The sequence below is a fragment of the Leguminivora glycinivorella genome, chromosome 1 (assembly GCF_023078275.1).
Source record: "Leguminivora glycinivorella isolate SPB_JAAS2020 chromosome 1, LegGlyc_1.1, whole genome shotgun sequence".
NCBI classification, from domain to species: Eukaryota; Metazoa; Arthropoda; class Insecta; order Lepidoptera; family Tortricidae; genus Leguminivora; species Leguminivora glycinivorella.
The window spans coordinates 19196194-19336842 of record NC_062971.1 but is presented as its reverse complement, the minus strand read 5'-3'; the positions used below and the strand labels follow the sequence as shown (position 1 = coordinate 19336842).

Sequence of the window (140649 nt, the reverse complement as noted above, 5' to 3'; positions counted from 1 at the left end):
TAGTGTCTTACATTTAGGAATCCATATGGCAAACCACCACGCCAGTGGAGCTGGGCCGAGAGTAGGTGATGAGCCGTGTCGCATGCTTTTTATTCTGTTCTTCTATTACAAATTAACGTAAATGAGGAGGCACACTGACATTTTACCCCGCCAGGCGGCGCCTATGCAAGAGTCTAGGCATGTCACTGTCATTCATATGCGAGAGAGAGAAAAAACAATTATCAGCTTCTCGCTCTCACGTCTCACGGACTAATAGGGTGGCGCCATCTGTCATATCCTTTGAGTGTTCCTCCTCATTACATGCCTGTTTCTACATAAGTAATATTTTAGGTAGATTAAAAACAGACGTTTCCCACCGATAATAAAGTCCAAAGTAATTAAAAAAATTACATATTTATTTTAGGCATGCGATTTGACAGTCGTCGAAAAGAGTATATACTTGTCAGTACATACATCTATCTCACGTTTTTCTCTTCTACCATTTGACAGATCTCCGTCATCTTGTGAAATGTATTCTTCCATTCTTCAGAATCGTTGAAGCAACGCTTGTTACAAACACGCGAAAGCTATGCAAAGTCTAATTTCGACCCATATGTCACGGCCAGGTATAGCCCCGGCGATTATCGTTAGACTTACAAGCCACAGGTCACGAGTTCAAATCTCAGTCGTCGCATACGTAGATATTACAGCTTTTTTAATTCATTTTTTAATGTTTTATTTATATTATAAGTTGATGAGTACAAGCTACTGCAATGACATTAAATACAAGGACGCACAATTCATAACAAAAATGTTTTGAAAATCTGGGTCTAAATTGCATTTATAACATTCTTGTTGATGCTAATAACGTTAACTTCTTATCTGCTTAGGAAAAAAATCGTTCATGCCATAACCAACTTAGTGTATAAAGACCTAGGTATCAAAATTGCAAATGGAACTGCGACACACTAAAAACTCTATCAAAATACCTTTTGTCATAATATGCTCAAATGACTTATATGTCAAAATAAATTGCGAACGAATATTGAACGAATGGAGCCGCTACCAATATATTGGGTTGGTAAGAAAGTAATGAGCGATCGATTGAATTCCACATAAAATTTTTGAGAGAGTTCTAGAATCTTCTATGGTCGAAAGTATATAAAGGGCGAGTCGCACAGTTTCTCGTCAGTCATTCACTAGCTGTCGCCGAGCTAATATAAGGAAGAAAATGGACGAATTAAAAGTGCATGTAAGGCATTGCTTACTATATGAATTTCAGTCTGGCCATTCAGCCGCCGAAGCAGTGCGTAATATATGTCAGCGTGTTGCTCCTGAAGTTGTGTCTGAGGCCACGGCGAAACGATGGTTCCAGCGGTTTCGTAGTGGCGACTTTTCATTATCAGATCAACCTAAGTCTGGTCGACCGGTGAAGATTAATGTAGCCAAATTAAAAACCTTAATTGAAGGAGATCCGAGGATAACGAGTCGTACTCTTGCTACCGAGTTAGGCTGCTCTCATGTCACCATAGAAACACATTTACACGAGTTGGGAAAAAACTGCAAATACAGTGTTTGGATACCGCACGAACTTGATAGAGATCAACTAAACCGCCGTGCCGATATCTGCATACAACTTCTGTCTTTTCGCCGCACATTCAACTGGTTGGACCATCTTATCACTGGAGATGAAAAATGGGTCTTATATATAAATCACACACGCAAACGTCAGTGGCTAGCTCCAAACGAAAAAGGAATAGAGGCACCAAAAACAGAGCCTTACCCGAAAAAAGTTATGCTGTCCGTTTGGTGGGATATTCATGGTATTATTCACTGGGAACTCCTACCAAGTGGAATGACTGTTACCGCATCAGTATACTGTAATCAGCTTGAAAATTTAAACCAAAAAATCTGTCAGAATCGTCCACAGCATGCTAAAGTTTTTTCTTACACGACAATGCTCGCCCACACATTGCAAAAGTGACTCGGCTAAAGCTATTGGAGCTAGGTTGGAAAGTGATACCTCATCCACCGTACTCTCCAGACTTGGCACCTACGGATTACGCATTGTTCAGATCGCTAAGCAATGCCTTGAATGAAAAAAAGTTCGATGATCAAGCCCATCTACGATATAATAAGTATGTATGTATTAGATATTTCCAATTTATTCCATAAATAGAAATACCTAAAAAAGGCCGCAATTTTACTTCTTCATTACATAAACTTTAAAAATACCCTACTGTATCATCTTTATCTTGGTCACTTGTACTCCGTTTATTACAATAAATGTATGTAATGTATGTATGTGTAAATTTCCTGAAATAAATGTCATATCTTGTTGTCACAAAGAAAAATTTACAGGGCTTCCAAGAATCTCGAGCTGGAAGGATACAAATTAAAATATTTTCTATGAAAATAATTAAATTCGACAGCAGACAACCCAAAGGTTAATCGGATTTATTTATTATAGGTATTTGTTTTAAATTAAATACCAGTGGCTCTATTCTGATAGTGGGATATTTTTTAAAATTTATTTTCAAAATGAGATTTAATGTTGGTAATGCCATTCAAATAATATTAGAAGTGTCTACGCGAGTGTTCAAATTTAATTATAGGATAGCACATATTGAAAGTACTGTAATATGGGTACAAAAGCCTGCCTATTGAAATATAAAATATATAGCAAAAAGTATAGAAAGGACCTACGACTTTTCGAATTTTTATTTACACTACATACCGACCATACAACTGACTCTAATTAATCTTGGTTTTAAAAAGTGTAAAATGTAGACCTAAGTGCGTTTTCACATTATCCGATCCGATATCGGATGTCGGCCCGATATCCCATACATTACAGGCGGAATCTTGGATTCTTCTATTGATATCCTTCCGACATCCGTTATCGGATCGGATAATGTGAAAACGGTCTAATAGCGACTCAATAGTTTTTGTTCCTTGACGGTCATTAATTTGAACTAATAAAATTATTTATTTAAATCTATACAATTACAACGAGTATTATAATGTATAATACATTCATTTTGTAATGTAACCCAAAGAAATAATTTATAGAAATATATTCTACCCTTTTTGCTTGTTTTCTGATTACTATTTAGCCAATTTTTCATTGAGTCATACCATGGACTTTCAATAGGGACTGATCTCACACTTTTTTTACCATACTAAATTGAACTTTATCACCGGTGCAGAAAGGCGTTCTTATCAGACTAGTAAAAGTGTGTCCACATGAGAGGGTCAAAGTTGGGGCTGGTGTCCCTCTCGCACGTGTGACCAGTGTTATAGAGATTACTATAGTAGTAGTATTTTTACCTGTATGCTAACTAAGTTTATAAACTTCTTAAATTATTTTTGTATTATATCGAGGCAAGGATATTAATACCTTGTAACGAATTGGTAAGTCATTATTATGAAGCCATAAAACCAAAGATTTGCGCAATTAAAAAAACCTTTAATTCGGTATTAGTAAATAGATTTGGTAGTAACTTTGAATATTGACTGGTATCCCCAAATAATGACAGTGATGACGTCATTCAAATAATTTTGACAGTGGCAATAAGTGCGAGAGGGACACCAGTCCCAACTTTACCCTCTCATGTGGACACACTTTTTGGCCTAACAACTCAATCTAGCTTAATAATATATAAATCTATGAGTCATACCGGACAACTGTCACTGTACATTTGTAATCCTTATTACAAGGGCATAACGTCTAGCGATGGTTAGCTAAGACAGAGTATTGCGGTTGCGGGGAGGAACGATGTTGAACCTTAGGTTACCTTCAATCAAAACTAATACTGAAATACAGTTTTCGACCTTATTGCAATGTGTCTAATAACATTTTAAAATGGCTAGGAAATTAAATATCTTGACTGTACCTAAATTACTCACAGCATTAAATAAAATGTTATATACAACAAAAAAAAAACAATATTTTAAATAAAGGGGGTAAAAAGGCGGTAAAAGAAAAATAAAAACCAAAAAAAGTTCATTTCGACTGCCGGGGATCGAACCTACGACATCAGGACCGTCCGTCATTTTACGTTACGCTAGTACAACCTGAGCTATTTAAGCGATAGTAGTGGCGACGAAATATATTATTATACCATGATGTAATGAAAATGCGGTTGAACACATGAGTCACTTTTGAAATAATGCAGGAAATTACAAGGGCATAACGTCTAGCGATGGTTAGCTAAGACAGAATATTGCGGTTAGTAGGAACGATGTTGAACCTTAGGTTACCTTCAATCAATACTAATACTGAAAGACAATTTTTAAACTTATTGCATTACATGTGTCTAACAAAATTTCAATGAAATGGGTTGTAAATCTAATACTAAAAAATCAATATTTAAAAAGAGAGGGTTGAAAAGGGTATAAAAGATAAAAAAATAATAACAAGAAAAAAAAGATTTCCACTGCCGAGGATCGAACCCACGACATCAGGTCAGGAGCGCGCCCATCATCTTACGCTACTATAACTGAGCTATTTAAGCGATAGTAAAGATGGCGAAATATATTATTATACCGCGATTTAATGAAAATACGAATGAATAACTAACTTTTGAAATAATGCAGAAAATGACATCGTCAATAGTAGAGTTTGTAGGTAAATGAAAAATATGAAAATACTTCTTTCAGTACAGGTTTTAGCGCTTCTTGGCGTGCATTTAAAGGTGGATTATTTTTTATTCTTCTTTATTTTGATCTTAACGAAAAGTCTGTTCCAATTTTTTTGCTGATATAATTTTTGCCCTGAATGTTATTCCGAGTTAGTAAAATATTGAACTTCCGTTTTGTTTTTAGGGTGGTTTCAGTAGAAATAGTGTTTCAACACATAATGTAGATACAAAACAACCATAACTTCACTTGTCCTTTTATTGCTTGTGTCATAACTAATTTAATTACTCCGCTTTTTGCTACTACGAAGTATCATTCACAAAAATAGGTGGTTTCTTAATGTGTTATAAAGGTCATAAATTAAAGTAGTCGAATTTAAAACAAAAGTCCTGATACCATTTTCGCCTGATTTTTAGTGAATTAAAATAATATTTTTTTTATTATATTATACGTTTCTTGTCACAAATTTTGGTGGCTTAACTAAAAAAACTATACCAAATTATCAAACTTAATTTTTGGTGACATAAAAAGTACTGTTATAGAATTAAGAGGGCTTTCGTGTTAAAAATAGTGAAATCGCAACCGAGCGCTCGATCATACCGTGTGTGGTATCAAATTAAAGGGCTTTGCGAGTAGTTTATAAATATATATCACATTATAGGACTTTTTCTACTTGGTCTAACAAAATATGAGAAAATGTCCAAAAGTGGTAATAATTGTACCGGTGAAGGCTCGTTTTCAAAAAATTGGCAAAAATCAATAATAGCAATGTATAATCACTAAGGCATAACAGCAATTTAAGTAAACGTTGCAGATTAATTTAGTACAAAACTTACTTCGATGTGATGTAGATTTTCAAAGAAATTGTCACTTAATTTTAGGTAATTTCTGAAAAAATTGAATTCGCCTTAGGCTAGTTTACTCTTTTTCAAAAACTTAAAATAAAAATCTAGTCTGAAATGATTGTGGTACGGATATACGAATTATAAATTTACCCGTTTTAATATTCAAAATTGTCCAAATTTTACAAATAAGATCGACTGATTCAGCTCTATACGTGCGTTTTTCTAAACGTGCATTAGAGAAAAATTCATAATTAATTTAGTGAGTTAGTTTTCAAAAATCCAGTCTTATAAAAATCAAGATAATAAGATGCTCTAACTGGAACTTGAATTAAATAAATCTATTGGATAACGGAAAGTGTAGTATTTCACCGACTAAAACTATCAATTTTACATTATTTTGACGTTTTTTTTGAAAGCAGCCTTAAGTTATTTTCCCAGTAGTAGCAAGACCGGATAGCTCTTGGGGTAGAAAACATTAATGAAATCTTGTGTTATTTTACTACATTAGACAATTTTGGACGATGGTGGTTACAACATTATCGCCAATAACATTAAAATTGTTGTTTTCAGTGAGAAATTAACAAACTGGTGACTAAAACGGGGTTTCGTGCCATCGCTCACGAAATCATTTTCCAACCTGAGACGATGAATAAAGGCAAGAAATTGGTGCTAGCTGGGCATTTTCTACAGATTGAAGACATTATTCCACCATTTGTACCTATGTGCAATAAAGTATAAATAAATCATTGGCGTTTGAAATTGTTGATCAGTTCACTGCTATGCTATGTCATTTTCATAGGCTAACTATTATAGGTATTATAAATATCATTTACAGGGTACAGGGTTTATTGTAAAATAAAAACAAACTATCTATAATAACTTACATAAATAATATACATCACAAAAACTTGTTTCATTTACTTGAAAATATTGGAGGTTTACCAGATATCACATCAAACATTTATGTAATCATCAATGCGATGAAATAAGTTCTAAGGAATTTTATTTAAAATGTGATAAGCCTTCAGTGGATGGACTGCTTCGGCTTCTATTGTTCTCGTTCTCCTTCGTCCCATTGAAACCTCGATATTTACGCATTTTCGTCAATCGGTTTTACACAGGAGCACACATGAGTAATAGTACATTGTGCAACAAGGGGAGGAAGTTGAATATTACTAACGAGAGTAAGTTAAATCGCGACGGAGCGATTTAAAGACTCGAGTTAGTAATATTCATACTCCCCGAGTTACACACAATGTTTTTCATCACACTCGCAATGTAAAAAATATGTAAATAGATGTGAAAAAGTTAAGTACGGTACAAGAAATTTCATTATTCCCTTGGGAGAACGATTTTTCTATAACTCACGCTCCGCCTGCCTGCAATAGCACATTTAAAGTGCGGGTGTGATGAAAACAAATAAAATGATTTTGGAACATGACTTGGATTGGCTTCCACGTCGGCTAAACCTCCAATAAAATTTGCACTATAAATTAACCGTAAATTCAATTCAATACGTGTATCAAATGATTAGGCACTTTAAGTAAAACTTCAGAGATTGGACGACATTTTTCTTCTTACGGCAACTATTCACTTAAACGGTGGTTTCGTTTCCACCACGGTCTTGGAAATAGCTAGAATTTAGTCGCTATTTTTCTTGGAGTTATTACAATTCGCCATAACAAATTTTACTAGGCCCATATTAAATTTATCTCAAAAACGATATGAAAATGTTTACTGCAATATGGATTTGACAGCGTAAGTCAGCGACTAAGATGTCAATTTTGGCCGTAGTGAGCGCTGTGATCGTTTTAGCTACCCCTCCACCCGCTTTGCACCCTGCCAATTCCGTAGCCGTCTTTTCAGCGCGTATATATAAACTCGCTAGCCTCAGTCCCAGCATACTGTGATAAGCCGCGGTAACTACAAGTACCTTGTACCAAGTTTGCTATAAACAATTTTCATACAAAATGTATAAGTTTGTTGTGTTTGCTTTAGTCGTGGTGGCCTGCCTGGCTAGGGAGCTGAAACGATGCCCGCTGGTTAGGGAGCTACGGGCACAGGGGTTCCCTGAGGACAAGTTGAGAGATTGTAAGTTTTTGTGTTGATTGTTTAGGTCATTTATTATTGTGAAAACTAAAAAAATATTTTAGCGTTACAAATGAATTTTAAATGGTTACGAAAAATAAGTATCTATTTAATTTATGTATTATTGATGCTGCCCAACTTAGCTAAAATTAAAAAAAAAAAAACAAATCCATCTTAATACAGAATCTCCCGAAAATTAATACAAAATTACTAAAATTAGTAATAATTTTTAGGTTTATAGATCTTCATTTTCTCAAAGAAATTATACATTTCACTTTAGAGAAATATACTAAAACAGAAATAAAATATTAGGTAGTAAGTATAACGAGTGCACACTCGCTTTAAAAAAAAAATAACTTAACTAAAACTTAAATTAAATAAATTATAGTACAACGCGTCTTTTTGTAATTCAATTTTTAAGTCGGTAGGCATATTCTTTTTTTTATTGGTTATGTACCTACACCTACTTAGTTGTAGAATGCACGTTTGCAGTTCTAATTAATAAAAACCGGCCAAGAGCGTGTCGGGCCACGCTCAGTGTAGGGTTCCGTAGTTTTCCGTATTTTTCTCAAAAACTACTAAACCTATCAAGTTCAAAACAATTTTCCTAGAAAGTCTTTATAAAGTTCTACTTTTGTGATTTTTTCCATATTTTTTAAACATATGGTTCAAAAGTTAGGGGGGGGACGCACTTTTTTTCCTTTAGGAGCGATTATTTCCGAAAATATTATTATTATCAAAAAACGATCTTAGTAAACCCTTATCCATTTTTAAATACCTATCCAACAATATATCACACGTCGGGGTTAAAATGAAAAAAAAAATCCGCCCCCACTTTACATGTAGGGGGGTACCCTAATAAAACATTTTTTCCATTTTTTATTTTTGCACTTTGTTGGCGTGATTGATATACATATTGGTACCAAATTTCAGCTGTCTAGTGCTGTTACTGAGATTATCCGCGGACGGACGGACGGACGGACGGACGGACGGACGGACGGACGGACGGACGGACGGACGGACGGACGGACGGACGGATGGACGGACGGACGGACGGACAGACAGACAGACATGGCGAAACTATAAGGGTTCCTAGTTGACTAAGGGTTCCTAGTTGACGGACGGAACCCTAAAAACGTTCAATAACATCAAATCTTTTGGGAATTACATAAAAGTCATAAAATTATTTATTTAAAAAAAAAATTTCTTAAGTGTAGGACAAACGCAAACTGACCTGGGCGTTAAGATCTCCGAAAACTTGAAATGGGAGGAGCACATATCTACAATCGTCAAAAAAGCCAGAAGTATAATTTATCTGATCAGAAAAGCTTTCAAGACTTTGACACCAGATATGATGCTAAAAATATACAAAACTTATGTCAGACCTATACTGGAGTACGCTTTTCAAGCCTGGCCCCGTAGCCGAATGGCATTTCTCCGACGCCAAACGAAAGCGATACGCCGCTGGCTCTGTCGCGCCAATACGCAAGCGCGATAGAGATAGATATCTACTAGCGCTTCGTTTCGTGAGCGTTTCGTGAGCGATTGTGCCATTCGGCTAGCCACCGAGTCCCTAGTCCCTACTTTGCCAAAGATATTGATATGCTAGAGAAAGTCCAACGTAGCTTCACTAAACTGCCAAGACAACTTAAAAACAAGCCATATGAGGAAAGCTCACTACTCTAAAAGACCGCAGAGAACGTGGGGATTTAATAGAGACATTCAAAATACTAACTGGACATTACGACCTCAAGGAATTTCAAGAGATATTCAAGCGTAATAACAACACTCGTTTGAGAGGTCACCTCTTAAAGCTAGAGAGAGATAGATCTCACAGTAACCCTTATAAACACTTTTTGAGCAATCGAGTAGTGAGATCTTGGAACAAACTCCCAGAAGACGTGGTCTCAGCACAAAATGTGAATCAGTTTAAAAATAGACTAGACAAGCACATCACATCTACAACTCGGCTATGATTACTGTCACAATGATCACTGGATACAGGCTATATCAGTTCTTTAACTGCCTGCCTGCTTATTAAATAATAATAATAATAATAATAATACGCGGGTTGATCCCGGTAACGACGGCGGGGACTTCGCGAGTCAGAGCGTGAGTGAGCCTGCCAATGAGCAACTGAGGAGGTCTTTGGAAGAGGCGATTACGCAGTATCGCTCCACAAACAACTCTAGGCCGCAATTACCACGTCTGCCCATGAATAGACGCAATCTAGCGCTAATAGGAGCCTTAAATGCTTTGCTAGAACCATATACGGACTAGTAAAGATCTAGATGATACACACTCGATCATGTACTGCGGGGCCATCGCGGCGTGCCGTGTTGCTCGAGTCAAGTTTCCGGACGCTGACCGTGCACCTAGGACCGTCGCAGGTGTCCCTGCATGGCAAGTACGGATCGAGCGTCGTATCAGCTCGTTTAGGACTCTCATTGCGAAGCTGATCTGCTTCAGGGGGGGTAACAATCGCCCCCGAGTAATGCGCTTTGTGAACCAGGCGTTCGCGGGGACGGACATCAGACCCCGCGACTATTTGGCCAATGTCACAGAGCGCATCGACTTTCTGAAGCAGAAAGTCTATGCATGGGCAAGCCGTATTCGCCGCTACAGAAAGCGAGTGGACCGATTCCAGCAGAATCGTCTTTTCCAAAGCGACCAAAGGAAGGTATACCGAAGGTGGGAGGAAGCCGACCCCCGCGTGTCTGACGTGCGGCTGCCGGATGCCACTGCCATGTCTGATTTCTGGCGTAGCATCTGGTCGGTGCCCGTTGAGCACACGGAGGGCGAGTGGATGACCGTTGTCGAACGTGCATGTGAGAACATTGAGCCTATGGGGGCCATCACCATCAGCCCCGAAGACGTAAGTTGTGCCATCCGTACGGCCCAGAACTGGAAAAGTCCTGGACCGGACGGTTTGCACAACTTCTGGCTAAAGTGGTTTCAATGCTCGCACTCGCGGTTGGCAACGCAATTCCAACAAGCCCTTGAGCTTGGTTCTCTCCCACCTTCCCTAACAACTGGTGTTACCTTCCTGTTCTATAAGTCCGGTAGTACCACGGAAGCAAAAAACTACAGACCCATTACGTGCTTGCCTACACTCTACAAGCTCCTTACATCCATTTTGAGAGCAAAAATTAACGCGCATATTGTCGCAAACAACATTTTGGCCACCGCTCAAAATGGATGTAGGGTTGGGTCCCGTGGTACTAAAGAGCTCCTCCTCATAGACATGACCATTTGCCAACAAGTTCGGCGGAACAAGGGGGCCATCTCGGCCGCTTGGATTGACTATAAGAAGGCCTATGATTCGGTGCCTCACTCATGGCTGAGGCGGATATTGGAGCTGTATAAACTTGATACAGCTCTAATATCCTTCCTGGCCGCATGTATGAGGCAGTGGACCACAGTCCTTCGTCAACCAGGAGGTAGGGATGCCCCCTGGTCCGCAGGACTTCATAAGGATTGAGCGAGGTATATTCCAGGGTGATAGTCTGAGTCCTTTATGGTTCTGCCTAGCTCTGAATCCCCTCAGCACCCTGCTGAAGGATTCTGGGCTAGGTTGCCGGCTTCGGAGAGAGGGTGAAGTCATCTCTCACCTTCTGTACATGGACGATCTCAAACTATTTGCACCGAACACCCAAGACCTGATGGTGCTACTGAAAACCACAGAAGTTTTCAGTACCGCCATCAGAATGGAGTTTGGTGTCGATAAGTGTGCGGTTATGCATGTACAGCGGGGGAGGTTGTAAATTCAGAAAATTTACAACTTTCTGAGACGATGTCGTTCAGATCTATCTCTGAATCAGAAACCTATAAGTACCTTGGTATGTCACAGTCGTTGGGTATTGAGGATGTTGGCATTAGACGGTCGGTGAAGGAGCGCTTTTTCAGTCGGCTGACAAAAGTCCTTAACAGTCTTTTGTCAGGAGGCAACAAAGTGCGCGCCTTTAACGCCTGGCTAATGCCTCTACTCACATACTCCTTTGGCATACTAAGGTGGACACAGACCGAGCTGGACGCCCTGGATCGGAGGGTCCGGTCACTGCTTACCACACACCGTATGTTACACCCGCGCTCGTCTGTTATGAGATTGTACATCCCACGGAAGTGCGGAGGTCGAGACTTCCTAAACGCCAAAAATCTCCACAACCGTGAGGTGTACAATCTCAGGAATTACTTCCTTAACAACGAGTGTGGGATGCATCGTGATGTGGTGGCAGTGGACGGAAACCTCACGCCGCTCTCCTTGGCGAAAGAGAACTGGCGCAAACCTGTGGTACTAAGTACTGCGGACCGCAAGGCGGTATGGGAGAGCAAGCAGCTACACGGGCGGTTCTACAAGGCCCTCACGGGACCCGATGTAGACCTGCTCGCATCGGTGAACTGGTTACGATTCGGGGACCTCTTCGGAGAAACTGAGGGTTTTGCCTGTGCAATTGCGGACGAAGTTATGATGACGAACAACTACCGGAAATATATCCTGAAGGACGGCACGGTCGACATTTGTCGGGCATGCCGCCGTCCCGGAGAATCACTCAGGCATATCATTTCCGGTTGTTCTCATCTTGCTAACGGTGAGTACTTGCACAGGCATAATCTCGTAGCCCGGATCATTCACCAGCAGCTTGCTCTTCAATACGGCCTTGTGGACCGCGAAGTACCGTACTACAAGTACTTACCTGCGCCAGTTCTTGAAAATGGCCGTGCCACGCTCTATTGGGATCGATCTATTATCACTGACAGGACTATTGTAGCCAATAAGCCTGACATTGTGATAATAGATCGACCGCAACGCCGGGCCGTGCTCGTTGACATCACCATCCCCCATGATGAGAATCTCGTGAAAGCCGAGAAGGACAAGTCCAGTAAGTACCTAGACTTGGCTCACGAGATAACCACCATGTGGGATGTTGATTCAACGATCATTGTCCCGATAGTCGTTTCAGCGAACGGTCTCATAGCGAAGAGTCTCGACCAACATCTTAAGAGACTCTCGCTCGGTGGTTGGATCAAGGGCCAGATGCAGAAGGCGGTGATTTTGGACACAGCGCGGATAGTCCGACGGTTCCTCTCTCTGCAGCCCTAACCACCGGCAGCTTGGGCCCTGCCCCGCTGCTGGCGGCACCCTAGGTTAGGTTTTTTATAATGTGTTTATATGTTTTATATTGTTTTGTAAGTGTTTTATTTTATTTTACTTTTATACTCATATTGTAAAAAACCTAATCTAAGAAAAGAAATAAATAAAGGATATAATAATAAAATGTCAATAAAATAGGAACTTACCTAATATTAGTATTCAAAAGATATGCGTAGTGCCTATGCACGAATACAATACATTATTTTTGGAATGTTCCAGGGACGTGCCTGGTGGAGAACGAGAGCAGCGGGCGCACGGACGCCAAGGGCACGGTGAACAAGAACGGCTCCCGCGACTACGGGCTCTTCCAGATCAACGACAAGTACTGGTGCAGCAACACCACAACTCCTGGCAAGGACTGCAATGTCACGTGCGCCGGTAAGGGCTTATATGGACCACATAAACTTCTGCCTTGTTGATTACTTGTTTAATAGGTTGATCGCCCCGCTCAAAAATGTAAACATGACGGGCACGGCGAACAAGAATGGCTCCCGTGACTAAGGATCTTCCAGATCAACAGGTACTGGTGCAGCAACACTTCCACTCCTGGCAAGGACTGCCACATCACGTGTGCTGGTAAGGGCTTGCGAGGACTCATGGTTTTGTAATAAGACGGTCGGTGAACAATAACGGCTCCCGCGACTACGGGCTCTTCTAGATCAACAAGTACTGGTGCAGCAACACTTCCACTCCTGGCAAGGACTGCCACGTCACGTGTGCCGGTAAGAACAGATGACAACGTAGTATCCATATAAACATATGAATACAGGAACTCAAGCCTGTATTTCCTGTATTACCAAAAGGGTTAGGCAGAGCATACGAAACTGCTCCAGTTTCAATGCCACTCCTAGGTTCAATTAAGAGTTTGAAAGAAACAAAGAAGAAGAAGAAGATTACGGTGAACAAGCATCTTCTGGGCGAGCTCACTCCATCGTAGGCCACGTCTTTGCCTTTGGCTAGTCTGTGGCCAAGAGTAAGCCCATTTATAATAATAATAAAAAAAGAAAACGAAATCGTGATAATATAGTTAGATACTGAAACAGTATTACTGATTGCTATCGAATCGCCCACAACACAATTTAACATATCCCACAGTCTAAGTGCGTTTTCACATTATCCGATCCGATATCGGATGTCGGAAGGATTTCAAAGGCAAAAATCAAAAATGGCGGCTTAAATGTATGGGATATAGGTCCTACATCCGATATCGGATCGGATAGTGTGAAAACGCACTAATTCTCACAGTTCTTCACAATTCTTAAGCCATCATCACATGGGCAATCTCCTTTACGGAAAGCTCCAAATCTACAGCTAGCTCTTCACTATAAGTTTAGTAGCTATTTAGTAGCTATTATTTGATATTTTGATATTTGACTGTTATATTTTAATTAAGTAGTATAGCCCATGTGGTGACGGGTTAAGAATTTCACCACCCCCTTTCTTCCCGTGGGTGTCGTAGAAGTCGACTGTGGGATATGGGTTAAATTGTGGCGTAGGCGAGAGGCTGGCAACCTGTCACTGCAATGTCACAATTTGGATTTCTTTCAACCCCTTTTTGCCAAGAGTGGCTCCGAAACTTAGTAGTTCGTGTGCTCTGTCTACCCCTTCATGGGATACAGGCGTGATTATATGATTATATGTAAGTAGTATATATTATTAATATATCTGTATGCCAATAGGCACGACATAGTGATACTGAATACAATTATTGAAAATCTTGTAACTTACCTATGTTGAACAAATAAAAATCTTTGAATCTTTAGCTTCACAAAGTTTATGTCCCACAGAAGTACTTCTGCCTAAAATCACCTCAAAACCTACATTTTTAAATGATCTTCTCGCAGACCTGATGACGGACGACATCACGAAGGCCTCAACGTGCGCGAAGATCATCTTCAAGCGGCACGGATTCCGCGCGTGGTACGGCTGGCTGAACCATTGTGATGGCAAGCCCCTTCCTGACATCAGCGAGTGCTATTAGGCTTTGCCTGTATTTGTATTGAGAAATAATTAATAGATCTTTATGTTAAAGGAAAAGGTGTTTCATTCATGTTATTATCAACGCGTATGCATAAGGAACTATAAACACTTTAAAAATATAATTTAAAACTTTTACACGTACCTATGTATTTAGGTATTTAAAGAGCCGCCAATAGATGTGACCCGGGTCATTTTGAGGGGTGCGTAGCACAATTTCGAAAATTAAGTTTAGTATCTGAAGTACGAAATTCTGAACGACATTAAAATATTTATTTAAATAAATAAATGTATGTTGTCATTGTCTTGGTAATCACTTAATACTCGTAGTAAACTTTACTTTTTATAACTTTTAGGCCCACTTGCACTAACCACTTAACTCAGGGTTAGTGGGCTGTCAACTGTCAAATTCCATATAAAATGGTGGGTTAAACCTCTATTTTCGTTGGTGCAAGTGGCCCTTAGTTATCGCTGCAACCTATACTGAAATAACACATGCACTGACACTACACGTGGTAGGTACCTACTATGTAATTTGAAGACGCACATATTTAGGGATATGTAAATCCTGTCGCTTACTAGTATTTTTATCCATAAGCTACAGCGGGGAAAATTTCTACTTGACTAATTGACCCGTTACATTTGCCCCCCGCAAATGTAACGGGTCAATTTTTTCTCTGTTTTAAATACAATGTTTGCATTATTAAACCACCGGTGTGCCCCGGTTATACATGGTATATAATATATATATACTATATATGGTAAGCGTGTTCAGTGGATAGATGAATACATGTAGAACTCAATATCATAGTGTAATATTACTCGTAATGGAAAAAATACACATACATACATACAATCACGCCTGTATCCCGTAAAGGGGTAGGCAGAACACATAAAACTATTGGGTTGGTAAGAAAGTAATGAGCGATCGATTGAATTCCACATAAAATTTTTGAGCGAGTTCTAGAATCTTCTATGGTCGAAAGTATATAAAGGGCTAGTCGCACAGTTTCTCGTCAGTCATTCACTAGCTGTCGCCGAGCTAATATAAGGAAGAAAATGGACGAATTAAAAGTGCATGTAAGGCATTGTTTACTATATGAATTTCAGTCTGGCCATTCAGCCGCCGAAGCAGTGCGTAATATATGTCAGCGTGTTGCTCCTGAAGTTGTGTCTGAGGCCACGGCGAAACGATGGTTCCAGCGGTTTCGTAGTGGCGACTTTTCATTATCAGATCAACCTAAGTCTGGTCGACCGGTGAAGATTGATGTAGCCAAATTAAAAACCTTAATTGAAGGAGATCCGAGGCTAACGAGTCGTACTCTTGCTACCGAGTTAGGCTGCTCTCATGTCACCATAGAAACACATTTACACGAGTTGGGAAAAAACTACAAATACAGTGTTTGGATACCGCACGAACTTGATAGAGATCAACTAAACCGCCGTGCCGATATCTGTATACAACTTCTGTCTTTTCGCCGCACATTCAACTGGTTGGACCATCTTATCACTGGAGATGAAAAATGGGTCTTATATATAAATCACACACGCAAACGTCAGTGACTAGCTCCAAACGAAAAAGGAATAGAGGCACCAAAAACAGAGCCTCACCCGAAAAAAGTTATGCTGTCCGTTTGGTGGGATATTCATGGTATTATTCACTGGGAACTCCTACCAAGTGGAATGACTGTTACCGCATCAGTATACTGTAATCAGCTTGAAAATTTAAACCAAAAAATCTGTCAGAATCGTCCACAGCATGCTAAAGTTTTTTTCTTACACCACAATGCTCGCCCACACATTGCAAAAGTGACTCGGCTAAAGCTATTGGAGCTAGGTTGGAAAGTGATACCTCATCCACCGTACTCTCCAGACTTGGCACCTACGGATTACGCATTGTTCAGATGGCTAAGCAATGCCTTGAATGAAAAAAAGTTCGATGATCAAGCCCATCTACGACAGTACATAGCTGAGTTTTTTGAATCTAAACCTAAGAACTTCTTCGCCGATGCTATTCATTCTTTACCAGAACGATGGAGACAAATAGTAGATAACGAAGGCCGTTATATTTTTGATAAATGATTAAAATAATAAATTAAATAAAAATTACAATATTGGTTATGATTCGCTCATTACTTTCTTACTAACCCAATACTAAAGCTTCAGTGCCACTCTTGGCAAATAAGGGGTTGAAAGAAAACGAAACTGTGACATTAAAGTAATGGAAAAAATGGATCAGTTATAAATACCCGAGTCGAGATTGGCCCCCGCTGTACCTAATTTAATTTAAATAACTAAAAATAAAATAAAAATAAAAATAATTTATTGCCAAAAAAAATTCTACAATCGAAACTTACAGTTGCTTAAACTTACACTACAACATTATTTTAGGTAAGTACAAACATCAATCATAAAGTAGGTACAAGGTAAGGGTAAGGTAGGTAGGTAAGGGTAGAGGCGCGTGTGTGTGTGTGTGTGTGTGTGTGTGTGTGTGTGTGTGTGTGTGTGTGTGTGTGTGTGTGTGTGTGTGTGTGTGTGTGTGTGTGTGTGTGTGTGTGTGTGTGTGTGTGTGTGTGTGTGTGTGTGTGTGTGTGTGTGTGTGTGTGTGTGTGTGTGTGTGTGTGTGTGTGTGTGTGTGTGTGTGTGTGTGTGTGTGTGTGTGTGTGTGTGTGTGTGTGTGTGTGTGTGTGTGTGTGTGTGTGTGTGTGTGTTTTTTTTTTTTTTTTTCTATAGCGAAGGAAATACGTTTACGTATGATCAGGTTTGTCTGCGTATGTCGGACTCCAATTTTTAATACCGACTAAAACCTCCGCTAACCTCCGGCCTCTGATCCCCCACGGTATCCGCCGCTAGGCATTACTTCGTGGGGGGAGGATATAGCTGCTGCTCTTCCTTCTCGTAGCTAAGGTGCTTCTTTGTTCTCTTCTACTTCTTTGGCTCTTATTCTCTCTATGGATCGCAACTCTATAAGGACTTCCATGGCGAAAATATTGGTTGCGTCCCAAGCAGCTTCTGATGACAACATTGCTTCTATTAGTGAATCTGGTTGAATTTTCCGCTTCAGGATTTTGTCTACATTGTCACGATGTCTATCAAATCGTGGACACTTGAAAAAAACGTGCTCAGCATCTTCCATGAATCCTGGACAAGAGGGGCACTCAGGCGAGTTATCGTGCTTGAAACGATGAAGGTATTCACGAAAGCAGCCGTGTCCTGACAACATTTGTGTAAGATAGTAGTTGACCTCGCCGTGATTCCGGTTCAGCCAAACGTCGATCTTTGGAATGAGACGATGCGTCCATCTACCCTTCTCTGCGGCATCCCATTGGAGCTGCCATCGTCTTATGCTGTTCTGCCGTTCTTCTACTCCGAGTTCCTCAGCGCTCAGTGTGGTTGACCTCTTTCGATGGTAAAGGGTCCGTCGTTCCTCAGCCAGGATTCTGAGAGGCAGAGTTCCGGAAATGACGCACACTGCTTCCTCAGATATTGTGCGAAAGGCGCTAGCCACTCGTAGGGCACTCAGTCGATACACTGGTCCTGCTTTTCTCCACGATTCTTGTGACTCGAGGGCGTCAGACCAGATGGATATGCCATATGTCAGCACTGAAGTTACCACTGAAGACAGCAATAATCTTCTGCTCTGCTTTGGGCCTCCGACGTTCGGCATCAATCGTGCTAGGCTAGCTCTCACTGTTGCCGCTTTGGCACTTACGTGTACAACTTGCTGCTTGAAATTAAGTCGGGCATCAAGCATCACTCCCAGATATCGTATATAAGGTTGTGATGTGATTTCTTGCTCACCGACTTTCAGCTTGATGGTCTCTATCACTTTTCTGCTGGTGATGAGCACTGCCTCGGTTTTGTGTTTAGCCAGTTGGAGGTTCACTGTGTCCATCCACCTGTTAATTTGCTGGAAGGTGATATCAAACACGTGCTGGATCTCGTCAAGGTGTTTGGCGACGATCACTACGGCTACATCATCCGCATACGCTACAAGTTTGACGCATCTTGGAATATTCAGTCTCAGAAGCCCGTCGTACATGATATTCCACAGAAGTGGGCCAAGAACAGAGCCCTGAGGCACGCCTCCGGTGATATCGTACTCTCTTGGACCATTTTTTGTGTCGTACTTTAAGACTCTATCTGTAAAATAGCTTGCTACTATCCTACACAGGTATCCTGGCACGTTCTTCTCTCGGAGAGCTTGCATAATACAGTCCCAGTTGGCGGAGTTAAAAGCGTTTTTGATGTCTAAAGTGGCCACCAAGCAGTATTTCTTTGTACCACCTTTCCATCTGGTTCCTGCAATTGCCTCCTTGGCCGTGTTGACAACCAGATCGATTGCGTCCAGAGTCGACCGTCCTTTTCGGAATCCATACTGATTATCTGCCAGGAGTGGGTCGACAACTACTTCTATCCTTTGGTGGATTATACGTTCGAATATCTTGCCCGCTGTATCCAGCATGCAGAGTGGACGGTAAGATGATGGTTCTTCCGGTGGCTTCCTTCCCTTGGGGAGCAGTACCAGCCGTTGCTGTTTCCACTTGAGGGGAAAAATCCCTTCCTTGAGGCATGTATTGTAAACGTCTAGGAATATTGTCGGTGCTGCCTTTACGATGGTCTTTAGTGCAATATTAGGGATTTCAGTCCCGGCGATTTATTATTCCCTACGCGGTTGCAAGCCTCCATCAGCTCTTCCTCTGTAATAGGTGGGATGTCGTCTAATTCGCCCTGATAAGTCAGGTAACTGAATTCGCGTTGATGCGGGAACAGCGCAGTAACAATCCTCTGCAAGAGTTGTGGACACGTTGGTGAAGGCATTGGCTGCTTTTTAAGTTGAGTCATGACTACTTTGTACGGTCTCCCCCAAGGATCCCTCTGCACTTCGTTAATCAGGTCTTTCCAGCATCTTTGCTTGCTATTTTTGATGGCCTTATTCAGTTCCCGACGTGCATTTTTATACTCTGCCACCAGCTCTTCAGAATTGGGTCGCCGGTAGCCACGCTGTGATATTCTTCTTTTTCTGAGACACTCTGATCGGAGAGCGCTGATGTGATCGTTCCACCAGTGCACCGGAGGTCTTTGGTTTGCTCCACGTTTCCGGGGCATACTGGCATCGCAGGACCGGGCCACTCTCTTCATTAGGTCTTTGGTCTTCTCTTCCGCACTTCCCGTGATAATCGGGGTGCTATCCAAGGCTACAATCGAAGCAGATGGGTCAAACGATTTCACCGTCCATCCATTTGCGTTAGTTTGCCTATTCGCTATTCTCGGATTTTGATCAGCTGATACTTCCCATAGTAATGCACTATGGTCGCTGGCTGTATAGGTATCCAATACTTTCCAGGAAATATTTCTTCGACTTATACTGCTGCTGACAAATGTAAGGTCCACAATTGAACTTGCCTCTCCCCTGGTAAACGTTGGTGTATTACCGGTATTAAGGAGGACCACGTCTAGTGTAGCCATTGCCTCGAGAAGTGCCTTTCCCCGTGCATTGGTGGACTTACTGCCCCAGTCCACAGCCCAGGAATTGAAATCACCAGCTATTGCCACGGGAAAATGTTGCTTCGCATCCTCGGCTAGTCGATCAAGGAAGTCTTCAAACTGTTCAATAGACAGACTAGGCGGTGCATAGCAACTGTAGAAGCGAATACCATCAACCCATGCTGCTACAAAGCCGGCTTCCTTATTATTGACTACACTCTGGAATGGAAATTTGCCACAAGACCAGATGACAGCTTTCATTGTGCTGTCGCATTCCCAGGGTTGGGTGCTCAGGTGTTTGTATGGCTCTGCTATCAGTACCAAGTCTAGCTTAAGTTCTCGCACAGACTGCATGAGTAGATCGTGCGCAGCTTCACAATGGTTGATGTTTAGTTGCAATATTTTCATTATGATCGTTTGTTCGCCAACTTCCTGAGTGCCTCTTTGAATGCTGGGCATCTGCTAGTGCCAGCATGATGAGCAGCGTTCTCTGCACTGCGTTGCTCAGCACATAAAGCACATTTGGCTGGATTTTTACAGTCAGCAATTTTGTGTCCTTCCTCTCCACATCTGATACAGAGCTTAGACCGGTCTACTTCGCTTTTACACTGGGATCCAAGGTGTCCAAAATGCCAGCATTTGAAGCATTGGATTGGTCGCTTTGTTGCTCTAACTCGGCAGTTGACCCATCCTATCCTGATTTTACTATTCCCATCGAGTAATTTTTCCGCTGTGGTTGATGGTAGAATTACTATAGCTGTCTGGGTACCCCTATAGGCCTTACGGATCTTGATTGCCTCCAGCGGTATTTCACAGGCTTCCTTTACAGACGCTCGCAGGGCAAGCTGGATGTCCTCCTTCGTTGTGGTTTCGTCAATGTCTCTTATTTCGACGACATCCTGTGGCCCTTTGCTAATTACCTTAGCGTCTTCTTTAAGGATGTCTGCAATGGTCTTTTGTAAAGCTTCACCTTTGTCAGTGCTCTCCTTTGAAAGCGTTATGAGCATATCTCCGGTCTTGGTCTTATGGATTTTATCCACTGTCGAGCGGACCTGTTCATCAGGGACGTCTTGTTTGATTCGGCGCAGTATTTCGGCATATTTTGCCTTCTCAGTTGGGCGAATTATCAACGCATCCGGTCTTATTAATTTTCGCGTTTTTTTCCGCTTGGGCTCTGGCCTGGGCGTTTTTGAATCTTGCTTTGTATTTTGTGAAGCAAACTTCACCTCGCTCTGTCTTCTTCTTTGTCGTTTCGACTGGACTAGTTGCCAATCAATCTTATTCTCCTTTCCGGCGTTCTTCAGTTTTTCCTCTTTTGGAGGACTTGATTTCGAACTTTTCATCTTTTTCAACTGCTTATCTGTTGATTCGGGTGAATTCCTCAGCTTTCTTTTAACGGACAGAAAGGTCCGTCGCGGCGCGTTATCAGGGAGCGATTCACTGTCAGCTTCTGCTCCGGTATCCATTTCTTCTCTTGTCTCACTGGCAGATTGTCTTTGCGAAGGTGCTGAGACTCCTGATGTCTCTAATGTCATGCCATCAGGGGATTGTTGTATAGAACGCCAATCATCGTCCAGCTTTCTGAATCTGTGAAGAGTGGCAAGGACGCCAGCTGTTTTCGTCTTGATCTCTTTGTGGATGTTGACCTTTGGTTGGACAAACTCTTGTAGCTCATTTATGAGCTTATCCAGGCGCTCCAATGCTTCTTGTCGTTTCTTCTCGGCATTTGCTTTGGCAGCTACTTGTTGGGCATGAGGCCCACTTCCATTTTCATTATATTCCTTATTTTCCATTCTTTTCAATTTACCAGCGCATCGTACGGCGAGGAGCGGGTTGCAGACTAGGAACGGGTGTACCCTCGAAGATAAAAACTTCTACCCCAGTTCCCTGAGGCCTAGCCAACACTTAGCCAATCCCGGAATACACAGACGGATTGGACTCGCTCGGAGCACTAGCAGCCTACAATACTGCAGTCACGGCGTACTTCCTGATCAAGGCCCGAAGTGGCTGGTTCCTGAACTACTGCTGTAACTTTCACCTCGGCAGAGCAAGCTCACATCAGTCGTAGTCACTGTATCGTCGGAAAATAATCGACACAGGCCACGAACACTCCCAGTGGGTTCCAGCAGAGAACGATCGTTGTATGGGGTCAGTATGGAGTGACCCACCCTTTTTAGAGGGGAGTTTTGTCCGCGGGAGCTATTTTATTTCGCTCCTACCCTCTGCTCCTAGGAAATAGGAACAGCGAGCATTCTCCTATCCGCTGGTGGAGACGCGCCCGGTAGCAGTTTCTCCTCAGCCCCGGGGTCTGTGTGTGTGTGTGTGTGTGTGTGTGTGTGTGTGTGTGTGTGTGTGTGTGTGTGTGTGCGCGCGCGCGTGTGCGTGTGTGTGTGTGCGTGTGTGATGTGTGTATGTATACATATGTACATAAGAATATGACTGTGCATGTGTTATGTGTATGCTGTATACATATATAGTAAGTAATATTCATACTAGTCATGGATATAATATATGTCCGTGCAATATGTATTTATTATTACACTTTGTTTATTTATTTATTCTTATAGTATATTTAAAAATAATATATTAAAGATAATATATAAAAAAATATATAAAAAAAGGGAAAAAACTACACCGTGTCGCCAAAAAACTTTGACTAGTTACTTAAAACACTATTCTTCTGATAACCCTTGATAATTTTAACCTCGTGAGAAAGATCTCACGCATGGACATGTAAATTATTGTAAGGTTTGCAAAAAGTATGTTGTTAAGTAATTAGGTAAGTTAGTATATTGTTTAAATTATAACGATTTTCACTCATACCTACTCAATTTATGAATATCTGTATTAGTATTTATTTACCAGAACTGTTTGCAAATACGGAGAAATAAAACGTTTTATAGGTAGGTTTATAAACTCTGTAGAAAGATTGCTTAGCGAGTTTTTCAGTTTTAATGCTGATTTCAGTTTTAGTGGTAGGTACATTGACCTGTGAACTGTGGAATTGTATGAAGAAATTATGAATTCATTGATAAATTCGCCATGCACTTTTGCAGGTCACTGTAAACTAGGTAGTATAATTATCGATAGCTTTTGTGTTTATGTATAGAATTGTGCCTGAATTGATTTTTTTATTGGTGGTAAACCTCGCGGGATGTTGCAATATGACGTCGCAACCCAATAAAGCCGGGATCGAGTTATGGTTTTAATTGGCCACATCGATGTCCCGGGGAGAAGTTTAACGAGGGGGAGGCGGTCGAATAGACGGCCCATCTATCTCTTTGTGACGTTCTTAAGCTAAAGGTACATTCTAAATTGTCGCTTAAGTATATAGGGACGATTTAATACATTATTCGTATATAGATACGAGTAAATTTAGTCCTTACAAGATACATGTGGCATCTTTTACTTGAGAACGTCGCATTTATAAAGCTACCAGTAGTACATTGGACTACGACTCCTTTATCTTCCTTGAAATTCGTTTCTTTGATCTTGCGGCGATAATGAATGCAAAAATACGCGAAAGACCAATAATTAGATTAATTGAGGAGTTGTAGGTACTTATCTAGGAACTTCTACTATTAAGTTACAAACAAATTCAGGAATATTATTCGGTCGCTCTTCTACTTCTAGTTTTATTTAGAAAATTAACGACAGAAGGGATGCCTCACCTAGTATAAGTATTATACTACCTATATAGACGAGATTTGCTACCTCCTCAGTAGCCAAGTTACGCCGTGGCTTGCGTGGGCGATGGTCGCGCGATGGTCGCGCGACGGCGATGCGACGCATACGAAATCAAACCTTATCGATATGGAAGTATGAGACGCGACGGCGACGGTCGCGCGACCGTCGCCCACGCAAGACACGGTGTAAACTCAATTCACTCAGCAGCTAAATACTATTCGCTGAGTTAATTGGTTAATTTTTGTTTAGAAGTGCAGATGAAAATGTTTTAAAAATACTTAATAATTATACAAATACCTACTTGTAAGTACCTACGTGATCTAACAGTGTAATTTAATTACATGTCATGCATCTAGTAGAGTATAGTTACAAAAATATTTAATTATTATACAAAAACACTGCGCTCCAATACACGTAAGTATATGAAGCTCGCAGGTATGTACGTTGGTTGATATGCCGTTAACATATTTGTATTAATTATATTGAAACTAAGACTAAACAAAATTTAATGCCTGTTTCCTAAATATATCTTCTTTACTTTACTGTAATAAAATGTTAGGTACCTACGACTAAATACTGCAACGTGTGCAACCTAGGGACTTTCGGGTCAGGTTAACTTAAACTTGCTCTTGTTAGGCAAGTCTACAAGTTTTAAATTGTTTCGGAAACTAAAGCGTAGCGGTTATATTACTGAACAAGAACTAGAGTCTGCATGCTGCAACAAAGAAGACTCGTGGAACGTATGGGAAGATTAGATAGAACTCATACATCTTCTCTTGCGCACAGACTCTATTTGACGAGTTGTGAACATTAATGATGCAAACTTTAAACAGATGTTAACTAGAATTGTAACAATGCAATGCCATTCAAATAAACCAACTAACACCTAGCGTAAGACACACGCTTCGGTTTTATTTACATACGCATGCTGCAATACACGGAAATATTTTACGATACACATTTCAGTTTAGTCACCCACACACCCGCGCCAGCTTTTACCAACACGTGTGCAAAAAGTAGAGACGAGGGCGCGCATGCGCGGTATCGAGCCATCAGGCCATGCTGCAGAGACAGGCCAGTCGGGCAGTCGAGCTGTGATGTCCGCGGTCGGATGGGCTCAGCCGGATGGGCGCGCGGCGAGGCGCGCGTAGCGGACGACTCCGACTTTGAAACGCTCAAAAGCTTACTCGCCTCCGAAAAGGGCTGGACCTTGGAGTACGAAAAGGACGGCGTCAAGGTCTGGGCCGAGGACGTCGCTCACGGCGCGCTGAGAACCGTCAAGGTAGGTTAACAAGTTAACAAAGTAAAAACATTCATTCCTTACATTGATGTTCTCCTACCCGTATTCAAGTATTTACCACAACCACTTGTTTGCTTATAACACTGAAGGCTGTATTGATTATTATAAACAAGAACAGTAAACATTTGTTTTGGGACCTTCTGAGTTTGTTATGCGGCAGTTTGTTTAGGCTTAATACGCTCTGAAAGCAGTTGGTCATTTGTTTTATGAATAAAAACTGAAATTTGTTAAGAGGGGGTAGAGCAGGGAGAATTTTCAGAATCTGTCAAATTACCCCATTACACACACAAACACCCTTCACTCACACTACCTCAATTTACTGTGAAAGGTCAGTGACCCTTAATTTTTTTCAAGAGTGTTATTTTGAGTTTGTAGTCAACTACTGACCTCCTTTGAGAAATTAAAACTGTAAAAAAGGTAGCATACTAGAAGACAGAGAAAAAATACGCATCATCTAGCATTCCTTCTCTGTTCATGTCTCATGTGACTTAAATTTACCTAAATATGTAAGATAACGTTCCTTACTCAGTTGATTGTTTATCTAGGTGTATTTCAAATTACTTTGCACTTCATTTTGCGTTAATTTTCTATACTTAGATAAAAAATCGTCAGCCTGGCCTAACCCGCAAACATTATTCAAAGACGTGTTTGAAGGCCGATACCTCTAGGCAGACAATTATGGTCGCGTGATAAATGATAAAACACCAGCCCTATCGCACTATTTGTAAGTGCGATAGGGACGGCCCGATGTTTTATCATTTACCGCGCGACCATGATTGCCCTGCAGGTCTTCAGAGGCCTGTGCTGCGCATTACGTACCTATATACGGGTTGTATTAAATACTATCAGATATTTTCTTTATTCTTTTTGGTCGTTAGGTTTTTTATCATTTATTTTAATACAAAAATAAAGTATGTGTATAAAATAAAAACCTAATGAATAGAGTACAGAGCTAGCAGCAGTCAAGTCAGAGACACAAAGAAAGACAGGGAATATCGACGCATATCTTATCCAATACCGCCATCGCCATCTGCATCAGACTTCTTACCCAATTTCCGAGTCTTTTCTCTTAATTTCAGTTCCTTGAGTTGAAAATGTTGAAACACATACTTAGTATTAAATAAAACACAAATACATATAAAAATCACAATATAATTTTAAATTATGGCTTAGGCCCTGTACCAGTTGCAGTCGCCACGTCTGTAAAGCCCCTTGTAGTTTCTTTTAAATGGCTAAATACCTAGATGTCATGTCATAAACATCTGTGATGTAACTGAAAATTAAAAAACATCGCTCAAAGATAAGGTTCAAATTAGCATGGCAAAAAATACAGTGCAGTCAAAATACCATCAAAATACGAAAAAGCATATGTCAATGTCAATATCACTGCTGTATGCCGTATTTCAGGCCATAAGGGCTGTTTTCTCAAATATGAAAAAATCTCAAAAGCAGAACTTTAAAAAAACTTTCTAGGAAAATTATTTTGAACTTGATAGGTAAAACAATTTTTAAAAGTTGTACAAAAAATCTGAACTAAGTTTGTAACTATATGGAAAGCATTTTTTATCTTAGATTGAATATTTTAGTATCGTAACGAATTTTCTTTCAAATAAAAAGAGAATTATTAGAATAGGTTGACGGTGTCTACCGTAAACTGGGGTTACATTGACCAATTTGGGAATTTAAACTTCTCTAGCTTCTACATTTAATGGGTATTTTTACCCATTAAATGTAGGAGTTAGAGAAGTATAAATTACAAAATTGGTCAACGTAACGTAACTAAGAAAGAACAAAAATGGGACCATCAACTTTTCTACGACTAAAAATCTAAAAAGGTAACAAAATAAGTGATATCAGGATTATTGTTTTTCTGTCACGATGCCTGCACGTATCAAATGTTTCTTTTTAACCCAGTGGTTCACTGGCAGAGAATGCCTTAAGGCATTATGTCCACCATTTGTACTTATTTTTTTTTGTGCAATAAAGAATACATAAATAAATAAAATAATGTACGCAGAAAAAAAAACGATGTAATCAAACTCAAACTGACATCGGGGCTACCTTGATACACAATTTTTTTTAATGATAATCGAATGTAATCCCTTACAGAAGTATTTTATCTCAAGAAAAGGTAAAAAAATTGTTCGCAGAGTCAAATATTACAACTCTTTAACGCTATTTTGGGGTTACTTTGATCGAGAATAAGAATTACCATCTTCAAAAAACCAACTTTATTTGCAATTGTTTCAATATTTATCAGAAGAAGAGATCAAATTATCAGCCTCAACAAGTACCGTGACATAATCAGACAATAATCAACTATGTGTCATTATGGTCAATGTACCCCATGCAAGTGATCAAAGACACCCCCAGAGTAAATCATTAGTAGTAAATACCTAGTTTGACTTTATGATACAAAATTCAATACAATGGTATAGCTAAACACATTTCTGGCAAGCTAATATTCACTGTGAACCTTTTACTTTAATACCCACTACGTTAGTTTAGAAGTTTATTTAAACATGAAAAATAGCAACAAACTATGCTTTTATTTTGACACGTTATCCGCACTGCCCACGACCATACTTACTTATTCACCGCGTCAGAGCACCATCTAACTATAAAGGTTGGTTAAGGGTTATCATATGTGTAAATTTCATTACCGACTACTCATAACATATTAAATCCTTATTTTTTTGGTCAAATAAATATAATATGCTCGTGACAGGTCATATTTTGTTCGCAATCCGAAATAGTCAACCCTAGCACTTTTCCCTATTCACCCCCTTCCCGACCCTATTCACCCCAAAGTTAGGGTAGTTTTGGAGGTAACTAGTAAAAATAATTTAGTTTTACAATTGTGCGAAAATAGATTCTCATTTGGCCGGTTTTTTTAACCTGCAGGCCTGGTGGCCTAGTGGTAATAACGTTAGCTGCGTAAGCTGAAGACCCGGGTTCGATTCCCGGCTCAGCCACCGTGGGCATTGTCGTTTTTTCTTTCGTGTATGATATCTTTTTCAATATATGTATGTATGTATTGTACATAAGACAAGTTAGGACATAAAAATACAGTATAGTTATGATGTACAAAGGCGATCTTATCCCTATAAGAGATCTCTTCATACCTTTGAGCGAATTGAAAATTTATTATTTATATAAACTTGAAAAAGAACAAATCAAAAATTATTCAATAAAATAATTTTATTTCTTCCCTAGTTGTAAATAAATAAATAAATATTATAGGACATTCTTACACAGATTGACTGAGCCCCACGGTAAGCTCAAGAAGGCTTGTGTTGTGGGTACTCATACAACGATATATATAATATACAAATACTTATATACATAGAAAACATCCATGACTCAGGAACAAATATCTGTGCTCGTCACACAAATAAATGCCCTTACCGGGATTCGAACCCGGGACCGCGGCGTAGCAGGCAGGGTCACTACCGACTGCGCCAGACCGGTCGTCAAGTTGTATAGTTTCATACTTATGATTTTTATTTAAAAGTAATCCGTTTATATTATAGCAACCATGGGTGATTTTTGCGGACTTAAGTAGAAACGTAGAGGTTGACAGAAGTGTGATTAATATTTCTAAGTGTTAATTTCATGTATCTAGTCTAACTACGAAGCAATACATTGACGTATAAATTGCGTCCATATACAGAGAGGTCATTCATAAAAATATCACTTTAGGTAAGTTATATATCTTTTATACAATGTGACAAGCATTGACCACACATCCCAATTCACCCCTCTTCCGACCCTAATCACCCCCTTCGTAAACCTGTTCACCCCCTTTCCTGATCCCATTCACCCCTCAGGCCGCGGATATTTATTCATCCCGTAAAAATTCCCCAACACAGTTGCATCGCTTTCTTCATGAAAACCATTATAAAAATGAAATATGTCTTATGATTTTCTGTTATACATAAACTTTAGAAGTGTATACACATTCAAAAGGATAATGAACGATTAAAATGAGTATAAATCCAATAAATTTGAACGTCATCTTTGATAGACATGAAACTGTAAATATATTATTTTCCTACTTTGCGGAAAATAGAAGGAATATGTCAAGAAATATAATAACATTATACACTATGTAACATAATTGCCGAAGATAAATCCTACGGCTTATACATTACCTTCTATAGTACCATTAATTTTCATGGTGTTTATTTTAAAAAAAGGAAGTGGTATTCGTAACCGCTATTCGATACCGGTTATGCTCTTAAATGGATCACCGGCATTAATGTTACATCCTGTATACTCCCGGAACCCTTTTCACCCCAAATTACGGTATTTATTAAATTGTCATTATGTAAAATGTCGGAAACTACGGAACCCTACACTGACGCGCTCTTGATCGGTTTTTCTTCTTAATGCCATTTAAGAGATAATAAAAAATTACACCTCCCAATTTATAATAAGTTTTTTTTGCAAAAATTTCATTTTTGACACAAGCTATTATCGCCGACTGTAGGTACCTAAGCTTTCTTTCAACAATCATCTATTGCTCTCCGAGACATTTCTAAAAACCCCTGACTCAATGGGGATACGACGTTTCATAACAGAGTTCCTATGATCACCTTTCTGCTCCATCATCGGATTAGCTTCATGATACCATAATACTGCATTGTCACTTGATTTACATATGTGTGCAAAATTTCAGCTCAATCGGAAACCGGAAAGTGGGTCAAATTTAGCTTCTACGTTTCGACTCAGACTAACATACCTACTAACAAGGCAAGTTGAATATAAGCTTGTATAAAGGCTTCTGATACTAGATTTGCAATAAGTTTACTTGTCATAATTTAAGAACAGATGAGACAGACGTCTGCCGAATGCCTAATGAGTTGTGGGCCAAACTCACTACAGTGTGGGAGCCCGAAAACTCTGATCGGGGATCCGGCAGACCCCGCCGGCGATGGAGGGATGAACTGGACTCCTTCTTGGAGGAATGGTCAGACATAGCACTGGATAGAGATCAGTGGAAAAATTGGGGGGAGGCCTTTGCCCAGCAGTGGGACACGACAGGCTCCAAATAATAATAATAATAATAATGAGACAGACATATCCAATGACAAGTCTACACCGTATTCGTGAACTGTCAAATCACCTCATGCAATTTACGGCTGTAAGGCAACCAGGTAGGGTTTGTTATTGCACTTTAATTACATATTAATGATTTCTAGCCCGTAAGATATATATTTTCTTTAACAATGGATAGATATTTATGCGGGTGAGAGTGTAATTTAGGTTTTTATAAGGAATCAATTATTTTTAAGCGACCCGATCAGATATTTATGCGGATAAGGACCCTCCCACATCTACCGTCTTGCGATCGTAAAACACCAACGGATCGTCGGGCCAACTGTATGGCTAAGCCGCGCTGACGCGGCGTCTTTTTCCATACAGTTGGCCCGACGCTACGCTCGCGAGACGCTAGAAAGAGACACGATGTTTTTGCCGGTCACGGAGCATCACAATTTTTTGCCGGGAACATGTCGTTATATACTTATGGCCCCCTATAGAAAATCAGATAATTTTGCACGGCCGTTCATAGTCATTTATGCTGGTCACCAGCAGCAGCTGGTATTCCATGAATATTTGGTCTAGTTGAGTGGAGAAGTGCCATTCAAAACAAGCGCTTTCTAAACAACGATGTATTTAGGTACTTTATAATTATTATTGTTTTCAACTTACGGTTACGTGTTCGCGGTATGCACAGAGTAAATATTTAATGAAATTGAGACATTTTTTTATATACCTAAGTATACAATTAAATTTGAACCAGAAGCACTATACCTATACATATACCCGCTCGCATTCCCCTTTTTTCTATTCTAAGTAAGAATCGATTAATTACATATGTATGTAAGTGTTACAATCCATCAATTTATTGTCAAATTAAAGTTTTACAATTATTACAGAAAATAGGTAGGTACAAATAGATATAGCCTAAAAATAAAACTTAATTAAATCTAAAAACCTAAATACATAACCCTAAAATTAAAAATGGTAGAATAATTTATATTTAACAAACACATTTTACCGCATCATCCGCCAAACAACCCACCACGAGTCATTCCAGGTGCAAAGGTTCCCAAGACGCTAGCTGCATTTCCGCGCTGGACCGCGATCGATAACCTCTGCACCAGGAATGACCCGGAGCGGGGATCGAGCCCCCTCTCCCTCAGCCGACTCCCAAGCTCCAAAAAGAAGGCCCGACCCTCCGAGCACCAACACCCAGTGGTCTCCACCGCGAGTGGAACAAACAAGTAACCCCCCAAGCACGAATATTTTTCGCGTTTTTTAATAGCAGCCGTCTCAGCAGCTGCCCCCGCTAAATTCACCGTGCGAGTGACATGGGAAGCAGCAAAAGTGCTGACGCATGTGGCGTCCCATAGCAGGCACTTTCCTCTCTCCCACGGCACTAAGGTCAATCCATCCGGCCTCTTGCCATCCGACCGACTAAGCCCCGGAGGCTCGAGCACACAAGGCACATTTGCTGAGACGAGCGCCCTTCGAATTATGTCGTTTAGGGCATGATGGCGAGGAAACCTTCCAGCACATCGACAACAACTCAAAGCGTGGTGACCATTGCTCTCCACCATGGTGCCGCAAATGCATAATCGATTAATAAGTATCTGAATATATAAATTAAATTGTAATTGTTTACATACAACCTGTGAAGTTTGGTTGACAAATTTTGACGTAGGTGCTGTCATATATATTTTTAAAATGACGTACTGTTAATACCAGCGTAATGAAAATGTATTCCAATGAGCAAAAGAAAACATGAAACTTTTTTCAATTTAACCGAACTAGAATGAAATCATTTATACTCATTCGGTTGCGTTCGTTATTTTCTTTAATAATGTGATATATTTTTAATTATTTTTTATGCACGAGCCATGCACCTTTAAACTTTAAATGAGATTGGATCTCCACCTGACATATTTGATTTACCCTGGTTTATGTGGGAAGGGAGGAAAGGAATGTAGCCGGCGGCGGACGTTTTATGATCCGGATTCAAATCCGAGGTAATAAAAACGATTATCCCGAGCGATTTAAAGCGCTTCTTCTGGCTTAATGATGCCTAAAGAAATGTACGCAGGCAAACAACAAAAGTTTTCCTGAATGGTTATTTTGTACCCAAAAGTTTCAGAGGCTTATTTAATGAATATTTTGCAAGTCGTTCTGCGGGCCGCAGCAATTGGGTAATTTATCTCGAAGCGAGGATGCGTAAGAGGGTACACTCGTAATTTATACATTAATACAACTGTTGACGCTAGGATTTACGTACATGAACAATCGGAGGAATATGTATGTAGGTACCAAACATATCTCACAATGTGGGTACCTAGTAATTAAAGTTGTGGGAGTTGAGTGGTTGTGTGGTTTCATCCTTCGTACAACTAACAAAACAACATTGTGAATACCTACCTACCTAAAGTATACATTTCTTATATTCCAATTTTATAGGCAATATAGGCATGTTATGTATATACTGACATTATGAAATAATGAAAATAGGTAAGGACATAAGATTAACGAACAGTAGAGCTCAACTGTTGAAGAACCTCCACTTATTAACAAGACAAATAACACCAGGCCCTACTGACAAGAAGGAACACTCCCGCCGCCGGTGATTAAGGCCATCGAGGGTGAGGTGTATTCGTTGGCACACTGCATGTGACCCCCAGCTACATACTTACATATACATATATTAGGTTACAATAATGTGCCCACCGAGCGTTTTAAGGACATCCAGAATCCAGATTGTAAAAAAGCCCGCTCGATCTGGTGATTCTTTTTCATATAGAAATAAAGATGTCTAGAATATAATAATTTATCGGAAATTGTCGGAAGCAAAGTCATTGGACGGATATCGAAATATTGGCAACGGAACGTGCCGTGATTTTATTTGATATGGTAAGCAGCTTTTTACGCCACCTTTCTTGCCTTTTGTGATTTATTGTTTTTTTACGACTGGTGTTTAAATTTATTTTTGAATAGCTAAAAAGATACCTTAGCGTGTGTATTTAAGTATAAGTAGGTAATTATTTTTATCTCCATAGTGAGTGTGCACCAAAAGTTTTCTTCATGAAAACTTCATTGATGATGAGTTGTGATGATATGGTTTAAATCGGCATTTTATAAAATGTAATTCGCAATATAACATTTCAATTAAAATTTGATTATAAAGCAAAGTTGACACATCTTTAACCCAAATATAATCAGTAAGTTATAACGGAGGAGGGAGCAATAGCAATATCTTATCTAGGTACTACTGTTACAAATGTTACAATACAACTTATAAAGGAGCAAAATGGTATGCGATTGATTTGACAGGACGTTTATTTAAAGATATACGAGTATTGGGATACATACAGCCTTTCACATAACCTCATAGTGTCCGTTTTCACATTATCCGACCCGATATCGGATGTCGGAAGGATTTCAATAGTAAAATTCCAATATGGCGCTTGTAATGTACGGGATATAGGTCCGACATCTGATATCGGATCGTATAGTGTGAAAACGCACTAACACTTTATTTATATTTAAAATACGGTAGGTATTCCATTCTTTTGGGTACTAATTAGGGGGTAATTTACATATTAAAGATGAATTAATATTGAAAGCAGAACAATGTTATGGTTTGCTTTTAACAGGAGGAAAATAACAGTATTATTTTATATAGCGTTCTGAGTCCCGTCCCGAGTCCCGAGGCATTATCCATACTAATCCATACTTCCATACTAATATTATAAATGGGAAAGTGTGTGTGTCTGTTTGTTTGTCCGTCTTTCACGGCAAAACGGAGTGACGAATTGACGTGATTTTTTTAAGTGGAGATAGTTGAAGGGATGGAGAGTGACATAGGCTACTTTTTGTCTCTTTCCAACGCGAGCGAAGCCGCGGGCAAAAGCTAGTATTTCTATACATTCACAATCGCATAAAGAAGGTTTATCTAGTCCGCTGTCAGAAGTTTAAAAACAATTTGCCGGAAGTGGCCGTATCTAACAGTAACCGGAACATTGAAAAATATCTACCGCGGCCCGGGGCAAGTTTTAAGTGGAGCGGCTCGACGACATCTCAATCCGGATACAGGGAAACGCAAAACTCCCTGGAGGGTGTCACTTTCCTACGAAAGATTGGGTTACGTTACGACGGCCATGTTTTGGGTATACCTATTCAGATTTGGAAAACCCTACTCGGAAAATCACAACTTCTTTGAACTTAAGCCTAAAGATGGTTTTTGGCAATTATAGCAGAGGAGCCCAAAAATGTTTTTTTTTTTTTTTTAATTAGTCTGGCGTGATTAATATACACTTATACAGGCTGTGCCATTACGCGGGATCTGAGTGCATAAGCTCATTGATCACTTTCAACAGTCACTGTTGGTGGGCCGGTTATATGTAAGTAAGTACCTACTACCAAGTTAAACAATTGTTAATTTGACGAATACAGTCTCGAAACCCGACTTCCGCATTGTAACCTAACCTAAATCAAGAATATCCATAATGTACATTATGATTATTTTAAACTGATCTCTACTGGAGAGTTAAAATTGGATGGGGTGGATTCTCACAGGTACCAGTAGGTACATCAGTCATAATAAGTTACAGGTTAATGTATACGGTCAAACAACTGAAAAAATCCTTTCTTTGACTCCCCTACTATTAAGAAGTCTCATATTTACCCTTATCGGGCTCAAGTAGTTAAACAAGGTTCGATCTTGACGCGTGGCCTAACTTTTTAAATGGAGCATCGGGCGCACTCAGGGAGTTTGTTCCCGACTTTAATAGAGTTTGTACATCGAGCATTTGCGGGCGAGATTTAAATAATTTTCAGCCATGATTCAGGTAAATGAGTTATCTGAAGTTTTTTGTAGTACCTACCTAACCTACTTAATGTTAAAAAAGAATACCGGTTTATGAAGACGTTGCAACTTTACCTAATTTGAGAGTTATTTTAGTAAGTATATTTGTTGATGTATCAAGTAAATAGATTAGAGAGGATATTATTAAGAATATTAAGGCGTAGGGTAAGGCGACACTGGCGCCACTTTCGATATTTTTCGATAAATTTTATAACTTTAAAATTTGATATTTGATTCAGTAATATTTCTATTTCAGTCGCTAACAAATTTTATAAAACATCACTGTATACATTTTTTCCTTGTAAACTTAGTTATCCCCAAAAACTTCAATAGGTAAAAGTGGCCACTTTTATTTTTTACAAGTTTTTAAAGCTTAACTACAAAACGAAAAAGTGTATACAGTGTTTTATAAAATACTAAGGAATGTAAAGATATTTCTGTCACAAGATGTAATTTTGAAATTACCAAAAAATATCGAAAGTGGCGCTAGTTTCGTCTTATCCTTTGCCTTAATTAAAATATACATTTTTATAAGTAACGTTAAATATTTAATATTTGAATAAGGTTTTTACCCGCGAGCTTAAAATATTCAAGTGGGTATTTGATGCACGATAAGGTAACAGGAAGGGCCCCAGTCAAACGGCTTCGTTCAGGGGAGCGGAAGGCGGGTTAAAAGGTCTACGCGGCGCCACGGATGATCAGTTATTAGCGATATTACACAGAAAATAAATCTGATTGTGTACTTTTTTTTACCGTTTTCATTTAATGTGAATATCTAGGTAGGTAAAAATGGTGACCATGATATATATATCAATTTGCATTGTATTGAGTATATATAGACATTTAGCACCGATCTTAAACATATATTTTTAACGCTTAAATAAACATGAATTTCTCAGTAGGTATAAATTGTAACTGAGATTTTTTTGCTTAAGACCAGGTTTTTGTGTACTATAATCATGATTTTATCAAAATTAATACTGTGAAGGTCGCGCTTAAGAAACTGTAAATGTCAGTAATTTAAAAGGGTGCAAAGTTGTCGTAGAGCGGCTGTCGCGGGGCGGGGGGAGCGCGCGGGGCGCGGGCCTGGGAGAGCGCGCCGCGCACCGGCCGGCTGGGGGCGCGTCTTACGTCTAAAATAAACACAACGGACGTGGCGTGGCGCGGGCGTGGCGAGGACGAGGCGCGGACGGGGCGCGGACGCAATCTAAATTACACACAAGAGGTGAAAACACGGCTCGATGCGTCATTATACAGGCTGATTTCGTTGCGGAAACGTCTTCCTCGTCCGATGATGAAGATGCGTTTGCCTTGCTGCAAATTCTCAATATGCAGAGGCACAGGAGATATTGGGTTCACCCTATGCGAAAATTATCCGAACATCACAGATATTTCGAAACCATGGAAAAGTTGCATGAATATCCGGATCTTTTTCGTACAGTTTATAAAATGTCAAATAAAAATGCAAATAATAAACCTTTGAATTCAGATTTCTTATCCCTCATGCCTGTTTGCCCCACCCAACCATACCCAGGCTGGCCCCGACTCCAAAAATAATTGATTTGTTTATAATTTGGATGTTTAGATTATTGCAATACGATAAGAAATCTCAATTCAAAGGTTTATTATTTCTTGCGTTTTAGTTTCTCCGTGTTTTGTAACGCGCTTATTTTTGAAGGCGGTTTTATATTAAAGAAAAATTTATTTATTTATTGATTTTAGTGGTTCCTATTGATATTATATACGTACAGTAGTGAAAGAATTATCCTTTAACTCCTAACCATTGAGGAGTTGGCCTTCCATCATCAGCTCAGCGACATTAAAATTTTTACCATCAATCGTAAATATTGGTGTACCTATTAAAAATACACTAAAAACATTACATGTGCCTATAACATTTGAAGAGTTCCCTCGATTTCTCCAAGATCCCATCATCAGACCCCGACTTGGTGCCAATAGAACCATCTCGGGGTTATACCCGTTCGATTAAAAAAAATAATTTGAAAATCGGTCCACGATTCTCGGAGATATCGAGTAACATACATACAAAAAAAACCGGCCAAGAGCGTGTCGGTCCACGCTCAGTGTAGGGTTCCGTAGTTTTCCGTATTTTTCTCAAAACAATTTTCCTAGAAAGTCTTTATAAAGTTCTACTTTTTTGATCTTTTTTCATATTTTTTTAAACATAAGGTTCAAAATATAGAGGGGGGGGACGCACTTTTTTTTCCTTTAGGAGCGATTATTTCCGAAAATATTAATATGATCAAAAAACGATCTTAGTAAAAGTAAACCCTTATTCATTTTTAAATACCTATCCAACAATATATCATACGTTGGGGTTGGAATGAAAAAAAAAATCAGCCCCCACTTTACATGTAGGGGGGGGGGGTACCCTAATAAAACATTTTTTTCCATTTTTTATTTTTGCACTTTGTTGGCGTGATTGATACATTGGTACCAAATTTCAGCTTTCTAGTGCTTACGGTTACTGAGATTATCCGCGGACGGACGGACAGACAGACAGACAGGGGGAAACTATAAGGATTCCTAGTTGACTACGGAACCCTAAAAAACATTCAGTCGAATTGAGAACCTCCTACTTTTTTTGAAGTCGGTTAAAAAAACAACCTTTATTGCCGGCCGGCAAACGGCTAACCGATTGAAACAGAAACATAAATGAAAAGAGAGGGCGAACGGCGACACCTGCGTGTCGGCGATTTCAAAGGTAAGCGCACGTGCACCCGATCTCGCTACCTACGCCCAGGTGCGGGCGCGGCTTTCGACCTTCGCGCCGTGCAATAGAATTTAATGTCGGCTGCTCGTGTGCGGTCTGTTTGTTTTATAGAGTGGCGGCATTTTCAACATCAAAGGGTGAGCCTATTTTGTGCAAAATTCTGTTATATCACAGAATATACAGGGTGTCCCAAGACTATGGGACATGAACGGAAAGTACCTTAAATATCGTAGATAGGGTATTTTGCTACAAGAAGACTTTATTTTATTTTTAAAACTAAGTAAAACTCCATTCATAGATTTTTAAATAATTACATGGTTAAACCGGGAATCAAACCCGCTACACGAGAAAAAAAAAACATCCTGTAATTTTGTCATACCGATCGATAGGCTTCATCATAAAGATTATCTTTCTCTAAATAACATAGTGTCGGAGATAAAAGGAAGACCATGAATTTTAACATTTTACATGGCAGACTCCTTAGCCTTAAAATTTGTCCATACATTAAAAAAAAAAAAAATTTTTTTTGAATGCAGTTTTACCAAGTTTTAAAAATAAAATAAAGTCTTCTTTCAGCAATATATCCTATCTGTGATATTTTAGGTACTTTCCCTTCATGTCCCATGGTCTTGGGACACCCTGTATAATACTACAAGTACAGAAGGCCCACTGCTTTGATGTTCACGAAATGCCGCCTTTTTAAATGCCTACAAAATTCTAACAAAGAAACGAGCCGCACGTGCGCAGCGTCGGAGGATAGGGTTGCCTATGGTTTAAAATGCATTAATTCTCAGATAAATAGTTATACTATATATTCAAGTCTTGGGTACTTTCTAGGTATATATACAGTATTGTAGGGGATGAAAATCCGTAGAGGGGTGGGGCGTGCGCGTAGGCGAAGATAGAAACGACGTGTAGTAATCTCGGGCGTTTATTCAGCCAACACTATGCTAAAATTGCTAAATACCTATTCTAGCGAAGTTCCAAAGGCCGTTCAGCGTCCTTGAGGACAACCGACGAGCGCAAAGGGGAGCGTGGTAGACGTAATCAAATGGCTTTACAAAGGTCCCAAACGGTACACTATGTGTGCGCAATTGACTCCTAGCTAATTCTCAAATAAAACATTGATCAGTACATGAGGTCATTATCCCAGGAAAAATCTTAATAGCGACAACTAACTTTGAAATGCGCCACAGCACAGCGACATCTATTGAGCTTTGTGTGTAACAGATAAGTTGATCTTAGTACTAACATTGTTGTTTGTTTTTTACATGTTTGACTACTTATTTACAATCTTTACATTTACTAGTTACTTCAGTAAAATATACAAGTTACGGGAACCGTGTCCCATGATTTAAATATTTAAACATCGGGGTTCAATATCACAATATTGATACCCGTGGCGCCATCTGTTGACGTACGGCCAAACTAACAATTTGACGAATTTTATCTAAGAGTTACATATTGACATGGTTACTATAAAATTCTAGGCACCCGTTAACATATGTTGCACTAGGTTTTAGAATTTTAAGTCTACGGGAACACTTAAATATTTGCTAAGTTCACTCGGAAAATCAGTACCGGTGGCGCCATCTAGTAGCGGCCGGTTAAACTAAGCTTGTTTGCACTGAGTTTATACGTTTTTGGTAAATGTTCGCGTTACAGTCTCCCCCTCTGGAACTGCAGTCGACCCGGCGCAGTGACAGGAAAGTCGACGTTGGGTTGTGATCGGTGTGGGAGCACGTCCGCGTTCATTTCCGGTTGCTGGTACAGGGGTAGTCTCTGGGTCTCCCCCTCTACCATAAGACTGTAGGTGCGTTCCGTAGTGTATAGCTACAGCACACATTGGGCAACTGCTCCTAACAACGCCTGGCGTACCGCACCCATAACACGTGTTGACGGGCGAGGGCGGAGACGGCGCTGGCGCTGCTGTCGCAGTACAGGTAGTGGTTGTGGCTGGTGGCAGCACTTCAACTATCACCGCTTTTCGAGCGGTCGCTTGTAGAGGCAAACTACGTATTGCGTCATTGAGACGTTTGAAACACGTAGCTGCTGTCAGGAACGTTTGCACGCAGGCTGGATCCCGTTTACCGACGAAGAAGAAAGTTGCCTTCGCGAAGGAGCTATGCTTCACCGGCGGCGGAGCAGGACGTACAGCGCTGGTGATCGCCTCCAATAGCTGCTGGAACTGTCCTTCTGACATGTTAACAGCCATTTCTACACGTTGCCGCAAAATCTTCGCTCTTAGTGTCTCGACAGTCATCGACCTCGTGACGTCACAGCACGGCCCCACGTTGGGCGCCAGATGTAGGGGATGAAAATCCGAGAGGGGTGGGGCGTGCGCGTAGGCGAAGATAGAAACGACGTGTAGTAATCTCGGGCGTTTATTCAGCCAACACTATGCTAAAATTGCTAAATACCTATTCTAGCGAAGTTCCAAAGGCCGTTCAGCGTCCTTGAGGACAACCGACGAGCGCAAAGGGGAGCGTGGTAGACGTAATCAAATGGCTTTACAAAGGTCCCAAACGGTACACTATGTGTGCGCAATTGACTCCTAGCTAATTCTCAAATAAAACATTGATCAGTACATGAGGTCATTATCCCAGGAAAAATCTTAATAGCGACAACTAACTTTGAAATGCGCCACAGCACAGCGACATCTATTGAGCTTTGTGTGTAACAGATAAGTTGATCTTAGTACTAACATTGTTGTTTGTTTTTTACATGTTTGACTACTTATTTACAATCTTTACATTTACTAGTTACTTCAGTAAAATATACAAGTTACGGGAACCGTGTCCCATGATTTAAATATTTAAACATCGGGGTTCAATATCACAATATTGATACCCGTGGCGCCATCTGTTGACGTACGGCCAAACTAACAATTTGACGAATTTTATCTAAGAGTTACATATTGACATGGTTACTATAAAATTCTAGGCACCCGTTAACATATGTTGCACTAGGTTTTAGAATTTTAAGTCTACGGGAACACTTAAATATTTGCTAAGTTCACTCGGAAAACCAGTACCGGTGGCGCCATCTAGTAGCGGCCGGTTAAACTAAGCTTGTTTGCACTGAGTTTATACGTTTTTGGTAAATGTTCGCGTTACAGTATTTATATATTTTTGTTACAGCCTTCAGCATAACAAGCCTTATTGAACTTTTCCGTGGGACTTAATGAATAAGATCAGTGTAAGATTGTCCTATTTTATTCATGATGTCTATTTAACTAAGCATTATTAGCAATTCCACATATGGACATCGCATATTATGAACCTTGAAAAAAACTCGCTACGTAAATGTAACAATAGAAAGTGCGAACGTGCGTTCCGTGAGAACGCATGCCACCCCTGATTAGGCCGCGAACTCTCGGCCGCCAGAATGTACTTGTAGCGCGGCGATAGAATCGCGGAGTGAGCCGCCCCTGGTTATATCAATAACTTCTCACGTCACTAGATTATCGACTTTGAATGTCGAGTATATTTATAGTATCATCACTTTATTTCAGTGTACGAATTTCGTATGTGTTAAAAATCATTGTTCTAGCTTCATAAACCAGGGAGGAAATAATGGAGAGCGTTTATATGTCTTGTTTTGCCTTAATTCAATATCATCACAAATTTTTGTTGCTGATAAAATAATACATCCTATATATCAAGGCCTTGTAGCTCGGCGAAAGAATCGTGATCGCGGAGTGCGCCGGCACTGATTATAATTATTTTGTCCAGTTATTATAATAACCTATACAAAAAGTACCGATAGAATAGGTATTCTAATCTATATCTGCATAGAACTATTTAAAACAAACCACAAAAGTTCATAGTTGATCGTTATTGGTACAGTCAGCAACTCAGCTGTGAATAGAGATAAAGTGCCAAATATATGTATACACACACCTTAATGTACCAAGTACCAACACTTGTACAGGAAATAAAATACTCTATACATATTTTTGGCACTTTGTTTCCGAACGGTCGCCGAGCTGTCAAGTTGACTCTGTGACCAGCTGATTTCAAATATTGAAATTTAATTCTATTTTTAGCTTTAAATAGGACTTCTACTCATTGTTAGTTAATTTAAGTAGTAAAGTATTATCAGTGATACAGTTTTGGTGAAATTGGCAACGTTACACCGAGTATTTATTGGACTTTGAGGCAGGACTACCCAACTGTCAACGAGTGATCGCAGCCGTTGGAATCTGCGTTTGAAACGGGGAGAGTATTCCGTTTTATTTATCATTTATTTCTACACTCAAACAAAGCTCATTGCTGCGGCCGTGAGCAACGTCAAACAAACAACATTGGCACCGTGCAGTTTCCCTTTGCTTGACGAACTAGTGGAAGCACAAGACGAGACAAGACACATTCGCCACAGACACTGCCGACTACTGACACACTGCACACTTTATTCATTCCTACAGCTCTCATCTCTGTCGTCATCTTGGCAAATCTTTCAATCTCTATTGAGATAAGTACTCATCCTTTTTTATTACATCTTTCAGAAAGCCAGACGAGTGACAATGGACACCGAAATTGCGACCGAAACTCGCAAGGCAACGGCACGACAACTAGAGATGCAGCTAAAAACAACAGCACAGGACCTACACGAGTCGAGGGCCTTGTCGAAGCAGTTGTTGGAGGAAAGGGAGGAAAGCGAAGTGGAGCTCCAGAAGGTAATCAACAAAAACTCAGAATTGAGAAGGGAGCTGGCGGACAATGATGTGCAGCTGACTGATGCCCGCGGAGAAGTGGACCGTTTGCAAGGCACAATAGACACCTTCAACCAGTGCGCTTCGACACATGAAGTGGCCTTGGCCCGCATCACACAGTTAGAAGAAGAACTGGGTGCGGCAAATGAGGAACTTAATTTGTTTAGGAAAGAGCGGGAGCACTATGATGCTTCGCAGTTACAGAATGTGTACCAAGAGTTGGTAAGCGGTGAAACACAATTGAGTAGGGACTCCAAACACATAGTATTCTTTAATAGTAGTAATAAGTTAAAAAAGTACATTAAGATTAATAGGTATATTAGGAGAACCCAAAAGCTGATCAAAGGCCAGGCATGTATTAAAAAATATAGTAAATTAAAACACACGTTAACAGTTATGAAAAACAGGGTTCAAGACTGTCATTCAGAGCTGGAAGTCAAGGAATCAAATTTTCTGAAATTAAATGCCGACATTAACAGGCTGAAAGATGAGCTTTTGGCAGTATCCACCATGTATGAGACCACTAAAAAACAAGTTGAGGAGCACATACAGGCTTTTAATAAATTGCTGCTAGAAAATAGAGATTTGGAGGAGCGGTGTAAAGCATTATTAAATGGAAAACATTGTAATTGTGGCCAAATGCCACCAGCAAAGATTATTCAAGCCGATGTGGCCCACGACACAACTAGGCATGCGGCAGTAGTTAAACAGCCCCTAGAGCAGTCAGTAAGACTGTTGTTTTTTCAGATCAGATTGGGTTAGGAATGGGCCCATTATTAAGCTACCAGTTAGAGCAACAAGTGACAAATTACTGTTATCAAAACATTACTTTGTCTCATTTATGTGACCTTATTTCAAAGGGATGTTATGATAGCAGTACTACATTAGTAATTTTATTAGGAAATAGTCTTAATGTAGATAAGCTTAGCATAGATAAATTGATGTCCACTCTAAATGTTATTGAAAAATCTGGTGTGGGGAAAATTATATTATGTGCACTACCTTATGCAGAAAATGTATCATATGACTATAATTGTAAGATAGCTTACTACAATTCTTTAATGTACCATGCCATAGCTGTTAATAAAAAGTACCATTTCTTTGACTTAAATAAATTCATTGAGCGCTTCATGCTAGCTCCACGGAAGGTATTTTTGCCAAAGAAATTTTTTGTATATTTAGTGGAGTTATTGGCCTTCAATATTGAGCCAAATAGATGTAATAGTGTTATATATAAGTCTCAGTCAGCTGACAAAGCCAAGGACCCCATGCCTCATTTAAACTAGATTGTAAGACAGCGGAAAAACACCTGAGTATGAACGTTGTTCACCAGAATATTCAGGGTTTTTCCAGCAAAGAATTAGAAGTAGGATTATTTTTAGATAGTAATAATGTTGAAGTTATGTGTATTACTGAACATTGGTTGAAACAAGAACAGTTGATATTTGATTATGTTAATTTTAAATTAGCTAGTTTTTTTGCCAGAAAATCTGCTGTTCATGGTGGCTCCCTTATTATTGTTAAAAATTGTATGAAGTGTAAAGAGCGCAAAGATGTTGTAAAATATTCCATAGAAAGAACTATAGAAATTTCATGTGTTGAATTAGACAGATATATTATTGTATGTGTTTATAGACCACCATCAGCTGACTTCAGCATATTTGAATCTACAATGGAAAATGTTCTGAAGTTAGTGTGCAAGGGCCAAAAACATGTTATTGTATGTGGAGATTTTAATGTTAACTTGCTCGAGTCATCTAGTAATACTGTTAAAATGCTCTGTTTGTTTAAATCATTTAATTTATTTAATTTATTTCTTGAACCTACCCGGGTAGGTGTGACTAGTGCAACATGCCTAGATAATATTTTTTGTGACTGTGAATGTATAGATAAGAAATTATTTAACTGTTTTCATTCCGATCACAGCGGCCAAAGGGCAGCTTTCTTAAACGTTATTCATGATACTCCACAAACAATAACATATAGACCCATTACTGGATCTCGCTTGGAATCATTCAAAAATGAAATTCAACATAGTTTGTCTATAATACCATTTTCGCATTATGACTGTAATCATTTGTATCAAGAAGTTTTCAATGTAATTCTGAATCAATTTAATAACAATTTCAAAGTGAAATCTATTAGTGGGTCAAAAGTTAAAACAAAGTTTAGTGAATGGGCTACTGTAGGTATTCACAAAAGTAGAAAAAGACTTTATGAACTTTATGGTGAGAGAGAGCTGAACAAGAATTCAGAATTCCTGGACTATGTAAGAAACTACTCAAGAATCTTCAAGAAAGTGTGTTTAACTGCCAAGAAAAACTTTATTAGTTCTAAATTGAAAGTGTCGGACAACAAAGTGAAAACAACTTGGAGTATTATAAATAAAGAAGCTGGTAAATGTAAATCACGCGATTGTCAAGTCAACATTGTATCAGATAATCAACAAATAGTGTCGAACAGCGATGTTGCCTCGGCATTCGAAGATTATTTCTCAAACATAGCCGTTAACACCACAAAATGTTTACATTCTTCTGCGGCTCAAGCCCATTCATTACTTTGTGCTAATGTTAAGAAATGTAATAATTCATTTGAATTTAGTCAAGTAGACTCTGTAAATATTGTTAAAACATTCAAGTCACTCAATTTAAAGAAAACGGAAGACTTATGGGGAACATCAGTTAAAGTAATTAGTCATGTCATAGATATAATAGCACCTTACTTGGCCGTAATATATAATATTTCAATTTCACAAGGCACCTTTCCAGATCTTATGAAATGTAGCAAAGTCATACCGCTTTTTAAATCGGGTGATTCGAGTGATATAACCAATTTCCGTCCCATATCAATACTTCCTGTTCTAAGTAAAGTCTTTGAGAAGCTAATGTTAAATGATCTACTGGGACACTTCAATAGACATAGATTACTTACAAGCAAACAGTTCGGTTTCACAAGGGGCCGTTCCACGACCGATGCTGCTTCGGTACTCATTAAACATATATATAATATTTGGGAAAATTCTTGTGATGCAATTGGCATATTTTGTGATCTTTCAAAAGCCTTTGATTGTGTGGATCATGGAACGCTCATTTTGAAATTAGAACACTATGGTTTGTCTATAAATGCCCTAAACTTTATGTCTTCTTACCTTAGCAATAGAACACAAACAGTAGTTGTTAACAAAACTCGCTCTAGCGGGACTGTTGTCCAATTAGGAGTGCCACAAGGCTCAATTTTAGGTCCATTCCTGTTTTTGGTTTATATAAATGATTTGCCATGTATAGTAAAAAACTTTTGTGAAATAGTACTTTTTGCTGATGATACATCACTGCTTTTTAATGTTGACCGAAAATCTACGGATTACAATGTAATTAATAGCACGTTAGCTGATGTACTGCAGTGGTTTACTGTCAACAATTTACTTCTTAATTCTAAGAAAACCAAATGTATTCGATTCTCTCTGCCGAATGTTAAACCAATCGATACAAAAATACTTTTGAATGATGAATGCTTAGAGATGGTAGATACAACACTGTTCCTTGGCTTAACATTGGACAAAAATCTACAATGGAGTCCTCATATAAGGAAACTAGCAAGCAAATTAAGTTCAGCCGCATACGCCGTTAGGAGAATCAGGCAACTGACTAATGTTGAGACAGCTCGCCTAGTGTATCATAGTTATTTTCACAGTGTAATGTCATACGGTATTCTGGTTTGGGGCAAAGCAGCTGACATACAGACTATCTTTGTATTACAAAAGAGAGCCATTCGTTCTATTTACAACTTAGGAACACGTGAATCAGTAAGAGAACTCTTCAAAGAAATTAATATCTTAACTGTAGCTTCCCAATACATTTATGATAGTATAATTTATGTTGTTAAGAATTTAGACTGTTTCACTAAGAATTCTGATATCCATAATTATAACACTAGAAACAAAAATAAGCTTGCCATAAAGAAGTTTCGTGTCCGTAAAGTACAGAAGTCATTTGTTGGGCAATGCATTCATTTTTATAATAAGTTACCTGACACTGCTTTGAGATTACCCCTCCCAGCTCTTAAGAACTACTTAAAAAAATCATTGATGTTAAAGGCTTATTACAGAGTCGAGGACTATTTGACAGACAAACATGCATGGCCCGAACCAGAAACTACAAAAAACGAATAGCAATTAAAATAATTGTATTATGTATAGAGGACACAGTTCAGATAAGAAAGCACATCAAATATTTTATATTTTATGTTGTGTAGGTAAATTACATATTTAATGATATTGAGATTCATATTATCTTTTTCTTCTGTGACAATTTGATATGTTTTCTCTGAAGAAGAACGACGTATTATTAAGCAATAATATAATTTATTGAAATTAATTTCCATAGAGTACCTAGTCTGTTCATATTCTTTGATGAATACTTTTGCATGTTAAATTGTATCTTGTTATTTAATGCATGTTAGTTATAAGATGTAATGTTTTGAAAAGAAGTTGCCCGCCGAGTTTCTTGCCGGTCCCATAGTGGATACCCCCTCCCAACTGAGGGGGGACTGAAATCTTCTCGAGGCTGAGGCGTAGGGTTAGAGCCGGCGTAGCTTTATTTGACGTTCATATGCGCATTGTAATATGCCTACTTGAAAAATAAATATTTCATTTTCATTTTCATTTTCATTTTCATTCGTTTTCAGTTTTGTTTTTGTTTAAACTAACAGAACTAAAACTAAAACCAAAACCAAACCAGAAACGGGAAACCGAACACGGGAAACCGGATATCGGATACCGTATATCGGATACTGGTTACCGGTTACTGTCTACCGTTTACCGGATACCGGTTACCGTCTACCGGTTACCGGTCACCGTTTACCGGATACCGGTTAACGGTCATTGGTTACTGGTTACCGGTCACCGAATACCGGAGACCTGTCACCGGTTACCGGTTACCGGTTACCGGATACCGGATACCGGTTACTGGATACCGGTTACCGGATACCGGTTACCGGATACAGGATACCGGATACCGGTTACCGGTTACCGGTTACCGGTTACCGGTTACCGGGTACCAGATACCAGAAACCAGGTTTTGATTTCTGGTTTCTTATGTTACAACGTGTATAGATTAGTCGATACCAAGTCGGACACTTCCGATTAGGCGATTTCGGCTCGCATTGTTACGCAGCATTCGAGTGTTGAGTTTCTCACACATGAGGCCCTCTAATAAAATTTGTACCACTCATATTATTGATTTGACTCTCGCAACACAAACACCTCATGTCCACACAAATACACACAAAATAAAATCATTCACAAACTTCAAATCATTCAAAAACTCAACAGTCACACGCGCTCCTCGCGGTCCTCTAAGAACTCCCTTGCGAGAGTCGACACTTCAAAATGAAGCGACATCGCATCGGCTCATCGTCCACAAATCCGAAAAGATCCACCGATAAATTTGTACCGGAAAGACCTCACCGCGACAATGTCACTGTTGGATACAAAGGCTCCTGTGCCCTGTCGCCAACTGGGTACGGTGCGCGGACGCCTTGCGCACACGCAACCGATGATAACGGCCCCCTTGTGGGCCTCTTGATTTGCAGCCTGCTCGCCCAGCTAGCTACGTGACGTCATGCTCCTCGCATGTTCCACTAAATGTTGCCGTCAAAGACTTACTCGCTTCGACGATCACCTTAAAACATTGCCAGCACGCATAGCTGGGCATTAACTCGTTAATCCGTTAATCGTTAATTAACGAAGTTAACATTTCGATTAACGGATTAACTTTTAAGTTAACTTGAAAAAATGTTAACGGACTCTTTAACTTCCGTTAAATTTCTCCGAGTCCGTTAATCGTTAATCTAGTAGGGCACTGGCGCCATCTGCGCTGCGAAAAACACGTTCTGAACGCTACTATAAAAGCCCGAAGTACGGCAAATCCTATGATTTGCCGGTAAATCCTAGGTTTTACCGATGTCGATTGCTAAAAGTTCGAAATATTACCTAAAAAAGTATTCTTCACGTGGATTTGCTTTTACTAACTTTGATTCGGTGAATCCTAAGCTTTACCATGGCGACTGTTGTAGTGATAGGGCAGCAAATTCGAGCCCTATTTACGACCACATTCGCTTCCCTAGCCTCTACCGCCCAAAGTGCCACAACAGTCCCGTTACCGCCAGCATCTCTCCTGACACAGCTCTTGGCAGTATCTCAGGCGATCACTGCCTTCCACGTGCAGCCTAGAGTTTAATAGGCTAGCTGTACTTCGGCCTTTACAGAAATATAATACGTTATAGTGGATACTGATGCAACTAAATAATTAAAGAAAAGTTCAATTTTTTTCACGTGTTAACGGATTAACGATTAACTTTAACTTACGTTAAATTTGTCGAAATGTATCGCTTTAACGATTAACGAAGTTAACTTTTTTAGTAACGGATTAGCGATTAACGAAGTTAACTATTTGATTAACGGTGCCCAGCTATGCCAGCACGCCGTGCGTGCTCGTCCACGATGACTCGGTCCCCTCGTGGACCGCCGAGTAGGTCGCGTGCGCGCCCCGCGCACGCTGGTCTGATGAATGCCTGTCGCTTCGACTAGGCTCTGCTCTGGCCCGCCCTGGAGCCGGGAAGACGCCGCTTCGGGTTGCTGAATGACGGCGCACGCCTCGCGCCGTATAGGTTAGGTAATTGAATGAAAGCACTGACTAGCAATAAATTATGTGTATTCGTAACACCAAACTCACTTATTACTACTACACTGGGTTAAACTATAAACTACTTAACCGAGATAATTACTAAGTAACCGCCCCGCGGTCTACATTTTGATCTGCCCTAGCCACGTGGGCAATGGCGGCTTCGGAGCCGCGATACGCACCGCGACGGTAACGCGACCGGTCTATCTCATGACCAGGAAGGAAGTGGGAGAGTCCTGGGGTCAACCATACAGCATTGAATGAATGAGAATGATCGGTCACCTCATTGATCCGTTCATTCAGCGATGTTATTTGAGAAATATGAAATGCCGTCGATTTGGCGTGAACAGTCACATTACCCAAATTACTTCAAAAATCCTCTGATAGTGAAACAGTTCATTAGGTTTACCGTAAGAGTGAGTGAGACAGACACGCACTGTGCTTCAAATTTGCCTCGCCAAAATACGTTACACACGACTCGAAAGAATACAGTCTTAAGCGCCGCCGCAAGCTTTCATACATATTACGTTGTTGTGATCCAAGCATCTCGTCAAGCTCGATAGGTACTATTATTGAGCTAACGACTTGACCAGTTTAACGTGACCTATCGGACTAATTGATTTGTATGACTTTTGTCACTTGTAATAAGGGAGCTCTCTTATACTGGACGGTGAAATATTTGTTATCGAAGCGTTTTGAAAACGCGGCGCCCTTGATATCGCCGAGCGAAACACGTGTCGACGACTCGCCGCCCGTTCCCGCTACTACTATACTAGCTATACCTACTCTGTGCACGACCTTATTCTGCAGGTAATAACGTTCATATTAAAGCGCAAGTAAGAAATAGTTATTTGTTATACAAGGGGGCAAAGTTGTATTTTAACGCCGAGTGTGGAATTGAAAAACGAGCAAGTGAAAGGATTCTATAGTTGAACCACGAGCGAAGCGAGTGGTTCGAGAATAGAATCCTGAACTTGCGAGTTTTTTTAACACACGAGAAGTAAAATACATTTGCACCCGAGTGTAACACAAAACTTTTCCTCTCACTATAGCGAGGAAACTACAACGCAAAAAATGCATTTATCACTGCTTCCAGTAGTTCCACAGGTGGTAAATCATCTTTATTACTAGATTCACCTACTTTTATCAATTTTAAAGCAGTTAATTTGACTTTATTCAAGGTCAAATTACTTTACCCACTAGTGGATAAAATGCGTTTTTACCCGCTGGTATTAAAGGACAAAACACGTGTTTCCGAGCTAGTGAGGGGAAAAATATCAATTAAGTAATGAATCTTACATATTTGTTGTTTAATTGATTTCGTATAGTACTAAGAATATATTAACGGCAAAATTTACCATCTTTCAATTTAGTTAAGTATTTTTCCTTTCCTAAAATTATCAATATTTAAGATTTTGAACAAGCGCCAAAAGTATTGGTATAAGTTTTAATAATTTATCAACACACGTAATATTATATTCATAATAAATTGCTAAAAATTAGATGTTTTTATATGAAATGCAGGTGTCACAACATAATACAAGCACTTTTTCCGGATTACATTTAATACTTGAGGCTTTGGTGGTTTCATGTGCTCTGCCTACCCCTTTATGGGATGCAGGCGTGATTGTATGTATGTATGTACATTTAATACTTTAGTTATAAAATCAAAAATTATTCAAAGTTCGTTTTTATTTTTTTTTAAATTGAATCAGAACCCTAATTTGATTAATAATTTGTATTTTAACTATCACTAATGATACTTTATACGACAGAAAAAGAAAATTACGGTTATCGAATTATGTCCAGGTCAAGCTATTTTTCCTGGTCTAATTGTAAAACAGAGAAAAAATTGACCCGTTACATTTGCGGGGGGCAAATGTAACGGGTCAATTAGTCAAGTAGAAATTTTCCCCGCTGTAGCTTATGGATAAAAATACTAGTAAGCGACAGGATTTACATATCCCTAAATATGTGCGTCTTCAAATTACATAGTAGGTACCTACCACGTGTAGTGTCAGTGCATGTGTTATTTCAGTATAGGTTGCAGCGATAACTAAGGGCCACTTGCACCAACGAAAATAGAGGTTTAACCCACCATTTTATATGGAATTTGACAGTTGACAGCCCACTAACCCCTTTAATTACTCAATGACTAACCCTGAGTTAAGTGGTTAGTGCAAGTGGGCCTAAAAGTTATAAAAAGTAAAGTTTACTACGAGTATTAAGTGATTATCTGTGCAAATCATCTTTGAGAGGGAAACCTTGCTCGTGATTATAAGTTTATCTTACATGTAATAAGTGTTAATTCCCGTAAGCTGTGGTTACCAAACGGAAGAGGGCATTTTGAGTGGCTGCTGGAAGCATTATCAGCTCGAAGAGTCAAACTGGCGAAGTGGAATATTGCAAAATAAGGTGCGAATTGACATAACACTTGGCAGTATTTTGTATTCTACCTGTCTCAAAGGTCTCAATAATTATTGACACCTGATTGATCTGACACAACAGGACCAGTGTTGCTATAATAAAAAATAATACCGAGTTCATTAAATTCTAGCTTTTTTGCCAAGGGTGCGTTCGAAAACAAGTAATATAATTTTGATTACATAAAATCATTAAACCTAATAAAATCAAATTTAAAATGGCGTTCGGATGTTGTACGAATGAAAATAGCTGGGAACAATCAGTAAAATGCACAAAATGCAATCTATACTACCATATAGAATGCTTGTCAGCATCAGTGCCCGGTTTTCATCCTGACTCTGTTAAAACATCGGATTGGACATGCGTGCAGTGCTTTTCCCAAGTAGCAAAAATGTCAGAACTGACTCTACACCTGTGCGCAATGTTAATACGGCGTCAAGGGGAAATAAGCGTCCAGCCTTGGGCACGCCGCCTGCTACCCTCGATGATGACACCGCTGCAAGCATCACACGCAAAGACATCCACGGAATCGTACAGGAACTTCTACAGCAGGAGCTTGCCTCGGCGGTGAAGACTATCACCAATACTGTTCATACGATAGTATCCAACCAGTTGGCACCAATAAAACAAGAGCTACAATCAGTTCAGACATCTGTATCATTCATGAGTGCTAGGTTTGACGAAATAGAAATAGAACAAACTTCTGCAAAGAAAACCATGGACGAGCTACAGTCAGAAAACCAAAGGTTAAAGGACACTGTCACGGATCTCACCCATCGCATCAACCAAATGGAACAACAAGCGCGATCTAATAACATCGAAATACAGTGCGTGCCTGAAAAACGGAACGAAAACCTCTACACGGTAGTGAGCAATGTTGCGAAAGCAGTAAATTGTGATATAGTGGAGAACAGCATTCTCCACTGCACCCGCATCGCCAAGCTCAATACAGAATCCGCCAGGCCCAGATCAATCGTAGTGCAGTTAGCGTCACCAAAGACCCGTGATCAATTACTCGCTGCTGTCATCAACTTTAATAAAGCCAATCCCTACAACAAACTAAATTGCGCTCATCTAGGCTACACCAACATAAGTTCACCCATCTTTGTCGTCGAACATCTATCGCCAGCGAACAAAAAACTTCACGCGACTGCAAGACATGCTGCCAAGGAGAATAACTACAAATATGTCTGGATACGGAATGGAAAAATATTTGTTAGAAAAACTGACGATAGCGAAATTTTATACGTAAAAAGCGTTGATAGTATAAAGAAGATTGTTTAAGATATATAGTTTTAAGTTTAGAATAAGTTAAAGCATGTAAATGTATCTGTACTGTACTGAAGAGCTTGAGTTAAATATATATTACCAGAATAGCCGTGGACTTCGTACAAAAACGGATGTATTTTACAGAAATCTTTGTTGCAACGCTTATGACATAATAGTCTTAACCGAAACCTGGCTTAACAGTTCTGTTCAAACCAGTGAGTTATTCGATGAAAGGTATGTGGTATATAGAAAGGACAGAGAGCAATCTGGCGCTAAATGTGGTAGAGAAGGTGGAGGAGTATTGATCGCTGTTCGAAAGTATCTTATATCAGATCGAATTACGAAATGGGAAAGTCATTGCGAAGACCTATGGGTTGTAGTTGAAAGCCCTACGTGGCCTAAACGACGGATAGCTTTCTGCGCTGTATACTTACCACCACCCGTTACCTGTGGATCATTAAAGTATTTCATTGACAATTGTAACTCAATATTTGAAGAGATCAATTTTGATGTTTGTTTCATTGGAGATTTTAATCTAGGTTCGATAAATTGGAACATACTAATGGATAAAAAGAGTGACTATGTCGTGCCAGGATTTACCGATATTTTAATAGATTTTTTGAATTTAAATAAATTAAAACAATTCAACCATGTAACAAATACTTCTGACCGAACTTTGGATCTAGTCTTATCTACTTTGACAACTACAGTCAAATGTAATGCGTACCCATTGACTACAGTTGATTCATTTCATCCCCCACTTGACATTGTCATTTCTTTTGATGTCGAAGCCAGACTTTCCTATAACAACTCGAACATAAGACCAAATTTTTATAAAGCTCGTTATGACCTAATACGCACTGAATTGAGCAAGTTTGGCTGGGATGAGTTGTTCTTGGAGACATCTGATGTAAATGACATGGTCACGATTTTCAAGGAGGTTATCCAGGAAGTGATCAAAAAGCACGTGCCTTATAGAAAACAAAATAACAATCGTTGCCCACCTTGGTTTGATAATGTGATGAAAAGAAACCTAAACATAAAAAATAGAATTCGGTGTCGCTATAAGAAATATGGAAATCCTCGTGACGCTATTGAGTTGCAATTGATTAGCAAACGGTGTGAGAAACTAGCTGTATCCCGTTACAATGATTATATCACCAAAGTAGAAAGGGAAATAGCTGCTCATCCCAAACATTTCTGGACACATGTCAAAACAAAGCGGGGAGGGTCGAGTGTCTATCCTGCATCCTTATCTGACGGTTCTTCCGTAACATCAAATGGCTCTGAAATCTGTAATATGTTTGCGGCGTATTTCTCCTCGGTATACACTTCTGATGTAGATCCTAAAATTAACATGAACAGCTCAATTTTCTCACCATCACTTAAGAACAATACTCAGTGCTTAACAGCTCCCAAAATCGATCGCACTATCTTATTGAAAAAGCTCAAAACACTAGATAATAAGAAAGGAGCTGGATCAGATGGTGTTCCGCCTGTGTTCATATCTTCCTGTGCGCCAGAACTCGTTTATCCTCTGTGGCTGATATTTAATAGATCCTTAGCAACGGGAGTATTCCCCAAAGAGTGGAGATCGGCTAAGGTGGTTCCCGTTTTCAAATCCGAGAATGATAAGCTAGTGTCTAACTACCGACCAATCTCTATCCTTCCAGCATTTGCAAAAATTTTCGAGTCGTTAGTCTGCCCTTACATTCAAAACCATTTTAAACTTTACCTGTCCGATCACCAGCACGGTTTCGTTAGTTCTAGGTCAACGAGCACCAATTTGGTAACTTTCACAGAGTTCTTAACAGAAGCTATTGATTGTGGTAAACAAACGGACGTAATATACACTGACTTTAGCAAAGCATTCGATAAAGTCCCCCACTCGATTTTAATTCAAAAATTACTCATGTATGGAATATCTGGATCTTTGCTGAATTGGTTAAGCTCTTACTTAAGTGACAGACAGTTCTATGTGGTAGTAAACGGTTATCAATCAGATTCCCATCTCATCACTTCTGGTGTCCCGCAAGGTTCACATTTGGGTCCCCTATTATTTAATATGTTTATAAATGACATAACTGAATGCTTCCAACATTCCAATGTATTTATATACGCAGATGATCTGAAGCTAGCTCGTACAATTTCTTTACCTATAGACTCCACCTTACTCCAGGAGGATATCAACAGGCTGAGTAAGTGGTGTGAGCAAAATCGTATGCACTTAAATACTAAAAAATGTGTCCACATAAAGTTCACCCGCCGACTAAGCGTAGTGTCGTCCACCTATTTCATAAATAACCACAAACTAGATGAAGTTGATTGCATTCGAGATTTAGGTGTATTGTTCGACAAAAAACTTACTTTTCTACCGCATCTGGAGAATACCGTTAAAAGAGCATCAAAAATGTTAGGTTTTATTTTAAGAACTTGTAAACCTTTTAAGTGTAGTAAAACTAAACTTTTGTTATATAACAGCCTGGTGCGGAGTATATTGGAATATTGCAGTGTTGTCTGGCGACCTCACTATGCATCTCACTCTCTGAGACTAGAACGAGTGCAAAAACGCTTTGTTCGACATTTGGCATTCCATGAGCGCGTCGCGGGAGTTGCCAGCAGAAGAACATCGTACATACGGAAATTGCGGTATTTTGGAATGGATTCTCTTCAGACTCGTAGACGAATTCTAGACGCATTCTTTCTATATAAAATTCTACAACACAAGATAGATTGCCCTCAGTTATTAGGTCTCCTTCGATTTCGAGCCCCATCTAGAATCCCACGCAATCCTATAACACCACTGTGCCCACCAGCCAGGAGTTCTGTGCTGGGTAGGAATTCGCCAATGAGCAGATTTTGTCAAATTGCCAATGAACTCAGTGATGTTTTTGATATACACTCTGACCCACCCAGTAAATTACGCAGGTCAATTAAAAAACTGACCGTTTTCAAGTAACTACAGTTGTTAGCAATGCACTCTAGATATAACATTTTATTCTATTTTTTCTTCTCCTGTATATTTAAGATTTTGCCCTAAAGTTGAAGTATGTTCTATATGACTTTCAGCAGTATTATGTAAGCCTTAATTGTTACCTACCCTCGTAATTACTTTCAAAATTACATGAGGTATTTGCATGTGGAGTTTGCCTGTAAGTGATTATTACACTTTTCTAGAATATTGCGCATGTAAGTTTATGTAAAGCATTGGTGTAAATAATTGTTGGTAAACCTTGAATAAAAAAAAAAAAAAAAAAAATACCAAGACAATGACAACATACGTTTATTTATTTAAATAAATATTTTATGTCGTTCAGAATTTCGTACTTCAGATACTAAACTTAATTTTCGAAATTGTGCTACGCACCCCTCAAAATGACCCGGGTCACATCTATTGGCGGCTCTTTATAGTATTTTATGCAACAGGCGTTTAAAGGAGATCAAAAAAGACGAGTGGCGTGGGTAACAATTTGAGGCGAAGCCGAAATAGTATTTTATGCAACTGGTGGTTAAAAGAGGTCAAAAAAGGTGAGTGGCGTGGGTAACAATTTGAGGCGAAGCCGAAAATTGTTAATAAAGACGCCACGAACATTTTTTGACTCAGTTAAACACCGTTGCATACAATACTTTTTCTACGACCAAGCACTTATTTTGAAAGAAAATTATAAATCAACAAATACCTACTTTCAGTCATCTTAGTTATCTAGTGGACCGCCTACCATTTTGAATATGCAGTTTGAGTGCAAACATGAAAATAAAACTGTCTATGGTATGGTTCTTTGAAGCCTGGCCACTAAGACGAATCGAGCCGAGTTGAATCGAGTTCTCATACATTTGAATGCGATTCGACGCGTCGCCAATGAACGCAGCAGAAAACGAAGGAGTCTCGACTCTGCGAATTGGTTTGTTAAGTTGGTAGCAATGTATTTAATGAACTGTAACAGCTATATCGTGCTACTTCTACTAAATGTTTTCAGGGTATAGACTAGATAGACTTGTCCTGACATCTTTTATGTAGGGTTTTTAAGTTCTATGCACGACCTTGTAACTCACGAATAACAGTACGGGAGTAGAAAAATTGTTATTAAGACGCCACGAGTATTTTTTGACTCAGTTAAACACCGTTGCATACAATACTTTTTCTACGACCATGCACTTACTTTTTAATAGTTTTCTAGAATAACTTTCGTGAAATTCGCACTGTTTCCTATAAGTATTTTGACTTGTCCTCTGCAATGTTTCTGCACTCACCCTGTCGCCCGCACTCCCCCGCGCCGCCGCCCGCCCCCGGCCGGCGCCCCGCGGCCCGCTATATCCCTTAAAGGCATCGTAACAATGCTGTAAGAGCTATATCGTATGCGTGCGTGCGCGGAGCGCCGGCCGGGGGCGGGCATCTTTTATGTAGGGTTTTAACGATCTATGCACGACACGGTAAATGGCGAATAACAACACGGGAGTAGAAAAAATACCTAAATACATAGGTACGTGTAAAAGTTTTAAATTATATTTTTAAAGTGTTTATGGTTCCTTATGCATACGCGTTGATAATAACATCAATGAAACACCTTTTCCTTTAACATAAAGATCTATTAATTATTTCTCAATACAAATACAGGCAAAGCCTAATAGCACTCGCTGATGTCAGGAAGGGGCTTGCCATCACAACGTTTCACCCAGCCGTGCCACGCGAGGAATCCGTGCCGCTTGAAGATGATCTTCGCGCACGTTGAGGCCTTCGTGATGTCGTCCGTCATCAGGTCTGCGAGAAGATCATTTAAAAATGTAGGTTTTGAGGTGATTTTAGGCAGAAGTACTTCTGTGGGACATAAACTTTGTGAAGCTAAAGATTCAAAGATTTTTATTTGTTCAACATAGGTAAGTTACAAGATTTTCAATAATTGTATTCAGTATCACTATGTCGTGCCTATTGGCATACAGATATATTAATAATATATACTACTTACATATAATCACGCCTGTATCCCATGAAGGGGTAGACAGAGCACACGAACTACTAAGTTTCGGAGCCACTCTTGGCAAAAAGGGGTTGAAAGAAATCCAAATTGTGACATTGCAGTGACAGGTTGCCAGCCTCTCGCCTACGCCACAATTTAACCCATATCCCACAGTCGACTTCTACGACACCCACGGGAAGAAAGGGGGTGGTGAAATTCTTAACCCGTCACCACATGGGCTATACTACTTAATTAAAATATAACAGTCAAATATCAAAATATCAAATAATAGCTACTAAATAGCTACTAAACTTATAGTGAAGAGCTAGCTGTAGATTTGGAGCTTTCCGTAAAGGAGATTGCCCATGTGATGATGGCTTAAGAATTGTGAAGAACTGTGAGAATTAGTGCGTTTTCACACTATCCGATCCGATATCGGATGTAGGACCTATATCCCATACATTTAAGCCGCCATTTTTGATTTTTGCCTTTGAAATCCTTCCGACATCCGATATCGGATCGGATAATGTGAAAACGCACTTAGACTGTGGGATATGTTAAATTGTGTTGTGGGCGATTCGATAGCAATCAGTAATACTGTTTCAGTATCTAACTATATTATCACGATTTCGTTTTCTTTTTTTATTATTATTATAAATGGGCTTACTCTTGGCCACAGACTAGCCAAAGGCAAAGACGTGGCCTACGATGGAGTGAGCTCGCCCAGAAGATGCTTGTTCACCGTAATCTTCTTCTTCTTCTTTGTTTCTTTCAAACTCTTAATTGAACCTAGGAGTGGCATTGAAACTGGAGCAGTTTCGTATGCTCTGCCTAACCCTTTTGGTAATACAGGAAATACAGGCTTGAGTTCCTGTATTCATATGTTTATATGGATACTACGTTGTCATCTGTTCTTACCGGCACACGTGACGTGGCAGTCCTTGCCAGGAGTGGAAGTGTTGCTGCACCAGTACTTGTTGATCTAGAAGAGCCCGTAGTCGCGGGAGCCGTTATTGTTCACCGACCGTCTTATTACAAAACCATGAGTCCTCGCAAGCCCTTACCAGCACACGTGATGTGGCAGTCCTTGCCAGGAGTGGAAGTGTTGCTGCACCAGTACCTGTTGATCTGGAAGAGCCCTTAGTCACGGGAGCCATTCTTGTTCGCCGTGCCCGTCATGTTTACATTTTTGAGCGGGGCGATCAACCTATTAAACAAGTAATCAACAAGGCAGAAGTTTATGTGGTCCATATAAGCCCTTACCGGCGCACGTGACATTGCAGTCCTTGCCAGGAGTTGTGGTGTTGCTGCACCAGTACTTGTCGTTGATCTGGAAGAGCCCGTAGTCGCGGGAGCCGTTCGTGTTCACCGTGCCCTTGGCGTCCGTGCGCCCGCTGCTCTCGTTCTCCACCAGGCACGTCCCTGGAACATTCCAAAAATAATGTATTGTATTCGTGCATAGGCACTACGCATATCTTTTGAATACTAATATTAGGTAAGTTCCTATTTTATTGACATTTTATTATTATATCCTTTATTTATTTCTTTTCTTAGATTAGGTTTTTTACAATATGAGTATAAAAGTAAAATAAAATAAAACACTTACAAAACAATATAAAACATATAAACACATTATAAAAAACCTAACCTAGGGTGCCGCCAGCAGCGGGGCAGGGCCCAAGCTGCCGGTGGTTAGGGCTGCAGAGAGAGGAACCGTCGGACTATCCGCGCTGTGTCCAAAATCACCGCCTTCTGCATCTGGCCCTTGATCCAACCACCGAGCGAGAGTCTCTTAAGATGTTGGTCGAGACTCTTCGCTATGAGACCGTTCGCTGAAACGACTATCGGGACAATGATCGTTGAATCAACATCCCACATGGTGGTTATCTCGTGAGCCAAGTCTAGGTACTTACTGAACTTGTCCTTCTCGGCTTTCACGAGATTCTCATCATGGGGGATGGTGATGTCAACGAGCACGGCCCGGCGTTGCAGTCGATCTATTATCACAATGTCAGGCTTATTGGCTACAATAGTCCTGTCAGTGATAATAGATCGATCCCAATAGAGCGTGGCACGGCCATTTTCAAGAACTGGCGCAGGTAAATACTTGTAGTACGGTACTTCGCGGTCCACAAGGCCGTATTGAAGAGCAAGCTGCTGGTGAATGATCCGGGCTACGAGATTATGCCTGTGCAAGTACTCACCGTTAGCAAGATGAGAACAACCGGAAATGATATGCCTGAGTGATTCTCCGGGACGGCGGCATGCCCGACAAAATGTCGACCGTGCCGTCCTTCAGGATATATTTCCGGTAGTTGTTCGTCATCATAACTTCGTCCGCAATTGCACAGGCAAAACCCTCAGTTTCTCCGAAGAGGTCCCCGAATCGTAACCAGTTCACCGATGCGAGCAGGTCTACATCGGGTCCCGTGAGGGCCTTGTAGAACCGCCCGTGTAGCTGCTTGCTCTCCCATACCGCCTTGCGGTCCGCAGTACTTAGTACCACAGGTTTGCGCCAGTTCTCTTTCGCCAAGGAGAGCGGCGTGAGGTTTCCGTCCACTGCCACCACATCACGATGCATCCCACACTCGTTGTTAAGGAAGTAATTCCTGAGATTGTACACCTCACGGTTGTGGAGATTTTTGGCGTTTAGGAAGCCTCGACCTCCGCACTTCCGTGGGATGTACAATCTCATAACAGACGAGCGCGGGTGCAACATACGGTGTGTGGTAAGCAGTGACCGGACCCTCCGATCCAGGGCGTCCAGCTCGGTCTGTGTCCACCTTAGTATGCCAAAGGAGTATGTGAGTAGAGGCATTACCCAGGCGTTAAAGGCGCGCACTTTGTTGCCTCCTGACAAAAGACTGTTAAGGACTTTTGTCAGCCGACTGAAAAAGCGCTCCTTCACCGACCGTCTAATGCCAACATCCTCAATACCCAACGACTGTGACATACCAAGGTACTTATAGGTTTCTGATTCAGAGATAGATCTGAACGACATCGTCTCAGAAAGTTGTAAATTTTCTGAATTTACAACCTCCCCCCGCTGTACATGCATAAGTTGCATAACCGCACACTTATCGACACCAAACTCCATTCTGATGGCGGTACTGAAAACTTCTGTGGTTTTCAGTAGCACGATCAGGTCTTGGGTGTTCGGTGCAAATAGTTTGAGATCGTCCATGTACAGAAGGTGAGAGATGACTTCACCCTCTCTCCGAAGCCGGCAACCTAGCCCAGAATCCTTCAGCAGGGTGCTGAGGGGATTCAGAGCTAGGCAGAACCATAAAGGACTCAGACTATCACCCTGGAATATACCTCGCTCAATCCTTATGAAGTCCTGCGGACCAGGGGGGGCATCCCTACCTCCTGGTTGACGAAGGACTGTGGTCCACTGCCTCATACATGCGGCCAGGAAGGATATTAGAGCTGTATCAAGTTTATACAGCTCCAATATCCGCCTCAGCCATGAGTGAGGCACCGAATCATAGGCCTTCTTATAGTCAATCCAAGCGGCCGAGATGGCCCCCTTGTTCCGCCGAACTTGTTGGCAAATGGTCATGTCTATGAGGAGGAGCTCTTTAGTACCACGGGACCCAACCCTACATCCATTTTGAGCGGTGGCCAAAATGTTGTTTGCGACAATATGCGCGTTAATTTTTGCTCTCAAAATGGATGTAAGGAGCTTGTAGAGTGTAGGCAAGCACGTAATGGGTCTGTAGTTTTTTGCTTCCGTGGTACTACCGGACTTATAGAACAGGAAGGTAACACCAGTTGTTAGGGAAGGTGGGAGAGAACCAAGCTCAAGGGCTTGTTGGAATTGCGTTGCCAACCGCGAGTGCGAGCATTGAAACCACTTTAGCCAGAAGTTGTGCAAACCGTCCGGTCCAGGACTTTTCCAGTTCTGGGCCGTACGGATGGCACAACTTACGTCTTCGGGGCTGATGGTGATGGCCCCCATAGGCTCAATGTTCTCACATGCACGTTCGACAACGGTCATCCACTCGCCCTCCGTGTGCTCAACGGGCACCGACCAGATGCTACGCCAGAAATCAGACATGGCAGTGGCATCCGGCAGCCGCACGTCAGACACGCGGGGGTCGGCTTCCTCCCACCTTCGGTATACCTTCCTTTGGTCGCTTTGGAAAAGACGATTCTGCTGGAATCGGTCCACTCGCTTTCTGTAGCGGCGAATACGGCTTGCCCATGCATAGACTTTCTGCTTCAGAAAGTCGATGCGCTCTGTGACATTGGCCAAATAGTCGCGGGGTCTGATGTCCGTCCCCGCGAACGCCTGGTTCACAAAGCGCATTACTCGGGGGCGATTGTTACCCCCCCTGAAGCAGATCAGCTTCGCAATGAGAGTCCTAAACGAGCTGATACGACGCTCGATCCGTACTTGCCATGCAGGGACACCTGCGACGGTCCTAGGTGCACGGTCAGCGTCCGGAAACTTGACTCGAGCAACACGGCACGCCGCGATGGCCCCGCAGTACATGATCGAGTGTGTATCATCTAGATCTTTACTAGTCCGTATATATGGTTCTAGCAAAGCATTTAAGGCTCCTATTAGCGCTAGATTGCGTCTATTCATGGGCAGACGTGGTAATTGCGGCCTAGAGTTGTTTGTGGAGCGATACTGCGTAATCGCCTCTTCCAAAGACCTCCTCAGTTGCTCATTGGCAGGCTCACTCACGCTCTGACTCGCGAAGTCCCCGCCGTCGTTACCGGGATCAACCCGCGTATTATTATTATTATTTAATAAGCAGGCAGGCAGTTAAAGAACTGATATAGCCTGTATCCAGTGATCATTGTGACAGTAATCATAGCCGAGTTGTAGATGTGATGTGCTTGTCTAGTCTATTTTTAAACTGATTCACATTTTGTGCTGAGACCACGTCTTCTGGGAGTTTGTTCCAAGATCTCACTACTCGATTGCTCAAAAAGTGTTTATAAGGGTTACTGTGAGATCTATCTCTCTCTAGCTTTAAGAGGTGACCTCTCAAACGAGTGTTGTTATTACGCTTGAATATCTCTTGAAATTCCTTGAGGTCGTAATGTCCAGTTAGTATTTTGAATGTCTCTATTAAATCCCCACGTTCTCTGCGGTCTTTTAGAGTAGTGAGCTTTCCTCATATGGCTTGTTTTTAAGTTGTCTTGGCAGTTTAGTGAAGCTACGTTGGACTTTCTCTAGCATATCAATATCTTTGGCAAAGTAGGGACTCGGTGGCTAGCCGAATGGCACAATCGCTCACGAAACGCTCACGAAACGAAGCGCTAGTAGATATCTATCTCTATCGCGCTTGCGTATTGGCGCGACAGAGCCAGCGGCGTATCGCTTTCGTTTGGCGTCGGAGAAATGCCATTCGGCTACGGGGCCAGGCTTGAAAAGCGTACTCCAGTATAGGTCTGACATAAGTTTTGTATATTTTTAGCATCATATCTGGTGTCAAAGTCTTGAAAGCTTTTCTGATCAGATAAATTATACTTCTGGCTTTTTTGACGATTGTAGATATGTGCTCCTCCCATTTCAAGTTTTCGGAGATCTTAACGCCCAGGTCAGTTTGCGTTTGTCCTACACTTAAGAAATTTTTTTTTTATGTTATTGAACGTTTTTAGGGTTCCGTAGTCAACTAGGAACCCTTATAGTTTCGCCATGTCTGTCTGTCTGTCCGTCCGTCCGTCCGTCCGTCCGTCCGTCCGTCCGTCCGTCCGCGGATAATCTCAGTAACCGTTAGCACTAGACAGCTGAAATTTGGTACCAATATGTATATCAATCACGCCAACAAAGTGCAAAAATAAAAAATGGAAAAATGTTTTATTAGGGTACCCCCCTACATGTAAAGTGGGGGCGGATTTTTTTTTTCATTTTAACCCCGACGTGTGATATATTGTTGGATAGGTATTTAAAAATGGATAAGGGTTTACTAAGATCGTTTTTTGATAATATTAATATTTTCGGAAATAATCGCTCCTAAAGGAAAAAAAAGTGCGTCCCCCCCCTCTAACTTTTGAACCATATGTTTAAAAAATATGGAAAAAATCACAAAAGTAGAACTTTATAAAGACTTTCTAGGAAAATTGTTTTGAACTTGATAGGTTTAGTAGTTTTTGAGAAAAATACGGAAAACTACGGAACCCTACACTGAGCGTGGCCCGACACGCTCTTGGCCGGTTTTTATTAATTCAAACTGCAAACGTGCATTCTACAACTAAGTAGGTGTAGGTACATAACCAATAAAAAAAAGAATATGCCTACCGACTTAAAAATTGAATTACAAAAAGACGCGTTGTACTATAATTTATTTAATTTAAGTTTTAGTTAAGTTATTTTTTTTTAAAGCGAGTGTGCACTCGTTATACTTACTACCTAATATTTTATTTCTGTTTTAGTATATTTCTCTAAAGTGAAATGTATAATTTCTTTGAGAAAATGAAGATCTATAAACCTAAAAATTATTACTAATTTTAGTAATTTTGTATTAATTTTCGGGAGATTCTGTATTAAGATGGATTTGTTTTTTTTTTTTTAATTTTAGCTAAGTTGGGCAGCATCATTAATACATAAATTAAATAGATACTTATTTTTCGTAACCATTTAAAATTCATTTGTAACGCTAAAATATTTTTTTAGTTTTCACAATAATAAATGACCTAAACAATCAACACAAAAACTTACAATCTCTCAACTTGTCCTCAGGGAACCCCTGTGCCCGTAGCTCCCTAACCAGCGGGCATCGTTTCAGCTCCCTAGCCAGGCAGGCCACCACGACTAAAGCAAACACAACAAACTTATACATTTTGTATGAAAATTGTTTATAGCAAACTTGGTACAAGGTACTTGTAGTTACCGCGGCTTATCACAGTATGCTGGGACTGAGGCTAGCGAGTTTATATATACGCGCTGAAAAGACGGCTACGGAATTGGCAGGGTGCAAAGCGGGTGGAGGGGGTAGCTAAAACGATCACAGCGCTCACTACGGCCAAAATTGACATCTTAGTCGCTGACTTACGCTGTCAAATCCATATTGCAGTAAACATTTTCATATCGTTTTTGAGATAAATTTAATATGGGCCTAGTAAAATTTGTTATGGCGAATTATAATAACTCCAAGAAAAATAGCGACTAAATTCTAGCTATTTCCAAGACCGTGGTGGAAACGAAACCACCGTTTAAGTGAATAGTTGCCGTAAGAAGAAAAATGTCGTCCAATCTCTGAAGTTTTACTTAAAGTGCCTAATCATTTGATACACGTATTGAATTGAATTTACGGTTAATTTATAGTGCAAATTTTATTGGAGGTTTAGCCGACGTGGAAGCCAATCCAAGTCATGTTCCAAAATCATTTTATTTGTTTTCATCACACCCGCACTTTAAATGTGCTATTGCAGGCAGGCGGAGCGTGAGTTATAGAAAAATCGTTCTCCCAAGGGAATAATGAAATTTCTTGTACCGTACTTAACTTTTTCACATCTATTTACATATTTTTTACATTGCGAGTGTGATGAAAAACATTGTGTGTAACTCGGGGAGTATGAATATTACTAACTCGAGTCTTTAAATCGCTCCGTCGCAATTTAACTTACTCTCGTTAGTAATATTCAACTTCCTCCCCTTGTTGCACAATGTACTATTACTCATGTGTGCTCCTGTGTAAAACCGATTGACGAAAATGCGTAAATATCGAGGTTTCAATGGGACGAAGGAGAACGAGAACAATAGAAGCCGAAGCAGTCCATCCACTGAAGGCTTATCACATTTTAAATAAAATTCCTTAGAACTTATTTCATCGCATTGATGATTACATAAATATTTGATGTGATATCTGGTAAACCTCCAATATTTTCAAGTAAATGAAACAAGTTTTTGTGATGTATATTATTTATGTAAGTTATTATAGATAGTTTGTTTTTATTTTACAATAAACCCTGTACCCTGTAAATGATATTTATAATACCTATAATAGTTAGCCTATGAAAATGACATAGCATAGCAGTGAACTGATCAACAATTTCAAAAGCCAATGATTTATTTATACTTTATTGCACATAGGTACAAATGGTGGAATAATGTCTTCAATCTGTAGAAAATGCCCAGCTAGCACCAATTTCTTGCCTTTATTCATCGTCTCAGGTTGGAAAATGATTTCGTGAGCGATGGCACGAAACCCCGTTTTAGTCACCAGTTTGTTAATTTCTCACTGAAAACAACAATTTTAATGTTATTGGCGATAATGTTGTAACCACCATCGTCCAAAATTGTCTAATGTAGTAAAATAACACAAGATTTCATTAATGTTTTCTACCCCAAGAGCTATCCGGTCTTGCTACTACTGGGAAAATAACTTAATTCTATAACAGTACTTTTTATGTCACCAAAAATTAAGTTTGATAATTTGGTATAGTTTTTTTAGTTAAGCCACCAAAATTTGTGACAAGAAACGTATAATATAATAAAAAAAAGATTATTTTAATTCACTAAAAATCAGGCGAAAATGGTATCAGGACTTTTGTTTTAAATTCGACTACTTTAATTTATGACCTTTATAACACATTAAGAAACCACCTATTTTTGTGAATGATACTTCGTAGTAGCAAAAAGCGGAGTAATTAAATTAGTTATGACACAAGCAATAAAAGGACAAGTGAAGTTATGGTTGTTTTGTATCTACATTATGTGTTGAAACACTATTTCTACTGAAACCACCCTAAAAACAAAACGGAAGTTCAATATTTTACTAACTCGGAATAACATTCAGGGCAAAAATTATATCAGCAAAAAAATTGGAACAGACTTTTCGTTAAGATCAAAATAAAGAAGAATAAAAAATAATCCACCTTTAAATGCACGCCAAGAAGCGCTAAAACCTGTACTGAAAGAAGTATTTTCATATTTTTCATTTACCTACAAACTCTACTATTGACGATGTCATTTTCTGCATTATTTCAAAAGTTAGTTATTCATTCGTATTTTCATTACATCGCGGTATAATAATATATTTCGCCATCTTTACTATCGCTTAAATAGCTCAGTTATAGTAGCGTAAGACGATGGGCGCGCTCCTGACCTGATGTCGTGGGTTCGATCCTCGGCAGTGGAAATCTTTTTTTTCTTGTTATTATTTTTTTATCTTTTATACCCTTTTCAACCCTCTCTTTTTAAATATTGATTTTTTAGTATTAGATTTACAACCCATTTCATTGAAATTTTGTTAGACACATGTAATGCAATAAGTTTAAAAATTGTCTTTCAGTATTAGTATTGATTGAAGGTAACCTAAGGTTCAACATCGTTCCTACTAACCGCAATATTCTGTCTTAGCTAACCATCGCTAGACGTTATGCCCTTGTAATTTCCTGCATTATTTCAAAAGTGACTCATGTGTTCAACCGCATTTTCATTACATCATGGTATAATAATATATTTCGTCGCCACTACTATCGCTTAAATAGCTCAGGTTGTACTAGCGTAACGTAAAATGACGGACGGTCCTGATGTCGTAGGTTCGATCCCCGGCAGTCGAAATGAACTTTTTTTGGTTTTTATTTTTCTTTTACCGCCTTTTTACCCCCTTTATTTAAAATATTGTTTTTTTTTGTTGTATATAACATTTTATTTAATGCTGTGAGTAATTTAGGTACAGTCAAGATATTTAATTTCCTAGCCATTTTAAAATGTTATTAGACACATTGCAATAAGGTCGAAAACTGTATTTCAGTATTAGTTTTGATTGAAGGTAACCTAAGGTTCAACATCGTTCCTCCCCGCAACCGCAATACTCTGTCTTAGCTAACCATCGCTAGACGTTATGCCCTTGTAATAAGGATTACAAATGTACAGTGACAGTTGTCCGGTATGACTCATAGATTTATATATTATTAAGCTAGATTGAGTTGTTAGGCCAAAAAGTGTGTCCACATGAGAGGGTAAAGTTGGGACTGGTGTCCCTCTCGCACTTATTGTCACTGTCAAAATTATTTGAATGACGTCATCACTGTCATTATTTGGGGATACCAGTCAATATTCAAAGTTACTACCAAATCTATTTACTAATACCGAATTAAAGGTTTTTTTTAATTGCGCAAATCTTTGGTTTTATGGCTTCATAATAATGACTTACCAATTCGTTACAAGGTATTAATATCCTTGCCTCGATATAATACAAAAATAATTTAAGAAGTTTATAAACTTAGTTAGCATACAGGTAAAAATACTACTACTATAGTAATCTCTATAACACTGGTCACACGTGCGAGAGGGACACCAGCCCCAACTTTGACCCTCTCATGTGGACACACTTTTACTAGTCTGATAAGAACGCCTTTCTGCACCGGTGATAAAGTTCAATTTAGTATGGTAAAAAAAGTGTGAGATCAGTCCCTATTGAAAGTCCATGGTATGACTCAATGAAAAATTGGCTAAATAGTAATCAGAAAACAAGCAAAAAGGGTAGAATATATTTCTATAAATTATTTCTTTGGGTTACATTACAAAATGAATGTATTATACATTATAATACTCGTTGTAATTGTATAGATTTAAATAAATAATTTTATTAGTTCAAATTAATGACCGTCAAGGAACAAAAACTATTGAGTCGCTATTAGACCGTTTTCACATTATCCGATCCGATAACGGATGTCGGAAGGATATCAATAGAAGAATCCAAGATTCCGCCTGTAATGTATGGGATATCGGGCCGACATCCGATATCGGATCGAATAATGTGAAAACGCACTTAGGTCTACATTTTACACTTAATTTTAAACCAAACCAACCACTACATTTTAAACCAAGATTAATTAGAGTCAGTTGTATGGTCGGTATGTAGTGTAAATAAAAATTCGAAAAGTCGTAGGTCCTTTCTATACTTTTTGCTATATATTTTATATTTCAATAGGCAGGCTTTTGTACCCATATTACAGTACTTTCAATATGTGCTATCCTATAATTAAATTTGAACACTCGCGTAGACACTTCTAATATTATTTGAATGGCATTACCAACATTAAATCTCATTTTGAAAATAAATTTTAAAAAATATCCCACTATCAGAATAGAGCCACTGGTATTTAATTTAAAACAAATACCTATAATAAATAAATCCGATTAACCTTTGGGTTGTCTGCTGTCGAATTTAATTATTTTCATAGAAAATATTTTAATTTGTATCCTTCCAGCTCGAGATTCTTGGAAGCCCTGTAAATTTTTCTTTGTGACAACAAGATATGACATTTATTTCAGGAAATTTACACATACATACATTACATACATTTATTGTAATAAACGGAGTACAAGTGACCAAGATAAAGATGATACAGTAGGGTATTTTTAAAGTTTATGTAATGAAGAAGTAAAATTGCGGCCTTTTTTAGGTATTTCTATTTATGGAATAAATTGGAAATATCTAATACATACATACTTATTATATATTGGTAGCGGCTCCATTCGTTCAATATTCGTTCGCAATTTATTTTGACATATAAGTCATTTGAGCATATTATGACAAAAGGTATTTTGATAAAGAGTTTTTAGTGTGTCGCAGTTCCATTTGCAATTTTGATACCTAGGTCTTTATACACTAAGTTGGTTATGGCATGAACGATTTTTTCCTAAGCAGATAAGAAGTTAACGTTATTAGCATCAACAAGAATGTTATAAATGCAATTTAGACCCAGATTTTCAAAACATTTTTGTTATGAATTGTGCGTCCTTGTATTTAATGTCATTGCAGTAGCTTGTACTCATCAACTTATAATATAAATAAAACATTAAAAAATGAATTAAAAAAGCTGTAATATCTACGTATGCGACGACTGAGATTTGAACTCGTGACCTAGCTGTGGCTTGTAAGTCTAACGATAATCGCCGGGGCTATACCTGGCCGTGACATATGGGTCGAAATTAGACTTTGCATAGCTTTCGCGTGTTTGTAACAAGCGTTGCTTCAACGATTCTGAAGAATGGAAGAATACATTTCACAAGATGACGGAGATCTGTCAAATGGTAGAAGAGAAAAACGTGAGATAGATGTATGTACTGACAAGTATATACTCTTTTCGACGACTGTCAAATCGCAAGCCTAAAATAAATATGTAATTCTTTTAATTACTTTGGACTTTATTATCGGTGGGAAACGTCTGTTTTTAATCTACCTAAAATATTACTTATGTAGAAACAGGCATGTAATGAGGAGGAACACTCAAAGGATATGACAGATGGCGCCACCCTATTAGTCCGTGAGACGTGAGAGCGAGAAGCTGATAATTGTTTTTTCTCTCTCTCGCATATGAATGACAGTGACATGCCTAGACTCTTGCATAGGCGCCGCCTGGCGGGGTAAAATGTCAGTGTGCCTCCTCATTTACGTTAATTTGTAATAGAAGAACAGAATAAAAAGCATGCGACACGGCTCATCACCTACTCTCGGCCCAGCTCCACTGGCGTGGTGGTTTGCCATATGGATTCCTAAATGTAAGACACTAAGGTCCAAACCAAACCACGCAAAAAATGTAAATATATTATTAAATTAAAGTATTAAATAAAGGTCAAACTTATTGGGTGGATTATCATGCTGTTAATATTGTTAAATAGGGACAATAAAAGTCAACCTCGTACTATTATCTGTTTCGAATTTGCCCGGTCAAATATTTAGATTTTTTTATTTCCATATAAATATGTTGGTGGTTTTTATATGTTAAATATCTGAAAAATTATGTGCTATTCATTTCTGCTTAAAAATATCTGTTATTATATCAGCTCTAGAGCACGTTAGACAAAATTCAAAAATAGTCTTATTTCCCGTCATATGTTTAGGTGGCTTCGGGTTGTAAACCTTAAAACTGATTTTTTTCTACACCATTAAATTACTGTTAGGTATTTTGCTGAAAGAAAACGCTTATTTTCTGGGCGTAGTTTTTTTTTAATATCTTCCATTCCAAACTATTGGTGGATTCGAAAATATAGGTTTTTTAAATTGCGATTAAGCGCTGTATATGAAATAAAACTACTGTTATAGAATTATTTTCAAAAATATCGTACCGGTCTTAGGCTATAAGGCACTTAGAACTGCTTCTAAAATAATAGGTAAAAAGGCACCTCCTTTTTGAATTATAACCGTTTTTCTTAATTTATGTTTACCTTTTGAAACTAATTTCCTTAATATGTCTTTATACTTTTTTAACTTTGTTTTTTACTTTTTTTCTAAAGGAATTTTCCCATTCAGAACGTTATAAATGCACTCGCATATAATGTTGATCTCTTCATCATCACAAGATTTAAGTAATGCAGTACGATATTTGGGTTTAAGCAAGTGCAATGCTTCTAATAAATGTTTATATGTGTTTACTCTTGCATGCATCATGTAGAACTGACTAAAATTTGTTGATTTTTATCATATTTAAATCCTTTTTTGGGTACATACACTGTGCAATGTCCATCAAATGGAAATATTTTTGTTTTAAAACGACATATGTCATTTGTATTTTGTTTCAGATCAATCATAAGGTAACCATGAGCATCCTTTGTAGCATCTTTGTAGGCTTCATCCACGAATTTTGTGTTTTCAGGACAAACTTGTCGTGACAGGTATCGTATTTGAGTTTTATCTCTAGGGTTCTTAAAAAATACAATGTAGCTTGTGTTCAGTGAAATATCACGTTGACCTCTTCCTTGATGAAATATGTTTTGTGTTATATAAAAAACACTTAAATTCCTATGATGACTTCCTTTAGTAAAAATATCAACAACTCGTCCATCTGATTCTCTCATTAAATCATCTATTATTAGAAGTTTAGGTTTTTACCCATCGAAAATTGAAAAATCTGGTATTCCTTGACTATAATTTACATTTTCTAGATTATAAAGAGGTTGCATTTCATCATAACACCAAATAATTTCATCAAATTCTATGTTACATATCTCTTTAGTATTATTCAAAAAATTTGTAACAAATTGAGTTTTGCCACACCCACTGGGACTAGAGATGGGTAGTGAGTAAATACTCAAGAGTAAATATCGAGTAAATACTCAGTATTTACTCAAAATAGAACCGTTTTTCCCCCGAAGGGTAAAAAACGGATATTTAGGTTCCTGCCGAAGCTTGAACCACTAATGAGATTAACACCTTCATAACTCGGCCCTAATCGAGTGAATTCCTCGACTAGTAGCGCCATCTGGCGCGCCAGTCAAGTACTAGTGTCGCCCGGTTACCAGCGCTCGGCTGCTTTTTCCTCAGTACCTTTAGCCGGCAAGGCCCTTAAGGGTGGTGCTTCGGCAGGAACCTAAATATCCGTTTTTACCCTTCGGGGGAAAAACGGTTCTATTTAGGTGTCCGTGCCTTCGCTTGAACCACTAATGAGACGTGTTTAAACCTCTGCCGGCGCTGGTTAGGGCGTACTGTGACTGATATACTTTATTTATACAGAAATGTCATAATAAGAAATAGGAAGGTATACAAAGGGATGTTTCAAAATTTAGCCACTAAGGTTTCATGAGTTGAAACTGACTCAACACAGCACATACTGGGGACGCTATTGCTATGTCTTGTATGGGAACCCTGCATTTTATGATTAAGCACTGAGACTTGGCACAGTTGTTTATTGGGTGGCCCTGAGTAGATAAAGATCGGGAGGCATCGAGAGCCCCCCTTAATTTAGGAAGGAGGAGGGGGGAAGGCTGGCGCCTCCACGCTTCCTTTGAAACCATATTTCTCGAAAACTATACAAAATAGGGCATGCGATATATCATTTTCGGATAAATGAAGGACGAGGAATTCATTTTTTTGGAACAAAAAAATGTATTTTAGAACAAAAATACGAAATAAAATGGGAAAATCTGAAAACGAGATTTTTTTTTATACATATTATTGCACATTTTATGAAAACTGTAATGGTTTTTTCTAAATAAAAAATATTATTTAATAGCTACATTTATCTAGTTTTAGAAAATGTATAATTTGTTATAGAAATATATTATACGACGAGTGATAAAAAATAATTTACATCGCCCGATAGGGTGATTTGAATGCTCATTTCAATAAGTTTTGTCAATGATTTCAGGTATAATCACTATTTTTTATACACAGAAAGCCGTAATCATTGTATTTTATGGCTATTTTAGTGATTAATGTACTTAAAATTAAAAAAATACAAAAATTAAAAAAAAAAAAATGTGATAACTATTTTATAACATTATCCTATTTTGTTCTTTCTATACAATATATATCTAAAAGCAATAAATATGAATGAAAAGCCACATTTATGTAGTTTATAAAAATATATAGTTTTTTATATAAATATATTACGAAACGCGAGATAAAAAATAATGAAAGTGACGTGGCAGGGCGATCTTGATGTACGGTACGGGTCAGCTTGTATGATTCGATGAGGTGAGGTAAAGGTACTCAAAGCTCTCAAAAAGTGTAGTTATTTAGAGTACTTCAAATTAAACAACATACTCCTATATAGTCTGAATTTAACTATTTATATTACATGAAATGATCGATTGATATGATAGGTCAGATATATACATCTGATCCTAATACATCTTGTGAAATAGTAGATATCTATATGATTTGCATAATTTATGGATAATTCTTACTTGACATATTTATTATTCCAGATCTGCGTCCTGTACTTTGGTTAACGAGTGCCGAAAATAGTTATTAACCAAAAAAGACCGCCAAATTAACAGCATTTCACCGACAAAAGCTGCCTTGCACCATTTTTGGAACCATTTGGGAACCCTTACCCAATTCAAAATTTGCCATTATTTGCTACTTGTGGCTGGACGAAAGTCTGTAACAATTGGGATTTGGGAGCCTACTTGCCCGCAACGTTGCCTGTTGCTGCAGAAAGATGCCTCGAAATTGTCGGATGCAGGTGTAAAAAACAGTGCCCCGTAAGGTGCAATCGTAAAAAAAGACATTTTAAATTAAATGTTCGGAGCTGATGTGCTTATGCAGTGGATGTTGTGATATATACATAATTAAATTCAGACTATTCATGTTGTTTTATTTGAATAACTCAAAATAGCTACACTTTTTGAGAGCCTTGAGTACTAGCCCCGATACACATGTTTTCATCTAGTCAGACCATTTTTTGAGGTTCTCCTTTGTACAAAAGCAATGTCTTAGTTCAAAAATCATTAATGTTTAATGCTAATACGAATCTAGTTTATTTTTTATGACACTATTGCGCAATAACTAACTATCATTGATACTGAAAGGAAGAATATGACGATAAAACCGGTAAAACCGATTTAAGGGGGCCCAAAGAAAGTAATTCTGCTAGTAAACTAAAAAATCATCATGCATGCAGAACTGCTTTAGGAGAGGAGAACGTGATTAAGACATTTTTTTTGCAATATAAGTCACATGCAATTTTATTTTACAATCAAAATAAACTATATTATAGGACTTTTACAATTTTCTGTACTGGGTCGTGATATACCTACATGTGTAAACGTTATTAGAATAAGTATATTTCTGTATTACTAGACGAACTCCACTGCATAGCGGGTAAGTAGTACCTTTACCTCACCTCATCGAATAATGCAAGCTGACCCGTACATTAAAATTTTCATTTTCATTATTTTTTATCTCGCGTTTCGTAATATATTTATATAACAAACTATATATTTTTATAAACTGCATAAATGTGGCTTTTTATTGATATTTATTGCTTTTAGATATATATTGTGTAGAAAGAACAAAATAGGATAATGTTAAAAAAAAATATCACATTTTTAATATTTTTTAAAATTTTTGTATTTTTTTTATTTTAAGTACATTAATCACTAAAATAGCCATAAACTACAATGATTACGGCTTTCGTGTGTTAAAAATAGTGATTATACCTGAAATCATTGACAAAACTTATTGAAATGAGCATTCAAATCACCCTATCGAGCGATGTAAATTATTTTTTATCACTCGTCGTATAATATATTTCTATAACAAATTATACATTTTCTAAAACTAGATAAATGTAGCTATTAAATAATATTTTTTATTTAGAAAAAACCATTACAGTTTTCATAAAATGTGCAATAATATGTATAAAAAAAAATCTCGTTTTCAGATTTTCCCATTTAATTTTGTATTTTTGTTCTAAAATACATTTTTTTTGTTCCAAAAATGAATTCCTCGTCCTTCATTTATCCGAAAATGATACATCGCATGCCCTATTTTGTATAGTTTTAGAGAAATATGGTTTCAAAGGAAGCGCGGCGGCGCCAGCCTTCCCCCCCTCTTCCCTCCTAAATTAAGGGGGGCTCTCAATGCCTCCCGATCTTTATCTACTCAGGGCCACCCATGGAACAACCTGTGCCAAGACTGAGACTTAATCATAAAATGCAGGGTGTTGTGCAATAGCGTCCCCAGTAACAGCACAGTTATCCATTATGACTCTATGATGGTGGCGAATCACTTAATTTATGTATAACATAAAACCGACAGGAAGCCAGTAGTTAATAGATCGGTATTACAATATTTATGGAAATAAAACCTGTTATTTCAATAACATTTTTGTGAGAAAATATCTGTAGCAACCCAAACTCTGAAGAGCTTCCCCTTCATCAATGGGTGTTACATCAACGTCGGCTAAATTTGTCTCGCGTTTCCCTTACAACAGTCCCTAGTCAGAACAAGATCATATACATGTTTTTTGTCTTATAAATTCACCAAGATACTAGTCTTCTTCTGCTTAAGATAACTATACTTATATCATGTAACTATAATACACAATTATATCATAGCACTGCCATGAGCATTATGACATTATGTTTAAATTTTTATTTTTCATGTAAATTGATTACTGTACCATAAGTAATGCGCCTATATGTATCTCCGAATATGCACATATTATTGTTAGTATACTGAGTAATAAGCAATATTGACATAGCTTAAACATTGTCTTACATAGCCCACTGCCAAATGTCAACATTTCCCATAGCATAATGTGTTATGAATTCTGTATATGAAATATACATTTGCCAAAACAATTGAAATGAACGCTTGGGTTGGAAGAAATTGCACGCTATCATATGTTAATTTGTAATGTATACCCACATCACGATAATGTATGCGTTACTGGTAGCAAAACTGCAAATAAGATGATAATACATTTTCGGCTTCTGACTGAATTGACAATACCATGGCCATGGTTAGCTAAGGATCCATATAATAAAAGGTAAGCTCCTATTCAAAGTCTTTACGAGAACGGAAACTATGCAAATTTTTCCTATTAAATTAAAATGGGTCAACTGAGCAAAAAGCTTTGGGATACAAGCGATTGAAACGAATCAATGATCTAATGAGTCACACATACTTAGGCGAAGATCAAATGAAGGCAATTATTTCTAATTAAATTGACTTTGATACTTCCATGAATATACATGAATGTTAATGCGGGAATCCTCTGTACACTGTACGCGTCAACTTTATTTAGTCTTTTACTATGTCTAGCTAGTATGCTTTTTTCCGATATTTGAAATATTTAATTTGTGTTTGAATAATTATGAATATGTGATGCATATATTTTTAGGCTTATCATTTTTATGACTTATGTGCTGACTAGCCGAATTTATAAAGGCAAAATTGTACGATTCGTGAGCTAGTAATTCTAAAACATTACGACTTATGGCTCTTTAGTCCATTTCGATATTCTAATAAGAATGTAAGACGACAGATAACTCTTCAAATAAGGGTTAATGATGTACGATTACCCATTTATAATAAAAATTCAGTCATCAGCTTAAGATAGTAAATACATAGTTTTCTTTTCAGAACTTTCGTAATTTATCTCCAAATTGCAAAGCAATATATTCTATATTGCTCTTTTGTGCGAATAATATAAATGTCTCACGTTCTTTATAAACTGATGTATACACATAAACATACGGGTTAATATTTACTGTATTCTTGCTTATTTCTCAAAATCCATATGCAGCGGGACTTCCCACAAACAAGATGCAACTGTTATGTAGGGTAATACCTGATTCTACAATTATATCGAGATGACAATTATTTATTTATCGTATGGCATATAATTAGAATTTTCTTAAAAGTCGTACGTGCGCACGGCTGTAGCATGTAGCGCCACGGACGATGACAATGGTATTTACACTTGCCTGTCATCCGAGACCAATAGGTCAAAATAACGTAGCTATAAGTACTGCGTACCTTAAGCGCTGAGCTTTTATTTTTCATTTAGGTTTCAAGACCTTACTTCTGATAACTATAGTTCATCAATATCTATTTAAACGGCAATAATTTTAAGTTTTCTGTTACCACTAGAAACCCATTTTGCCTAGAATCTGCGCTCCCTTTTATGAGTGTCCTAACAAATTCTTGTATGTCAGGTATATTAGGAGTCCGAAGTCTTCTAAATTAAGTCATAAGCACAGTAATGTTATAAACATCATATTTCTAGTTCCTTACACTAAATTCATTTGGGACTGGGACTCGCCCTCTGACCTTACGAACCGTTTTTTGAATAAGTTGTGGCGTCTACTCTGTTACTGACTAATAGTCGCGCCGCAAAATTCTAATAAATGGCGCTTAGTAAGCAACTGCAGAAATGTGTATCGATCCTACAACGCGCTAATGGAGTTCCAAAAGTTAATTATAAATATACAACTTCTGTTAATCTCTCTAGGTCCCAGAAACCTGTTCAGAAAACATTTGTCAAATTAAATAAACGGGAACTTTCTGTTAGTAATACCGCAGTAGCGGGCGATAATTTTAGGATGCGAGCGCCTCTTTATTTGTAAGAGGAAACTGTGTTCTAAAATCGAAAGAGATTCATCCTTCAATTTCCGTTTAATTTATTATTTCAGAACCAGGCCTCCACATTCAGTGACTACCTTTCAACATTTTATCCATAAGAGTGCCTTAGCAAATTGTGAAAATCGGCTTCTCTCGGAAAATGTATTGCCCTATTGGTTTTAATGAGCTTAAAGTGTTTTCGATATATCATACTCATACAACAAATAAGCACTTTGAATACAATTTACCTACACGGTTTCTTGCTTTGTTTTGTGTAGTTGTTTAAGTTTAGGACCAACTTCATTTACTTCGGTCAAGAGATGTAAGCCATAGTTCTTCGCTGTAAATAGTTTGAGAATATTGTTCGGTCGTCTCTTTAGTCTAATTCGTTAGTTATTTATAGAAACATAGGATTCGTAACATTACGCCCTCGAACTGGGCAACCGACAAATCCTTTTACGACGAGAGTCCGTCCTGAGTAACAATGCAACAAGGCATACTAAAATGCTATTGTACTAAATAACATATCCTTTAAGTCATTTTGCCAAACTATCCACAAAATATCGTATATATTTGGGAGTCAGATTTCCGGTACGAGTTTGTTGTCTTTGTAATTAACCTCTTCAAGGATTGTCTGTAACCTTGGTCTAGCTAACGTTAGTAATAATGCATGATTGAGTATTCTAACCGTTGGTCGATTAACGGCAGTTTGAGGTCAATTTGTAGTACATATATGTATATATCGTACTTAGAAAACTTTCCGAGCTGTAGCTTTTTATTTCTAAATGAATTGGTTCAGAAGTCTCTACTGGGTCGATTGTTACAGAAGTAATACTTTTGTCAGTTCGGTATACTGAACAACATATACTGGAACATTATCCGCCATTAGTCCGACTGGATGTTTCAGCCGGACAGCTATAAGTTTGCTGAAATACAGACGAATATCCAGGTTTCACAGAGTAATGAGCCTAGTACAAGAATTTTCCTTTGCGGTAAGTTATTTTGTAGCTAATAGTCAACATTTGCTAAGTACCTGAGTGGTTCTTCTGGATTTCTAAAGTCCGTATCAAGACCCAAGACCATGCGTCAATTATTGACGCCCGTGAGTTGATGAGACTAGAGCTCTAATCATTCATTTAAAAGAATCTGCACTCTAGGAATAGCGTAAAACAGTGGCATAAATTAATGGATTTTCTTTTTCCCATTGGTATCTTCGCCACCCCCTCTCCCTTTCTGATTGGGCAAGAAGGGCTTTGTAATATAAAGTGGTTTTTCATTCTGTTTAGCATCACTATTATGTATATTTCTTAATTCGCTTAGTATCTGGCAACAAAGTGCTAGTTAATTGCTATCGAAGCTCCACCCACACGTTTTTAGATGTGGAAGTGGATTTTCACAACGTCAAACCTGCTAATAAACCTCTATCATGACGAGCATTCTAAAAGTTGACATGACAAATTAGGTTGGCAATAACGGCGTTGCTTTACAGTAATTGGATCACACATTCGTCATCATTATGGCCGTTCAGATATTCACGAGCGAGATAAATTTGGACATTCCTCACAATCACAATCATCTGTTGGTCAGGTGACCACGCTGATTATGTATTAGCTAATTAGGCAATTGAGACGACGCCGATGTCGTTCACTTTACCTGTATAAAACGACCCCACTTATGGGAACCCATCACGTGATGATTTTTGTCTAATAAGACAATGACTAAACTGTGTAATTGTGTATGTTGTTAACACGTACGCTGTGGTTCTGATTCGAAAGACCTTCTACGAAGTACATATGTTTAGAAATACCTTATACAAAGTATGTTTAGTTAAGAGTTGTGCTAATTACCGCAAAGTAGATGTTAAAGCGACATAATCTCATTGAGATTCGAGTACAAATACAACATTTTGCCTCGTGATCATAACGCTCGTCTCATGACACCAAAGGTGAATTAGTGCATAGCATGTAATAACCCAATGGGTTCTCACAGGATGTCGTAAATCATCGCATAGGACAACGAAATCCAAATTCCAAGTCGCTGCAAAGTTTAATCTTTTACGGGGCGACGCTTGTCAATTTATATGACAGTGTACTTTTTTCGCACAGCACAACTTTACTCATGTTGTCTCTAATGACGAATCATGTCTGCACAATGAATGATCTCCTTTGTCATATCACGAGGCGATGCCCTATCGGATCGTGGGCCCTATCTTTTCATAGGCCAGGTTATCTAATGGGACCTCATCTGTTTCAAAACATCTCTTGTGTCCTGTCACCTCACGAGGCAAAGCTATGACTTTTCAAGGGACGAACCTATGTCGTCTCACGGGACGTCGCTCTGTCTCGTCTTACGTGAGCGTGGCATTTGTCCCTTATATTCTTTATGACGGTGCATAGGATTACACTGCGTCCCATCGCTGTCAGTTTTCTTCATCGTCTCCATGCCACCACACAAGAACAACCCTGTCGTCTCGCGGGACAATGCAATGTCGTCTCATTGGACGACGCCTGTCGTGTCACAGCACGACGCCATGTCGTGTAACGGGACGACATCTGTCGTCTCACGGGACTACGCCATGTCATCTCACTGGACGACGTCATGTCGTCTCACGGGACGACGTCTTTCGTCTCACGGGACGACGTTTGTTGTCTCACGGGACGACATCTGTCGTCTCACAGGACGACGTCTGTCGTCTCACAGGACAACGTCTATCGTCTTACGGGACGACATCTTTCGTCTCACGGGACGACGTCTGTCGTCTCACAGGACGACGTCTGTCGTCTCATGGGACGACATCTGTCGTCTCACAGAACGACGTCTGTCGTCTCACGGGACGACGTCTGTCGTCTCACGGGACGACGCCATGTCAGTCTCACGTGAGTGAGGCATATGTATCCGCGTATTTATGACGGTGCCTACAGGAGGTCACTGCGTCTCGTCGCTGGGCCAAAGGCACCGAGCGGAATATCACGAAGTTAGAAGTAATCATAATCTTTTCGATGTTTTAAATTTCTCGAACTTTTTAAGACTTGCTTTTGTAAACGTGTTGCTCGGCCGAGTTACAAAAGAGTACTGAGGAAAAAGCAGCCGAGCGCTGGTAACCGGGCGACACTAGTACTTGACTGGCGCGCCAGATGGCGCTACTAGTCGAGGAATTCACTCGATTAGGGCCGAGTTATGAAGGTGTTAATCTCATTAGTGGTTCAAGCGAAGGCACGGACACCTAAATACCCGTATTTACTCGTTTTTACTCAAATTGGTGGGTATAAACTATTTCGCGTGCTGAAATGGAAATACAAATTAGAAATATTGGTGTATTTTGTTATCGGCTACTAAGTTAAGTAATCAAATTTATATTAATTTTATTTTAAAGACGTGCTCTCCATACATGTGACTATTTTTCACAAAAATAAAATTCAGAAATTACCAGTGTGTTATACATCATCTGATAGGTCTTTAAAAATTAATTGAATGTTTCTAAAAAAGTTTTTTAATAATATGAACAGTTTTGGAATGAAACGATAATTAAGGCCGAAATAATGTTTATACCTTTATAACTTTCGAATTCGTTGTTGGAAAAATATCCAGAAACCGTCAAATTATTGGCCATATAATACAAAACACAAAACTAGTACTTTAAACGTCACCAGCTGAGCCATTTTTGAGTTTTCTTTAGAAAATCCTTAATAAAAGGTCGTAAGTGCCACATTAACAATCACTTCCGAACGTCATGTCGTTATCTAGAATATCAATTTCATTTAAGTCTCATACTTTTACTGTAAATACCTGCTTTTTTAAACAAAACTGCTAACTAAAAATTATCACTATTTTTTTCTCACAATGATTATCTCTTTTTCGACAAACTAAGACTCCCATAAGCTTCTAATAATATAAATCTCATTTAAACATGTCCACACAATTAAAAGAAACACAACTAAGTACTTAAATCTCATTTTTTAAATTATTTTTAGGTAACAGTTTCTACTCACCCAAATGAGTAAATACGAGTATTTACTCGGTGCTTTGAGTAAATTACGGGTAAATACTCAGTATTTACTCACCCCTACCCATCTCTAACTGGGACCTGCGACAATGGTAGTGAAAGGATGATAAAAATGAATCATCTTTGAATGCTGTAATATATTTAACATTGTTGATATGAATGCGGATAGACATTAAATGGTGCTATTCAATAAACATATAACTATTTAAACTAAAGTAGAGTAAAAAAAAAAACTGATAAAAATATGTATATTTATTCTGATATTAACACTTTTCTTTATAATCTATTGTTACATTTTATATACCCAACCACCAATTTAAATTTAAACATAAGAAACAATAAATCTATGTTTACAATATTCTTATTGCCAAAACACGAATAAATGTTAAATTAAACAATTAATTAATACAATTAAATTTAAGTTAACTATTCAAATTTACATACAAAATATATATTACAAACAATAATTCGAATTTGAATGTTCTGTCATTTACATGACAAAATTAAAATTATTTTTTTATTTTACAATGTCCCCACGCAAGGGTGTCACAAGTGTTTTCTAATAAGTAACGTTTTGTATCATCATGAGATAATGATATTTTATTAATTTTTTGAGTGAATATTACATGTTTTATAGATTTAAATCTTAGCATTTGAGCACGTTGCACATTTTTGTTAAATAAATATGTTTTGAAATTATTTAGAGTAAATTTCTTTGTAACACATACATTGACTCCTTTAGCTTTTGATAAAACACCATATTTACCTTTTTTGTCATCATTCTCATCATATTTTTCAACATCTAAGGCATACATTTTAGATTTTAGACCAACGAACTCTTTTAAAATTCTACCATTATTTTCATCTTTGAAAAATCCTAATCGCTTTTTATTTATAAGTGGGAAATTATATTTATTGATAGGAGGATAGTCAGATGTATCAAAATAGAAATTAAGATCTTTTTTTATATCTGCATAAAAATTTTCAGTGAAAATTTGATAAATTAAACTATCCGTATCTGTTTAAAGAAGTTTGAGTTTGTTAGGATATTTGATTTTCATGTAGTTGTAGTGAAAGTCATACATTAATGTTTTTGATATATCTAATACACAAAACCCCAAATAAATCGGTTTATTATAAAAGACTTTAGTTTTATTCAATTGAACAGCTACTAAATTCTCTGAGAATATGGATAGACTGTGGAACTCAGGTCTAGCTATCAAAGACTGAACCCCCTGCGATTTCCCTCGATTTTCCCAGTGATTTAATAATTTGACGTTTACACGTTTTGCAACATTTTCCATTGTCTTACCGAACACTGAATTGTTCATTAGTTTAAAAAAATCTTTTTCAAAATCAGATGATGCCAGCGATCTCATGTGGGTATTTAAATCTATGTAACTTTTTAACCACATAGACTGCTGAAATTTAAGAATGCGATGTATTTTACTTAATACCAAACCATTCTTCAAACACTGTTTTAGATTTCGATAATGAATTACATAATTAGTTTTTCTATTTAAATTAGGAATCAGTTTTTTTTCTTTACAATTACCCAAACAAACGTTTTCAGGATAGAATGGTAAATCTGAATGTGAGTCATGAATTTCGTTAGGGTATTCGAGGTCAACTTCTAATATGAAACCATGATCAGCGTCATCGGCTATATTGAAGTCTGTATCTACATGAACCCATTCAAATTTACCTGTAGGGAGACATTGAGACATAGCCCATCCGTAAAGGTTGTTTGCATCAAAATACATAAGATTGGACGATGGTATGTTTGAATCAAAATCATCCATAAATTTATTATTAGCTTTCGCATATCTGTTACTACACTGCGATATGCCACCTCGAATATTTTTTGCAATGAATGATATTTTATCTATATCAGTTAGGAGTTCTAATTTTATTTTTGTCGTAAATAACATTGCATCCCAACTTAATCCTGGAGCAGTATAATAATGAGCGGGATCTAAACCATACGTCTTAAGACAAAGGTTTCTAAAATTTTCAAATACGTCAGCCAGTAACAAAACATCTGTTTTTAGATATAAATCGGAATAATCGCCCATATTTTTGCAACGAAAATGGGACCAAACATCTTTTGCATGATTATAATCATCTTCTGAGATGTGACTATCAGTCAAAGAACTAAAAAAATTGTCTTTAGAGGGAAGATCAGTTAACTTTAAAGAATCGTATGATGTCATGTATTCATACGGATACACACCCTTTCGTAATAAGCGTTTAAAATCGTCCTCACAAGTGAAATTCAATTTTAATTCATGAAATTGTTTAGGGAACAAGTTTTTTGCTAGTTTATCAAGACTGCTGGGCATAAATTTAAGTGAATCTACAAACCTCAATTTGATTGTTCGATTATTTATTTGTAACTTCTTAGAAAATGAAATGTATTTTTCTTTGTTCTGTGGAATCAATTCAATGTCCCCTTCCACCAAACCAAGTCCATGTACTATGAAATGACTATCATAGTTACTCAAATTATGAAAAAATACAGGTATAAATTGAGGTGCTTTGTATTTTTCAGAACAAAATGTATGTGCTACGCCTTCGTAAAGACCAGTATGGAAATTATAGGAAATGATAGAATCACTATTTAAATTTCTATCACAAATGTAACATGTCCTACTCTGAGCAATATGTTTATTATTTTCAATGGATAAAGGCAATGGAGTTTTTCCGAAAGTATTCCTCTTACAAATGCTTTTTAAATCTTTTTCTATGTACTTCATAAATACCTGGGTGCAATCTTTACCTTTGTATGTTCTATACACAGACAATTTATCATTATAAGAACACTTAATATAATATCCAAAACTATATACCTCATGTTTTTGAATATTTGTAGTAGAAGATGTTGTAGGGTTATTTGACTGTGTTGCTATTGGGTTTAAAAAGGCTTCAAAATCAGCATAAACAACAAAAGGCACCCTTAATTTACGTTCGTAATTATCGAAGGTAACTTCATTGGTGGGAACGTTTTCATTGAACCAGTTTTTCTTTTTATCTTGTTCTGAAGGTAAATGTGTGCAAACATGGAAAAAATCGTTTCTTTGATGTTTCATTAAATTTTCGTGAGTTGTGAAGTTGGATAAGCATCCATCGCAAATATGAACAGCATGCTGTGTATTTGATAATTGCTTAGATACTAATCTAGATAAGTTTTTGATAAAGCAATAATGTCCGTTACTATTTTTGGATATATACAATAAGTTCGAATGGATATCTTTTCTACACTTTGTTAAATGCAATGGTCCTACTATATCATGTTTTTTATTTTGAGAATGGTATTCAATTCCAAAAACGTTTATACTCATATTATTATTATTTTCAAATTTTGGAATATCCCCCTATTTTATTGGAAAAGTTAAATCTCTAAAATTCAATTTATTTTTATGAGCAATATACGATTTAGTACAGTTTGAACGATGGTTTGTTGGGGGGTATAATCCTCACAATACTGCCCATCTAAAACATTCTTGATCACTATTTTTTACATTAATAACTGCTTTTTTATTTTGAATATCTCGTGGTAACTCAATATAAGATTTTATATATGTGTAAAATCGGCATTTAGAATAAAGTTAACTTTCAATGCAAAATGATTACCTACTAAGGGAACGATCCAATAATAAAAAGATTTTATCTCTATTCTTTTGTAAAATAGTTTCAGGTGTAAAAGGTTGGTAAACTTTTTCATTAAGTAGTATGCTATAAGTGGCCACCCTATTCTTAAATGCATTCTCAATTAATTGAACATCAATCCATTCTAAGTCAGATCTTATAACATTATTTTTATGGAGATTACTGTTTAAATGATTTTTAAAATATCTTTTAGACACTAACTTTTTACATACAGAACATTCAATTTCAGCATTATTATTTGTACTTACAATGACAGAAGGGGTTGGTTTAGATGACGTTGATGATGTAGGCTCAACAGCTAGGCGACTTTTCTTAACAGATACTTCTTCTTCTGTCTCTAAAACTGTAGCCGACCTTTTCAATCCACCTCCTATTTGAGAAGATCTAAAACAACGAAAACATATACATTTATAAATACTCTGATGCGAGATATAATTAAAAATATTTAAATGTTACTTCATTTATACTAACTCAAATCTTTTAGACACTGCTGATAATAGGCTTGCATCATTAAAACACCGTCAATTACATCTTCAGATACAGTTTTCTTCTTGGAATCGTTGATATAATGACCACTACATGGTGTAAAGTATGGTTTAATATCAAAATCTTCCACTAATGTGGAAGGTAACTTATTTTCTGTGTACCAGAGCCTTATACTGTTATGGAAACATTTTAAAATAAATTCTTTACTTAAGTAATTGTGCAATCTTGTCACGAGGTAAAGTGGGACCAATATGATAGTAAGTAAAAACCATTTTGGAAATGAACGTCACAAATAAGTATTACAATTATTGAAGCACGGTGGTAAAACACTGAATGATAACAATCTCAGATACCCCGTTTATATATGTGGGCTCTCCCACCTCACCATCAACGTAACAATAAGATCAAGTATCGTCTCGTTAAAACACTATCCTATTGTTCAGCAGGTAATGGAATAATCGTTACAAGTAGAAACAAGATCCGGTCATAACAAGTTAGAACTCAACATGAAGCAGGTATTCGTTAAATGGTTTGAACATGCAGGAACATGAATATTATAAGTGAAAATAACTTACGTCTCTCCGTGACATTGGCTCACAAGTCGGGCGGCTTCATATAACTCTTCATCTAGTTCGATTACTTCACAGAGTCTTATAAGTTCCGCATCAAAAACATCACAGTTCAGAGAATCCATTGTCAAACGAGGCCGCCTCCCCACATTGAGTTTCTGCGTTCAGTAATTCAATAAAGAGTATACATTTTATAAAACAAAGAGGGTTATTACATATTAACAAATGTAATGGATCGACTTAACACTTTTCGTCATTTTTAATATGAAACAATGCAAAAGAATATCTTACAAGGAAATTTACTTAAATCATAAAAAGGAAAGATAAGAAATGTGAAACACTTTACACTATCCTACTGCTATCGTTAAAAATTATATTTATCACTGTTTCTTATTATCTATAAAATATTTTACACATGTGTCCTTAGAAGCTAATTGTTTTGTAATATTATATACAATATTTCGCGTATTTTGTAATTCCAAGTCGTCTTCCAACGCAAAATACTTCAGTCTGACGTCCACGTGCTTCCAGTGTTCCGTGGATGGGATGTTTTTGATTGTTTGCATATCATATATCTCTATTTTAATTAAGTGAGATGAATACGCCCCATCACCTTGTCCAGATGATAAATTAGCCACGCCTTCTGGCGAACTTTTGCTTACATTCGAAGACAGTTTCAAGGTTTTACACTGCTTTTTAGGTCGTTCAAAGAAGCTGTCAATATTATTTCCAGGACGTTTCTTTGCGAGGGCTTGCTTAACTTTGAAACCAGCTGTAGCTTCCTCATCGGTTGAATCACCCTGATTTTCCGGGTAGTAATAGTTCTTGAAAGTATTTTCAGAGAACTGAAACAATGAAAGACAATATTTTAAACACTATTAACAATTCTATTAATTAAATACAAAGAACACTAGACGAAACAATATTCTACTCCTCTGCCGAGTACTGCTCAGCGGTGTGGCTAAACAGCACCCATCGAGGTAACGCCCAGCTGAACCACACTATGCGACTCATCAGAGGCTGCCTAAAACCAACTCCCACACACTGGTTGCCGGTGCTGACTCATATTTTACCTCTAAACTTCCGTGCCTTAAGTGCCTATTTCGTGAAATCGCCAAGATTCGAGCAGACACAAGTTTACCCATCCACCGAGACCTTGACGCGCTAAAGGCTCTCAGACTGAAGTCTCGACTACCCCCCCAAGGCCCCTTAGAGGCATGGATAATGGACTGGGTAGCCAGAGCTCTTCCTACAGAGCTGTACGAGTTCGATACTGGGGCCCGACCGGTGTGATTTAAGGAGCCTCGACAGGTTTGGTGTCGGCTGAACCGTATCAGGGCAGGCATCGGAAACTGCTCATCTTTGTGGTGCAGATGGGGATGGTGCAAGTCTGTGGAGTGACAGTGTGGCCACCCAGATCCGACGGTGCACCATATAGCCTTCGAGTGCCCCATAACCAAGTTTAGCGGAAAAAGGGCTGATCTTAAGACACTTTAGACAAATCATCATCCTCCTTGCGTTATCCCGGCATTTGCCATGGCTCATGGGATCCTGGGGTCCGCTTTGACAACTAAGACACTTTCGACAAATGCCGTTGAATATCTGAAGTCGAGTTTTTTAATAATTTAAGTAGAGAACAACGTGTACTGACTGGTAAAAATAATTATGACCTTAGTAATGAGACATATTGAACTGCACTTGTAAGAAAACAAAGTTGAGATTTGTTTAATCATTTTGTGTAGTAGTTTCGGCGTCGGGCTGGTAATTTTGTAATAATAAGTGTGATACTGACTGTTTGACACAATATTTAAAGGGATTTATCGCAATTATCACTCGTTTTTAGGACGCAACTCAAAACTTACATTTAAAACGTGTGCTATACAGCCACAACTCAAAACGGCCGTCGGTTTACATGCGAACAAACTGGCAAGTGGCCGTATTGCAGGGAATCTTCTGACAATTTATGGTCAATTTCATACGGCCACTTGTGAGAAAAAGACTCTTAAGGACCTTTTTTGCTATGGCTCTCGAAATAAGGTCGTAAATTGAACAATTTTGAATACGAATCTGCAATAATCCAGAAAATTAAAAATTTTGAGTTGTGGCCGTATAGCAGGCACACGGCGAGATATCAGCAAAACAACTCAGGCTATTACATACATTGTAAAATAAAAATGTAGAAAATTTCACTAGCTTTCATTTAAGACCAAAAGAGTGCCAGTTATTTCAAAAAATAGGATTATATCATAAGTCTAGTATAACTGGATCAGAAATAATCGGTGGATGGTAATGGCCAAATGGGATAGTTTACATATATTTACAGGAGGCGTAGCGGAGAACGAATTATTATTATTTGGGGGCTGTTCAAGTATTACTTAGGGCCACTTGCACCGACGAAAATGGAGGGTTAACCTGAATAACCCACCATTTTATATGGAATGTGACAGATGACAGCCCACTAACCCTGAGTTAAGTGGTTGGTGCAAGTGGGCCTTAGACACATATTTGCGTATAACAAATCAACATTTATTTAGTAAGTTAAGTTTACGGTCAGAAAGACCTCAGGATCGCCGCTTGGCGGAAAAAAATATTTACGAGTAGAAAACCCTCATTAATTGAATCAGATTGTTCCGAAATTGTTCTTGTACGGACTGGTTTTAAAGCATATCACTGAGGGTCAATAACATCGATGCAATCTCACGAGCGTTGTCGTGGACGTGCCCGAATCATAGTATTCTCCGTTTAACGAAATATCAGTACATAGTATGTGTTGTATTGCACGCGCAGGTCTCTCACCGCCGCGCAGGTGTAGTCTGGCCATAACTCGACAGTATACACGCTTGTACAAAAACTGAGGAACAGCTGTCTTTTTACGCTGTCACTACATTTGGTGAATCTTCTAGCCAACATGTTTGCCCTTACTGCGGTGGCTCGCGTCTGCCTTTCTATGTCCTCCTGGTCTTTTAAACTGGACAACAAGATGTGGCCAAGATATTTGACTTCGTGTACTCTCCGCAATTGAACTCCATCAAGCAAAAGAGGTGGTACATGTGTGGGCATATGTGCTGCCTCCATGAGCATAAATTCAGAAAGTAACTTACGCATAGCTCCCACAGATGTTGCTAGTAGGACCATATCGTCTGCATAAGCGATGTGATTTATCATTTGCCCATTGATGGAGCAGACAACCTCGGTACTTAACTGGTCAAAGCCTGCGACAGCCCATCCATGTACACGCTGAAGAGAGCCGGAGACATACTGCCTCCTTGTCTCACGCCATAGTTTAGCCCGCTGGCTGTGGACAGAGTTGACTTCCGTCTTACTACGTTCTTCTGCTGGGAATACCACTTCTCCAGTATCTTAATAATTGGCGTGGGCGCTTTCCGTTCCCGTAGTTTATTCCACAGCAATTGGTGGTCAAATACAACTCAAGTGGACTTTCTATCACTACAGGTAGCAGAACCAGGACCCTCAAAAAGGAAAAAGTAAAATCTAACTAATTCTGTTTTATATTATATATCATATCATGAAGTATTTTGCAGATATTTGTCTAAAAATATTGGCAAAACGCTACATTTTATAAATGCGTCAAAAATTAACCTTTTTTGACGCTTCAAATCTCGAAAACTATTTGACGGACATTGATAAAAAAGATGTCAAACTGTTTGAAATTTAATGCGCTTTCAACATTACAAAGCAATTTTTGACCAAAAACGCATAGTTTTTTTAAAAAAATAAAAACCAAAAAAACACTATTAACTTTTTTTTTGCTTGCAATATGAAACAATATTATAAAAAAAGGCGAAATATGGGTTACAGTAATTTAAAAAGAAAAACATATTCACGTCCATTGTTGGATCTGTCTATAAACACTTCACTTTTGAACGCACACTCCACTTCTCTATATACCACACTAGATACAAGGAGCTCTGGTACAGAAGGCTGCCTCTACAGGAATACTTATTCAGCCTCGACTCTCTTTGGCTTTTATACTCGTAATATGGTAGAGAGCAGGGGAACGTACCATAAATCTTGTTTCAACCAGTTCATCTTATACCTGAACGCAAACAATAAACTTTTTGTCATTTTACAATACAATAAACATCTAAATCTAATAAGATCGGGAGCAGTGGCGTGCATTAGAAGAGGCCTATGTCCAGCAGTGGACGAGGATAGGCTGATAATGATGATGATGATGATAAACATCTATAGTAAAGCAACTAAGTTGTTACAATAATAAATTCAAGTCACAAGAATTACCGGTGCGTTAGTCTAAAACATGTTAATGCTCTTTGTTAAATATGAATACAAAGTATCATGCCTTGACATGTTCGTCGAAGGATCTCTTTACCCAAAACCCGAATTATTCAAATAAACGGAAACAATAAATATATATTATCTATAAAAATACACAAAAGACATTTTTTTTTCACATAGAATTAGCCTTAAACATGTTTTAACCGGTTCTCAGTTTCTCACGTCTTAACAAGTTTATTGAAAGTATGCATTCTCTTAAACAATACACAAGTCATAAAAAATAATAATAGACATAGGTAAGTAAATTATTCAAAGAAGGTACAATAAATAAAGCAATTAAGCAAAAACGCAACTTCACAAAATTACCGAGGTTTATTCAGATACAAAACATTGAAATATATGTAAAAAAAGTTTGATAAGATGGGAAATTTACTTTTATTAAGACGTAATCAAAAAAATTGACTTATTAATCATATGTACAAATTTGGTAATACAACAAAGAGATGTATGATAGAAATAGGTATAAGATATCATAAATATTCGAGAAAAAGAAAGATACGCTAGATAGGATCGTTAAGTTTAGGTATTTGGATAAACTTAAATGTAACTCAGAAGTTCTTAAGTTAAAACGTAATCATAATACATTTCATAAATACCTACATTTATAGAAATAAAGTAAAAGTAGGTGGAACTCAGTTAGGTTTCATAAAGGTAAGTCTAGACTACTTAGGTTAACTAAGAGTAGGTTTTAATTAAATTTGGTTAGGTTACGAATGGAAAAGTTAGGTATTTTAATTAGGTTAGGTTAGGTTAGAATCGCAATCCATATGATCACAAAGTTATACTAAAAATTAATTATAAAATACCTATCAGTATGACACACAAGGAAAAGGTGTGCATGACACTGCCAGGTAGCTGGGTAGGGTAACAATGGTCTAGCGCCGAGTCCAGATCGAACAATAGAAAGGATCGGTAATCCTCTTGTGACCGTCGTGCACAAGGTGTATTGTGTAAAGAACGGAGTCTGTAAATACTAGAAGGAGGCTTCTGAGAGCGTCGGGACCCAGCGCAATGAATCTAAATGGGGGGCTATTAGTTTTTTTTTTTTTTTTTTTTTTTAGGCTCAACAAGACCCTGGATGGGCGTTGGTGGGGTCCTGGGAGCAGGCCCCAGACCCGGGCTGGTAACGGGGGTACCCTACTACTCATGACGAAGGCGTTTGACTTCGTTGACCATGAAGTATTGTTAAATAAGCTGTACAAATATGGCATACGAGGTAATGCCTACCATTTGATCAAATCCTATTTAAAAAATCGGAAACAAATTACTCAAGTTAATAGAATATGCTTAGAAAGTAAAACCGAAATTACGTACTTATCAGACGAACAAGAAATATTACGCGGAGTACCACAAGGCAGCGTTCTAGGTCCTTTGCTGTTCAACATATATATTAATGACCTTCCGTTAGCTGTTGAATATCCCATGATACTCTTTGCTGATGACAGCACAGTAATCATATCAGGAGGAGACTCAGATTTAGAGACATACCAATCGAACATTAATAGAACTCTTGAACAAATAATTGAATGGATGAACAAAAACAATTTAAAAATTAACTTATCTAAAACAAAAATAATGCATTTTAGACAAAGAGTAAACAAAACAATTGATTTGAATATTAGTTATAAGAATACACAAATTGAAGAAACTGAAGTGACACGTTTTTTGGGATTATATTTAGACAACAAATTGACATGGAAAAATCAAATCGATGCAATATGTAGTAAACTAGATCAATATTCGTACGCTCTATTAAATCTAAGAAAAGTAGCAAGTCAGTCTACTGTGCTTACAGCGTATCATGCCTACGTAACGTCTACATTACGGTATGGAGTTATGTTCTGGGGAAACTCCACAGATAGGGAAAGAGCGTTTAAAGCACAAAAAAAATGTCTTAGAGCAGCATGCTATGAACACTTTTTAGAGCCATGTAAACCCTTGTATTTAAAACATCAAATATTAACTTTGCCTTGCCTTTTCATCTACGAAGTAGCTATATATGTAAAACTTAACATAGATCTATTTACAAAACTTAATAGCATTAGACATCAAGGAGAAATATATGTGAAACCATTCAAAACTGCTTTACTTTCGAAAAGTGTATTTGGTATGGCACCCAAATTATATAATAAACTTCCAAAATCCATCTTAGATTGTAACAAAGTACAGCATTTTAAGAAAAACTTGTATAACTTTTTATCAGAAAAAGCCTATTACTCCATTCAAGAGTACCTCAGTGACACATTTTAACTAAATATATGTATGAGTATGTAAGATGTGAAAATCGTAGTATGTAGCTAAAAATGTAAATGTGCATGCCTTATGTAGTTATGTTATTAAGTAGGTTTAAGTTTCACTGTTTGTACGCCTATTGGCAAGACCATGGTGATTCTATGTATTTATTGTTATGCTCCATCATTGTATTTACCCATGTTCTACAGACAATAAATGAATTATGAATTATGAATTACGATTGCGAAGCCGACGGAAGAAAGTTGTCCTTATCAAAATTATTACGGAAAAAAATAAAAATTCTTGTTTTTGAAGTAACCGCATGCGACATTTAAACATGCATGACCCAGTTGGATTTGAACCAATGCTAATAAGGAGAACAAAAAATTTAATAATTTTTAAGAAAAAAAAAGCCGCCGCCTTTGGGATTCTGGTGAAAGGTACTTGCGAATGTTGGATTATGTATAAATGTGAAGGTATTTTTTAAAACTGCTTTTAATGTAAATCTTTGATTATTTGACGGAAACACAAATGAATATACGTATACCGTTAAGGTTTGAGGAGTTTCCTCAATTCCTCATGAATCCGATATCCGATTATAAGAAATTGAGCTTGACTAAATTTGACTTGAAAACTCAATAAAATATGTAAGCATAACAAAGAGAACAAATCTCCTGACAAATAAATGTCACTGTTCTGAACTTAAATGCATGCTGTTCCTATAAAAATACGAAAGTCACTATAAGTGTGCCGTTCAGATTTGAGGAGTTCCGTTCTGATCATCATCAGAAGTTCCACTGCACCAAATGTCACTGTTCTGAAAGTAAACGCAAGCTCCTCTTAAAATAATACCAAAGTCATTATAAGCGTGCCGTTCAGATTTAAGAAATTCCGTTCTGATCTTCATCAGCAGTTACACTGCATCAAATGTCTCTGTTCTGGGCGTAAGTGCATGCACTATAAGTGTGCCGTTCAGATTTGAGGAGTTCCGTTCTGACCATCATCAGCAGTTGCACTGCACCAAATGTCACTGTTCCGTACGTAAATGCATGCTATTCTTATAAAAACATAAAAATCACCATATGTATGTATGCCTTTCAGATTTGAGGAGTTCCCTCGATTTGTCCAGAATTTCATCATCAGAACTGAGTTCTGATAAAAATGGGACCAATCCGTATGCATATACATTCGATCAAAAGAAAAATAATTCAAAATCGGTCCAGTAACGATGGAGATATCGTGGAACAAACATAAAAAAAAAACATACAGACGAATTGAAAACCACCTTCCTTGAGATTTGGGGCGGCGGTTAAAAATACATCAATTCAAAATGCAAAATAAGGTTACTTACATTTTATCAAAATTCAGTATGTACGTCTATCTTTTGTAAACTATCCCAGATAATTCTTAGTTACTTATAGGAAACGTTTAAGACGATACGGTAGGGGTCAATTCTCCATCCAAACGCTCTCGACTATTTCCTCCCTGGTTTTTGAAGATAGAGCAATGATTTTTTCAATACAGATTGTTATTATTTTTATCTGTGTCGGACCGTTTTGATTTTTTTGATATTCTGCTTTTTAAAGACTCTAGAGCCAATCAAAAATTTCCAGAAACGGCCTTTTTCATTGTGGCGCAAAAAAAGGTGTGATACTCAAGATTGGTAACAATTAACCAAAAAAGCTAAACGGTCCGACATAGATTATTTCATTGTTATTCAGATTCTCAAATTTCGTTCCGATTGATTCAGTTTTGAAGGAGGAAAGAGTCGAGAGCGGAACCTCGATTTTAAAGATTTTTAGAAATATCTTTTGACTGAGTTGTTCTTAATGGATAATTTTTTTTCGATAAATCTAGTTAATAACACTTGTATATTTAACTGAAATTCCCAAGTTGAAAGGGGGGCTCCTTTCCATTTTAGCATTTTCGCTACCGTATCCTCTTAAGGTGCATTGTATTGTGCAATTAATTATTTGCACCTAATGTAATGGAACATTTGTATTGCGACAGGTGGTAGCCGAGTTCGACGATGTGGAGCCGGACGCGCTGTACGACGTGCTGCACGACCCGGAGTACCGCTCCGTGTGGGACACGCACATGCTGGCGGCCGAGGACGCCGGCCACATCAACGTCAACAACGACGTCGGATACTACGCCAGTGAGTACACTGTCTCACACCACGACACGGGCACGACTCGGCCCCGCGCCGTGTGGGACACGCACATGCTGGCGGCCGAGGACGCCGGCCACATCAACGTCAACAACGACGTCGGATACTACGCCAGTGAGTACACTGTCTCACACCACGACACGGGCACGACTCGGCCCTGCACCGTGTGGGACACGCACATGCTGGCGGCCGAGGACGCCGGCCACATCAACGTCAACAACGACGTCGGCTACTACGCCAGTGAGTACACTGTCTCACACCACGACACGGGCACGACCCGGCCACGCGCCGTGTGAGACACGCACATGCTGGCGGCCGAGGACGCCGGCCACATCAACGTCAACAACGACGTCGGCTACTACGCCAGTGAGTACACTGTCTCAAACCACGACACGGGCACGACCCGGCCCCGCACCGTGTGGGACGCGCACATGCTGGCGGCCGAGGACGCCGGCCACATCAACGTCAACAACGACGTCGGCTACTACGCCAGTGAGTACACTGTCTCACACCACGACACGGGCACGACCCGGCCCTGCACCGTGTGGGACACGCACATGCTGGCGGCCGAGGACGCCGGCCACATCAACGTCAACAACGACGTCGGCTACTACGCCAGTGAGTACACTGTCTCACATCACGACACGGGCACGACCCGGCCCTGCACCGTGTGGGACACGCACATGCTGGCGGCCGAGGACGCCGGCCACATCAACGTCAACAACGACGTCGGCTACTACGCCAGTGAGTACACTGTCTCACACCACGACACGGGCACAACCCGGCCCCGCACCGTGTGGGACGCGCACATGCTGGCGGCCGAGGACGCCGGCCATATCAACGTCAACAACGACGTCGGCTACTACGCCAGTGAGTACACTGTCTCACACCACGACACGGGCACGACCCGGCCCCGCACCGTGTGGGACGCGCACATGCTGGCGGCCGAGGACGCCGGCCACATCAACGTCAACAACGACGTCGGCTACTACGCCAGTGAGTGAGAAACCATCCATTGCGTGTGTGCTACGTGTGCTACGAGCGTAGCCGATATCACGGGAAAACCGAATGTAACGAAAAGCACCTACGAATCCGTCTGACAGTGATTGCATTAAATATGTATAGATACCAGTGGCGGCTGGTGAAAATTTCTGCTAGGCAACACCAAAGCAAAAATAAACCTACCTTAACATTAGCACAGATCAAATAATACTAGTACAGATACCTAATCCCATACTAAAAATGGGCGCCGTCCTAAGTATTCTAGACCTGTAGGCTAAATTTAATCCACACTCAAAGAGCTAGATGGCGCCAGTAGCCACGCGTGGCCAACAAAACTCTTATCAGTATCCTACGTCGAAATAGTCATCAAACTGCAACATCTTGCGACATCTGTTTTAGCTTTCACGCACTAAACCTATAACGTCACATGGACGTTTAAAGTCGAACATTACTAGATGGCGTTGCCGTGCGGCTTGTATGTGTGCTCGCCGCGTACGTATAATATACTCGCTCTGTCCGCAACACATGCAAGTGGAATTGAATGAACGAAATCCGCGGCGCCCCACCCCGCGCCCCACGCCCCGCGCCCCGCGACCACGGCGCCGGCGACCTTGAGTTGAGAGGCCCCAGCCCCCGACCAAAGGATGCATTGATTTGTTAAAATTTAAAGCACTCTAAAGCAGGCGCGTAGTTAATTAGAAATATGGAAATGAATATTATTATGTAAGAAATACATAAGTATAATAGCTAAGAATGTACATGTAGTAAACATAATGAACAAAATGTAAAGTACGTATTTGATAAAACATTTTCGAGAGTAATATTTTTATTCATAAAATTGTGCAAACACTGCAAACTTAATTTAAACTCTGAAACTATTTATTTTCTGAAACATGGTATGAAATGTTGTCATTACGTCCTTTTAAGTTAAAATATGCTTCCCGGTACCACAACATAGTGTAATTTAAAAATACAGATATAAAATTAATACTTCGCAAATAAATTACGACTATAAACACATAAAATTATTAAAACACCAAGACCAGACAATTTAAGCCTGGCGTCCACTAGGCGCGCCGATCGAGCCTTGGTAACCCTTAGGCCGTTTTTACATTATCGTTTTTACATAAAAAAAATCGTATTGTTTCTTACTACAAAAGGTCCTTTCTCATTGATAGACGTCGAAAAGTGAAAAGTAAAACCTTTGTTGAAAAATTTTGGTTTTTAGAAAAAAAAACGTTTAAACTCTTTTTAAGTGCCAGTCTGAAAAAATATATTCAAAAATATAAAATACATAGTTATTTGTTATACAAGAGTGCAAAGTTGTATTTTAACGGCGAGTGTGGAATTGAAAAACGAGCAAGCGAAAGTATTCTATAGTTGAACCACGATACACAACAACATTTTCCCTCACTATAGCGAGGAAAGTACAACGCAAAAACGCGTTTATCACTGCTTCCAGGAGTTCCACAGGTGGTAAAACATATCGTCATCACTAGATTCACTATATGACTATATTCAAGGTCAAATTACTTTATCCACTAGTGGGTTTTTACCTGCTGGTATTGAAGGACAAAACGCGTGTTTCCGACCTAGCGAGGGGAAAAATGCAAAAATGTAGTGTGTTTTGGTTTGGTTTGGTGGGGGGGGGCTGATGTGGTTAATAAATAATTATATTTGTACAATAATAATGTTTTAAAATGCTGTTGCGCTTCGCGCGACGCAAGTGCGGCGTCGCGTCGAGGTCTAGGCCCACTCCGCCGCAAATCGGCGACCGGGCGCGCATTCGTGTGCGTTCGGAAATCCTAGCCAGTCGGCAATCGTCGCGTCTCATACTTCCATATCGATAAGGTTTGATTTCGCATGCATCGCATCGGTCGTGCATGTAGCAAATGTCGGAAGGATTTCAAAGGCAAAAATCAAAGATGGCGGCTTCAATGTATGGGATATCGGTCCTACATCCGATATCGGATCGGATAATGTGAAAACGCACTAACGATTAATGCTTAGGCCGTTTTCACATTATCCGATCCGATATCGGGTGTCAGATCGACATCCTACATCCGATAAACGCTTCCGATAGTGTCGGATGTACAGTCAACCAATTGGAACCCTAGGCCACTCTACAACCATGTCAAAATGACAAGCAGTAAGAGGTTTCTTACAATCTGATTTATAACGTTACTATAACATAGTTCTACAGTGGCCTATGGTTCCAATTGGTTGACTGTAGGTCCGATAAAAAGCATTGTTCCAAATCAATGAAGTATGATTTTGTATCAAAAAGTATTTAAAAAATGTTTTATATTTAATAATTATAAGCACTATATTCCAAATATTATATTGTAAAATTAAAATAACGGCATAAAAAATACTCAAGAGTGTCAGGCAAAATAAATAATTTTACATTCAATTGTATCTACTAAAAGATGATAAAACTAGTATCCACAATTCGGACCGATGCATTACAAACTTTTTTTTCAATGGAAATTGTTCAACTAATTTGAATTTCGATCATTAGCAGCTGTTTAATAGAAATAGACGACATTTTTGTCACGCACACTACTACAAACGTATACCTACATTATTAACGTACACAAACAAATATTATCGGCTGACAGCTGAATATTCTACGAACACGCGAGCGGGAGCGAGGCTGCGCGATTTTGGTGACGCAATCATAGACTAAAAAGTTAACCGCGCAGATGTGCCATTTTCATTGTTCCTACTAATGTGTTTCACCTCTAATAGATTTGCGAAATATATTTATTTCAATTTGGAAAATTATTAGGTAACTACTTACTACTTTATGAATTATGTTACTATAATATAAAAAAAAAAGTTAATTTGTTTATTGATTGTTAACAGTTATTGAGTAAAATTGTATTTTTAGCACGCTCACTTTTTGCTGTTTTCTTTGGCCTGGTCATGAAAAAAGAGAACAATGGATACCTACGCTTTGTCCAAAAAAACTGACCGCACTATATATATATTATTATATATAAGTATATATTTGTATTTTAAAGAAGAAGATAAATCTTCAAGAAAAGAGCGTACATCCATCTTAAAGGCCGGCAACGCACCTCCAACACCCCTGGTGTTTCGGGTGTCCATGGGCGGCAGTGATCGCTTACTTTGTATTTTTTAAGTTGTAAATAAATAAATAAATAATTTTGACAGGCGGCATATAATAATGTGTCGCATCTGATGGTGGACTTACTACTCTACGCGTAAATTACCGCTTCGCGCACTCCGCGCATTTGTCAGCTTGTGCAGAGTTTCCGTCTGGCAACGTCGCCTATAGTACGTAGTACATATATCTCAATGAACGGAACGCACACAATCGCACCGTTTCGTTGGCAGTATACTGTAGATAGTGACAGCTCCATCTAGTGACAATATGCAATAAAATTTAGGTAGCTCGATACTGTCGCGCGCAGGTTGTTCACGTTGTTGCGTCATAGTCAGTAGCAATATATTACGTGATATTATTTCTTTGAAAATTTCTAAAATAATGCATTAAATTTGTGTTGTCATCGATGTTTGTATTTAATTTATAATGTACTTAATTTATGACGCTTCAAATACCTTTAAATCTATTTGATAAAAAAATAATAATCGTCAATCGTGACACTTAGCGCCATCTATGATTTCTATTTGGAAATAATTTTGCACTGTTCCGGATGAGACCCCATGACATTAGGTACTTTATTAGTAATCAATTTTAGGCAAGCCGGTGGGAATCGGCTTGTATGGACCAGCCGCTACCTAGCATACTAGATACCTAGCATCCCATTGAGTTCTGCGTGTAAAATTCTTTGACAATGCGAGTGTATGGACTATGGACACAAACGTCTTTATATAGTTCAGTATGATTTGGCAAAGTAGGATACGGATGGTTTATGTACCAGAAAGAGTTCTTTGTATTTCAGCACGGGAAGCATGGTCGCGCGATAGTCGATAAAATATCAGGCCGTCCCTATCGCACTTACAAATAGTGCGATAGGGACGGCCTGCTATTTTATTGTCTATCGCGCGACCATGCTTCCCGTGCAGAATAGGTCTCCAAAAGGGTTGCAATTAAGTTAAACGAATTATACGCAAGCTTTTTAATTTTATATAGTAAATGTACGAGTAGATACCTATTTACTGGACGGTGGCACCTCCATCACGCACACAGGCATAGGTGGTTTTTCCGTATTAATTAGCCTTCCCAGCAAGGCGTGCGAGGGACACCATTTCATAATCCCATCCCTTTATAATGTAATTTAGGTACTGCCCACGGAGAGCGCTGCGCATTACCGTGGCTTAAAAAAGTTAGCTCAAATACACTCAGCGGATGACTGTGAAAGGCCAAAGGGTAAGTAAAGAGACTGAGATATAATTCTTGTTTTGTTGAAATTTGAGGCCGATTGACAAGTTTCTTGGGGAATCTTTTGAAGCTTGTTTTCGTTAATGCCTTTTGATCGCGGTGTGGTGATGTAGGTATTTTGTTTTAAGTACTTAAATGTTGTCATTTTGTTGAGATAGATTTATTTGTTTATATTTAGATGTAACTGTTGTATACATAAGAACTTAGAGTTTTATTCCTTAATATCTAATTAAGAAAGAAAGGGAGAGGGAGACACGACATTTTTTTTTATGTTGACTTTCTAAATAGATATATAGGTAAATATTTTCCCGAACTTTTTGGCTTTCATACAATTCCTACAAGGTAATTAGTGATATTCAAAAACCAATATCATATCCATCATCCCAGTGATATACCTCATAAACCTGACTAAGTAGGTATTTGATATTGTAATATTATTTTACGTACTGGATTACCGCTTAATCCACAATTGTTTAATTAAGATCAATGATAATATCTCCAAACAAAACGATTAAATATGTTATTCATCTCATAAGTTATGGAGCATAACATTCATCTCATAACCACATACCACACTACAGGGTGATAATAGAATTCCGAGAGCATAAAGCAAACTAGACGCTTCGCGACGTGCGAAGAATCATAACGGCAGGGGAAAGTAGGCCTAACGTTACCAGTGTTCCATTTTCCGATTAAAAACTAAATAAAAACTCGATGCTCGATGCTCAATGTGAGCATATAAAATAAACTTTGACAATTTACTTTGTTAGTCAACTTTTAATAACCGGACAGGGCAGCTCATAAAGGACAAATAAAAGACGTACATTTAGTTCTAAAAAAACTCGGATTGCCTAAATATCAAAATAACTATTCAACAGATTTTTAATACGTACTGTAGGTAGGTAGGATAAAAGGTGTCCAACTATCCAGCAATTGGAAGGTGGCCAGTAATAGGATTTATGTAAACATATACGGGCTCAACGTATATTTCTCGCCGGGTTGACCAGTTGAACAGTTGGATTCAAAAAAAGTATTTGCAACCCCATTCTCCCCTATACGCGTTATGAAACCGCTGGATAACGCCGCATCGCGCCATGAATAACAAGAGCCCGTGAAACTATGCAACGGCACTGAACGTTGATTTCATCAAATATTTGATCCGCCATGATTCTCGGCCGGCATCGGCATTGCCGATCGTTATTGGGATGAATATGAGACCAGTGTTTGCGTGAATCGGAATATAGGGTAACGTTTGTGGCATATGTGGGCTGGCACGGTAATATGACCGCCATACATCTTCATGTTGTACACATATGATCAATCAGTATGAACATACATCTATACGTATCATATTATTACTATTAGTCATACATATTTAAAAATATTAGAATGGAATAATATTTATTTGGCGTAAAAACATGATAAGTGTGTTCATAATAATTTTTAAGAAAAAAAAACCGCAGCTTTTGGGGTTCTGGTGAAAGGTACTTGCGACTGTTGGATTATGTAGAAATGTGTAGGTAATTTTTAAAACTGCTTTTAATATAAATCTTTGATTATTTGATGGAAACACAAAATTTAATTGAATATACGTATACCGTTAAGGTTTGAGGAGTTTCCTCAATTCCTCATGAATCCGATATCCGATTACATATAAGAAATCGAGCTTGACAGAATTTGACTTGATGTAATGATGTACCTAATGATATGTAAGCATAACGTAGAGAACAAATCTCCTAACAAATAAATGTGACTATCCTGAACTTAAATGCATGCTGTTATTATAAAAATACGAAAGTCACTATAAGTGTGCCGTTCAAATTTGAGGAGTTCCATTCTGATCATCATCAGAAGTTCCACTGCACCAAATGTCACTATTCTGAAAGTAAACGCAAGCTGTTCTTATAAAAATACCAAAGTCATTACTTATAAGCGTGCCGTTCAGATTTGAGGAGTTCCGTTCCACCATCATCAGCGGTTCCACTTCACCAAATGTCACTGTTCCGTACGTTCGTATAAAAACACGCATGCTGTTCGTATAAAAACACAAAAATCACTATATGTATGCCTTTCAGATTTGAGGAGTTCCTTCGATTTCTCCAGGATCCCATCATCAGGGGACCGATTTATGAATCTCGAACGCATGAATTCGCCGTTCAAAAGTCGTAGCATTACGTCGTTTTCCACAGACTTTCGAATGGCGAATTCATGCGTTTGAGGTTCAAAAATCGGTCCCCAGAACTGGGTTCTGATAAAAATGGGACCAATCTGTATGCATATTACATTCGATCAAAAAAAAAAACATTTATTAATTTTTAAGAAAAAACATAACTAAATAAATGTCACTGTTCTGAACTTAAATGCATGCTTTTCTTACAAAAATACCAAAGTCACTATGAGTGTGCCGTTTAGATTTGAGGAGTTCGGTTCTGACTATCATCAGCAGTTCCACTGCACCAAATGTCACTGTTCTGGACGTCAGTGCATGCTGTTCTTATAAAAATACCAAAGTCACTATAAGCGTGCCGTTCAGATTTGACGAGTTTGGTTCTGGCCATCATCAGCAGTTCCACTGCACCAAATGTCACTGTTCTGGACGAAAGTGCATGCTGTTCTTATAAAAATACCAAAGTCACTATAAGCGTGCCGTTCAGATTTGAGGAGTTCCGTTCTGGCCATCATCAGCAGTTCCACTGCACCAAATGTCACTGTTCCGTACCTAAATGCATGCTGTTCCTTTAAAAACACAAAAATCACCACATGTATGCCTTTCAGATTCGAGGAGTTCCCTCGATTTCTCCAGGATCCCATCATCAGAACTGGGTTCTGTTCTGAGAAAAATGGGACCAATCTGTATGCATATACATTCAATGAAAAAAAAAAATTCAAAATCGGTCCAGTAACGACGGAGATATCGAGGAACAAACATTAAAAAAAAAAAATAATAATATTTTTTAAGAAAAAAAAAACCGCCTTCCTTTGGGGTTCTGGTGATAAATACTTTCAAATGTTGGATTATGTTATCAATTCGTCTGTATATTTTTTAATGTTTGTTATTCGATATCTCCGTCATTTCTGAACCAATTTTGAAATCTGGATGATTCTGAAGTACTTACAGATGAGAATGATTATCAGAACGGAACTCTAACCAGGGGCGGCTCACTCTTCATCAGCAGTTCCACTGCACCAAATGTCACTGTTCTGGACGTAAGTGCATGCTGTTCTTATAAAAATACCAAAGTCACTATAAGTGTGCCGTTCAGATTTGAGGAGTTCCGTTCTGACCATCATCAGCAATTCCACTACACCAAATATCACTGTTCTGGACGTAAGTGCATGCTGTTCTTATAAAAATACCCAAGTCACTATAAGTGTGCCGTTCAAATTTGAGGAGTTCCATTCTGACCATCATCAGGAGTTCCACTGCACCAAATGTCACTGTTCCGTACGTAAATGCATGCTGTTCCTTTAAAAACACAAAAATCACCATATGTATGCCTTTCAGATTTGAGGAGTTCCCTCGATTTCTCCAGGATCCCATCATCAGAACTGGGTTCTGAGAAAAATGGGACCAATCTGTATGCATATACATTCAATCAAAAAAAAATTTTTCAAAATCGGTCTAGTAACGACGGAGATATCGAGGAACAACATAAAAAAAAAACATAGACGACTTGATAACCCCTTCCTTTGAGATTTGGAAGGCGGTTAAAAAAAAACATACAGACGACTTGATAACCGTCCTTCTTAAGAGATATGAGGCGACGGTTAAAAAATAATAAAAATAAAAACAGACGAATTGAGAACCACCTTCCTTGAGATTAGGGTGCGGCGGTAAAAACAACAAGTAGATAAGTAAATTGATTTGTAGTACAGCCAAATGGATGCCGCTCAGCGTAAGGCCGTTTTCACATTATCCGATCCGATATCGGATGTCGGACCGACATCCTACATCCGATAAACGCTTCCGATAGTGTCGGATGTCGGTCCGATAAAACGCATTGTTCCAAATCAATGAAGTATGATTTTGTGTCAAAAAATATTTAAAAAATGTTTTATATTTAATAATTATAAGCACTATATCCTAAATATTATATTGTAAAATTAAAATAACGAGCATAAAAAATACTCAAGGTGTCAGGCAAAAGAAATAATTTTACATTCAACTATATCTACAAAAAGATGAAAAAATCCGTATCCGCAATTCGGACCGATGCATTAGGTACAACCTTTTTTTTTTCGTGTTTTTTTCAATGGAAATTGTCAACTAATTTGAATTTCGATCATTAGCAGCTGTTTAATAGACGCCATTTTTGTCACGCACACTACTACAAACGTATATATAAAAAATAAATAAAAAATAAACAAATAAATATTATAGGACATTCTTACACAGATTGGGTATACATACATTATATACGCACACAAACAAATATTATCGGCCGACAACTGACGGGGGTCCGGCATGCCAAAAAATGTCGGAAGCGTCCTGCCGATATCGGCAGTTCCATGGTGCCTCGGACAAAAACTGTTGTAGGAGAGTGCTATCGGCATTAAATCCGCAATTTTTGCGTTTTATATCGTTTTTTAGTAATAATGATCTATTAAATACATAAATGAAGACCTGGAAGCGCATAAATCTTACATTTTACATCCTTCCTACATCCGATATCGGATCGGATAATGTGAAAACGGCCTAATGTAAATCGTGTCTAACAAACGGGGCACCGGTTTTCAGGTCACCAAGAATTTAAAATTAAAACGCATTAAAACAGAAACAAAAGGCTACCGAGAAAGTTGTGAGCATTTGGAGCACATAATTAAAAACTTGAAACTGTATATTATTTACCCCAGAATTTTTTATTTATTTATTCAATTAAACCGTATTATGTAGTTAAGTTCTATACGCTACGTACCCTGGTGCCGTAGCCGAATTGCATTTCTGCGACGCGAAATGAAAACGAAACGCCGCGAAAGGTAGTCTGGCTCTGTCGCGCCAATACGCAAGAGCGATAGAGATAGATACCTACGAGCCTTTCGTTTCGTGAGCGTTTGTGCCATTCGCCTACGTACCCCGGCCCTATATTTCAATCATAATTTTCCGAGATAGGATGATCTCACGTAGGTACTAATTAATTGCGTGACGCGGTCGATTGTAAGCTTCATAGGCTTTTCGTGGTAACGGCTCAGCCACGACATTGGTCTAAGCGCGACAGCGGCGAGCGGCGGCCATACATTGAAGCGAGACACAGCGATGGGACTTTTCATTCGCACGTATGGCTGCCGCTCGCCGCTGCCGCGCTTAGACTAATGTCGTGGCTGGGCCGTAAAGGAGTCCGGAAAATTAAAAGGAAAAATAATCTTTATGAGGAGGAAAAAAACAAACAACTTTTCTCGCCGAAAAAAATGTAAGGAGGAAGATATGGCCGTCGAACGGATTTTTAAGTGTGCGTCTTTTATCTTAATGACCCTGAAAAATACTGAAACTGTAACTGTTGAAATTTTTGCTGCTAATAAGCAGGTCCTTCAGCTAATTGCTATTTTAAACTAAATATTACTATATTAAATATTATTATATTAAATCCAGATACCCTTTCGGCCTTACAAACTAAACATCCCCCAGCTCCCGCGGCCCCCTACTTTTTCGACCCTCCAACAGCAACTCAGTCCTGCATACAGGCAAAAAACATTGAGGTATTCAATGCCATTTGCTCGTTTAAAACCGGGTCTGCAGCAGGACTCGATGGCCTCAGCCCACAACATCTAAAGGATCTGACATGCCCGTCCTTAGGGGACGTTGGCGAACAATTAATCAATAACACCACAAAATTAATAAATAATATGTTCACAGGTAATATTAACCCTGAAATTGTACCCATTTTATATGGAGCAAATTTAATAGCGTTAACGAAAAAGGATGGTGGGGTGAAGCCAATCGCTGTTGGTGCAACACTTCGCCGCTTAGCATCCAAAATTGCCGTTCGACATATCCTACCAAAATTGCAAAAGTCTTTCGAACCGACTCAATTAGGCTTTGGAATCAAAGGAGGTTGCGAAGCCGCCGTGCACGCCCTCCGGACATTCCTTAGAGACGACCAATGCGAAGTGTTGCTCAAAATTGACGTTAAAAACGCATTTAATTCTTTGGACAGAGATACCTTGTTGGCAGAAGCAAAATCTAACATTCCCGAAATTTATAACTATCTTCTCCACTGTTACGCAGATCCAACGAAATTAATGTACCGAAAAAACGAATTATCGTCAGAAGTAGGCTGCCAACAAGGAGATCCCCTGGGGCCAGCAATTTTTAGTTTGGCAATAAATCCTATCATCCAAAATTTGAAATCTAAATTTAATGTTTGGTACTTGGATGACGGGACCCTAGGAGGCGACGCCGACACTGTACTAGCCGATCTTACAGTGATCATCCAAAGATTTAACTCCATTGGCCTACAACTAAATTTTGATAAGTGTGAATTATTCATTCAAAATTCCTGTATTAACAAAGATGACGTTGTTCAAAAATTCTACTCTCTCGCGCCTAATATAAAGTTACTCGACAAGAGTAACCTTTGCCTCCTAGGATCCCCCATCTTCGAAGAAAATTTTCCTAGTTATGTTCAAAATTGCGTTTCCAAATTCGAAGAACACTCTCATCGTTTGCTCCAAATTAGCCCTCACTACGCTTTGACTGTTATAAAGTTTTGCCTATTCGTCCCGAAATTAACTTATGTGCTTCGCTGCTGCACCCTTTGGAAAAATCAAAATCTTCTTTCACAAATAGATATTATAATTAAAATTAACCTAGAATCCGTCCTAAATATAAAACTCAGCGAGCACTGAGCAGTCTTGGACCCAGGGATCCCTTCCCATCCGGCACGGTGGGTTAGGGATCCGCAAAATTTCCAGTGTGGCATTACCAGCTTTTTTGTCGTCAGCTCATAGCTCGTCCAGTCTCATAGGAAAAATCCTACGAACAAACTGTGAGGCTGCGGGCTTGGCTGACGCCAAAAATGCTTGGTCAATTGCTTGTCCCGGTCAAAATTTTCCCGAATATCCAAATTCTCAAAGGAGCTGGGACGACATTATATGTAAATTGACCGTTAGTTCTCTCCTAGCCCAATCCGACACTGAGGGACGAGCCAGACTCCTAGCAGCTGGAACCAGCGAAGCAGGGCTCTGGCTCCATGCACACCCTTCCCCAAATTTGGGCACATTTTTAACCCCCGATACTCTCCGGATTTCAATTTCTCTTCGTCTTGGGGTCCCGGTCTGCGCCCCCCATCGCTGCCCCTGTGGCCATGAGGTTGACCGACTTGGGCACCACGGCCTTTCCTGCCAACGAAGCGCTGGCCGCTTCTCGAGGCATGCTGCCCTCAACGACGTGATCCGCCGGTCTCTTGCGTCAGTCAATGTGCCGGCCCTTTTAGAGCCGACCGGCATATCTAGGACGGACGGTAAGAGACCGGATGGGATGTCGTTGGTTCCGTGGAATATGGGACGGGTGCTGGTTTGGGACGCAACTTGCGTTGACACACTGGCCCCGTCTCATCTCCACCGAACCTCTGTGAGGGCAGCGGCAGCAGCAGAAGCGGCCGAGAAAATAAAGGTAGGAAAATACAGCGGTCTCGGCGCCGAATATATTTTTATTCCATTCGGCGTCGAGACCCTTGGTCCGTGGGGCCCTGGCGCTCTGAGTCTCTTCAGGACTTATCGAAGAGACTAAGAGACGCCACCGGCGACCGAAGAGCTGGCAGCTTCCTCGCTCAGCGTATTAGCTTGACCATCCAGCGAGGAAATGCTGCCAGCGTCTTCGGTACTATGCCACAGGGGCCATTTTTAGATTTACTTTAGTTTAATTTTAGTTTTATTTAGTTTAATTTAATTTTTATTTTATTTTATTTTAAGTTTAATTTTAGATTTAATAGTTAGTTTTATTGTAAGATAATTTTATGTCCCTAATGTTTTATTATGTAATATTACTGATTTAAGTCCAATTTACAAGGTAACTCAGTCGAGTTACAGTGGAGTCCCACACTGTTGAAATATATTGTTTCTAACAAAGAAATTTAAGGAAATCTACTTGAGCCAAAATCACACGTACTGGATTCGCAATACCCTTCATCACGTTCGACTAAATTGGTCACGCGTGAGCCGGAGCGAGAAACGTTACCCGCTCAATACTTATTTAATTTTAGCGTTAGCAAAGGGCCGGTAGCCAAGATTACAATCATTCAGGCTTGGTAGCGTCTCGGGGTTAACTTTCTCTATCGCTCTTCTGTATTGGTGCGACAGAGACAGTTGCGTAACGTTCGCTACGGAGCGTCAACGTTTGTAATCTTGGCCACAGGCCCTGGTTGTCGATAATGTTTATCTCGGTTCAGCGTGGATTAGGGCAACCACAAGTTCGCGGCGAGGGACTTACCGGCGATGTTGATTAATTATCGCTCCGCACTGACCGCACGGGTTGCCACAATAGATACGTAGATTAAGGGAACTTTCAGATTATAGGTAGGTTTGTACCTACTTATGCTGGTACATACTTATATCTAATATGGCCCCGCAACCTTGTCAGTTAAAAATGTAAGTGCGAAACTTTGACTTCGCATATTTTCCTACTGACATATCGTATTGAGTTTCACACACATTTTACAATACTGTTAGTCGTCTTAATGGCCATACCGTCCGTCCGTTTGTCTGTCCGTCTGTCACCAGGCTGTATCATGAACTGTGATACACGTTTGAAATTTTCTCAGATATAACTAATACTAATAGAATAAAATAAATATAGGTAAATATTAATATTTAAGTGGGGCTTCCGTACAACGAAACATTTTTTTGCAGTTATTAACTTATTATTATTATACATAAGACTATGGGATATGGGTTAAATTGTGGCGTAGGCGAGAGGCTGGCAACCTGTCACTGCAATGTCACAGTTTCGTTTTCTTTCAACCCCTTATTTGCCAAGAGTGGCACTGAAGCTTTAGTAGTTTCATGTGTTCTGCCTACCCCTTTATGGGATACAGGCGTGATTGTATGTATGTTGTATGTATTATTATACATAGGTATGTAGTTTTACGGAACCCTTCGGGCCGGAGTTCGGCTCGCGCTTGGCCGGTTTTTTCGTTTAGATATTTTGACCGCGTATTATGAATTTATATTTGTAATTTCTTGTTTTCCCAACTTTTATGACTTTTGAGTATAGGTACGAGTAGCAGTGGCGGCTGCTGAAAATTTCTGCTAGGCAACACTGAGCAAAAAGAAACCTACCTTAAGATTAGGTACTTTACTAGTAATCAATTTTAGGCAAGCCGGTGAGAATCGGCTTGTATGGACCAGCCGCTGCTGATAGGTAGCCCTTGTAAAATATCACTCTTTATTCGGTCTGGCTCAGTCGGAAGTGACCCTGCCTGCTAAACCGCGGTCCTGGGTTCGAATCCCGGTAAGGCCATTTATTTGTGTGATGAGCACTGATAATATTTGTTCCTGAGTCATGGATGTTTTCTATGTAAAGTATGTATTTATCTATTTAAGTATGTATATCGTCGCTTAGCACCCATAGTACAAGCATTGCTTAGTTTGGGGCTAAGTTGATATGTGTAAGGTGTCCCCAATATATATTTATCCCATCAAAAACAAAACTTGTAAAAACACCAAGTCTCGCAACTCAGTTCTTCTGGCGTAAAAAGAGTTGAGATCCCTTTAATACCAAGTCGGTTAATTTACTCAGTCCCTACTTAAAGGACCTTCTGCCGTAAGTTGTTACGTAGTTTACCTATAGCTAACCTAATAATATCTTATAACGACCATATCAATATTAAATATATTTCATGTTTTAAAGAAAACTGGACTGACTTGGCAATCGCAATTTACACCGTTGACAAAATTGTTTAATTGTTCTATCAAAACCCTTGTCTTTCATAGGCCAAATGTACTTGCAGGTCCATAACTGTATCGGGATGCCCATTTCGGTGTTTTTTTTTTCAGTAACGCCCTTCGGTTTCCTAGTCTTCATCACGCTTGCTCCTTTGACTCTCTGAGAGGTTTTTTTATGGGATAGGAGGCACACGAGCAGACAGGTCGCCTGATGGTAAGCAATAACTGCCGCCCATGGACACCCGAAACACCAAAGTTTTTTTATTTATTTAGTTAGTACGCTCTTTTCTTGAAAGTTTGAAGGTCGTATTGGTCCGGAAATACCGCAGGCGACAATTCTGCTGGCATAATTTTTATGAAGAACTCCACTTCGGACTGTATTTTGGACACATGAAATTTAGATTACGACGTAACTTTGTAACTACGTAACTTTAATTGATGCAAGGCAACACCATATAATTGATAGGTGGGCGTTTTCCAAATTAAATCCCGAAAATCGAATTTCACCTGATCTGGACGTGTTTGGGCTCATTCTACTCAGAATCACGAGCTGATTCGATCCCGACGATAAAAAAATGTGTCCCAAATTTTCCATACAAAATTCGAGTTTCCAATACGTCACGCTCGTAGTAAGTTCATACTAAAATCGTGACGTAAAAGGAAAAAAATATTAGGACACTTTTTTTTATCGTCGGGATCGAATCAGCTCGTGATTCTGAGAAGAATGAGCCCAGACACGTCCAGATCTGGTGAAATTCGATTTTCGGGATTTAATTTGGAAAACGCCCAGGTACAATTTCAATGGATTATTGTCTTTCAAGGGTTTGTCAATGACTAAAATCTTCCTTTCATTTAATTGCACCTTATGAATGTTGTACACTGCGACATTTTGATACATCGTTCCACAATCATTTCAATATCTGAATTAATTCCTGACACCTCTCGCTAGCTGGTGGCCTATCGGTAAGAGCGTGCGACTTTCGATACGAAGGTCGCGCGTTCATACCCCGGATTGCACCAATGAGTTTTTCGGAATTTATGTGCGAAATGTCATTTGATATTTACCAGTCACTTTTCGGTGAAGGAAAACATCGTGAGGAAACCGGACTAATTCCAATAAGGTCTAGTTTATCCTTCGGGTTGGAAGGTCGGATGGCAGTCGCTTTCGTAAAAACTAATGCCAACGCCAAATCTTGGGATTAGTTTTCAAAGCGGACCCCAGGCTCCCATGAGCCGTGGCAAATGCCGGGATAAGGCAAGGAGGATGATGATGACCTCTCGCTATTTTGGAATATGTGCGCGCCCACTTTTTATTGGATTTTTTTCACATGTAGGTACGATTTTGTCGGCTCCTTTACCATTTGGTGCCTAGAGCGCTGCGGTCGCTCCACTTGCTCTACCCTTAATCAGCTATACTTTCTTTCACCTTAACCCATTGCAAATTAGTTGAAAAAACGTACACATATTTATGATCTCGACTGTACCTACTATTAACGACTGTAGCACAAGTTTTTTTTTATTACATTTGAACATAATTTAATTACATTTTGCAATACATTGATTATAGGTACTCATATAATTATTTATATGGGTATATGAAGTTGGTGATGTAGGTAGAATTGCAATTTACTTGTTTTAAATTTTTGCTGTACTTGGCGAGGGCTCGCCCTCATATCTATATACATAAATAAAGTCGCGCATGTATTTTCCAACAGGGTACGCAGAGCACACGAACTCGTTTCAGTGCAACTGTTGGCAAAATTATGAAGGGGTTGTCAGCCTATTCGTCCAGACCACAATGGAACCCATAAATCATAGTTGAATTATACGACTCCCACCATGTAAGGAAATGGGGTTGTGAGATTTTCAACCCATCACGACATCGGGTATCTGTATAAATTTACATAGACAGGTACACGGATTTATTTACTGTAAATCAACTGCAAATATAACTTGGTAATCCCATATATTGATATGAGATTACAATGTTATTTATGCATTTGGTGTATCTGAAAACCTGGAATGAAATTGCAACATTTTTTAATTTTTGTGTGATTTATACACTAAACACTAACTGTATTCTAAATTTGAAGCTTCCAAGTGTACTAGAAGTGTCTTATTATCATTGATGATCGTGTGTCAGTCAGCCAGTGAGTGACAAAACTAAGAAACTTTGGCTAGTAATTATTCCTAAACTATTGGTTCAAATTTAATGAAATTTGGAGTATACCGTGTTTATACAATGACTACTTGGGTGCTGAAAATGGAGGCTTCTAGTTTTATCCAGAACGGAGTAACAGGGGGTTGAAAATGGTCTGAAATGCTTCGAGAAAAGGATGGTACGGCCGTGCCTCTTTTTGCTCGACTTGGCGGGGGCACTGCCGTGCCCCCAGATTTATTTTATTATACTGTGATAACGCTTAAAAACCGGTATGTAATGTAACAATGCAATACATATTTGTTCATCCCGTGTTCATCAAAGTACCTATCCATTAGTGTCTAATTAGTTTGCTTTAGTTTTCTCAGTTAATTTATAAGCAGGCTTCACTAACAAAGCGCGTGTATTGTTTATTAAATTCGTAGTGGTTCAATCTAAGAAGACAAACATTATTAAGTATTTCTATTGTATGACAAGAAACATCTAATAATTAAATTAATTTAATAGATACGTACATTTGATCCTATTGTCAGTATACAAAAGAAAATAGATCCCCATCGAAACTCGCGGGCAAAATATCTCAGAGACCGAATCAAATCGTTCGGTGGTTTACATCGACCTTTCATTAATCACGCTGTTCACTCAAATGCGATTTGTTTTATTAAGTACCTACGTATAAATTTAAAAGTGGAAAATGTCTGCCTTGGGTGCATGGTTAGCGCATCGTAACTGGTGAATTTCCAATATGACTTGGAACTCCGGTTGCCGTTTAAGAAGTTTAACACTCTTACGGTAGATGTCGCTACGGGTCCCATTGACCTTAGTAGTGGAAAATTTCGCTGGCTTGGTTGAAGTCTTGGTGGCTCAGTTGGCAGAGCGCTGGAATATTGATCCAGAGGCCGTGAGTTCAAGTCTCACCCAAGGCAGACATTTTCCACTTTTAAATTTATTCTAAGCCTAGTGGCATCGATTGCAGACGTTTCTGCTAATCAGAAGTTAAAATAAAGTACCTACGTTTTTGTTGTTACGGCAAAACAGAGCTCAAATCCTATTTACTTATAATTAATTAAATGGTATTTTGGGTTGAGTATCACGACGTAATGACGAGTAGGTAAAAGCTCTAGATCAAGAAATGAAGACCTTAAATATGGGTTCGTTTGTGTGAGATATACTAACGGTGTTATAGTACAAAAAAATAATAGTATTTTATACAATCGTGATATAATACAGAGCTTTTCAGTCGAGTACCATGTTTAGGCCACGAAGCTTGCTGAGTGGCCTAATAGTACGATACGAGAGTGAAAAGCTTAATTATATCACTATTGTATTGTATACAATACTCTTTCTACGAGTCATCATCAATGGACGAAAAATATCATACGAGGGTCATGCCAAAAGAAATTAGATACTCAAGATTTACATACTTTATTCTTTATTACAGCTATCTATTTTTTCGAAGTATTCACCGTGAACACGTATACACTTTTCCATCCGTCTAAACCACTTAGAAAATACCGATGACCACTCTTCTTTAGACACCTCAGAAATTTCGTAATTATACGCAGCTAGGGCATCTTCTTTGTTCTCAAATCGCTTTCCTTTTAATTTTTCTTTAATTTTAGGAAAAAGATAAAAATCACAGGGGGCTAGTTCAGAGGAATATGGGGGGTGGGGCAGAATAGTCACGTTTTTTGAGCTGAAATAGTCAAGTGTTCTAGCGGAAGTGTGCGGGGCAGCGTTGTCGTGGTGCCAGAGCAGGTGCCGGGTTCCTGACTTCGGCCGCTTGTCACACCAAGCTGACAGTACTCTTGGGGCACAAACTGTCACATACCATTCTGAATTAACTGTCTTTTGATCTTCTAGCACTATTGTAGCAATATGTCCCGTCTTGCAGAAAAATGAGGCAACCATTTGTTTTTGTGTGCTTCGGGTTCGGCGACATTTTGTTGGCGTCGGCTCATCTTCAAAACACCATACTGTGGACTGTCGCTTTGTTTCGGGATCGTAGTTATATAGCCACGTTTCGTCACCTGTAAGTATATCATATACGTTTTTTTTCTCGCCTGCGTGGAATTTATCTATCATAAATTTGCACCAATCCACGCGACGGCCTTTCTGTAAATCGGTGAGCTTGTGCGGCACCAATCATGAACAACGCTTATGAAGAGACAGATTACTATGAATTATAGTTTGCAATGCTGCTGATCCAATGCCCAGTTCACGCCCATATAACCATAATCGGTCGCCGTTCCTACGCAAATCCTCCTATTTTGTGTACACACAGGTCTTCGGGTCTCAATGCTTAGTCGCAGTACGGTCGACGTTTAGTCGCGGCGACCCAAATGGGGACGATTGGTAACAGGCACAAATGGTCACAAAAGTGACAGAAGTGTGCACTACGCGTGCACACATTGTTATCGTTTGGCGACTACTTTCCCAAAATCATTCGTTCATTTCATTCTTTTCAAATGGCGACTGTCAGAGACGTCAAAGTAAAAAAGAAATAAAATCATTTGACATTAAAATGTAATGGCGTAAGAATTTGTTAAAGACAAATATTGTTTGCATTTGTAATATAATGTGGGCTAATTACCATGGCCAATTAAATTGCTCGAGTGATTTCATAAAATAAGTCTAAATTTATCAACGCGTCATCAATTTACCTCAGTTTAACCAGTAATAATATTATTGACTACTCGGTGTTTGCGTGTTATGTATATTGATTGGTGAAGTTTTAGTGCTCCGGTGCATATACTATACTGAAATAATAAAAATAATGCCTAGAAAACCAATCAAGTTGTTAAAATATGGATTAAGACGGTAATATTCCATGTAAAAAACAGTCGCCAAACGGTCACCAAACGGTCGACAAACGGTCGCAAAATGGTCGCAGCGTACACGCGTGACCGAAAGCAGTGAATATTTATTGGATTTTCAAAATGGCTAATGTATTCATTTTTTCCAGGTATCCTCAAACTTTATAAACAATTAAATATGCCGTCGTACTCAGTTGTCCTCACTAAAGAAGATTAAAAAAAATTGTAACGTGCGTACCGAGCTGCTGGGTTGTAAAGGATCGGGGATCATATTATTATGGTCTTCTATAGAGCAACTAGTATTTTGCGGCATTTCACAATTGACACTTGTTGAAGTAGTCTTCATTAATATTACTATCAACATTCATTTCAGCGATCTGTACTTCTTTTGTCAAGATTTTTGTATAGCACTTATCTATACATCTACAAATTTGTAATGTTAAAGAGACATAAATAAAACGTAGTAGAGTAAATAATGTGTTTTTTTTGTAACCCAAACAAAATACTTGTAGATACGAGTGCGGAAAAGAGGAAAATCGATACGAGTAGCGATAAATTAATACACGATCGAAGGGAGTGTTTTAAATCGACACGAGTTGTGAATGTCCTTTTCGCACGTGTATCGTACGACGATTTTCAGTACCTAAATCTAAGCTAAGAGTTTCGACCAGACAAGAAATGAATCATTGCTTGATTTGCTCGCACTACTGCGTTAAAAAAAGCAGCATCTGTACTGAAAAAAACTATCATTGCGCAACAGAAATTCTATTAATATCACAGTAATAAATAGGTACTCTATTTCATTTGATTCCTACTTTTATTGTGTAAAGCAACACTACACTTCATTTTTATCAATAAGAATTAAAAATTATATATTTAATACATTAAGTAACTACTCGTATAAAGTGCTTATCTATTTGTATTATCATTCTGCACTTTTCTTAACTTTCCCACATTTCTATAAAATGTCGAAGAGTGCTTAAATGGTCGTCGTCGTTTATTATTATTTAATTCGCTCATATTTAAATGATTCAAAGCAACCAGTCCACAACTTCACAAGACAGTTTGAGAAACCTTCGTATTTCAGATTGTCATTTGCGGATACAGTGGTTTAGGAGCAGTTCGGTAATCACTTAATCAGACCTACACATGTGTGTACAAATTCTGTCAATGTCACTGTCAGAAACCGTTCTGACAGTGACAATGACAGCCACAAATTCGTCCACATGTTGTTACCGTTATGTGTGCAAACGTAGACTAATAAAGTGTCGTTAAAAGTCATTCTGACAGTGACATTGACAGCCACAAATTCGTACACATTTTGTTACCGTAACGAGTGCACACGACGACTACATTTTGTTATTGTATCAATACGGTCGCATTGTTTGCACGACGTTACCACGCGTTATGTCACATTTGACAGTTAGTTACTGATTTGAAGATTTTGCGACTGAAATGGTTGTATGGGCGCTCGAGCTCTACATATGTAATTCGTCGGTTCGCACGAATATTTTTTTCCACAGCCTGTACTGTACATTTTCTTCAGTGTCTGCGGTTGGCGGCCATCTGGTCTTCGCCTCATCTTCAAAGCTCTCCCATCCTCTTTTAAATTTAGAAAACCAATTAAAAACAGTTGCACGTGAACACGCAAACTCTCCAAAAGTCGAAACTAAAAGTTCAAAACACTCATGAGGTTTTAAACCTTTTTTAAAGTCATAATATATCATAACACGAAAATCACGTTGAGTAAGCTCCATTGTTGCAGAAAATTCCCGCCAAAATTATTTAGAAAAAAAATAATTAAAAAAAGGATCCTAAGAATTTCCAAGTGTTCCATTTTTAAATTTATAAGCAAAAAACCTACCTTTAAAATGGTGTATAACTGGCCAGTATCGATCAAATGACCATGGAGTATCTAACTTCTTTTGGCATGACCCTCGTAATTCAATTTAAAATTAATGTTAATGGCGTCGTTCACCGTTGTATCAACATCGTATTACCTGGCAACCAATTGTTTGTAATAACCGTCTCTGATTGGTCGACAACGCGATAGATAAAAAAATGTGTTTCAGATGCAGATAAAATTGCCAGGTATCGCAAATTCGAATAGAACTTGTATGAAGTTCTATTTTTGAAATTTTTTCGGTTAACTAAAATGAAGTGTAATGAAATATTATAGTTGACTAAGCGTCAAAGACTATCCAACACTGAAAAGTCAGCACGTATAGTTTAGTCTGTGGTGTCCTAATTGACAGATTAAAGTCGACGAGTAGAAAAATAGTATTTTTAATTGTTGCAGTGTCCTGCCCGGCTCCTCTCAAGAACCGCGACTTCGTGCTGCAGCGGTCTTGGCTGGACACGGGCGAGGAGAAGCTGATTCTTAACCACTCCGTCTTCCACAAGGACTACCCGCCCAGGAAGGGTTATGTCAGGTGAGCTATTAGTTACCTAGGTTTACTTGTAGTGTCGTGCCCTGCACCGCTCAAGCACCGTGATAGAGTATAGGTTCATGTACAGGCTTCACAAAATTATTGTGACTGTAAAAGTTTTAAAACACCCTTTTAAACGGGCAAGATTTTTCTTATCTACCTTTGTTTGAAATTTGTAGTCTATCAGCGTAGACCGGATTCGTTTTCTCGCGGCTTCGCATAAATTTACGACCAGGGTAAAAAGTTGGGTCAATTCTTGCATGGATTTAAACTAACACGATTTTTAACTTCTGATTAGCAGAAACGTCTGCAATCGATGCCACTAGTGCCACGGGTCCCATGGACCTTAGTAGTGGAAAATTTCGCTGGCTTGGTTGAAGTCTTGGTGGCTCAGTTGGCAGAGCGCTGGAGTATCGATCCAGAGGCCGTGAGTTCAAGTCTCACCCAAGGCAGACATTTTAAATTTATTCTAAGCCTAACACGATTTTCACTCATATTATTTAATTAACACGGTATAGCGCGTAATACCTATATTATATTTGAGTATCTGCCTGTGACCACGGACGTAATATCACCGTAACGTCTGAAACGTCGGCCAAATATAAACGTAAGTCTTACGCGATTAAGTCCTGTATTAATTAAATAATATGAATTCTAGCATGTAGTATAAATGACAACATCAGGTCCATTATCGGAAATCAAAGTTCGCCCGCTTCGCGGTTGTTTGAAACTTTGATAAACGATTGCAACTGGATCACCTATATGGCTATACATATTATCAGACAGTTCGCTTTGTAAGTAAATATGTAAGAGGGAAATGAAGCATAGGGTAGGGAAATCTAAACTGTAATCTGTAATCCATATTCGTTAAGAGATGACTGCGCGTATTCAAAAATGACTTTTGCCTTTCGCAGAATGGCGGGATCAACATAAGCGTACTACCTACTTACCATGATGTAACTTTACATATTATGCCTCTGCTTTACATATTTTCCTAGTGGTAATCAAACCGCAGAAATTTACAAACTGTCTTGTGGTAAAAATATATGATACTATACTTAAAACAGTTCGTCGGCCAGTATTTAAGATTAATTGAAATCAAAGTGGTTTTATTACATTACAAAACTTAAGGCAATTAAATTCTGCCTTTAGTGCTATCACCATCAGTCTGCAGTTATGATCATCAGTGAAAATCCTGAGTTTTCAATTTATTTCAACGAAATGCAAATTACCAGTTCCCCCCGCGCCCCGCGCTAGCACGGATGCGTGAGACATTACTGCTGTGTTTAGTAGTGAATAAAATAAAAATGTCCTTAAATAGCATTGAAAGTAATGTGCAAAAAGTGCTTAATACTGTTACTGAACTCGTGAATAAAGTAAATCGCTTGCAAAATGTCATTAGTGAGCAAAAATCGCAATTATCAAAACAGTCTCAACTAATAAGCGAGCTGACGAGAAAAGTGGACGGACAACATTCGACACCGAAACTACAGCCGAAAAAACCAACAGTTACACCGACACAAGCACAGGCGCGTCCGCCGCGCCAAGCAAAACTCGCCGCTTCCGCGGCTATAAACCGTGCGACACAAGGAAGAAAATCGAGCGCGCCAGCGACGCCCCCGACAGAGGTTGCTGATGCACCTAACGCAAACACGACCGCAAATAAGAAATTCGAGTCACCGACACTTTTCAAAGAAAATGAAATTATTCTTCATTCTTCTCAGACATCGAACACAGATTTAATAAATGCTGAATTAATGTCAGAATTAATTGATGCAGAGAAAAAAGAAGATGACGGCGAATTATGGGAGGAACAAACATCGCGAAAAAAGCGAAGGACAATCCGAAGATCCGTCATTAAGGGCAATGGATCCGAGGATCCTGAATTACAAACAATGAAGCGAGTGAGGCGCATCCATGCCTGCTTTTTTAAAACCGGCACAACGGCCGATAGCCTTATTCGATATATGAAAAAGAAAAATAATTGTGAAGGATACAAAGTTGAGGAATTAAAACTGAAACATGAGTACTACGCGTCCTTCTCAAAGTATGATTATTTCATGGATCCGAGCAGCTGGCCGCCAGGAATTGAAGTCAGCGAGTGGTTTCGTCACAGCTCCCGGCGCGCGAGAGGCCCGCCTAGAAACACTGCGTACAGCCCGACCCCACGGACCTAAACAAATCGCTGACCAAGATAGTGTCCCACAGGATAGCCTGCGACGGAGTAGTCCGCCACTTAATAACACTACGAGCACAACTTCTTCTCATCAGTCGCTGAATCAACTCACCGGAATTAAAACAACTAAACAAATAATTAAATCAGAACAAGTGACCGTTATCCACCAAAATATAAACCGTTTAAAAAACAAAACATTTAAGTTAGAGTGCGAGCTTGAACTGATGAATGAAAAAGATGTGTTATGTTTATCCGAACACTGGCTATCAACCACTGAGATAGTGTCAGTTAATATTATGAACTATGAAATAACTTAGTGCTAAATTCTGTAGATCAAAACATCAAGGTGTGGGCGTCTGTATTTATACCAGGTCCTCACTTCTTGCCATAGAACGTCACGAAGTCTCAGAACTCTGCCAGGAAATGAATTTTGAGGCTTGCGCAACTGAGCTTGTCGGGTTTAACGTAATAGTGGTATGTGTGTATAAGCCGCCGCCTCAGCCAGGTGAGATAAATAACTTCACAACGTTTTTAAGGTTATTCAATCAACTAATTGAGCTTCCCACATTCAAACAACACAAAGTGATAATTGTGGGTGACTTTAATATAGATTTAATAACTTATACTACTGAAAAGAAACTTTTAATCGACTCAGTGTTATCAGCTGGACTTAGGTCACTTATATCTTGTCCTACACGTATCTGTAAAACAAAGGCATCATGTATAGATCATGCCTATACCAGTATGTCAAACCATGAAATATTAAGCACAAAATGTTTTGATATGCATGTATCTGACCATAAATGTACAATAGTAACTTTTAAAATTGACGTCACTCAACAATGTAACAAAATTTTATGGAAACGACTATTCTCTAAATTCAATATAGACCAATAAACCTGTTTGTGTGAACCTTACCGTGAATTCAATACTAGACATAATTACCCATTATTATAACTTACATTTTCCTCTAAAAAAATATCCTCATAGAAGTGTAACTAGGTACTGGGTAGATGAATCAGTTAGGGTATTACGCTCACGTTTACGAAGTACAAAAAAACAAATAACAGGTGACCCTGACAACTGTCATCTACACAAATACTTGACTGCACTAGAGAAGGATTACTTTAAAGAGTTATGTACAACCCGGAGGGATTTTATCAATAAATCTATTGCCAACAGCGAGAACATTAGCCGTACGTCGTGGCGGGTGATCGCCGCCGAAACTGGCAAACAGGTAAATAAATGTGACACGCTCGATATACTGATAAGCAGATCAGCTGGTGAGAGCGAAGCGCAGCGATGCGCCGCGGTCGCTGCAGATCTAAACCGGTTTTATGTTAGTGCAAACATTACCTCTCAAGCACACACTGACATTCCGTTAGCACTCCAATATCTGAGTAAGCATATCGAGCGGCATCCACGTCTATTTGCCTTCAATGGTTTTACCTATCAACAAGTGATCAAAGTTGTGCATAAAATAAAACGCAAGACATCGACTGATATTAATGACATGTCAATACGTTTGTTTGACCTACTTCCGCCCTATATTATAGATATTTTTACTAAATTATTTAATGAATGCGTAATAAATGGAATTTAACCCACTAATTTAAAAAAAGTCAAGGTTCAACCTGTGTACAAAGGAAAGGGCGAGAAAGATGCGTTAAAAAATTATAGACCTATTTCATTGATTCCGATATTCTTAAAAGTCTTCGAAAGGTTATTAAGTGACGAACTAATGTCTTTCTTTAATAGAAATGAAATGCTGAATGGACAGCAGTACGCGTATCAGCCTGGCCGATCCACGATAGACGCGGCGCGTGACGTAATAGGCAGAGTAATGGGTCACTTGGATGGACGGAGGCAGGTCGCAGCGATCTTCTGTGATCTGTCGCGCGCGTTCGAACTGGTGAGTCATCCACTCCTGCTAGCCAAGCTCGATCACTACGGCGTTACGGGTAGCTATCACCAAGTCATTAAATCGTTTCTCGATGCGCGCAAACAGCTGACGGCCGTAAAGGGAGTAAAATCTGATATCTTAGAACTAGGTACCTGCGCTGTCCCCCAGGGCTCGTGTATGGGTAACAACCTGTTTATTTTATTAATGAATGATTTCACCTCTGCAACAGACCTAGCGGAATTTGTTCTATTTGCTGACGACGGATGTGTCATTGTTGCGGCGGAGTCGTACGACCTACTAAAAGTAAAACTGCAAAGGGTAATGGACCAGTTATCAGTTTGGTTCTCAGCTAACGGTATGGTGCTAAACGTTGATAAAACAAACATAGTACACTTCAGCCTACGTTGCCTTAGTGATCAGTCACAAAATAAATTAAATATCACTTGCAATGGCCAACCTGTACCTCAGGTTGACCAGGTTAAGTATTTGGGACTAACAATCGATGCCGGCCTAAAATGGGCACCTCATATAGATGCGCTTTGTCTACGATTGTCGTCAGCTTGCTTCGCTCTCAGCAGGTTATGCCCGTCTATGGACCTGGCTAACGTAAAAAAAGCCTATTACGGCTACTTTAACTCAATATTAACTTACGGTATTGATCTTTGGGGTTGGGCTGCTGAACGCGAGCGAGTTTTTAAACTCCAAAAGAGAGCATTGCGGATCATCGCTGGTGTAAGTTGGGATCATCCTGCAAAAAACTTATTCATAAAATATAACATCTTAACTGTACCCAGTCTTTACGTGTTAGAACTGGCTAAGTATGTTAGGAGTCATATAAACCACTTTCACACCAACGCTGATGCGCACGGCTCCATCACGCGACGGCAGCATGACCTGAGTCTGCCACACACACGACTTGCTAAAAGTAAAAAATGCCTTAACTCTATTGGTCCAAGGATCTATAATAAAATCCCTCCGGAAATTAAGCAGGCCCCCAGTTTTGCGTCATTTGTGCGACAAATGAAAACAAGACTGTGTGTATTCTATTGAGGAATTCTTTATGTAAATAGTATTTATACCTAAATTGTAATAATCAAGCATATTAATTGAATAACATATTTGTACCTATTTGAAGTGTAAAATAATACCTGTTGACGTATAAAATGTAAATTTTATGAATAAATCATTGAATTGAATTGAATTGAATACCGTTAACCATTGTAATCAACTTAGTAGCAGATTCATCAGGCTAATGTTGTTGATCGAAATTAATATTAAATGTTACGCTGAAATTCCAAGAGGCGCTTCGGCAATGTTGACGCAGTTTAACTAACCGCGTTTCTATGAAATGTAATCAGATTATAATTTATTACTTATTATATCTGTATACATTATGTAATACCATAGCGTAAGCACGTCAGTATACAGTGTGTGTATTTAATACAGAAACATGTCGAAATGAGAAAGAGATTTTTCTGTTAGAATATTGCAAAAGGATAAGGATCGTTTTGATTTCCCCGTACGTAGCGAAAATACGAGTACACCGTAGAGACAGATAGTTACAAGCAACGTGTCGTGATTAGCACTGAATGGGTAAGCTAACCGTGTGTATCAGATTTTTGACTTTTTCTAACGGCAATATACAGTAACTGCTGTGTCATTAGTTCAGTGAAGTTCTGAATAAAAATGTTGTAACGATACATTGTGTGCTAAATAATTACGTAAAAAACATAAAAAAATGAAAATGAAAATGCATTTTTCTAGTGAAACGTTACACATTCATCGCTGGGCTTCAATCGTAGCGCTACGTCGTAGCCGATAACATTGATTTCTCCGTATATAGGAAAACATGTCGTAGGGCAGAGACAACACGAGTCGTGATTAAATAAAACTGCCTAGCCGAAATGACAATCGTTTTTGACACCGACGATTGAAGCGCAGTTCGGCTCTGTCGCGGAAAGCGACACGGAAGAACGATAGCGATAACGATATTATCGCCAGCGTTTGTGCATTTGGCTACGCACCTTGAATAGGAATTTAATTTACATAGGTAGTCCAAAATACATGCTGTATATGGCAAAACGAGGCGTAATATTACCGCCCCGCGGTTTGAATAAATCTCTTATAATTTAATAAGGAAGCTGTCATTACCTACTTGTCGACGAATATAAAAGTTCCAAAGGACTTTGGGAGTGGGAAGACATGAATTAAATTGAATTACGAGTTGATAACTTTGTACGTATTGTTTAAAAAAAAAACATTTGGTGAGCTTTGCAATGATTTCAATTCTTTGTGGAGCTGAAATGTAAATAATTAGGTATAATTGTTTTTACTTGTGCTTACAATGTTATTAAAGTCTGTTAGATATAATAAAAAGTCGGTTTAAAATATTCTCTCAGCTCAAGAGTAAGTAGTATTCGTTGTGATTGGTCACCAAATAAGTATTTGCTTCATAATAATAATTACTAGCTTTTGCCCGCGGCTTCGCTCGCGTTAGAAAGAGATAAAAAGTAGCCTATGTCACTCTCCATCCCTTCAACAACCTCCACTTAAAAAATCACGTCAATTCGACGCTCCGTTTTGCCGTGAAAGACGGACAAACAAACAGACACACACACTTTCCTATTTATAATATTAGTATGGATGTGGGTACCTATATAGCGTAATAAAGCCTCATAAGTTGACAAAAGAAACACCGGAATTCGGTTTTCGGGACCACGTCACGCCGATAAAGTCGCCTATAGTTTACGTGTCGTTACGCCCTATATCCATACCACGCTCGACTGAACATACTCAACAGCTTGCAAGTCTTGCAATGACACGTGTGCATCAGATGCATCGCAACGAGCGTCCGGGTTCCGGAACTTGCACCAATTTCCGTTCCGTCCGGACTCCTCTAAGTGATAATAGGTCCGTAGCTCGTAGCCATAGGAGCATGTGTTGCGTTGCGTCGTCATTTTCAAACTAAATTTCTATGTGTTTGGTGCGTACTTGCGTGGTTTCAAATACACGATACGGTTAAGAATACCAACTTCTTACTTAGATTTAACTAACAATCAAACCCGAAGGCAACTCGTTTCAAATATTATATTTATAACTTAACTGCAGTTACCGGTCCGGGTTAATCTCTGATTTATTCCACTCGAGGCCTGCCCGGTCATTAGCATATTTGTCCGCTGATAAGATACCGTGTGCGTCAATCCGCAGCGACCTCGCAAACACTAAAAGGATATATCGCTAGTTTAATTTCATATTTCAGTATGTATGCGAATCTTATTTCATCCTTATTTGATTGAACTTTAATTCGATACATTTTTATTATACTTAATTTACGAAATCGATAGGTACCTAGAACAACTTTGGTTGCTAGGAAAACTAGTTTAATCCAATGTTCACATAGTTCCAGAATAAAAGGCCACCATTTGAATATTCAACAATAATTGAGAAATAAGCCTAACAAAAGTTAAGAGCAGATCCTTTTTAAAGAATTTAAATTTTCCAACGCTCTTATCGCCCCTCCATTCCACTTTTCGCCCTTCAATGGTTTTTAAACGATTTCTGCTAAGAGAGTAGAAACGACTCAAGGCGAAAACCAAAAGTGGAGCGCCAAGTGTCCCATTTAGAATGCCAAGTCAAAATAGCTGGCGTAATGTCTCTTACCGCTCCGTGAGAGCTTGAGTTTTCTTTCACGTTACTTGAAAACGAGTGAATTTTAGTTTCAAAATAGAATAAAATTTGTGTCTAGCTCGCTGTTTTTAATTAATTTAATAAACAATATACTCGTTAGACTACTCAGACATTCCATTAGCCTGTTTATTAGGTAAACAAAGCTTTTAACTACTTACTGACTACTTACAGCACTTACCTAAGATGTTTTTCATTCTATGATGCCACGGTCGTTTCAGAAAGGTGATATTCGATATTAGTTAGTAGGTACATAGGTAGTCAATAGATTTAAATAAATTGTAACGATTCAACATCATCTTTTGGTTTTTACAAGTAATTGTTTAACATTTTAGTAATGTCCAAATTGAAAAAGGATGCACCTTGAGAATACAAAAAAAATCCCGGTGTTTCTACAGAGTATACAATGTCACAGAATTTTAAGAACGAGTTGGTGTTCTGAAAAATACCTTGTGTCTAGATAAATTATGCGAATATTACATGCTACTCCCACGGGTATGCCTCTGAAGGATTTCATCTACATTAAGTGAGTCTTCGTAGAGTAGGTACTGTTGGCGCCGACTTGATTGAATTGAGGCCGCGAAATCTCAAAGGCCCCTGAGACTGCGTAGCTTTTTATGTGAAACATCTTTAAAATTGCACTTAAGAGCAATATAAATGGATCACTTCACATAGCTATCTATTATGTACAAACTCATTTTTTTCATGGTTCTTGTATATCAGTATCACTTAGTATAAGTACATGCTGGTACAGTTACCTGCAATAATATTCTACACAACGTGCCTTGATGCATCTACGACAAATTGATAATCTACTTTATTGAACCATATGACAAATAAATGCAAATGTCGAATTAATACAAAAATACTCGTAATCTCAATCGCTTATCTCATCGGCGCGGGAAGCTGCCAGCAACATATTAAGAAGAGACATTTTCGTGGCCTAAAAAAATATTTCTATTATAAACAATTTTTTTATCAAGTTGAAACGTCTGCAAGCTATAGTTCGTTAGAGTCCTAGACAAGTTGTGATTTTTTTTTTATAATTAAAAAAAAAATGTATTCTATTTTGCAATGTTTAAGTTATACCAAGTTGGTTTTGTTTCCAGGGCTTTATCCCTCCTCACCGGGTTCGTGGTGCGCACGCGGCCCGGTGCCGGCGGCAGCTGGCTCGGCTACGTGTCGCGCTCCGACCCGCGCGGCGCCCTGCCCGCCTGGCTGGTGAACAGGCGAGTACAGCCGTGGTTATACCTTAGACGACTCCAGGGCCCTGTCTCACCGGGTTCGTGGTGCGCACGCGGCCCGGCGCCGGCGGCAGCTAGCTCGGCTACGTTGCGCGCTCCGCGCGGTCAACGGGCGAGTACACCCGTGGTTTTGTTGTGGCGGACTGGTGGCGGCGGGCAAAGTTCTCGTGAGCAAGGATACGGGCGAGCCTTGCTCATGTGCATATCTGCCGCCAACAGATTTCCCTTAGTCGTCTTACATGAAATCCACTGGACGACATGGAATTCTATTACTATTCTTTTCTGATGTCAGCACCACACGACAGCCGTGGTTTTTACCATATGCCAGATTTAGGGTCGGTTTCACCAAATCGTCTATTAGGTATCGTTAAATCGTTCGCTAAATTTCATTGTAAGTGAATCTAGGGATCTCTGCTGCGTGATGTTCATGTGTCTGTTAAAATACAACTGGCCCTTATAGTCGAAGCCAGTAAAGGCTGTTTCAGTGGTTCTGATCCTATTGCAATGTAAAACATTAAAAAGTGCATTCTATAATTTACTACGTAGTTAGGTAAGTAATAATGTGTCTTAGACCCTACCGTACCCATAAATGGAAAAATGGCTATAAGTAAGTAAGTAAGTAGTATAAACAAGGCAATGGGAAATTAAAGACGGCTAAAATGTTTCCCGATTTCAGAATGGAACTAGGAGAATATAAACTGGGGACAAAGAGACATTGTGTTTGCGCAAGCAAAACCAGAACCTCTGAAGGTAAATGTCGGGCGCCTGAAGTTTGTTCTGCAGCCACCGCTTGTTTGAACAAAAACTCGTTGCTCAAAGTTTATAGCTAGGTGCCGAGCTGTATTGTAAAATTAGTTTTAACACGACCGTAAATTAACAAATATGGTGAATTTTTACAGTTATACCTTTTACATGGATTTTATGAAAATATTTTTTATAAAAAAATATACCTAGATAATAATATTGATTATATATATATCGTTATGGTAACGATTATTACCATATCGAGTTCAACTAAATGAATTTGAAAATATCATATTTAAATATGAAATTTATAAACTTTACACGTATTAATGTAAGAACAATTAAAACCCACAATATCAAATCTATTTATAGAAATATAAAGAAAAAATCCTACTATATAGGAAACTATATCTATATCTCCTGAAAAAAGGCGTATCTATCATATTCTGCGCGCTTATCACACGACTATCTACTTTCAGAGCATAAAAATGAAAATAACAACTTTGCCCGCAGGCAGAAGTGATGACCAATATTTTTCGGTAAACTTGGGAGAAGATAATCCGTAAATCCCTGTATTCTGCCCTTATATATGTATATCTCCCCGGCCAGATCCGACCATGGTGACTGTTTCGGTCGGGGAGATATATCATAAGGCCTCGTACATCTTGACAGATATATATCTGCCCTTAATAACACTTTATCGGCCCAGCCACGACATTGGTCTAAGCGCGACAGCGGTGAGCGGCAGCCATACGTGCGAATGAAAAGTCCCATCGCTGTGTCTCGCTCCAATATATGGCCGCCGCTCACCGCTGTCGCGCTTAGACCAATGTCGTGGCTGAGCTGTATTAAATCGCAAATCATGGTGGTACAGGGTGACGGCTCAGCTGGCCCCTCGGCTGGTGCAGCAGCTGCACGCGGCGGCGCGGCGCTACCCCGGCTGGAAGGCGCTCACCGACTACCCGCACCACAAGCCCTGGAGACACCCCGAGCAGGTCCCAGCCTACAGGATCAAGCTGGAAGACGTGAGTTTCCATAGCAGTCTACATACCTGCCAGCATATCGAGCTGGGGCTTTGGTGAATACAATAAGTGTAGTAGGTGTAGGTACATAATATAGCTGGACCCCGGCGCTCGGAAGGAAGGCGCTCACCACAAGACTTAGCGACGCCCGGAGCGGCTCCCAGCCTATCAGGATCAGGAAGCTGGAAGTCGTGAATATGTTGTGTGTCGTGTCATAGCAGTTTACAAAATTTGCCAACATACCGAGCGGCCTCGTTTAATAAAGTATTTAAATAAATGCATGCGGTAGTTGCGACGGGTATGCAGATCGCGCTCACCGACTATAAATAGTATTTTATACAATCGTGATATAATACAAAGCTTTTCAGTCGAGTACCATGTTTAGGCCACGAAACTTGCTGAGTGGCCTATAGTACTACGGTACGAGAGTGAAAAGCTTAATTATATCACTATTGTATACAATACTTTTTCTACGAGTCATCATCTTCATCATCAATGGACGGAAACATCATCATTCATGCAAGTTAAAATTAATGTTAATAGAGTCGTTCACCGCTGTATCAACATCGAATTACCTAGCAACCAATTGTTTTTAATAACCGTCTCTGATTGGCCGATAACGCGACAGATAAAAAAAAATGTGTTTCAGATGCAGGAAAATTTGCCAGGTATCGCAAATTAGTATAGAAATTGTATGAAGTTCTATTTTTGAAATTATTACAGTTAACTAAAGTCAACTATAATGAGCTTATTATAATTGAGTCGGAACTGCCATAGAGTATCCAACACTGAAAAGTTAGCACTTATAGTTTAGTCTGTGGTGTCCTAATTGACATATTACAGTCGAAAAGTAGAAAAAAGCTTATCTATAAATCAGCTCAGAGAAAATGGCATTTTGTTTCACGTTTTAAAATTGAAATTTAGACTTAGACGTATTAAAAACGAAGTATTCTTATTTACATTTCAGTGTGTCGATCCTGATGCACCGGTGCCACCTGCTCGGGAGCCTAAACCAGAAACTTCAAAAGCCAAACTAGAGGTGCCTCAGAAACAGATAGAAAGCCAGAGTATCGAAGACTTGGGAGACATATCATCAGAGTTCAGCGTCGAGGTGGAAGAAGAGCCAGCGGACTTGAGTCAAGACCCGACTAAAAAGAAGGGGAAATTTTACAAACTCGTCAAGTCTATGAAGAACAGAAGAAAGAGTGTCCAAGTAGCTAAAAGCACGGATAATATACTGGAAGGTAAACCCGAAGAAAAGGAAAAGAAAAAAGGGTTCAAGTTTCATCGTAGGTTTAGTATTAGCAGGGGGCGAGAGGATTGAGCTTATTCGAGTTGTGAATACTGGTTACAGAACGGCGTTAGGCGCGAATAGATTTTAAACGGAAGACCGTTTTAAATATCAGTCAAAACGCTAGACGTAGCTGATAACAATACGGTTCAACACGATTATACGTTTGTATAATTAGAAAGGTTCAGTACCATGTTACCAATGTTACTGGCAGTATGGCATTACACTTTTACCTAATGCTAAACCGATATAGGTATGTAATTTATAAGTTAAGTTTTTAAGAGTTTGAGTAGGTAGGTACCTTTATTTTTATTTAATTGCAAGCAAGACAAATGAGACATATTCGATTGGATACTTAAGTATTACTTAGTACCAACTACTAACATAATATAAACAATCGGTTTTTTACCCAATTTAAGTCATTCTAGAATTTTTTTTTTTTCTATAATTATAAATGGATACTTTAACAAAAATGTCGACAAATACTGATATCATCTTTAAAAAGTATTTTTAAAAATTCAATAAAAATAAGTCGCCAATACACTTCTACGAAACAAGGTGATTAGTGGTGCGGTTCATAGATGTACATAAAACGTTTGGTAGTTAAGAGTAGGTTGTGGCCCAGTTTAACTTATTCCCGGGAATCGTAAAAAAATGTGAGTCAACGGAGACCACTCTGTACTGGTCAGAATAACGGGTGAGTAGACCGTAGGTGTCAAGAATATGGAGGCTGTTTCTTATCTGCTATGAGCTTAGTATACATTCAGCTATCGATCTTATTAGCTATTAAAGTTAGAGTATTTTTTGTAATAGACATGTATTTTGTTTACGGCATAAATGGTATGATCAGCAAGTACGCTGAGTTACTGATACTAGAAGTGGCAATGTATTGGTTACAGAAATACTTATTTTGTTGTTTTTGATTCTTGTAAATATTAACATCTTTGTTCTTTTTTTTTTTTATTATTATTATATATATATATATATATATATATATATATTTTTAACGAGCTTTTTAGATGATATACATTTATTTTTATTATTTTTATAAATTGAGTACCTATTATTGTATGAATGCAATTTTTTTATTTTATTTTATTTATTGTTTTTGTTTATTATTACAAATGCTTTATGTGATATGAGCACTATCTTTTACAGATATTATAGATTATTATTGTAGAAGAACATTCATTATGTTTTTTTTTCAATAGTTTCTTAAAACTGTACATGGACTTAATTTCTTTGATATTTTTCGGCAGTTTGTTATACAGCTTAGCGCCATCATATAGTATTAGGGTGTGCAAACCGGTTAACCGAGACTTTTTGGTCTCTGTTAAAAACCGGTTTTTATAGTCTCTAACCGGTTAATAACCGAAACTGTATTTATTTCTCAAAATTTGGAAAATTAGGCATTAAAAGGTTCAAAAATACGTAATTATTTAATGTTTTGTAATATTAAAGATTTATTAATTACTTTTCATTGACAACATTATTATCTGTAATGATTTTATTTTAAAAATTAGTCCCGAGTCTACTCAATTACAAATTTTATACAATACAGTAGAGTCCGGTTCGTATATTACGACTCCGCATAGACCTAACGTCCAACCTCTTACAACGACATAAGCACAGGTATTTATTTGGTTTTCGTATGTGATAGTATGAAAGTACATCCGTTTATTACGACTCCGATTTTAACGACCAGCCGCTTTTTACGACACATTTTACACAGAATGTCGTCTGTCAAGTCCGGTTGCAACGACGAGCGACAACGTTTTTAGTTTTACTAGTAAATTGAGGAAACAAGGCTACTTCCACCCGAGCACGCCCCCCTGTCTTGCCTACAACAAGTAGCAACATTACATTGTGGCCACGTAACTTTTTTGAATATTGCATTTAAAATTTTAACAATTTGTTCCCCTCGGGTCTAATCTTATAAGCTAAATAGAACCCAATTTGTATTTTTCGATTGCGTATAAACTAGCTTTACTTACAAATGATGAGCAAGCACGCATACTAAAAAGGACTTTTCTAACTAAACAAGTCACAATAAAATAAGGTATTAATACTATGATGATAATGATACGCTGTAAATAAACCTATTGATTGAAATGTTTTAGTAATAGAGATGTAGATATTACTTTTAATTAAAAGAAATGAAATTCGTTTTGTACGACATCTGGTTAGTACGACGTAATATCAGCGGTCCCTTGAGCGTCGTTGTAACCGGAGTCTACCGTATATTTCAAACTATATTTTTTAAAAGAAAGGTAAAATGGAGATCTTGGTTTTCTTACATCAATTGCTTGTATTACTAGGGGCTCTGGGAGCTGTAGACCTTCGCGACATACCTAGAGAACGCAACTGTCGTATCACATTCAAACCACACAAGCCTTTTTTAGCAATTTCCGCATTTACCAAATTTCCAAAAACTGGATAAAAATGATCTTCATCGTGCAAGTAATACCTGCTACGATATCATCAACATCAGAATTCTTAAAGATAATGGTAATTATTGCGTAGTGCGGCCATTTACTAAAAATCCTCAAAACCGGTTAATAACCGGTTAACCGGTTTCGAAGGAAAAGTCTCGGTTATCAACCGGTTTTTTAAGTTAACCGGTTTTTGCATACCCTATATAGTATACATTTTTGTCCGAATTTGGTTCTCGTTTGCCGAAGAATTAGGTCATTTGCATTTCGTAGTTTCATTTTTTGTCTATTATGCTTTTTGGAAAATCCTATCTGAGTGTGTATATTTTTAGTTATTATTTTTCGTACTAATATACACGTATTGTATGTATATACCTGTTTGATATTTAGTATTTTAGTTTCTTTATACAATTTTGTTGATGGTGTTAAAAAGTCATAATGAAATAATGTTTTTATTAGTTTATTTTGGGCTACTTCTAGTAACTGTAAATTTGTTGTAGCTGCTGAACCCCAGACTTCAATCAAATAATCAATATGTGGTTTAATGAGGGAGTTATAAATCATATATCGCGTTTGCTTGGGCAGAAAACGTGCAATTCCTTTTATGGCTCCTGTCAAGGAAACTAATTGTGTTCTTACCTTCTCAATGTGTGGTTTCCAACTTAAACTTTTATCTAAAATTAGGCAGAGATATTTTTCTTTGTCTACTTGTTCAATTGTTTGATTATTAATTGTCAGCAGGTCATATTCATCAATTTTCTTGTTTTTAGCTAAGAATATAACGTAGTTAGTCTTTTTTAACCGCCTTCCAAATCTCAAAGGAAGGGGTTATCAAGTCGTCTTTTTTTTTTTTTTAATGTTTGTTCCTCGATATCTCCGTCGTTACTAGACCGATTTTGAAATTTTTTTTTTTTATTGAATGTATATGCATACAGATTGGTCCCATTTTTCTCAGAACCCAGTTCTGATGATGGGATCCTGGAGAAATCGAGGGAACTCCTCAAATCTGAAAGGCATACATATGGTGATTTTTGTGTTTTTAAAGGAACAGCATGCATTTACGTACGGAACAGTGACATTTGGTGCAGTGGAACTCCTGATGATGGTCAGAATGGAACTCCTCAAATCTGAACGGCACACTTATAGTGACTTTGGTATTTTTATAAGAACAGCATGCACTTACGTCCAGAACAGTGATATTTGGTGCAGTGGAATTGCTGATGAATGATGATGGTCAGAACGGAACTCCTCAAATCTGAACGGCACACTTATAGTGACTTTGGTATTTTTATAAGAACAGCATGCACTTACGTCCAGAACAGTGACATTTGGTGCAGTGGAACTGCTGATGAAGAGTGAGCCGCTCCTGGTTAGAGTTACGTTCTGATAATCATTCTCATCTGTAAGTACTTCAGAATCATCCAGATTTCAAAATTGGTTCAGAAATGACGGAGATATCGAATAACAAACATTAAAAAATATACAGACGAATTGATAACATAATCCAACATTTGAAAGTATTTATCACCAGAACCCCAAAGGAAGACGGTTTTTTTTTTCTTAAAAATTATTGTGTTTATGGTAAGTAGATTACTTTGGAACCACACAATGAGAAGATCTAAATCACTTTGTGCTTTCGTTGTAACATCGCCTATAGTATCTCCAAAGTAAAATAAAGCTGTATCGTCAGCGTAAAGTGTTATGTCTCCTTTCAGGCCTATCTCTTTAATACCGTTGATATAGATCAAAAACAGTAAAGGTCCTAGAATTGATCCCTGCGGCACGCCAAAATTTATTTCTTTAGGGGTACTCGTGTGCTCTCCTATCTTTACCATTTGATAACGATGCGACAGATATGACTTGATAATATTATACGCCGGCCCATTAATGCCTATGCAAGCTAGTTTATTTAGTATCCCATCATGACTAATCGTATCAAAGGCTTTTTTTAAGTCTATAAAGACCCCGAGTACTATTTTCCTTTGATCAATATGAACTTTAATATTCGTTATGAGATCTATTGTAGCTGATAGTGTATTACATTGTTTTCTGAAACCATATCGTTTTTCATATAGAAAGTTTATAGTATTTAAATATTTTATCAAGCGATTATAAATGATTTTCTCAAAAATTTTGGAAATATTTGGTAGCACCGAGATGGGTCTATAATTGCTTAGATCACTTCTATTTCCTGATTTATAAATGGGAGTTACTTTGGCTAATTTAAGATTATCTGGAAATGTTCCTAATTCAAGACACCTGTTAATACATGCCACAATTTCATCAATAATCAGATCCTTTACACATATTATACATTTAGTGTTAATGCCATCTAGTCCAGAGCTCGAATTTAATTTTAAGTTATTACAGGGTGTCCACTTTCTGGAAAGTCAGGGAAAGTCAGGGAAAAGTCAGGGAAGCTCATAGTGGTCATGGAAAGTCAGGGAAAGTCAGGGAAATGATTTGGAGGTCAGGAAAAAACTTGGCACCAAGAAAAATATATTTAAAAAATAATATGATTTCTTGGGTTGACCACATCCATGACAGCAAAGATGGATTCCCGGTAGTGGTTTTAAGGCAACTTAAAATTGTCACTTTAGACTTTTTATGACAAGTATAGTACCTGGCCTCTATCCCAGTGATTGCTAATGAGAAATATCTTCATTCTCTAGCTGACCTTAATTTATCCGGCCCAAAATCTTAAATGCGGAAAAATCCAGATTTTTTTTATTGCGTGCCCTACCCACATATTCCAAAATGGCGAAGGGGGTCGGAAATAAATGCAGTTATAGTGATTCAGATTAACTAGAAGGCTGCACCACAATGTCACCATATACAACATTCATAATTTGCTTTTGCTAGGGCGATGTGAAAACAACAAAGACAAAGTTACGTCGCTGTCCAAATTCTATGTATCTATCCGACAATCCAAAGCGGAGTTCCTCGTAAAGCCAATGGCGCAAAACGTCACATAGAGGCGCAATTTTGTATGAGTCAGGAGCATAGGAGGATAATAAGCGTGACGATGGACAATTTCAAAACACTTGGAAACCTAAAGGCATAGAGGCAAAACATGTACCTACATGGGCATCCCAACGTTGACAACAAAGAAAGAATTTCGCGCTCGCTTCGCTCGCGTTTCATATTTTCCATTTCATACATTTTCATTCCCTTTATTTTTCGTAAAAGTTTCATGAATTTCAAGATTTTTTTGGAAAGTTTCCGCAACTTGCATATAACTACTCTGCTCTGATAGACTAGGTACTCCATTTTGTTTCCTATGTTATGTTACATAATAACTACTATCAGCCCCAGGGACGTATAAAAGGGGAAAAATTTTTTCGATTGTTTCGATTTTTTCGAATTTCGATGTTTTTTCTGGCGTAGGTTATCCAAGGACGCCGAAACTCAAACTCGCTCTACCCTGATGCACGGTATAGCCAAAAGTAAATGTTGATAACTACCAACTACAGATTTCGTTAATGTTAGTTTTATAAAACCAGAAATTAAAGTTTGATAGTTAACATAAAGATAAAAAAAACCGTAGGTATAAAAATATGAACTGCCTTGCAAATTTTAATATTTCGTAGTTTAAAAAACAAACATATTCCAGAAAAAAAATTCTGTGACAGATGGATAGACAAACGCATGAGTGATCCTATAAGAATCCCGTTTTTCCTTTTTGAGGTACGGTAAAAACTTATTTTTTTCAGGTTTTTTTTTTCAAGACGGAAAAAAACCGTTTTTTGCAACTCTAAGCAAAAGTGGTAAAAATTGAATGAAAATTTGGTCAGGGAAATTTTCTTAAATGGTCATGGAAAGTCAGGGAAAAGTCAGGGATTTTTTTTTGGGTTTAGTAGTGGACACCCTGTATTAATTACATTATTTACTTCATCGCTCGTTGTTGGTGTCAACTCGGAAAGATTGTAGCTTGATCCCATTGCTTGAGTAGGGTGGTCGGTCCCTCGAACAAAGTCCACATTAGGAATTTCTTCAGCCAGTTTTGACCCAATTGTTGAGAAAAAATCATTGAAGCATTCACATATATCGTTTGGGTCCATAATTGTCATATTATTATTTATCAATTTGGCAGGAGGAGTATCTACTTTGAATTTATTAATAGCAAGACTATTTATTAGAGTCCACATTTTTCCAGAGTTATTTTTACAGTCCATGAACTTCTTGTGGTAGTACTCCTTCTTAGCTTGTTGCTACTTCATTTCTTTTCTTTTTAAATTTCTTTTCCATTTCCGGGTTCGTTGGGTTTTTCTTTAGTTTTTTCCATAATACATTTCTTGCATTTATGTCTTTTATAATTTCTGTATTGATCCAGTCCTGTTTTGGCAAATTAAGAGTCTTGAATTTAGTAGTTTTACTTTTCTGAATGCTTGCTAGTAGTTTCTTTTCCAATAGTGCATAGTCGTGGAGTTCGTGTATGCTTTCAGAGTCTGCAACTGCCTTGTATAAGATGTTGTAATTTATTGCTTCATATTTAACTTTTTGATGAACGTTAGGTTTGTACCTTTTAATTTCAAAATATATAACCATGCCATGCTTATGGTCTGATAAGGCTGACTCAATAATAGCTAAATGGAATTCATTTTCGTTTAGGTTGGTACAAACATGGTCCAGTATCGTTTTGCTTTGGGATGTTTCTCGTGTACAGAAGGATTTGCTTATTTTGTTTATGATTTTATAATTGTTTTCTTTTAGTGTTCTTTTATAATCCAAGACTTTCTTTTCTTTGCTGAGTAAGTTTAAATTAAAGTCTCCGAATAGTACAGCTCGTTTGCTTCTTTGCAGCTGTGGTGCCAGAGTTTCATGGAAGTCATTAATGTTAGCATGATTAGTCCTATAGATCGCGCCAATATCCACAGATAATTTATCAAGATGTATCCATAGCTAGTGATTTTCATTCAGGGTTTTTTCTTCAATAATGTTATGTTTTAGGCCGTTATGTGCAAAAATAGAAACTCCTCCACCCCGCATGTTAGTCCTGAAGTTATAGTAGTGCGTGTAGTTAGGTAGTTGATATCTTTTCGCCTCATCTTCAGATTTAAACCACGTCTCTGTCAGTATTACAATGTGAATTGTATCTCGAAACGTTTGGACAACACATTTAAGTTCGTCGAACTTCCCAGGCGCTACTATACTTCGTACGTTGCAGTAAAAGAATTTGAGAGCACCTTTATTGGTTACAATATTTTCATAACAAGTAGCTAGTTGATAAGTTGTATTGCGTACAATAGTAATATCGGGGTTGATAGAGGTGGGTTCTAAGCGTTGGAGTTTTTTGGGAATATTTGTACGAGTTTAGGCACTCCCTTGACGTATTTAATTCCCAAGCCGCTTTCTCCGCTCGCTACTCGCTGATTTAGTTCGTCTTTGATGTTTTTGAAAAATGCTTGCTGGGATGGAGTTTCGTCAGGAAAGATTTTAACCGTCTCAATGCCAGCTTCTTTTTCTGTTTCAGGATAGATATAGCAGTATCTTGGGTCTCATAGCAGACTTTAGTAAGTCTATTCTTATTTGGATTTGCTTTACCAAGGCGATACACTTTGATAGGGTCTGGACACTCTGGACAGTGAGGTGAAATAATTTTTATAGTTTCTATAACTGCATTTTTATCTATTTCTGCTTTCTCGCTTTCCAGGGATGCGACCGCTTCTGGAAGCCCTGCAATGATGATGTTTTTGGCCCATTTCAGCCATTATATCTTCGTAATCAGCAGTGGTTTGTGTTTTTCGTGTTTTTTGTTTCACATTAGCTTCTAAGAGATTAATTCTTGTTTCGGTTTTCACGTTTGATTGAAGACAGTTTGCCAAATCCAATTTCATTTGATTTTGTTCACAGGTTAAGTTCTCCACGGTCGACCTAATGTCACTTACGTCATTTTAATCGAGGTAACATCATCACATAATTTTGTGAGGTCTCCTTTTTGACTCTTAAGCGTTGATTTTATATATGACATCAGTTCGGATATTTCCTTACGCATTTCGGATATCTCGTTTTTAATTGAGTCGTTGTTGTCGTCATATAGTTTGCGTCTTTGTCGAACAAACTGTGGTGCGCGAGGAGTCTCCATTAGAAGATTCATACTAGTTAACTCCGGATTTGATCCACTGCGCAAAGTGCGCTCGCTGTCTCGGCCACTTCTAGTCGGTGAGTCCATACTGATCTGTGGTTACTCACGCGCAGATAAGCCACAAAGCCGGTCGCTCGGAAGTATTGTAGTAGAATAAGGTTGTATTGATATCACTTCTTCACAAGACACAAGCTGTTATACTAGGCAGTAATTAAGGTCGAAAATTATTTGTCGGCAAATATTAAATTTTTAATTTATTTCGCGACACGTCCGCTCTGTACGCTCACTTCACAATTATCCTTTTATATGTATCGTTAATCGTTTTATTACTCGTACGTGTTGAGAATAGCTAGTCACGTTCTAAAAATTAGATCATTTGATAAATAGATGATTTGTCCTCCGTTAGGTTAGTTTTATAATATCTTACCTAACCGAACTTTATTTTATTCATGGGGGAAATATATATAAGTAGGTACCTGTTGTTTTTCATGTTACGAGTTACAATTTTCTTTACAAGAATAAATATTTTATCTAAGATTGAGGGCAAGAGCCATATCGCAGTGATTGAATATCATTTTAGTAGAACATTAAATATTAGTCATATGAAAATATCAATAGCTTACAAAGAATATCTACTTACAGAAATTAGTATGAAGTTCGGATATTAGGACTATATTATTAATAGGTAAATGTAAGTTTTACACAAAGGTGTAGATTTTTACATTTTATTCCAATAATTCTACACAGATACTAATAAATTTGGACGGTCTTCCTAGTAGAATGTTAAATATAGATCTCAAAGAATTAAATATTACCTGTTAACATGTCGATGTTATCGTTAATGCAAATGTATGTGTATTATAGGGTCCCATTTACAAATAATGTCAACCAACAAACGCTAATTTAAATAATTTTTCAGTACAGATGGTGTTTTTTTACGCACTAGTGCGAGAAGTGGTTCATTATATGGCAGGTCGAAACTTCGGAGGTCCATCTGTACTGAAAAACGTCGTTCGATACACGTGCGAAAAGGGAATTCGTAACTCGTGTCGATTTAAAACACTCCCTTCGGTCGTGTTTGTATTATTCTATTATTTATTTTTTCTAACACACTATTTGGGAAATAAATGGCTTTTATTATTATTATTTCGGTCGTGTTTTAATTTATCGCCACTCGTTTCGAACTTCCTCTTTTTCGCACTTGTATCGAAATGTACTATTGTGTGTACAGAAGGGCGTTTAAAACACACTAAGTGAATTAAACATTATATTATTACGAGGGGCTGCACTGTGACGAACTCTAAGGAGATATTAATATAACCTTCCGAAGCGTTAGCACGCGTCCTAAGTAATTGTCCTAAACTAACATTCATCCTTCTTGCGTTATTCCGGTATTTGCCGCGGCTCATGGGAGCCTGGGGTCCGCTTTGACAACTAATCTTATTAATATCAACTAAACTAACATTATTACTAATTTATCATTGTATTATATTAGCATTTCCAACAGTTCACTTAGTTCCGAGCGTAAAGTCGTTTAAAAGATCATAAATGGGTCCCTTTATGTCTTTGCATGCGTATATACCTAACCAACATTTATTTGGTGAAATTGCCTACCAAATGTTGCAGACAAAAAGCGTATACAATATAGGTATGTTGTACAAAAAGTTTATTTGCTGGATAAACTGGTAAGTACAAAAAAATAATTGTGCTCATGTAAAAAGGTTTAAGTAGGTTTGTGTGTTAACAATAGATTTTTTCCTATGTCGTCGAGAGAATTCTACTAAACTTACCTACATAATAAAATAGATACGGTCCACTGAGGAGCGAAGCCATCAAAACACGAAAGCTAGCAATTTTAGCATTATTTGAGATAAATATCACATATATATTCTTTACTTTTTGAGTAAATTGTGACTTCTAAATTGTTTTTTTTTATTATTAAATTACCGAATACAATATCGTATTACGAGTTGTGTAGTGATCGTATTGATCAGTCACGAGGTCACGATACTCACGACTACCGAGGCGGCTCTGCTTTCCAGTGGCTCGTGCTGTAATGATAGCAATAACAGTTTTTGTCTGTGATAGACGTGATAGTATTGTGGTTGGTCGTAATAAAATCCAAGTTCAAGGTCATTACTTACTCCCGCCATGCCATTGAGACGTGAAAGACTATTTTAATCAGTTACAAGATCATTATTTTTTTTGGTTGAACAAATTTTAGCGTTAACAATATCTATAAGGATGTTAGCATTTTCAATAGTAACATTTGATTTGTCGATAATCAATATAAATTTGTTGATTGATTGATTGCATGTATCTCATAACTATTATCTTCAGATTTATGATACCTACGTAATGTTT

The 140649-nt window shown here is 38.4% G+C and overlaps 3 protein-coding genes across 3 annotated transcripts; 2 read left to right on the top strand and 1 right to left on the bottom strand.

Annotated features, from left to right (window-relative positions):
- Window positions 1-7331: 7331 nt before the first annotated feature.
- LOC125231967 (lysozyme-like) lies at window positions 7332-14742 on the top strand. The gene is made up of 3 exons (XM_048137575.1): window positions 7332-7556; window positions 12925-13083; window positions 14550-14742. The coding sequence occupies exons 1-3, from the start codon at window positions 7436-7438 to the stop codon at window positions 14684-14686; spliced, it is 417 nt and encodes a 138-aa protein (XP_047993532.1). The 5' UTR covers window positions 7332-7435; the 3' UTR covers window positions 14687-14742.
- A 10225-nt stretch (window positions 14743-24967) lies between these two features.
- Window positions 24968-130016, top strand: LOC125226140 (START domain-containing protein 10-like). The gene is made up of 6 exons (XM_048130032.1): window positions 24968-25138; window positions 94889-95036; window positions 117575-117707; window positions 126577-126696; window positions 128330-128480; window positions 129445-130016. The coding sequence occupies exons 1-6, from the start codon at window positions 24968-24970 to the stop codon at window positions 129799-129801; spliced, it is 1080 nt and encodes a 359-aa protein (XP_047985989.1). The 3' UTR covers window positions 129802-130016.
- LOC125226131 (lysozyme-like) lies at window positions 57445-64709 on the bottom strand. The gene is made up of 3 exons (XM_048130021.1): window positions 64513-64709; window positions 59097-59255; window positions 57445-57637 (listed from the first exon to the last, which is right to left on the bottom strand). Exons 1-3 carry the CDS (start codon window positions 64631-64633, stop codon window positions 57501-57503), a joined length of 417 nt encoding a protein of 138 aa, XP_047985978.1. The 5' UTR covers window positions 64634-64709; the 3' UTR covers window positions 57445-57500.
- Window positions 130017-140649: the final 10633 nt, after the last annotated feature.

Coding starts and splice junctions, on each gene's coding strand:
- LOC125231967 (XM_048137575.1), top strand. CDS start 7,436: ATGTATAAGTTTGTTGTGTTTGCTTTAGTCGTGGTGGCCTGCCTGGCT. Junction 7,557..12,924: donor TGAGGACAAGTTGAGAGATT/GTAAGTTTTTGT, acceptor GGAATGTTCCAG/GGACGTGCCTGGTGGAGAAC. Junction 13,084..14,549: donor CTGCAATGTCACGTGCGCCG/GTAAGGGCTTAT, acceptor ATCTTCTCGCAG/ACCTGATGACGGACGACATC.
- LOC125226140 (XM_048130032.1), top strand. CDS start 24,968: ATGGGCTCAGCCGGATGGGCGCGCGGCGAGGCGCGCGTAGCGGACGAC. Junction 95,037..117,574: donor CGACGTCGGATACTACGCCA/GTGAGTACACTG, acceptor TAATTGTTGCAG/TGTCCTGCCCGGCTCCTCTC. Junction 117,708..126,576: donor CCCAGGAAGGGTTATGTCAG/GTGAGCTATTAG, acceptor TTTTGTTTCCAG/GGCTTTATCCCTCCTCACCG.
- LOC125226131 (XM_048130021.1), bottom strand. CDS start 64,633: ATGTATAAGTTTGTTGTGTTTGCTTTAGTCGTGGTGGCCTGCCTGGCT. Junction 59,256..64,512: donor TGAGGACAAGTTGAGAGATT/GTAAGTTTTTGT, acceptor GGAATGTTCCAG/GGACGTGCCTGGTGGAGAAC. Junction 57,638..59,096: donor CTGCAATGTCACGTGCGCCG/GTAAGGGCTTAT, acceptor ATCTTCTCGCAG/ACCTGATGACGGACGACATC.